Source organism: Pristiophorus japonicus, chromosome 4 (genome assembly GCF_044704955.1).
Source record: "Pristiophorus japonicus isolate sPriJap1 chromosome 4, sPriJap1.hap1, whole genome shotgun sequence".
In the NCBI taxonomy this organism is placed as follows: Eukaryota; Metazoa; Chordata; class Chondrichthyes; family Pristiophoridae; genus Pristiophorus; species Pristiophorus japonicus.
The window spans coordinates 2,724,834-2,866,478 of record NC_091980.1 but is presented as its reverse complement, the minus strand read 5'-3'; the positions used below and the strand labels follow the sequence as shown (position 1 = coordinate 2,866,478).

The window sequence follows — 141,645 nt, the reverse complement described above, 5'->3', positions numbered from 1 at the left end:
CGATAGTGCGTGTTCCTTCAGTACTGCATCTCTGACAGTGCGACACTCCCTCAGTTCTGCCCTCTGACAGTGCAGCATACCCTCAGTACTGCCCCTCCGACAGTGCAGCACTCCCTCAGTACTGCCCCTCCGACATAGCGGCACTCCCTCCGTACTGCCCCTCCGACAGTGTGACGCTCCCTCAGTACTGCCCCTCCGACAGTGCCGCGCTCCCTCAGTATTGCCCCTCCGACAGTGCGGCACTCCCTCAGTACTGCCCCTCCGACAGTGCAGCACTCCCTCAGTACTGCCCCTCCGACAGTGCCGCGCTCCCTCAGTATTGCCCCTCCGACAGTGCAGCACTCCCTCAGTACTGCCCCTCCGACAGTGCAGCACTCTCTCAGTACTGTCCCTCCGACAGTGCAGCACTCTCTCAGTACTGTCCCTCCGACAGTGCAGCACTCCCTCAGTACTGCCCCTCCGACAGTGGGGCGCTCCCTCAGTACTGTCCCTCCTACAGTGCAGCGCTCCCTCAGTACTGTCCCTCCTACAGTGCAGCACTCCCTCAGTACTGCCCCTCCGACAGTGCAGCACTCCCTCAGTACTGCCCCTCCGAATGTGCAGCGCTCCCTCAGTACTGCCCCTCTGACAGTGCGACACTCTATCAGTACTGCCCCTCCGACAGTGCGGCGCTCTCTCAGTACTGTCCCTCCAACAGTGCAGAACTCTCTCAGTACTGACCCTCCGACAGTGCGGTGCTCCCTCAGTACTGCCCCTCCGAAAGTGCAGCGCTCCCTCAGTACTGCCCCTCTGACAGTGCGGGTTGCCTCAGTACTGCCCCTCCGACAGTGCGTGTTCCCTCAGTACTGCCCCTCTGACAGTGCAGTGCTTCCTCAGTACTGCCCCTCCGACAGTGCGGCACTCCCTCAGTACTGCCCCTCCGACAGTGCAGCACTCCCTCAGTACTGCCCCTCCGACAGTGCAGCACTCCCTCAGTACTGCCCCTCCGACAGTGCGGCGCTCCTTCAGTACTGCCCCTCCGACAGTGCAGCACTCCCTCAGTACTGCCCTTCGAACAGTGCAGAATTCTCTCAGTACTGCCCCTCCGACAGTACGGGTTCCCTCAGTACTGCCCCTCCGAAAGTGCAGCGCTCCCTCAGTACTGCCCCTCCAACAGTGCGTGTTCCCTCAGTACTGCCCCTCCGACAGTGCGTGTTCCCTCAGTACTGCCCCTCTGACAGTGCAGCGCTCCCTCAGTACTGCCCCTCCGACAGTGCGGTGCTCCCTCAGTACTGCCCCTCCGACAGTGCGACAATCCCTCAGTTGCCCCTCGAAAGTGCAGCGCTCCCTCAGTACTGCCCCTCCGACAGTGCAGCACTCCCTGAGAACTGCCCCTCTGACAGTGCAGCACTCCCTCAGTACTGCCCCTCCGAAAGTGCGTATTCCCTCAGTACTGCCCCTCCGACAGTGCAGCACTCCCTGAGAACTGCCCCTCTGACAGTGCAGCACTCCCTCAGTACTGCCCCTCCGAAAGTGCGTGTTCCCTCAGTACTGCGCCTCTGACAGTGCGACACTCCCTCAGTTCTGTCCCTCTGACAGTGCAGCACACCCTCAGTACTGCCCCTCCGACAGTGCAGCACTCCCTCAGTACTGCCCCTCCGACATAGCGGCACTCCCTCAGTACTGCCCCTCCGACAGTGTGACGCTCCCTCAGTACTGCCCCTCCGACAGTGCCGTGCTCCCTCAGTACTGCCCCTCCGACAGTGCAGCACTCCCTGAGAACTGCCCCTCTGACAGTGCAGCACACCCTCAGTACTGCCCCTCCGACAGTGCAGCACTCCCTCAGTACTGCCCCTCCGACATAGCGGCACTCCCTCAGTACTGCCCCTCCGACAGTGTGACGCTCCCTCAGTACTGCCCCTCCGACAGTGCCGTGCTCCCTCAGTACTGCCCCTCCGACAGTGCGGCGCTCCCTCAGTACTGTCCCTCTGACAATGCGACACTCCCTCAGTACTGCCCCTCTGACAGTGCGACACTCCCTCAGCCCTGCCCCTCAGAAAGTGCAGCGCTCCCTCAGTATTCCCCCTCCGACAGTGCCGTGTTCCCTCAGTACTGCCCCTCCGACAGTGCAGCACTCCCTCAGTACTGCCCCTCCGACAGTGCGTGTTCCCTCAGTACTGCCCCTCTGACAGTGCAGCACTCCCTCAGTACTGCCCCTCCGAAAGTGCGGATTCCCTCAGTACTGCCCCTCCGACAGTGCAGCACTCCCTGAGAACTGCCCCTCTGACAGTGCAGCACTCCCTCAGTACTGCCCCTCCGAAAGTGGGTGTTCCCTCAGTACTGCGCCTCTGACAGTGCGACACTCCCTCAGTTCTGTCCCTCTGACAGTGCAGCATACCCTCAGTACTGCCCCTCCGACAGTGCAGCACTCCCTCAGTACTGCCCCTCCGACATAGCGGCACTCCCTCAGTACTGCCCCTCCGACAGTGTGACGCTCCCTCAGTACTGCCCCTCCGACAGTGCCGTGCTCCCTCAGTACTGCCCCTCCGACAGTGCAGCACTCCCTGAGAACTGCCCCTCTGACAGTGCAGCACACCCTCAGTACTGCCCCTCCGACAGTGCAGCGCTCCCTCAGTACTGCCCCTCCGACAGTGTGACGCTCCCTCAGTACTGCCCCTCCGACAGTGCCGTGCTCCCTCAGTACTGCCCCTCCGACAGTGCGGCGCTCCCTCAGTACTGCCCCTCTGACAATGCGACACTCCCTCAGTACTGCCCCTCTGACAGTGCGACACTCCCTCAGCCCTGCCCCTCAGAAAGTGCAGCGCTCCCTCAGTACTCCCCCTCCGACAGTGCCGTGTTCCCTCAGTACTGCCCCTCCGACAGTGCGGCGCTCCCTCAGTACTGCCCCTCCGACAGTGCAGCACTCCCTCAGTACTGCCCCTCCGACATTGCGGCACTCCCTCAGTACTGCCCTTCCGACAGTGCCGCGCTCCCTCAGTATTGCCCCTCCGACAGTGCGGCGCTCCTTCAGTACTGCCCCTCCGACAGTGCAGCACTCCCTGAGTACCGCCCCTCCGACAGTACAGCACTCCCGCAGTACTGCCCTTCGAACAGTGCAGAACTCTCTCAGTCCTGCCCCTCCGACAGTGCGGGTTCCCTCAGTACTGCCCCTCCGACAGTGCTTGTTCCCTCAGTACTGCCCCTCTGACAGTGCAGCGCTCCCTCAGTATTGCCCCTCCGACAGTGCGGCACTCCCTCAGTACTGCCCCTCCGACAGTGCAGCACTCCCTCAGTACTGCCCCTCCGACAGTGCGTGTTCCCTCAGTACTGCCCATCTGACAGTGCAGCGCTCCCTCAGTATTGCCCCTCCGACAGTGCGGTGCTCCCTCAGTACTGCCCCTCCGACAGTGCGACATCCCTCAGTCCTACCCCTCCGAAAGTGCAGCGCTCCCTCAGTACTGCCCCTCCGACAGTGCAGCACTCCCTGAGAACTGCCCCTCTGACAGTGCAGCACTCCCTCAGTACTGCCCCTCCGACAGTGCAGCACTCCCTCAGTACTGCCCCTCCGAAAGTGCAGCGCTCCCTCAGTACTGCCCCTCCGACAGTGCGTATTCCCTCAGTACTGCCCCTCCGACAGTGCGTGTTCCCTCAGTACTGCCCCTGCGACAGTGCGTGTTCCCTCAGTACTGCCCTTCCGACAGTGCAGAACTCCCTCAGTACTGCCCCTCCGACAGTGCGGTGCTCCCTCAGTGCTGGCCCTCCGACAGTGCAGCACTCCCTGAGAACTGCCCCTCTGACAGTGCAGCACTCCCTCAGTACTGCCCCTGCGACAGTGCGTGTTCCCTCAGTACTGCCCTTCCGACAGTGCAGAACTCCCTCAGTACTGCCCCTCCGACAGTGCGGTGCTCCCTCAGTACTGCCCCTCCGAAAGTGCAGCGCTCCCTCAGTACTGCCCCTCTGACAGTGCGACACTCTATCAGTACTGCCCCTCCGACAGTGCGGCAGCCCCTCAGTTCTGCCCCTCCGACAGTGCGGCGCTCTCTCAGTACTGCCCCTCCGACAGTGCAGCACTCCCTCAGTACTGCCCCTCCGACAGTGCGTGTTCCCTCAGTACTGCCCCTCTGACAGTGCAGCGCTTCCTCAGTACTGCCCCTCCGACAGTGCGGCACTCCCTCAGTACTGCCCCTCCGACAGAGCGGCAGCCCCTCAGTTCTGCCCCTCCGACAGTGTGGTGCTCCCTCAGTACTGCCCCTCCGACAGTACGTGTTCCCTCAGTACTGCCCCTCCAACAGTGCAGCGCTCCCTCAGTACTGCCCCTCTGACAATGCGGTGCTCCCTCAGTACTGCCCCTCCGAAAGTGCAGCGCTCCCTCAGTACTGCCCCTCCGACAGTACGTGTTCCCTCAGTACTGCCCCTCCGACAGTGCGTGTTCCCTCAGTACTGCCCCTCCAACAGTGCAGCACTCCCTGAGTACCGCCCCTCCGACAGTGCGGTGCTCCCTCAGTACTGCCCCTCCGACAGTGCGGCGCTCCTTCAGTACTGCCCCTCCGACAGTGCAGCACTCCCTCAGTACTGCCCTTCGAACAGTGCAGAATTCTCTCAGTACTGCCCCTCCGACAGTACGGGTTCCCTCAGTACTGCCCCTCCGAAAGTGCGTGTTCCCTCAGTACTGCCCCTCCGACAGTGCGTGTTCCCTCAGTACTGCCCCTCTGACAGTGCAGCGCTCCCTCAGTACTGCCCCTCCGACAGTGCGGTGCTCCCTCAGTACTGCCCCTCCGACAGTGCGACAATCCCTCAGTCCTACCCCTCGAAAGTGCAGCGCTCCCTCAGTACTGCCCCTCCGACAGTGCAGCACTCCCTGAGAACTGCCCCTCTGACAGTGCAGCACTCCCTCAGTACTGCCCCTCCGAACGTGCGTATTCCCTCAGTACTGCCCCGCCGATAGTGCGTGTTCCCTCAGTACTGCGCCTCTGGCAGTGCAGCACTCCCTCAGTACTGCCCCTCCGAAAGTGCAGCGCTCCCTCAGTACTGCCCCTCCAACAGTTCGGTGCTCCCTCAGTAGTGCTCTTCGAACAGTGCAGAACTCTCTCAGTACTGCCCCTCCGAAAATGCAGCGCTCCCTCAGTACTGCCCCTCCGACAGTGCGTGTTCCCTCAGTACTGCCCCTCTGACAGTGCAGCGCTCCCTCAGTACTGCCCCTCCGACTGTGCGGTGCACCCTCAGTACTGCCCCTCCAACAGTGCAGCGCTCCCTCAGTACTGCCCCTCCGACAGTGCAGCACTCCCTGAGAACTGCCCCTCTGACAGTGCAGCACTCCCTCAGTACTGCCCCTCCGAACGTGCGTATTCCCTCAGTACTGCCCCACCGATAGTGCGTGTTCCCTCAGTACTGCGCCTCTGACAGTGCAGCACTCCCTCAGTACTGCCCCTCCGAAAGTGCAGCGCTCCCTCAGTACTGCCCCTCCGACAGTTCGGTGCTCCCTCAGTAGTGCTCTTCGAACAGTGCAGAACTCTCTCAGTACTGCCCCTCCGAAAATGCAGCGCTCCCTCAGTACTGCCCCTCCGACAGTGCGTGTTCCCTCAGTACTGCCCCTCTGACAGTGCAGCGCTCCCTCAGTACTGCCCCTCCGACAGTACGTGTTCCCTCAGTACTGCCCCTCCAACAGTGCAGCGCTCCCTCAGTACTGCCCCTCTGACAATGCGGTGCTCCCTCAGTACTGCCCCTCCGAAAGTGCAGCGCTCCCTCAGTACTGCCCCTCCGACAGTACGTGTTCCCTCAGTACTGCCCCTCCGACAGTGCGTGTTCCCTCAGTACTGCCCCTCCGACAGTGCAGCACTCCCTGAGTACCGCCCCTCCGACAGTGCGGTGCTCCCTCAGTACTGCCCCTCCGACAGTGCGGCGCTCCTTCAGTACTGCCCCTCCGACAGTGCAGCACTCCCTCAGTACTGCCCTTCGAACAGTGCAGAATTCTCTCAGTACTGCCCCTCCGACAGTACGGGTTCCCTCAGTACTGCCCCTCCGAAAGTGCAGCGCTCCCTCAGTACTGCTCCTCCAACAGTGCGTGTTCCCTCAGTACTGCCCCTCCGACAGTGCGTGTTCCCTCAGTACTGCCCCTCTGACAGTGCAGCGCTCCCTCAGTACTGCCCCTCCGACAGTGCGGTGCTCCCTCAGTACTGCCCCTCCGACAGTGCGACAATCCCTCAGTCCTACCCCTCGAAAGTGCAGCGCTCCCTCAGTACTGCCCCTCCGACAGTGCAGCACTCCCTGAGAACTGCCCCTCTGACAGTGCAGCACTCCCTCAGTACTGCCCCTCCGAACGTGCGTATTCCCTCAGTACTGCCCCGCCGATAGTGCGTGTTCCCTCAGTACTGCGCCTCTGACAGTGCAGCACTCCCTCAGTACTGCCCCTCCGAAAGTGCAGCGCTCCCTCAGTACTGCCCCTCCGACAGTTCGGTGCTCCCTCAGTAGTGCTCTTCGAACAGTGCAGAACTCTCTCAGTACTGCCCCTCCGAAAATGCAGCGCTCCCTCAGTACTGCCCCTCCGACAGTGCGTGTTCCCTCAGTACTGCCCCTCCGACAGTGCGTGTTCCCTCAGTACTGCCCCTCTGACAGTGCGGCGCTCCCTCAGTACTGCCCCTCCGACTGTGCGGTGCTCCCTCAGTACTGCCCCTCCGACAGTGCGGTGCTCCCTCAGTACTGACCCTCCGATAGTGCGGTGCTCCCTCAGTACTGCCCCTCCGACAGTGCGGGTTCCCTCAGTACTGCCCCTCCGAAAGTGCATCGCTCCCTCAGTACTGCCCCTCCGACAGTGCGTGTTCCCTCAGTACTCCCCCTCCGACAGTGCAGCACTCCCTGAGAACTGCCGCTCCGACAGTGCGGCACTCCCTCAGTACTGCCCCTCCGACAGTGCGTGTTCCCTCAGTACTGCCCCTCCGAAAGTGCAGCGCTCCCTCAGTACTGCCCCTCCGACAGTGCAGCACTCCCTGAGAACTGCCCCTCTGACAGTGCAGCACTCCCTCAGTAGTGCCCCTCCGACAGTGCGTGTTCCCTCAGTACTGCCCCTCCGACAGTGCGTGTTCCCTCAGTACTGCCCCTCTGACAGTGCGACACTCCCTCAGTTCTGCCCTCTGACAGTGCAGCACACCCTCAGTACTGCCCCTCCGACAGTGCAGCACTCCCTCAGTACTGCCCCTCCGACAGTGCCGTGCTCCCTAAGTACTGCCCCTCCGACAGTGCAGGTTCCCTCAGTACTGCCCTTCCGACAGTGCAGAACTCCCTCAGTACTGCCCCTCCGACAGTGCGGCGCCCCCTGAGTACTGCCCCTCTGACAATGCGACACTCCCTCAGTACTGCCCCTCTGACAGTGCGACACTCCCTCAGCCCTGCCCCTCCGAAAGTGCAGCGCTCCCTCAGTACTCCCCCTCCGACAGTGCGTGTTCCCTCAGTACTGCCCCTCCGACAGTGCGGCGCTCCCTCAGTACTGCCCCTCCGACAGTGCAGCACTCCCTCAGTACTGCCCCTCTGACATTGCGGCACTCCCTCAGTACTGACCCTCCGACAGTACAGCACTCCCGCAGTACTGCCCCTCCGACAGTGCAGCACTCCCTCAGTACTGACCCTCCGACAGTGCGGTGCTCCCTCAGTACTGCCCTTCGAACAGTGCAGAACTCTCTCAATCCTGCCCCTCCGACAGTGCGGCGCTCCCTCAGTACTGACCCTCCGACAGTGCGGTGCTCCCTCAGTACTGCCCTTCGAACAGTGCAGAACTCTCTCAGTCCTGCCCCTCCGACAGTGCGGGTTCCCTCAGTACTGCCCCTCCGAAAGTGCAGCGCTCCCTCAGTACTGCCCCTCCGACAGTGCTTGTTCCCTCAGTACTGCCCCTCCGACAGTGCGTGTTCCCTCAGTACTGCCCCTCTGACAGTGCAGCGCTCCCTCAGTACTGCCCCTCTGACAGTGCGGCGCTCCCTCAGTACTGCCCCTCCGACTGTGCGGTGCTCCCTCAGTACTGCCCCTCCGACAGTGCGGTGCTCCCTCAGTACTGACCCTCCGATAGTGCGGTGCTCCCTCAGTACTGCCCCTCCGACAGTGCGGGTTCCCTCAGTACTGCCCCTCCGAAAGTGCATCGCTCCCTCAGTACTGCCCCTCCGACAGTGCGTGTTCCCTCAGTACTCCCCCTCCGACAGTGCAGCACTCCCTGAGAACTGCCGCTCCGACAGTGCGGCACTCCCTCAGTACTGCCCCTCCGACAGTGCGTGTTCCCTCAGTACTGCCCCTCCGAAAGTGCAGCGCTCCCTCAGTACTGCCCCTCCGACAGTGCAGCACTCCCTGAGAACTGCCCCTCTGACAGTGCAGCACTCCCTCAGTAGTGCCCCTCCGACAGTGCGTGTTCCCTCAGTACTGCCCCTCCGACAGTGCGTGTTCCCTCAGTACTGCCCCTCTGACAGTGCGACACTCCCTCAGTTCTGCCCTCTGACAGTGCAGCACACCCTCAGTACTGCCCCTCCGACAGTGCAGCACTCCCTCAGTACTGCCCCTCCGACAGTGCCGTGCTCCCTAAGTACTGCCCCTCCGACAGTGCAGGTTCCCTCAGTACTGCCCTTCCGACAGTGCAGAACTCCCTCAGTACTGCCCCTCCGACAGTGCGGCGCCCCCTGAGTACTGCCCCTCTGACAATGCGACACTCCCTCAGTACTGCCCCTCTGACAGTGCGACACTCCCTCAGCCCTGCCCCTCCGAAAGTGCAGCGCTCCCTCAGTACTCCCCCTCCGACAGTGCGTGTTCCCTCAGTACTGCCCCTCCGACAGTGCGGCGCTCCCTCAGTACTGCCCCTCCGACAGTGCAGCACTCCCTCAGTACTGCCCCTCAGAAAGTGCAGCGCTCCCTCAGTATTCCCCCTCCGACAGTGCCGTGTTCCCTCAGTACTGCCCCTCCGACAGTGCAGCACTCCCTCAGTACTGCCCCTCCGACAGTGCGTGTTCCCTCAGTACTGCCCCTCTGACAGTGCAGCACTCCCTCAGTACTGCCCCTCCGAAAGTGCGGATTCCCTCAGTACTGCCCCTCCGACAGTGCAGCACTCCCTGAGAACTGCCCCTCTGACAGTGCAGCACTCCCTCAGTACTGCCCCTCCGAAAGTGGGTGTTCCCTCAGTACTGCGCCTCTGACAGTGCGACACTCCCTCAGTTCTGTCCCTCTGACAGTGCAGCATACCCTCAGTACTGCCCCTCCGACAGTGCAGCACTCCCTCAGTACTGCCCCTCCGACATAGCGGCACTCCCTCAGTACTGCCCCTCCGACAGTGTGACGCTCCCTCAGTACTGCCCCTCCGACAGTGCCGTGCTCCCTCAGTACTGCCCCTCCGACAGTGCAGCACTCCCTGAGAACTGCCCCTCTGACAGTGCAGCACACCCTCAGTACTGCCCCTCCGACAGTGCAGCGCTCCCTCAGTACTGCCCCTCCGACAGTGTGACGCTCCCTCAGTACTGCCCCTCCGACAGTGCCGTGCTCCCTCAGTACTGCCCCTCCGACAGTGCGGCGCTCCCTCAGTACTGCCCCTCTGACAATGCGACACTCCCTCAGTACTGCCCCTCTGACAGTGCGACACTCCCTCAGCCCTGCCCCTCAGAAAGTGCAGCGCTCCCTCAGTACTCCCCCTCCGACAGTGCCGTGTTCCCTCAGTACTGCCCCTCCGACAGTGCGGCGCTCCCTCAGTACTGCCCCTCCGACAGTGCAGCACTCCCTCAGTACTGCCCCTCCGACATTGCGGCACTCCCTCAGTACTGCCCTTCCGACAGTGCCGCGCTCCCTCAGTATTGCCCCTCCGACAGTGCGGCGCTCCTTCAGTACTGCCCCTCCGACAGTGCAGCACTCCCTGAGTACCGCCCCTCCGACAGTACAGCACTCCCGCAGTACTGCCCTTCGAACAGTGCAGAACTCTCTCAGTCCTGCCCCTCCGACAGTGCGGGTTCCCTCAGTACTGCCCCTCCGACAGTGCTTGTTCCCTCAGTACTGCCCCTCTGACAGTGCAGCGCTCCCTCAGTATTGCCCCTCCGACAGTGCGGCACTCCCTCAGTACTGCCCCTCCGACAGTGCAGCACTCCCTCAGTACTGCCCCTCCGACAGTGCGTGTTCCCTCAGTACTGCCCATCTGACAGTGCAGCGCTCCCTCAGTATTGCCCCTCCGACAGTGCGGTGCTCCCTCAGTACTGCCCCTCCGACAGTGCGACATCCCTCAGTCCTACCCCTCCGAAAGTGCAGCGCTCCCTCAGTACTGCCCCTCCGACAGTGCAGCACTCCCTGAGAACTGCCCCTCTGACAGTGCAGCACTCCCTCAGTACTGCCCCTCCGACAGTGCAGCACTCCCTCAGTACTGCCCCTCCGAAAGTGCAGCGCTCCCTCAGTACTGCCCCTCCGACAGTGCGTATTCCCTCAGTACTGCCCCTCCGACAGTGCGTGTTCCCTCAGTACTGCCCCTGCGACAGTGCGTGTTCCCTCAGTACTGCCCTTCCGACAGTGCAGAACTCCCTCAGTACTGCCCCTCCGACAGTGCGGTGCTCCCTCAGTGCTGGCCCTCCGACAGTGCAGCACTCCCTGAGAACTGCCCCTCTGACAGTGCAGCACTCCCTCAGTACTGCCCCTGCGACAGTGCGTGTTCCCTCAGTACTGCCCTTCCGACAGTGCAGAACTCCCTCAGTACTGCCCCTCCGACAGTGCGGTGCTCCCTCAGTACTGCCCCTCCGAAAGTGCAGCGCTCCCTCAGTACTGCCCCTCTGACAGTGCGACACTCTATCAGTACTGCCCCTCCGACAGTGCGGCAGCCCCTCAGTTCTGCCCCTCCGACAGTGCGGCGCTCTCTCAGTACTGCCCCTCCGACAGTGCAGCACTCCCTCAGTACTGCCCCTCCGACAGTGCGTGTTCCCTCAGTACTGCCCCTCTGACAGTGCAGCGCTTCCTCAGTACTGCCCCTCCGACAGTGCGGCACTCCCTCAGTACTGCCCCTCCGACAGAGCGGCAGCCCCTCAGTTCTGCCCCTCCGACAGTGTGGTGCTCCCTCAGTACTGCCCCTCCGACAGTACGTGTTCCCTCAGTACTGCCCCTCCAACAGTGCAGCGCTCCCTCAGTACTGCCCCTCTGACAATGCGGTGCTCCCTCAGTACTGCCCCTCCGAAAGTGCAGCGCTCCCTCAGTACTGCCCCTCCGACAGTACGTGTTCCCTCAGTACTGCCCCTCCGACAGTGCGTGTTCCCTCAGTACTGCCCCTCCAACAGTGCAGCACTCCCTGAGTACCGCCCCTCCGACAGTGCGGTGCTCCCTCAGTACTGCCCCTCCGACAGTGCGGCGCTCCTTCAGTACTGCCCCTCCGACAGTGCAGCACTCCCTCAGTACTGCCCTTCGAACAGTGCAGAATTCTCTCAGTACTGCCCCTCCGACAGTACGGGTTCCCTCAGTACTGCCCCTCCGAAAGTGCGTGTTCCCTCAGTACTGCCCCTCCGACAGTGCGTGTTCCCTCAGTACTGCCCCTCTGACAGTGCAGCGCTCCCTCAGTACTGCCCCTCCGACAGTGCGGTGCTCCCTCAGTACTGCCCCTCCGACAGTGCGACAATCCCTCAGTCCTACCCCTCGAAAGTGCAGCGCTCCCTCAGTACTGCCCCTCCGACAGTGCAGCACTCCCTGAGAACTGCCCCTCTGACAGTGCAGCACTCCCTCAGTACTGCCCCTCCGAACGTGCGTATTCCCTCAGTACTGCCCCGCCGATAGTGCGTGTTCCCTCAGTACTGCGCCTCTGGCAGTGCAGCACTCCCTCAGTACTGCCCCTCCGAAAGTGCAGCGCTCCCTCAGTACTGCCCCTCCAACAGTTCGGTGCTCCCTCAGTAGTGCTCTTCGAACAGTGCAGAACTCTCTCAGTACTGCCCCTCCGAAAATGCAGCGCTCCCTCAGTACTGCCCCTCCGACAGTGCGTGTTCCCTCAGTACTGCCCCTCTGACAGTGCAGCGCTCCCTCAGTACTGCCCCTCCGACTGTGCGGTGCACCCTCAGTACTGCCCCTCCAACAGTGCAGCGCTCCCTCAGTACTGCCCCTCCGACAGTGCAGCACTCCCTGAGAACTGCCCCTCTGACAGTGCAGCACTCCCTCAGTACTGCCCCTCCGAACGTGCGTATTCCCTCAGTACTGCCCCACCGATAGTGCGTGTTCCCTCAGTACTGCGCCTCTGACAGTGCAGCACTCCCTCAGTACTGCCCCTCCGAAAGTGCAGCGCTCCCTCAGTACTGCCCCTCCGACAGTTCGGTGCTCCCTCAGTAGTGCTCTTCGAACAGTGCAGAACTCTCTCAGTACTGCCCCTCCGAAAATGCAGCGCTCCCTCAGTACTGCCCCTCCGACAGTGCGTGTTCCCTCAGTACTGCCCCTCTGACAGTGCAGCGCTCCCTCAGTACTGCCCCTCCGACAGTACGTGTTCCCTCAGTACTGCCCCTCCAACAGTGCAGCGCTCCCTCAGTACTGCCCCTCTGACAATGCGGTGCTCCCTCAGTACTGCCCCTCCGAAAGTGCAGCGCTCCCTCAGTACTGCCCCTCCGACAGTACGTGTTCCCTCAGTACTGCCCCTCCGACAGTGCGTGTTCCCTCAGTACTGCCCCTCCGACAGTGCAGCACTCCCTGAGTACCGCCCCTCCGACAGTGCGGTGCTCCCTCAGTACTGCCCCTCCGACAGTGCGGCGCTCCTTCAGTACTGCCCCTCCGACAGTGCAGCACTCCCTCAGTACTGCCCTTCGAACAGTGCAGAATTCTCTCAGTACTGCCCCTCCGACAGTACGGGTTCCCTCAGTACTGCCCCTCCGAAAGTGCAGCGCTCCCTCAGTACTGCTCCTCCAACAGTGCGTGTTCCCTCAGTACTGCCCCTCCGACAGTGCGTGTTCCCTCAGTACTGCCCCTCTGACAGTGCAGCGCTCCCTCAGTACTGCCCCTCCGACAGTGCGGTGCTCCCTCAGTACTGCCCCTCCGACAGTGCGACAATCCCTCAGTCCTACCCCTCGAAAGTGCAGCGCTCCCTCAGTACTGCCCCTCCGACAGTGCAGCACTCCCTGAGAACTGCCCCTCTGACAGTGCAGCACTCCCTCAGTACTGCCCCTCCGAACGTGCGTATTCCCTCAGTACTGCCCCGCCGATAGTGCGTGTTCCCTCAGTACTGCGCCTCTGACAGTGCAGCACTCCCTCAGTACTGCCCCTCCGAAAGTGCAGCGCTCCCTCAGTACTGCCCCTCCGACAGTTCGGTGCTCCCTCAGTAGTGCTCTTCGAACAGTGCAGAACTCTCTCAGTACTGCCCCTCCGAAAATGCAGCGCTCCCTCAGTACTGCCCCTCCGACAGTGCGTGTTCCCTCAGTACTGCCCCTCCGACAGTGCGTGTTCCCTCAGTACTGCCCCTCTGACAGTGCGGCGCTCCCTCAGTACTGCCCCTCCGACTGTGCGGTGCTCCCTCAGTACTGCCCCTCCGACAGTGCGGTGCTCCCTCAGTACTGACCCTCCGATAGTGCGGTGCTCCCTCAGTACTGCCCCTCCGACAGTGCGGGTTCCCTCAGTACTGCCCCTCCGAAAGTGCATCGCTCCCTCAGTACTGCCCCTCCGACAGTGCGTGTTCCCTCAGTACTCCCCCTCCGACAGTGCAGCACTCCCTGAGAACTGCCGCTCCGACAGTGCGGCACTCCCTCAGTACTGCCCCTCCGACAGTGCGTGTTCCCTCAGTACTGCCCCTCCGAAAGTGCAGCGCTCCCTCAGTACTGCCCCTCCGACAGTGCAGCACTCCCTGAGAACTGCCCCTCTGACAGTGCAGCACTCCCTCAGTAGTGCCCCTCCGACAGTGCGTGTTCCCTCAGTACTGCCCCTCCGACAGTGCGTGTTCCCTCAGTACTGCCCCTCTGACAGTGCGACACTCCCTCAGTTCTGCCCTCTGACAGTGCAGCACACCCTCAGTACTGCCCCTCCGACAGTGCAGCACTCCCTCAGTACTGCCCCTCCGACAGTGCCGTGCTCCCTAAGTACTGCCCCTCCGACAGTGCAGGTTCCCTCAGTACTGCCCTTCCGACAGTGCAGAACTCCCTCAGTACTGCCCCTCCGACAGTGCGGCGCCCCCTGAGTACTGCCCCTCTGACAATGCGACACTCCCTCAGTACTGCCCCTCTGACAGTGCGACACTCCCTCAGCCCTGCCCCTCCGAAAGTGCAGCGCTCCCTCAGTACTCCCCCTCCGACAGTGCGTGTTCCCTCAGTACTGCCCCTCCGACAGTGCGGCGCTCCCTCAGTACTGCCCCTCCGACAGTGCAGCACTCCCTCAGTACTGCCCCTCTGACATTGCGGCACTCCCTCAGTACTGACCCTCCGACAGTACAGCACTCCCGCAGTACTGCCCCTCCGACAGTGCAGCACTCCCTCAGTACTGACCCTCCGACAGTGCGGTGCTCCCTCAGTACTGCCCTTCGAACAGTGCAGAACTCTCTCAATCCTGCCCCTCCGACAGTGCGGCGCTCCCTCAGTACTGACCCTCCGACAGTGCGGTGCTCCCTCAGTACTGCCCTTCGAACAGTGCAGAACTCTCTCAGTCCTGCCCCTCCGACAGTGCGGGTTCCCTCAGTACTGCCCCTCCGAAAGTGCAGCGCTCCCTCAGTACTGCCCCTCCGACAGTGCTTGTTCCCTCAGTACTGCCCCTCCGACAGTGCGTGTTCCCTCAGTACTGCCCCTCTGACAGTGCAGCGCTCCCTCAGTACTGCCCCTCTGACAGTGCGGCGCTCCCTCAGTACTGCCCCTCCGACTGTGCGGTGCTCCCTCAGTACTGCCCCTCCGACAGTGCGGTGCTCCCTCAGTACTGACCCTCCGATAGTGCGGTGCTCCCTCAGTACTGCCCCTCCGACAGTGCGGGTTCCCTCAGTACTGCCCCTCCGAAAGTGCATCGCTCCCTCAGTACTGCCCCTCCGACAGTGCGTGTTCCCTCAGTACTCCCCCTCCGACAGTGCAGCACTCCCTGAGAACTGCCGCTCCGACAGTGCGGCACTCCCTCAGTACTGCCCCTCCGACAGTGCGTGTTCCCTCAGTACTGCCCCTCCGAAAGTGCAGCGCTCCCTCAGTACTGCCCCTCCGACAGTGCAGCACTCCCTGAGAACTGCCCCTCTGACAGTGCAGCACTCCCTCAGTAGTGCCCCTCCGACAGTGCGTGTTCCCTCAGTACTGCCCCTCCGACAGTGCGTGTTCCCTCAGTACTGCCCCTCTGACAGTGCGACACTCCCTCAGTTCTGCCCTCTGACAGTGCAGCACACCCTCAGTACTGCCCCTCCGACAGTGCAGCACTCCCTCAGTACTGCCCCTCCGACAGTGCCGTGCTCCCTAAGTACTGCCCCTCCGACAGTGCAGGTTCCCTCAGTACTGCCCTTCCGACAGTGCAGAACTCCCTCAGTACTGCCCCTCCGACAGTGCGGCGCCCCCTGAGTACTGCCCCTCTGACAATGCGACACTCCCTCAGTACTGCCCCTCTGACAGTGCGACACTCCCTCAGCCCTGCCCCTCCGAAAGTGCAGCGCTCCCTCAGTACTCCCCCTCCGACAGTGCGTGTTCCCTCAGTACTGCCCCTCCGACAGTGCGGCGCTCCCTCAGTACTGCCCCTCCGACAGTGCAGCACTCCCTCAGTACTGCCCCTCTGACATTGCGGCACTCCCTCAGTACTGACCCTCCGACAGTACAGCACTCCCGCAGTACTGCCCCTCCGACAGTGCAGCACTCCCTCAGTACTGACCCTCCGACAGTGCGGTGCTCCCTCAGTACTGCCCTTCGAACAGTGCAGAACTCTCTCAATCCTGCCCCTCCGACAGTGCGGCGCTCCCTCAGTACTGACCCTCCGACAGTGCGGTGCTCCCTCAGTACTGCCCTTCGAACAGTGCAGAACTCTCTCAGTCCTGCCCCTCCGACAGTGCGGGTTCCCTCAGTACTGCCCCTCCGAAAGTGCAGCGCTCCCTCAGTACTGCCCCTCCGACAGTGCTTGTTCCCTCAGTACTGCCCCTCCGACAGTGCGTGTTCCCTCAGTACTGCCCCTCTGACAGTGCAGCGCTCCCTCAGTACTGCCCCTCCGACAGTGCGGTGCTCCCTCAGTACTGCCCCTCCGACAGTGCGACATCCCTCAGTCCTACCCCTCCGAAAGTGCAGCGCTCCCTCAGTACTGCCCCTCCGACAGTGCAGCACTCCCTGAGAACTGCCCCTCTGACAGTGCAGCACTCCCTCAGTACTGCCCCTCCGACAGTGCAGCACTCCCTGAGTACTGACCCTCCGACAGTGCGGCGCTCCCTCAGTACTGACCCTCCGACAGTACAGCACTCCCTCAGTACTGCCCTTCGAACAGTGCAGAACTCTCTCAGTCCTGCCCCTCCGACAGTGCGTGTTCCCTCAGTACTGCCCCTCTGACAGTGCAGCGCTCCCTCAGTATTGCCCCTCCGACAGTGCGGCACTCCCTCAGTACTGCCCCTCCGACAGTGCAGCACTCCCTCAGTACTGCCCCTCCGACAGTGCGTGTTCCCTCAGTACTGCCCCTCTGACAGTGCAGCGCTCCCTCAGTACTGCCCCTCCGACAGTGCGGTGCTCCCTCAGTACTGCCCCTCCGACAGTGCGACATCCCTCAGTCCTACCCCTCCGAAAGTGCAGCGCTCCCTCAGTACTGCCCCTCCGACAGTGCAGCACTCCCTGAGAACTGCCCCTCTGACAGTGCAGCACTCCCTCAGTACTGCCCCTCCGACAGTGCAGCACTCCCTCAGTACTGCCCCTCCGAAAGTGCAGCGCTCCCTTAGTACTGCCCCTCCGACAGTGCGTATTCCCTCAGTACTGCCCCTCCGACAGTGCGACACTCCCTCAGTTCTGTCCCTCTGACAGTGCAGCAAACCCTCAGTACTGCCCCTCCGACAGTGCAGCACTCCCTCAGTACTGCCCATCCGAAAGTACAGCGCTCCCACAGTACTGCCCCTCCGACAGTGCGTGTTCCCTCAGTACTGCCCCTCCGACAGTGCAGCACTCCCTCAGTGCTGACCCTACGACAGTGCGGTGCTCCCTCAGTAGTGCCCCTCCGACAGTGCTTGTTCCCTAAGTACTGCCCCTCCGACAGTGCGTGTTCCCTCAGTACTGCCCCTCTGACAGTGCAGCGCTCCCTCAGTATTGCCCCTCCGACAGTGCGGCACTCCCTCAGTACTGCCCCTCCGACAGTGCAGCACTCCCTCAGTACTGCCCCTCTGACAGTGCGTGTTCCCTCAGTACTGCCCCTCTGACAGTGCGGTGCTCCCTCAGTACTGCCCCTCCGACAGTGCGACATCCCTCAGTCCTACCCCTCCGAAAGTGCAGCGCTCCCTCAGTACTGCCTCTCCGACAGTGCAGCACTCGCTGAGAACTGCCCCTCTGACAGTGCAGCACTCCCTCAGTACTGCCCCTCCGACAGTGCAGCACTCCCTCAGTACTGCCCCTCCGAAAGTGCAGCGCTCCCTCAGTACTGCCCCTCCGACAGTGCGTATTCCCTCAGTACTGCCCCTCTGATAGTGCGTGTTCCCTCAGTACTGCCCCTCTGACAGTGCGACACTCCCTCAGTTCTGTCCCTCTGACAGTGCAGCACACCCTCAGTACTGCTCCTCCGACAGTGCAGCACTCCCTCAGTACTGCCCCTCCGAAAGTGCAGCGCTCCCTCAGTACTGCCCATCCGACAGTGCGTGTTTCCTCAGTACTGCCCCTCCGACAGTGCAGCATTCCCTCAGTGCTGACCCTCCGACAGTGCGTGCTCCCTCAGTAGTGCCCTTCGAACAGTGCAGAACTCTCTCAGTACTGCCCCTCCGAAAATGCAGCGCTCCCTCAGTGCTGCCCCTCCGACAGTGCGTGTTCCCTCAGTACTGCCGCTCTGACAGTGCAGCGCTCCCTCAGTACTGCCCCTCCGACAGTGCGGTGCTCCCTCAGTACTGCCCCTCCGACAGTGCGACACTCCCTCAGTCCTGCCCCTCCGAAAGTGCAGCGCTCCCTCAGTACTGCCCCTCCGACAGTGCAGCACTCCCTGAGAACTGCCCCTCTGACAGTGCAGCACTCCCTCAGTACTGCCCCTCCGACAGTGCGTGTTCCCTCAGTACTGCCCCTCCGACACTGCGTGTTCCCTCAGTACTGCATCTCTGACAGTGCGACACTCCCTCAGTTCTGCCCTCTGACAGTGCAGCATACCCTCAGTACTGCCCCTCCGACAGTGCAGCACTCCCTCAGTACTGCCCCTCCGACATAGCGGCACTCCCTCCGTACTGCCCCTCCGACAGTGTGACGCTCCCTCAGTACTGCCCCTCCGACAGTGCAGCACTCCCTGAGAACTGCCCCTCTGACAGTGCAGCACTCCCTCAGTACTGCCCCTCCGACAGTGCAGCACTCCCTCAGTACTGACCCTCCGAAAGTGCAGCGCTCCCTTAGTACTGCCCCTCCGACAGTGCGTATTCCCTCAGTACTGCCCCTCCGACAGTGCGACACTCCCTCAGTTCTGTCCCTCTGACAGTGCAGCAAACCCTCAGTACTGCCCCTCCGACAGTGCAGCACTCCCTCAGTACTGCCCATCCGAAAGTACAGCGCTCCCTCAGTACTGCCCCTCCGACAGTGCGTGTTCCCTCAGTACTGCCCCTCCGACAGTGCAGCACTCCCTCAGTGCTGACCCTACGACAGTGCGGTGCTCCCTCAGTAGTGCCCCTCCGACAGTGCTTGTTCCCTAAGTACTGCCCCTCCGACAGTGCGTGTTCCCTCAGTACTGCCCCTCTGACAGTGCAGCGCTCCCTCAGTATTGCCCCTCCGACAGTGCGGCACTCCCTCAGTACTGCCCCTCCGACAGTGCAGCACTCCCTCAGTACTGCCCCTCTGACAGTGCGTGTTCCCTCAGTACTGCCCCTCTGACAGTGCGGTGCTCCCTCAGTACTGCCCCTCCGACAGTGCGACATCCCTCAGTCCTACCCCTCCGAAAGTGCAGCGCTCCCTCAGTACTGCCCCTCCGACAGTGCAGCACTCGCTGAGAACTGCCCCTCTGACAGTGCAGCACTCCCTCAGTACTGCCCCTCCGACAGTGCAGCACTCCCTCAGTACTGCCCCTCCGAAAGTGCAGCGCTCCCTCAGTACTGCCCCTCCGACAGTGCGTATTCCCTCAGTACTGCCCCTCTGATAGTGCGTGTTCCCTCAGTACTGCCCCTCTGACAGTGCGACACTCCCTCAGTTCTGTCCCTCTGACAGTGCAGCACACCCTCAGTACTGCTCCTCCGACAGTGCAGCACTCCCTCAGTACTGCCCCTCCGAAAGTGCAGCGCTCCCTCAGTACTGCCCATCCGACAGTGCGTGTTCCCTCAGTACTGCCCCTCCGACAGTGCAGCATTCCCTCAGTGCTGACCCTCCGACAGTGCGGTGCTCCCTCAGTAGTGCCCTTCGAACAGTGCAGAACTCTCTCAGTACTGCCCCTCCGAAAATGCAGCGCTCCCTCAGTGCTGCCCCTCCGACAGTGCGTGTTCCCTCAGTACTGCCGCTCTGACAGTGCAGCGCTCCCTCAGTACTGCCCCTCCGACAGTGCGGTGCTCCCTCAGTACTGCCCCTCCGACAGTGCGACACTCCCTCAGTCCTGCCCCTCCGAAAGTGCAGCGCTCCCTCAGTACTGCCCCTCCGACAGTGCAGCACTCCCTGAGAACTGCCCCTCTGACAGTGCAGCACTCCCTCAGTACTGCCCCTCCGACAGTGCGTGTTCCCTCAGTACTGCCCCTCCGACACTGCGTGTTCCCTCAGTACTGCATCTCTGACAGTGCGACACTCCCTCAGTTCTGCCCTCTGACAGTGCAGCATACCCTCAGTACTGCCCCTCCGACAGTGCAGCACTCCCTCAGTACTGCCCCTCCGACATAGCGGCACTCCCTCCGTACTGCCCCTCCGACAGTGTGACGCTCCCTCAGTACTGCCCCTCCGACAGTGACGCGCTCCCTCAGTATTGCCCCTCCGACAGTGCAGCACTCCCTCAGTACTGCCCCTCCGACAGTGCAGCACTCCCTCAGTACTGCCCCTCCGACAGTGCAGCACTCTCTCAGTACTGTCCCTCCGACAGTGCAGCACTCCCTCAGTACTGCCCCTCCGACAGTGGGGCGCTCCCTCAGTACTGTCCCTCCTACAGTGCAGCGCTCCCTCAGTACTGTCCCTCCGACAGTGCGGCGCTCCCTCAGTATTGCCCCTCCGACAGTGCGGCGCTCTCTCAGTACTGTCCCTCCGACAGTGCAGCACTCCCTCAGTACTGCCCCTCCGACAGTGCAGCACTCTCTCAGTACTGTCCCTCCGACAGTGCAGCACTCCCTCAGTACTGTCCCTCCGACAGTGCAGCACTACCTCAGTATTGCCCCTCCGACAGTGCGGCACTCTCTCAGTACTGTCCCTCCGACAGTGCAGCACTCCCTCAGTACTGCCCCTCCGACAATGCGACACTCCGACACTCCCTCAGTACTGTCCCTCCGACAGTGCAGGGTCCCTCAGTACTGCCCCTCCGATAGTGCAGAACTCCCTCAGTACTGCCCCTCTGACAATGCGACACTCCCTCAGTACTGCCCCTCTGACAGTGCGACACTCCCTCAGCCCTGCCCCTCCGAAAGTGCAGCGCTCCCTCAGTATTCCCCCTCCGACATTGCGGCACTCCCTCAGTACTGCCCTTCCGACAGTGCCGCACTCCCTCTGTATTGCCCCTCCGACAGTGCGGCGCTCGCTCAGTACTGCCCCTCCGACAGTGCGGAGCTCCCTCAGAATTGCCCCTCCGACAGTGCAGCGCTCCCTCAGTACTGCCCCTCCGACAGTACGGCGCTCTCTCAGTACTGCCCCTCCAACAGTGCGGCGCTCCCTCAGTACTGCCCCTCCGACAGTGCGGCGCTCTCTCAGTACTGCCCCTCCAACAGTGCGGCGCTCCCTCAGTACTGTCCCTTCGAACAGTGCAGAACTCTCTCAGTCCTGCCCCTCCGACAGTGCGGGTTCCCTCAGTACTGCCCCTCCGAAAGTGCAGCGCTCCCTCAGTACTGCCCCTCCGACAGTGCTTGTTCCCTCAGTACTGCCCCTCCGACAGTGCGTGTTCCCTCAGTACTGCCCCTCTGACAGTGCAGCGCTCCCTCAGTACTGCCCCTCCGACAGTGCGGCACTCCCTCAGTACTGCCCCTCCGACAGTGCAGCACTCCCTCAGTACTGCCCCTCCGACACTGCGTGTTCCCTCAGTACTGTACCTCTGACAGTGCAGCGCTCCCTCAGTACTGCCCCTCCGACAGTGCGGTGCTCCCTCAGTACTGCCCCTCCGACAGTGCGACATCCCTCAGTCCTACCCCTCCGAAAGTGCAGCGCTCCCTCAGTACTGCCCCTCCGACAGTGCAGCACTCCCTGAGAACTGCCCCTCTGACAGTGCAGCACTCCCTCAGTACTGCCCCTCCGACAGTGCAGCACTCCCTCAGTACTGCCCCTCCGAAAATGCAGCGCTCCCTCAGTACTGCCCCTCCGACAGTGCGTATTCCCTCAGTACTGCCCCTCCGATAGTGCGTGTTCTCTCAGTACTGCCCCTCTGACAGTGCGACACTCCCTCAGTTCTGTCCCTCTGACAGTGCAGCACACCCTCAGTACTGCCCCTCCGAAAGTGCAGCGCTCCCTCAGTACTGCCCCTCCGACAGTGCGTGTTCCCTCAGTACTGCCCCTCTGACAGTGCAACGCTCCCTCAGTACTGACCCTCCGACAGTGCGGTGCTCCCTCAGTACTGCCCCTCCAACAGTGCGACACTCCCTCAGTCCTGCCCCTCCGAAAGTGCAGCGCTCCCTCAGTACTGCCCCTCCGACAGTGCAGCACTCCCTGAGAACTGCCCCTCTGACAGTGCAGCACTCCCTCAGTACTGCCCTCCAACAGTGCGTGTTGCCTCAGTACTGCCCCTCCGACAGTGCGTGTTCCCTCAGTACTGCATCACTGACAGTGCGACACTCCCTCAGTTCTGCCCTCTGACAGTGCAGCATACCCTCAGTACTGCCCCTCCGACAGTGCGGCGCTCCCTCAGTACTGCCCCTCCGACAGTGCGACACTCCCTCAGTCCTGCCCCTCCGACAGTGCAGCACTCCCTCAGTACTGCCCCTCCGACAGTGGGGCGCTCCCTCAGTAATGCCCCTCCTACAGTGCAGCGCTCCCTCAGTACTGTCCCTCCGACAGTGCGTGTTCCCTCAGTACTGCCCCTCCGACACTGCGTGTTCCCTCAGTACTGCATCTCTGACAGTGCGACACTCCCTCAGTTCTGCCCTCTGACAGTGCAGCATACCCTCAGTACTGCCCCTCCGACAGTGCAGCACTCCCTCAGTACTGCCCCTCCGACATAGCGGCACTCCCTCCGTACTGCCCCTCCGACAGTGTGACGCTCCCTCAGTACTGCCCCTCCGACAGTGCCGCGCTCCCTCAGTATTGCCCCTCCGACAGTGCGGCACTCCCTCAGTACTGCCCCTCCGACAGTGCAGCACTCCCTCAGTACTGCCCCTCCGACAGTGCAGCACTCTCTCAGTACTGTCCCTCCGACAGTGCAGCACTCCCTCAGTACTGCCCCTCCGACAGTGGGGCGCTCCCTCAGTACTGTCCCTCCTACAGTGCAGCGCTCCCTCAGTACTGTCCCTCCGACAGTGCGGCGCTCCCTCAGTATTGCCCCTCCGACAGTGCGGCGCTCTCTCAGTACTGTCCCTCCGACAGTGCAGCACTCCCTCAGTACTGCCCCTCCGACAGTGCAGCACTCTCTCAGTACTGTCCCTCCGACAGTGCAGCACTCCCTCAGTACTGTCCCTCCGACAGTGCAGCACTCCCTCAGTATTGCCCCTCCGACAGTGCAGCACTCTCTCAGTACTGTCCCTCCGACAGTGCAGCACTCCCTCAGTACTGCCCCTCCGACAATGCGACACTCCGACACTCCCTCAGTACTGTCCCTCCGACAGTGCAGGGTCCCTCAGTACTGCCCCTCCGATAGTGCAGAACTCCCTCAGTACTGCCCCTCTGACAATGCGACACTCCCTCAGTACTGCCCCTCTGACAGTGCGACACTCCCTCAGCCCTGCCCCTCCGAAAGTGCAGCGCTCCCTCAGTATTCCCCCTCCGACATTGCGGCGCTCCCTCAGTACTGCCCCTCCGACAGTGCAGCACTCTCTCAGTACTGTCCCTCCGACAGTGCCGCGCTCCCTCTGTATTGCCCCTCCGACAGTGCGGCACTCCCTCAGTACTGCCCCTCCGACAGTGCGGCGCTCGCTCAGTACTGCCCCTCCGACAGTGCGGCGCTCCCTCAGTACTGCCCCTCCGACAGTGCAGCGCTCCCTCAGTACTTCCCCTCCGACAGTGCAGCGCTCTCTCAGTACTGCCCCTCCGACAGTGCGGCGCTCCCTCAGTACTGCCCCTCCGACAGTGCGGCGCTCTCCAAGTACTGCCCCTCCGACAGTGCGGCGCTCCCTCAGTATTGCCCCTCCGACAGTGCGGCGCTCGCTCAGTACTGCCCCTCCGACAGTGCGGCGCTCCCTCAGTACTGCCCCTCCGACAGTGCAGCGCTCCCTCAGTACTTCCCCTCCGACAGTGCAGCGCTCTCTCAGTACTGCCCCTCCGACAGTGCGGCGCTCCCTCAGTACTGCCCCTCCGACAGTGCGGCGCTCTCCAAGTACTGCCCCTCCGACAGTGCCGCGCTCCCTCAGTATTGCCCCTCCAACAGTGCAGCACTCCCTCAGTGCTATCCCTCCGACAGTGCAGACCTCCCTCAGTACTGACCCTCCGACAGTGCGTGTTCCCTCAGTACTGCCCCTCCGACAGTGCAGCGGTCCCTCAGTACTGCCCCTCCGACAGTGCAGCACTCCCTCAGTACTGCCCTTCGAACAGTGCAGAACTCTCTCAGTACTGCCCCTCCGACAGTGCGTGTTCCCTCAGTACTGCCCCTCCGACAGTGCGTGTTCCCTCAGTACTGCCCCTCTGACAGTGCAGCGCTCCCTCAGTATTGCTCCTCCGACAGTGCAGCGCTCCCTCAGTACTGCCCCTCCGACAGTGCGGTGCTCCCTCAGTACTGCCCCTCCGACAGTGCGACATCCCTCAGTCCTACCCCTCCGAAAGTGCAGCGCTCCCTCAGTACTGCCCCTCCGACAGTGCAGCACTCCCTGAGAACTGCCCCTCTGACAGTGCATCACTCCCTCAGTACTGCCCCTCCGACAGTGCAGCACTCCCTGAGTACTGACCCTCCGACAGTGCGGCGCTCCCTCAGTACTGACCCTCCGACAGTACAGCACTCCCTCAGTACTGCCCTTCGAACAGTGCAGAACTCTCTCAGTCCTGCCCCTCCGACAGTGCGTGTTCCCTCAGTACTGCCCCTCTGACAGTGCAGCGCTCCCTCAGTATTGCCCCTCCGACAGTGCGGCACTCCCTCAGTACTGCCCCTCCGACAGTGCAGCACTCCCTCAGTACTGCCCCTCCGACAGTGCGTGTTCCCTCAGTACTGCCCCTCTGACAGTGCAGCGCTCCCTCAGTACTGCCCCTCCGACAGTGCGGTGCTCCCTCAGTACTGCCCCTCCGACAGTGCGACATCCCTCAGTCCTACCCCTCCGAAAGTGCAGCGCTCCCTCAGTACTGCCCTTCGAAAGTGCAGCGCTCCCTTAGTACTGCCCATCCGACAGTGCGTATTCCCTCAGTACTGCCCCTCCGACAGTGCGACACTCCCTCAGTTCTGTCCCTCTGACAGTGCAGCAAACCCTCAGTACTGCCCCTCCGACAGTGCAGCACTCCCTCAGTACTGCCCATCCGAAAGTACAGCGCTCCCTCAGTACTGCCCCTCCGACAGTGCGTGTTCCCTCAGTACTGCCCCTCCGACAGTGCAGCACTCCCTCAGTGCTGACCCTACGACAGTGCGGTGCTCCCTCAGTAGTGCCCCTCCGACAGTGCTTGTTCCCTCAGTACTGCCCATCCGACAGTGCGTGTTCCCTCAGTACTGCCCCTCTGACAGTGCAGCGCTCCCTCAGTATTGCCCCTCCGACAGTGCGGCACTCCCTCAGTACTGCCCCTCCGACAGTGCAGCACTCCCTCAGTACTGCCCCTCCGACAGTGCGTGTTCCCTCAGTACTGCCCCTCTGACAGTGCGGTGCTCCCTCAGTACTGCCCCTCCGACAGTGCGACATCCCTCAGTCCTACCCCTCCGAAAGTGCAGCGCTCCCTCAGTACTGCCCCTCCGACAGTGCAGCACTCGCTGAGAACTGCCCCTCTGACAGTGCAGCACTCCCTCAGTACTGCCCCTCCGACAGTGCAGCACTCCCTCAGTACTGCCCCTCCGAAAGTGCAGCGCTCCCTCAGTACTGCCCCTCCGACAGTGCGTATTCCCTCAGTACTGCCCCTCTGATAGTGCGTGTTCCCTCAGTACTGCCCCTCTGACAGTGCGACACTCCCTCAGTTCTGTCCCTCTGACAGTGCAGCACACCCTCAGTACTGCTCCTCCGACAGTGCAGCACTCCCTCAGTACTGCCCCTCCGAAAGTGCAGCGCTCCCTCAGTACTGCCCCTCCGACAGTGCGTGTTCCCTCAGTACTGCCCCTCCGACAGTGCAGCATTCCCTCAGTGCTGACCCTCCGACAGTGCGGTGCTCCCTCAGTAGTGCCCTTCGAACAGTGCAGAACTCTCTCAGTACTGCCCCTCCGAAAATGCAGCGCTCCCTCAGTACTGCCCCTCCGACAGTGCGTGTTCCCTCAGTACTGCCCCTCTGACAGTGCAACGCTCCCTCAGTACTGACCCTCCGACAGTGCGGTGCTCCCTCAGTACTGCCCCTCCGACAGTGCGACATCCCTCAGTCCTACCCCTCCGAAAGTGCAGCGCTCCCTCAGTACTGCCCCTCCGACAGTGCAGCACTCCCTGAGAACTGCCCCTCTGACAGTGCAGCACTCCCTCAGTACTGCCCCTCCGACAGTGCAGCACTCCCTCAGTACTGCCCCTCCGAAAATGCAGCGCTCCCTCAGTACTGCCCCTCCGACAGTGCGTGTTCCCTCAGTACTGCCCCTCTGACAGTGCGACACTCCCTCAGTTCTGTCCCTCTGACAGTGCAGCACACCCTCAGTACTGCCCCTCCGACAGTGCAGCACTCCCTCAGTACTGCCCCTCCGAAAGTGCAGCGCTCCCTCAGTACTGCCCCTCCGACAGTGCGTGTTCCCTCAGTACTGCCCCTCTGACAGTGCAACGCTCCCTCAGTACTGACCCTCCGACAGTGCGGTGCTCCCTCAGTACTGCCCCTCCGACAGTGCGACACTCCCTCAGTCCTGCCCCTCCGAAAGTGCAGCGCTCCCTCAGTACAGCCCCTCCGACAGTGCAGCACTCCCTGAGAACTGCCCCTCTGACAGTGCAGCACTCCCTCAGTACTGCCCCTCCGACAGTGCGTGTTGCCTCAGTACTGCCCCTCCGACAGTGCGTGTTCCCTCAGTACTGCATCACTGACAGTGCGACACTCCCTCAGTTCTGCCCTCTGACAGTGCAGCACTCCCTCAGTACTGCCCCTCCGACATAGCGGCACTCCCTCCGTACTGCCCCTCCGACAGTGCAGCACTCCCTCAGTACTGCCCCTCCGACAGTGGGGCGCTCCCTCAGTAATGTCCCTCCTACAGTGCAGCGCTCCCTCAGTACTGTCCCTCCGACAGTGCGGCGCTCCCTCAGTACTGCCCCTCCGACAGTGCGACACTCCCTCAGTCCTGCCCCTCCGAAAGTGCAGCGCTCCCTCAGTACTGCCCCTCCGACAGTGCAGCACTCCCTGAGAACTGCCCCTCTGACAGTGCAGCACTCCCTCAGTACTGCCCCTCCGACAGTGCGTGTTCTCTCAGTACTGCCCCTCCGACACTGCGTGTTCCCTCAGTACTGCATCTCTGACAGTGCGACACTCCCTCAGTTCTGCCCTCTGACAGTGCAGCATACCCTCAGTACTGCCCCTCCGACAGTGCAGCACTCCCTCAGTACTGCCCCTCCGACATAGCGGCACTCCCTCCGTACTGCCCCTCCGACAGTGTGACGCTCCCTCAGTACTGCCCCTCCGACAGTGCCGCGCTCCCTCAGTATTGCCCCTCCGACAGTGCGGCACTCCCTCAGTACTGCCCCTCCGACAGTGCAGCACTCCCTCAGTACTGCCCCTCCGACAGTGCAGCACTCTCTCAGTACTGTCCCTCCGACAGTGCAGCACTCCCTCAGTACTGCCCCTCCGACAGTGGGGCGCTCCCTCAGTACTGTCCCTCCTACAGTGCAGCGCTCCCTCAGTACTGTCCCTCCGACAGTGCGGCGCTCCCTCAGTATTGCCCCTCCGACAGTGCGGCGCTCTCTCAGTACTGTCCCTCCGACAGTGCAGCACTCCCTCAGTACTGCCCCTCCGACAGTGCAGCACTCTCTCAGTATTGCCCCTCCGACAGTGCGGCGCTCTCTCAGTACTGTCCCTCCGACAGTGCAGCACTCCCTCAGTACTGCCCCTCCGACAGTGCAGCACTCTCTCAGTACTATCGCTCCGACAGTGCAGCACTCCCTCAGTACTGCCCCTCCGACAATGCGACACTCCGACACTCCCTCAGTACTGTCCCTCCGACAGTGCAGGGTCCCTCAGTACTGCCCCTCCGATAGTGCAGAACTCCCTCAGTACTGCCCCTCTGACAATGCGACACTCCCTCAGTACTGCCCCTCTGACAGTGCGACACTCCCTCAGCCCTGCCCCTCCGAAAGTGCAGCGCTCCCTCAGTATTCCCCCTCCGACATTGCGGCACTCCCTCAGTACTGCCCTTCCGACAGTGCCGCGCTCCCTCTGTATTGCCCCTCCGACAGTGCGGCACTCCCTCATTACTGCCCCTCCGACAGTGCGGCGCTCGCTCAGTACTGCCCCTCCGACAGTGCGGAGCTCCCTCAGAATTGCCCCTCCGACAGTGCAGCGCTCCCTCAGTACTGCCCCTCCGACAGTACGGCGCTCTCTCAGTACTGCCCCTCCAACAGTGCGGCGCTCCCTCAGTACTGCCCCTCCGACAGTGCGGGTTCCCTCAGTACTGCCCCTCCGAAAGTGCAGCGCTCCCTCAGTACTGCCCCTCCGACAGTGCTTGTTCCCTCAGTACTGCCCCTCCGACAGTGCGTGTTCCCTCAGTACTGCCCCTCTGACAGTGCAGCGCTCCCTCAGTACTGCCCCTCCGACAGTGCGGCACTCCCTCAGTACTGCCCCTCCGACAGTGCAGCACTCCCTCAGTACTGCCCCTCCGACAGTGCGTGTTCCCTCAGTACTCTACCTCTGACAGTGCAGCGCTCCCTCAGTACTGCCCCTCCGACAGTGCGGTGCTCCCTCAGTACTGCCCCTCCGACAGTGCGACATCCCTCAGTCCTACCCCTCCGAAAGTGCAGCGCTCCCTCAGTACTGCCCCTCCGACAGTGCAGCACTCCCTGAGAACTGCCCCTCTGACAGTGCAGCACTCCCTCAGTACTGCCCCTCCGACAGTGCAGCACTCCCTCAGTACTGCCCCTCCGAAAATGCAGCGCTCCCTCAGTACTGCCCCTCCGACAGTGCGTATTCCCTCAGTACTGCCCCTCCGATAGTGCGTGTTCCCTCAGTACTGCCCCTCTGACAGTGCGACACTCCCTCAGTTCTGTCCCTCTGACAGTGCAGCACACCCTCAGTACTGCCCCTCCGACAGTGCAGCACTCCCTCAGTACTGCCCCTCCGAAAGTGCAGCGCTCCCTCAGTACTGCCCCTCCGACAGTGCGTGTTCCCTCAGTACTGCCCCTCTGACAGTGCAACGCTCCCTCAGTACTGACCCTCCGACAGTGCGGTGCTCCCTCAGTACTGCCCCTCCGACAGTGCGACACTCCCTCAGTCCTGCCCCTCCGCAAGTGCAGCGCTCCCTCAGTACTGCCCCTCCGACAGTGCAGCACTCCCTGAGAACTGCCCCTCTGACAGTGCAGCACTCCCTCAGTACTGCCCCTCCGACAGTGCGTGTTGCCTCAGTACTGCCCCTCCGACAGTGCGTGTTCCCTCAGTACTGCATCACTGACAGTGCGACACTCCCTCAGTTCTGCCCTCTGACAGTGCAGCATACCCTCAGTACTGCCCCTCCGACAGTGCAGCACTCCCTCAGTACTGCCCCTCCGACATAGCGGCACTCCCTCCGTACTGCCCCTCCGACAGTGTGACGCTCCCTCAGTACTGCCCCTCCGACAGTGCCGCGCTCCCTCAGTATTGCCCCTCCGACAGTGCGGCACTCCCTCAGTACTGCCCCTCCGACAGTGCAGCACTCCCTCAGTACTGCCCCTCCGACAGTGGGGCGCTCCCTCAGTAATGTCCCTCCTACAGTGCAGCGCTCCCTCAGTACTGTCCCTCCGACAGTGCGGCGCTCCCTCAGTACTGCCCCTCCGACAGTGCAGCACTCTCTCAGTACTGTCCCTCCGACAGTGCAGCACTCCCTCAGTACTGCCCCTCCGACAATGCGACACTCCGACACTCCCTCAGTACTGTCCCTCCGACAATGCGGTGCTACCTCAGTATTGCCCCTCCGACAGTGCGACTCTACCTCAGTACTGCCCCTCCGACAGTGCAGACCTCCTTCAGTACTGCCCCTCCGACAGTGCAGCGCTACCTCAGTATTGGCCCTCCGACAGTGCAGGTTCCCACAGTACTGCCCCTCTGACAATGCGACACTCCCTCAGCCCTGCCCCTCCGAAAGTGCAGCGCTCCCTCAGTACTCCCCCTCCGACATTGCGGCACTCCCTTAGTACTGCCCTTCCGACAGTGCCGCGCTCCCTCTGTATTGCCCCTCCGACAGTGCGGCACTCCCTCAGTACTGCCCCTCCGACTGTGCAGCACTCCCTCAGTACTGCCCCTCCGACAGTGCGGCGCTCGCTCAGTACTGCCCCTCCGACAGTGCAGCGCTCCCTCAGTACTTCCCCTCCGACAGTGCAGCGCTCTCTCAGAATTGCCCCTCCGACAGTGCGACGCTCGCTCAGTACTGTCCCTCCGACAGTGCGGCACTCCCTCAGTGCTATCCCTCCGACAGTGCAGACCTCCCTCAGTACTGCCCCTCCGACAGTACGGCGCTCCCTCAGTACTGCCCCTCCGACAGTGCAGCACTCCCTCAGTACTGACCCTCCGACAGTGCGGTGCTCCCTCAGTACTGCCCTTCGAACAGTGCAGAACTCTCTCAGTACTGCCCCTCCGACAGTGCGTGTTCCCTCAGTACTGCCCCTCTGACAGTGCAGCGGTCCCTCAGTACTGCCCCTCCGACAGTGCGTGTTCCCTCAGTACTGCCCCTCCGAAAGTGCAGCGCTCCCCCAGTACTGCCCCTCCGACAGTGCAGCACTCCCTGAGAACTGCCCCTCTGACAGTGCAGCACTCCCTCAGTACTGCCCCTCCGACAGTGCAGCACTCCCTCAGTACTGCCCCTCCGAAAGTGCAGCGCTCCCTCAGTACTGCCCCTCCGACAGTGCGTGTTCCCTCAGTACTGCCCCTCTGACAGTGCAGCGCTCCCTCAGTACTGCCCCTCCGACAGTGCGGCACTCCCTCAGTACTGCCCCTCCGACAGTGCAGCACTCCCTCAGTACTGCCCCTCCGACAGTGCGTGTTCCCTCAGTACTGCCCCTCTGACAGTGCAGCGCTCCCTCAGTACTGCCCCTCCGACAGTGCGGTGCTCCCTCAGTACTGCCCCTCCGACAGTGCGACACTCCCTCAGTCCTGCCCCTCCGCAAGTGCAGCGCTCCCTCAGTACTGCCCCTCCGACAGTGCAGCACTCCCTGAGAACTGCCCCTCTGACAGTGCAGCACTCCCTCAGTACTGCCCCTCCGACAGTGTGTGTTGCCTCAGTACTGCCCCTCCGACAGTGCGTGTTCCCTCAGTACTGCATCACTGACAGTGCGACACTCCCTCAGTTCTGCCCTCTGACAGTGCAGCATACCCTCAGTACTGCCCCTCCGACAGTGCAGCACTCCCTCAGTACTGCCCCTCCGACATAGCGGCACTCCCTCCGTACTGCCCCTCCGACAGTGTGACGCTCCCTCAGTACTGCCCCTCCGACAGTGCCGCGCTCCCTCAGTATTGCCCCTCCGACAGTGCGGCACTCCCTCAGTACTGCCCCTCCGACAGTGCAGCACTCCCTCAGTACTGCCCCTCCGACAGTGGGGCGCTCCCTCAGTAATGTCCCTCCTACAGTGCAGCGCTCCCTCAGTACTGTCCCTCCGACAGTGCGGCGCTCCCTCAGTACTGCCCCTCCGACAGTGCAGCACTCTCTCAGTACTGTCCCTCCGACAGTGCAGCACTCCCTCAGTACTGCCCCTCCGACAATGCGACACTCCGACACTCCCTCAGTACTGTCCCTCCGACAGTGCGGTGCTACCTCAGTATTGCCCCTCCGACAGTGCGACTCTCCCTCAGTACTGCCCCTCCGACAGTGCAGACCTCCTTCAGTACTGCCCCTCCGACAGTGCAGCGCTACCTCAGTATTGGCCCTCCGACAGTGCAGGTTCCCTCAGTACTGCCCCTCCGACAGTGCAGAACTCCCTCAGTACTGCCCCTCTGACAATGCGACACTCCCTCAGCCCTGCCCCTCCGAAAGTGCAGCGCTCCCTCAGTACTCCCCCTCCGACATTGCGGCACTCCCTTAGTACTGCCCTTCCGACAGTGCCGCGCTCCCTCTGTATTGCCCCTCCGACAGTGCGGCACTCCCTCAGTACTGCCCCTCCGACTGTGCAGCACTCCCTCAGTACTGCCCCTCCGACAGTGCGGCGCTCGCTCAGTACTGCCCCTCCGACAGTGCGGCGCTCCCTCAGAATTGCCCCTCCGACAGTGCAGCGCTCCCTCAGTACTTCCCCTCCGACAGTGCAGCGCTCTCTCAGTACTGCCCCTCCGACAGTGCGGCGCTCCCTCAGTACTGCCCCTCCGACAGTGCGGCGCTCTCCAAGTACTGCCCCTCCGACAGTACGGCGCTCCCTCAGTACTGCCCCTCCGACAGTGCAGCACTCCCTCAGTACTGACCCTCCGACAGTGCGGTGCTCCCTCAGTACTGCCCTTCGAACAGTGCAGAACTCTCTCAGTACTGCCCCTCCGACAGTGCGTGTTCCCTCAGTACTGCCCCTCTGACAGTGCAGCGGTCCCTCAGTACTGCCCCTCCGACAGTGCGTGTTCCCTCAGTACTGCCCCTCCGAAAGTGCAGCGCTCCCCCAGTACTGCCCCTCCGACAGTGCAGCACTCCCTGAGAACTGCCCCTCTGACAGTGCAGCACTCCCTCAGTACTGCCCCTCCGACAGTGCAGCACTCCCTCAGTACTGCCCCTCCGAAAGTGCAGCGCTCCCTCAGTACTGCCCCTCCGACAGTGCGTGTTCCCTCAGTACTGCCCCTCTGACAGTGCAGCGCTCCCTCAGTACTGCCCCTCCGACAGTGCGGCACTCCCTCAGTACTGCCCCTCCGACAGTGCAGCACTCCCTCAGTACTGCCCCTCCGACAGTGCGTGTTCCCTCAGTACTGCCCCTCTGACAGTGCAGCGCTCCCTCAGTACTGCCCCTCCGACAGTGCGGTGCTCCCTCAGTACTGCCCCTCCGACAGTGCGACATCCCTCAGTCCTACCCCTCCGAAAGTGCAGCGCTCCCTCAGTACTGCCCCTCCGACAGTGCAGCACTCCCTGAGAACTGCCCCTCTGACAGTGCAGCACTCCCTCAGTACTGCCCCTCCGACAGTGCAGCACTCCCTCAGTACTGCCCCTCCGAAAGTGCAGCGCTCCCTCAGTACTGCCCCTCCGACAGTGCGTATTCCCTCAGTACTGCCCCTCCGATAGTGCGTGTTCCCTCAGTACTGCCCCTCTGACAGTGCGACACTCCCTCAGTTCTGTCCCTCTGACAGTGCAGCACACCCTCAGTACTGCCCCTCCGACAGTGCAGCACTCCCTCAGTACTGCCCCTCCGAAAGTGCAGCGCTCCCTCAGTACTGCCCCTCCGACAGTGCGTGTTCCCTCAGTACTGCCCCTCCGACAGTGCAGCACTCCCTCAGTGCTGACCCTCCGACAGTGCGGTGCTCCCTCAGTAGTGCCCTTCGAACAGTGCAGAACTCTCTCAGTACTGCCCCTCCGAAAATGCAGCGCTCCCTCAGTACTGCCCCTCCAACAGTGCGTGTTCCCTCAGTACTGCCCCTCTGACAGTGCAGCGCTCCCTCAGTCCTGCCCCTCCGACAGTGCGGTGCTCCCTCAGTACTGCCCCTCCGACAGTGCGACACTCCCTCAGTCCTGCCCCTCCGAAAGTGCAGCGCTCCCTCAGTACTGCACCTCCGACAGTGCAGCACTCCCTGAGAACTGCCCCTCTGACAGTGCAGCACTCCCTCAGTACTGCCCCTCCGACAGTGCGTGTTCCCTCAGTACTGCCCCTCCGACAGTGCGTGTTCCCTCAGTACTGCATCTCCGACAGTGCGACACTCCCTCAGTTCTGCCCTCTGACAGTGCAGCATACCCTCAGTACTGCCCCTCCGACAGTGCAGCACTCCCTCAGTACTGCCCCTCCGACATAGCGGCACTCCCTCCGTACTGCCCCTCCGACAGTGTGACGCTCCCTCAGTACTGCCCCTCCGACAGTGCCGCGCTCCCTCAGTATTGCCCCTCCGACAGTGCGGCGCTCCCTCAGTATTGCCCCTCCGACAGTGCGGCGCTCTCTCAGTACTGCCCCTCCGAGAGTGCAGCACTCTCTCAGTACTGTCCCTCCGACAGTGCAGCACTCCCTCAGTACTGCCCCTCCGACAATGCTACACTCCGACACTCCCTCAGTACTGTCCCTCCGACAGTGCGGTGCTACCTCAGTATTGCCCCTCCGACAGTGCGGCGCTCCCTGAGTACTGCCCCTCCGACAGTGCAGCGCTACCTCAGTACTGCCCCTCCGACAGTGCAGACCTCCTTCAGTACTGCCCCTCCGACAGTGCAGCGCTACCTCAGTATTGGCCCTCCGACAGTGCAGGTTCCCTCAGTACTGCCCCTCCGACAGTGCAGAACTCCCTCAGTACTGCCCCTCTGACAATGCGACACTCCCTCAGCCCTGCCCCTCCAAACGTGCAGCGCTCCCTCAGTACTCCCCCTCCGACATTGCGGCACTCCCTCAGTACTGCCCCTCCGACTGTGCAGCACTCCCTCAGTACTGCCCTTCCGACAGTGCCTTGCTCCCTCTGTATTGCCCCTCCGACATTGCGGCACTCCCTCAGTACTGCCCCTCCGACTGTGCAGCACTCCCTCAGTACTGCCCCTCCGACAGTGCGGCGCTCGCTCAGTACTGCCCCTCCGACAGTGCGGCGCTCCCTCAGAATTGCCCCTCCGACAGTGCAGCGCTCCCTCAGTACTTCCCCTCCGACAGTGCAGCGCTCTCTCAGTACTGCCCCTCCAACAGTGCGGCGCTCCCTCAGTACTGCCCCTCCGACAGTGCGGCGCTCTCCAAGTACTGCCCCTCCGACAGTGCGGCGCTCCCTCAGTACTGTCCCTCCGACAGTGCAGCACTCCCTCAGTACTGCCCCTCCGACAGTGCGGCCCTCTCCAAGTACTGCCCCTCCGACAGTGCGGCGCTCCCTCAGTACTGCCCCTCCGACAGTGCGGCGCTCCCTCAGTACTGTCCCTCCGACAGTGCAGCACTCCCTCAGTACTGCCCCTCCGACAGTGCGACGCTCGCTCAGTACTGTCCCTCCGACAGTGCCGCGCTCCCTCAGTATTGCCCCTCCAACAGTGCAGCACTCCCTCAGTGCTATCCCTCCGACAGTGCAGACCTCCCTCAGTACTGTCCCTCTGACAGTACGGCACTCCCTCAGTACTGACCCTCCGACAGTGCGGCGCTCCCTCAGTACTGCCCTTCGAACAGTGCAGAACTCTCTCAGTACTGCCCCTCCGACAGTGCGGGTTCCCTCAGTACTGCCCCTCTGACAGTGCAGCGCTCCCTCAGTACTGCCCCTCCGACAGTGCGGTGCTCCCTCAGTGCTGCCCCTCCGACAGTGCGACACACCCTCAGTCCTGCCCCTACGAAAGTGCAGCGCTCCCTCAGTACTGCCCCTCCGACAGTGCAGCATTCCCTGAGAACTGCCCCTCTGACAGTGCAGCACTCCCTCAGTACTGCCCCTCCGACAGTGCAGCACTCCCTCAGTACTGCCCCTCCGAAAGTGCAGCGCTCCCTCAGTACTGCCCCTCTGACAGTGCGACACTCCCTCAGTCCTGCCCCTCCGACAGTGCGGCAGCCCCTCAGTTCTGCCCCTCCGACAGTGCGGCGCTCTCTCAGTACTGTCCCTCCGACAGTGCAGCACTCCCTCAGTACTGCCCCTCCGACAGTGCAGCACTCCCTCAGTACTGCCCCTCCGAAAGTGCAGCGCTCCCTCAGTACTGCCCCTCTGACAGTGCGACACTCCCTCAGTACTGCCCCTCCGACAGTGCGGCAGCCCCTCAGTTCTGCCCCTCCGACAGTGCGGCGCTCTCTCATTACTGTCCCTCCGACAGTGCAGCACTCCCTCAGTACTGCCCCTCCGACAGTGCGGCAGCCCCTCAGTACTGCCCCTCCGACAGTGCGGCGCTCCCTCAGTACTGCCCTGTTCCGCTGACCTGTCCCCGAATCTCTTGAATTTCTTTTACTTTTTCAAATATTTATCCACTTCTCTTTTGAAAGCCGTTGTGGATGATGGTTCCCTCCCTGTGTCTGGCCGATCATTCGATGTCACCTCCCTCGGTGTAAAAACAGACTCTTCCAAACTCTGCCTTTGTTCGTTTGCTGTTGGCCTGAAAGTTATTCCCTGTGGTTAGCCACTCACCGTCTCATGGAACAGGTTCTCTCTATTTACGTTATCAATTCCCCCGATCACTTTTGAAGCTGCAATGAATGAATTGCTGACCATAAATCTTCATCTAATTGGATCGAAGGGTTTTCTCTCGTTTGTCATTGTCGGCAATGATTCGACTGTCCTGAACCCCGGTGGCTTTTAATTGGTTTACACAGCCACCATACACCCTGGGTTTCTGTTGCACATTTGCAAGGTTTGCAAAGGAAGTGGTTTCTGGTTCACCTTCATCAGAGACTGAAGACTACGTCGAGCTTTTTCCTGATAGTTTCTCAGATACCAGTAGCTGTACACCTACGCACTTCGAGCACAGTGACCTGCACTGAACGTCCTGATACACTCCCTGCTCGCTCCCTCGCGCTCTCGATGGGGAGGGACCCTGGCCGGTAGAATGAACCCGAACTCCATCCTCGAGGAGTTCCTGATCAAACGCTCGCAGCAGAAACGAAGGACCTCTCCGTCCAACTACAAGGAACGCTACTTCATTCTCACCAAGTCGAGTCTGGCCTACTACGAGTGCCGTACAGGGGTAGGTCTCTCTCTCTTTCTCTGTTCGTGTACAGCAGGACGACACCGATAGCCCCCGACCCGATACCGATCCAGGGTCTGTGGCTCTGTGATGGTGACACCGGAACATTGCTCAATACTCCTCAACAAGAGAGCGCGTTTGTCTCAGTGTATGTTTCTCAGGGGGGAGTGTGTTTCACCTGCACTGGCACTGCCACATCTCCGTGCCAAGGCGGTGGGTGTAAGATATCGTTAATGAAAGTCCCGAGCTTGAACACTACCTGTGTGAACACAGCTAATTTCTCACCACTTGGGCTGCAGTGGTCACAGTGAGCAGCAGAGCAGGTCTCCAGTCGTCCTGGGTAACCCTGGCCACTGGACCAAGACCTCGCTCTGTCAAGCCCCGTGTGGTGGCTGGTGTGCAACGGCCACCCCACGTTAAAACAATCCACCCACACGCATCTTCCACCCTTCAGGATATAGTTCGGGATCTGGAATATTAGGTCCTACATTGAAACACCTGGGAACTCATCCCTTTTTGGCGTAGAAGGGGGCCATTCTCGTTTCGAGGGATCATCTCTGATGGTGCAGCGAGGGTGAGACTGAAGTTATTTTGAGGGTCGGCCTCCAGTCTGCTCCTGTGTTCTGAAGTATCAACAGTGGGAGTGTTAACCTTTAGCGTGCGTGTTCTGTGGGTTGCGATATATTAGGTGCAAATGCATTACTCTCCGTCCTGCCTTGTCCGGCCAGCCACTCTCAGGATGTGGGCGTCGCTGGCAAGACCGGCATTTATTGCCCATCCCTATTTGCCCCTTGAGAAGGTGGTGGTGAGCCGCCTTCTTGAACCGCTGCAGTCCGTGTGGTGAAGGTGCTCCCACAGTGCTGTTAGGGAGGGAGTTCCAGGATTGTGACCCAGTGACGATGAAGGAATACTCTGCAATGTTACACAATCCAACGTTCTCCTAACCGGCCTCCCATCTTCCGCCTTCCGTAAATATCAGCCCATCCAAAATTCGGCTGCCCCATGTCCTAACTTACACCAAGTCCCGCTCACCCATCACCCCCTGTGCTCACTGACCCAGTGTCCTAACGCGCACCCAGTCCCACTCACCCATCACCCCCTGTGCTCACTGCCCCGTGTCCTAACTCACACCCAGTCCCGCTCACCCATCACCCCTGTGCTCACTGCCCCGTGTCCTAACTCGCACCCAGTCCCGCTCACCCATCACCCCCTGTGCTCACTGCCCCGTGTCCTAACTCGCACCGAGTCCCACTCACCCATCACCCCCTGTGCTCACTGCCCCGTGTCCTAACTCGCACGGAGTCCCACTCACCCATCACCCCCTGTGCTCACTGCCCCGTGTCCTAACTCGCACCGAGTCCCGCTCACCCATCACCCCCTGTGCTCACTGCCCCGTGTCCTAACTCGCACCCAGTCCCGCTCACCCATCACACCCTGTGCTCACTGACCCGTGTCCCACTCACCCATCACCCCCTGTGCTCGCTGACCCGTGTCCCACTCACCCATCACCCCCTGTGCTCACTGACCCGTGTCCCACTCACCCATCACCCCCTGTGCTCGCTGACCCGAGTCCCACTCACCCATCACCCCCTGTGCTCACTGACCCGTGTCCCATTCACCCATCACCCCCTGTGCTCGCTGACCCGAGTCCCACTCACCCATCACCACCTGTGCTCGCTGACCCGAGTCCCACTCACCCATCACCCCCTGTGCTCACTGACCCGTGTCCCACTCACTCATCACCCTCTGTGCTCACTGACCCCTCGCTGACCCGAGTCCCACTCACCCATCACCCTCTGTGCTCACTGACCCGAGTCCCACTCACCCATCACCCCCTGTGCTCACTGACCCGTGTCCCGCTCACCCATCACCCCCTGTGCTCACTGCCCCGTGTCCCACTCACCCATCACCCCCTGTGCTCACTGACCCGTGTCCCACTCACCCATCACCCCCTGTGCTCACTGCCCTGTGTCCCACTCACCCATCACCCCCTGTGCTCACTGCCCCCGTGTCCTAACTCGCACCCAGTCCTGCTCACCCATCACCCCCTGTGCTCACTGACCTACATTGGCTCCCGGTCCGACAATGCCTCGATTTCAAAATTCTCAAACTCGTTTTCAAATATCTACATGGCCCTCGCCCCCTCCCTATCTCTGTAATCTCCTCCAGCCCCACAACTCTTCGAGATCTCTGCGCTCCTCTAATTCTGCCCTCCTGAGCATCCCTGATTATAATCGCTCCACCATCGGTGGCCGTGCCTTCTGTTGCCTGGGCCCCAAGCTCTGGAACTCCCTCCCTAAACCTCTCCACCTCTCAGCCTCTCTCTCCTCCTTCAAGATGCTCCTGAAAACCTCCCCCTTTGACAAGCTTTCTGTGTAGCGCCTTGGGACCTTTCACAATAGTTGTTGTTGTTGTTGAATTCACTGACCCGCAATCACAGCACTGCTCTGCTGGAAAGGAGTGTGAGCCACAGATTGTGCTCCTGTAGAAAGGATCAGTGCAGGAAGAGAGCAGAGGTCAGGGGCGTGTGAATGGGAGCTACAACAGCTTGCATTTATATAGCGCCTTTAACAGAATAAAACATCCCAAAGTCCTTCACAGGAGCGTTATGAAACAATATTTGACACTGAACCTCATAAAATCACAGAAATTTACAGCACGGAAGGAGGCCATTCGGCCCATCGTGTCCGCGCCGGCCGACCAAGAGCTACTCAGCCTAATCCCACTTTCCAGCTCTCGGTCCGTAGCCCTGTAGGTTACGGCACTTCAGGTGCACATCCAGGTACTGTTTAAATGTGGTGAGGGTTTCTGCCTCTACCACCCTTTCAGGCAGTGAGTTCCAGACCCCCACCACCCTCTGGGTGAAGAAATTTCCCCTCAAATCCCCTCTAAACCTCCCCCCAATTACTTTAAATCTAAGCCCTCTGGTTGTTGACCCCTCTGCTAAGGGAAACAGGTCCTTCCTATCCACTCTATCCAGGCCCCTCATAATTTTATACACCTCAATCAGGTCTCCCCTCAGCCTCCTCTGTTTTAAAGAAAACAAACCCAGCCTATCCAATCCTTCCTATCGCTAAAATTCTCCAAACCAGGCGACATCCTGGTAAATCTCCTCTGCACCATCTCTGATGCAATCACATCTTTCCTGTAATGCGGTGACCAGAACTGCATGCAGTACTCCAGCTGTGGCCCAATTAGTGTTTTATACAGTTCAAGCATAACCTCCCTGCTCTTGTATTCTATGCCTCAGCTAATAAAGGCAAGTATTCCGTATGCCTTCTTAAACACCTTATCTACCTGGCCTGCTACCTTCAGGGATCTGTGGACCTGCACTCCCAGGTCCCTCTGTTCCTCTACACTTCTCAGTGTCCTACCATTTAATGTGTATTCCCTTGCCTTGTTAGCCCTCCCCAAATGCATCACCTCACACTTCTCCGGATTGAAGCCCATTTAGAAACATAGAAACATAGAAAATAGGTGCAGGAGTAGGCCATTCAGCCCTTCTAGCCTGCACCGCCATTCAATGAGTTCATGGCTGAACATGAAACTTCAGTACCCCATTCCTGCTTTCTCGCCATACCCCTTGATCCCCCTAGTTCATCTAACTCCCTTTTGAATATATTTAGTGAATTGGCCCCAACCACTTTCTGTGGTAGAGAATTCCACAGGTTCACCACTCTCTGGGTGAAGAAGTCTCTCCTCATCTCGGTCCTAAATGGCTTACCCCTTATCCTTAGACTGTGACCCCTGGTTCTGGACTTCCCCAACATTGGGAACATTCTTCCTGCATCTAACCTGTCTAAACCCGTCAGGATTTTAAACGTTTCTATGAGGTCCCCTCTCATTCTTCTGAACTCCAGTGAATACAAGCCCAGTTGATCCAGTCTTTCTTGATAGGTCAGTCCCGCCATCCCGGGAATCAGTCTGGTGAACTTTCGCTGCACTCCCTCAATAGCAAGAATGTCCTTCCTCAAGTTAGGAGACCAAAATTGTACACAATACTCCAGGAGTGACCTCACCAAGGCCCTGTACAACTGTAGCAACACCTCCCTGTCCCTGTATTCAAATCCCCTCGCTATGAAGGCCAACATGCCATTTGCTTTCTTAACCGCCTGCTGTACCTGCATGCCAACCTTCAATGACTGATGTACCATGACACCCAGGTCTCGTTGCACCTTCCCTTTTCCTAATCTGTCACCATTCAGATAATAGTCTGTCTCTCTGTTTTTACCACCAAAGTGGATAACCTCACATTTATCCACATTATACTTCATCTGCCATGCATTTGCCCACTCACCTAACCTATCCAAGTCACTCTGCAGCCTCACAGCATCCTCCTCGCAGCTCACACTGCCACCCAACTTAGTGTCATCCGCAAATTTGGAGATACTACATTTAATCCCCTCGTCTAAATCATTAATGTACAATGTAAACAGCTGGGGCCCCAGCACAGAACCTTGCGGTACCCCACTAGTCACTGCCTGCCATTCTGAAAAGTCCCCATTTACTCCTACTCTTTGCTTCCTGTCTGCCAACCAGTTCTCAATCCACGTCAGCACACTACCCCCAATCCCATGTGCTTTAACTTTGCACATTAATCTCTTGTGTGGGACCTTGTCGAAAGCCTTCTGAAAGTCCAAATATACCACATCAACTGGTTCTCCTTTGTCCACTTTACTGGAAACATCCTCAAAAAATTCCAGAAGATTTGTCAAACATGATTTCCCCTTCACAAATCCATGCTGACTTGGACCTATCATGTCACCATTTTCCAAATGCGCTGCTATGACATCCTTAATAATTGATTCCATCATTTTACCCACTACTGAGGTCAGGCTGACCGGTCTATAATTCCCTGTTTTCTCTCTCCCTCCTTTTTTAAAAAGTGGGGTTACATTGGCTACCCTCCACTCGATAGGAACTTATCCAGAGTCAATGGAATGTTGGAAAATGACTGTCAATGCATCCGCTATTTCCAAGGCCACCTCCTTAAGTACTCTGGGATGCAGTCCATCAGGCCCTGGGGATTTATCGGCCTTCAATCCCATCAATTTCCCCAACACAATTTCCCGACTAATAAAGATTTCCCTCAGTTCCTCCTCCCTACTAGACCCTCTGACCCCTTTTATATCCGGAAGGTTGTTTGTGTCCTCCTTAGTAAATACTGAACCAAAGTACTTGTTCAATTGGTCTGCCATTTCTTTGTTCCCCGTTATGACTTCCCCTGATTCTGACTGCAGGGGACCTACATTTGTCTTTACTAACCTTTTTCTCTTTACATACCTATCGAAACTTTTGCAATCCGCCTTAATGTTCCCTGCAAGCTTCTTCTCGTACTCCATTTTCCCTGCCCTAATCAAACCCTTTGACCTCCTCTGCTGAGTTCTAAATTTCTCCCAGTCCCCGGGTTCGCTGCTATTTCTGGCCAATTTGTATGCCACTTCCTTGGCTTTAATACTATCCTTGATTTCCCTTGATAGCCACGGTTGAGCCACCTTCCCTTTTTTATTTTTACGCCAGACAGGAATGTACAATTGTTGTAATTCATCCATGCGGTCTCTAAATGTCTGCCATTGCCCATCCACAGTCAACCCCTTCAGTATCATTCGCCAATCTATCCTAGCCAATTCACGCCTCATACCTTCAAAGTTACCCTTCTTTAAGTTCTGGACCATGGTCTCTGAATTAACTGTATCATTCTCCATCCTAATGCAGAATTCCACCATATTATGGTCACTCTTCCCCAAGGGGCCTCGCACAATGAGATTGCTAATTAGTCCTCTCTCATTACACAACACCCAGTCTAAGATGGCCTCCCCCCTAGTTGGTTCCTCGACATATTGGTCTAGAAAACCATCCCTTATGCACTCCAGGAAATCCTCCTCCACCGTATTGCTTCCAGTTTGGCTAGCCCAATCTATGTGCATATTAAAGTCACCCATTATAACTGCTGCACCTTTATTGCATGCACCCCTAATTTCCTGTTTGATGCCCTCCCCAACATCACTACTACTGTTTGGAGGTCTGTACACAACTCCCACTGACGTTTTTTGCCCTTTGGTATTCTGCAGCTCTACCCATATAGATTCCACATCATCCAAGCTAATGTCTTTCCTAACTATTGCATTAATCTCCTCTTTAACCAGCAATGCTACCCCACCTCCTTTTCCTTTTATTCTATCCTTCCTGAATGTTGAATACCTCTGGATGTTGAGTTCCCAGCCCTGATCATCCTGGAGCCACGTCTCCGTAATCCCAATCACATCATATTTGTTAACATCAATTTGCACAGTTAATTCATCCACCTTATTGCGGATACTCCTTGCATTAAGACACAAAGCCTTCAGGCTTGTTCTTTTAACACCCTTTGTCCTTTTAGAATTTTGCTGTACAGTGGCCCTTCCTGTTCCCCGCCCCGGGCCTCTCCGCCCCCCACCCCCTCATCTCCCCTCCGTCTCCTGCCTCTGCCTCCTTTTTGTCTCCCTCTGTCTCCCTGCATTGGTTCCCATCCCCCTGCCATATTAGTTTAACTCCTCCCCAACAGCACTAGCAAACACTCCCCCTAGGACATTGGTTCCGGTCCTGCCCAGGTGCAGACCGTCCGGTTTGTACTGGTCCCACCTCCCCCAGAACCGGTTCCAATGCCCCAGGAATTTGAATCCCTCCCTGTTGCACCATTGCTCAAGCCACGTATTCATCTGCACTATCCTGCGATTCCTACTCTGACTAGCTCGTGGCACTGGTAGCAATCCCGAGATTACTACTTTTGAGGTCCTACTTTTTAATTTAGCTCCTAGCTCCTTAAATTCGTTTCGTAGGACCTCATCCCTTTTTTTACCGATGTCGTTGGTACCAATGTGCACCACGACAACTGGCTGTTCTCCCTCCCATTTCAGAATGTCCTGCACCCGGTCCGAGACATCCTTGACCCTTGCACCAGGGAGGCAACATACCATCCTGGAGTCTCGGTTGCAGCCGCAGAAACGCCTATCTATTCCCATCACAATTGAATCCCCTATCACTATCGCTCTCCCACTCTTTTTCCTGCCCTCCTGTGCAACAGAGCCAGCCACGGTGCCATGAACTTGGCTGCTGCTGCCCTCCCCCGATGAGTCATCCCCCCCAACAGTACTCAAAGCAGTGTATCTGTTTTGCAGGGGGATGACCACAGGGGACCCCTGCACTACCTTCCTTGCACTGCTCTTCCTGCTGGTCTTCCATTCCCTATCTGGCTGTGGACCCTTCTCCTGCGGTAAGACCAACTCACTACACGTGATACTCACGTCATTCTCAGCATCGTGGATGCTCCAGAGTGAATCCACCCTCAGCTCCAATTCCGTAACGCGGTCTGTCAGGAGCTGGAGGCGGATACACTTCCCGCACACGTAGTCGTCAGGGACACCGGAAGTGTCTCTGAGTTCCCACATGGCACAGGAGGAGCATATCACGTGACCGATCTCTCCTGCCATGCCTTAACCCTTAGATACCCTTAAATTGGTAATAACAATGCTACAGTTCACTTACTGATATAAAAAACAAAAAGAAAAGCTACTCACCAATCACCAGCCAATCACTTACCCTATTGGCTGTGACGTCACCTTTCTACTTCTATTTTGCTTTCTCTCCCGCTGTAGCTGCACCGGTCGCCTTTTATAGGCCGCTCCGACACTGCTCCCGCCTCTCGCCAACTGCCGCTGACCCTCGAGCTCCCGCTGGGCCTTTTATAGGCCGCTCCGACACTGCTCCCGCCTCTCGCCAAGTGCCGCTGACCCTCGAGCTCCCGCTGGGCCTTTTATAGGCCGCTCCGACACTGCTCCCGCCTCTCGCCAAGTGCCGCTGACCCTCGAGCTCCCGCTGGGCCTTTTATAGGCCGCTCCGACGCTGCTCCCATCTCTCGCCAACTGCCACTAATTTGCCACTGTTCTGCCCACCTGACCAGTTCATTGATATCTTCCTGCAGTCTACAGCTTTCTTCTTCATTATCAACCACACGGACAATCTTAGTGTCATCTGCAAACTTCTTAATCATACCCCCTACATTCAAGTCTGAATCATTGATGTATACCTCAAAAAGCAAGGGACCCAGTACTGAGCCCTGCGGTACCCCACTGGATACATCCTTCCAGTCACAAAAACACCCATCAACCATTACCCTTTGCTTCCTGCCTCTGAGCCAATTTTGGATCCAACTTGCCACTTTGCCCTGGATCCCATGGGCTTTTACTTTCGTGCCCAGTTTGTCTTGTGTGAACTTATCAAAAGCTTTGCTAGAATCCATATACACTACATCGTACACACTGCCCTCATCGACCCTCCTAGTTACCTCCTCAAAAAATTCATCACGTTAGTCAGACTCGACCTTCCCTGACTGTCCTTGATTAATCTGTCTTGTTCCAAACAAAGATGTATCCTGTCCCTGAGAATTTTCTCTAATAATTTTCCCACCACCGAGGTTAGGCACCACACCTGTAGCTAGTGAGGCGAACAAAATGATGGCCAGAGCCTCTGCTACTTCCTCTTTTGCTTCTCTTAACAGCCTGGGATACATTTCATCCGGGCCTGGGGGTTTATCCACTTTCAAAGCTGCTAAGCCCCTTAATACTTCCTCTCTCACTATGTTTATTTCGTCTAATATTTCACACTCCTCCTCCCTGATTGCAATGTCTGCATCGCCCCTCTCTATTGTGAAAACAGATGCAAAGTATTCATGAAGAACCATACCCACATCTTCCGTCTCCACAAACAGAATGCCTTTATGGTCTCTAATAGACCTGACTCTTTAGTTATCCTCTTGCTCTTAATGTATTTATAAAACAAGTAACTGGTAACATAAGTAAATATTCGGGCAAGTGATCAAAAGCTTGGTCAAAGAGGTCGGTTTTAAGGAGCGTCTTGAAGGAGGAGAGAGAGGTAGAGAGCCGGAGATCTTTAGGGAGGGAGTTCCAGAGCTTGGGGCCCAGGCAACAGAAGGCACGGCCACCGATGGTGGAGTGATTATAATCAGGGATGCTCAGGGGGGCAGAATTAGAGGAGCGCAGACATCTCGGGGGGTTGTGGGGCTGGAGGAGATTACAGAGATAGGGAGAGGCGAGGGCCATGGAGAGATATGAAAACAAGGAGGAGAATTTTTAAAGTGAGGCATTGCTTAACCGGGAGCCAATGTAGGTCAGCGAGCACAGGGGGTGATGGGTGAGCGGGACTTGGTGCGAGTTAGGACACAGGGCAGTGAGCACAGGGGGTGATGGGTGAGCGGGACTCGGTGCGAGTTAGGACACGGGGCAGTGAGCACAGGGGGTGATGGGTGAACGGGACTCGGTGCGAGTTAGGACACGGGGCAGTGAGCACAGGGGGTGATGGGTGAGTGGGACTGGGTGCGAGTTAGGACACGGGGCAGTGAGCACAGGGGGTGATGGGTGAGTGGGACTGGGTGCGAGTTAGGACACGGGGCAGTGAGCACAGGGGGTGATGGGTGAGTGGGACTCGGTGCGAGTTAGGACACGGGGCAGTGAGCACAGGGGGTGATGGGTGAGCGGGACTGGGTGCGAGTTAGGACACGGGGCAGTGAGCACAGGGGGTGATGGGTGAGTGGGACTCGGTGCGAGTTAGGACACGGGGCAGTGAGCACAGGGGGTGATGGGTGAGCGGGACTCGGTGCGAGTTAGGACACGGGGCAGCCGAGTTTTGGATCACCTCAATGGATGACAGAGGGTGGAAGACAGGAGGTTGGCCAGTTTCCCACGACCATTTGTGTGAAGAAGTGAGGGATAAACTGACTATAGTGCAGAGTACTGCGTGAAGTATTGGTCTTATTTAAGGAAGGATATACTCGCTTTGGAGGCAGTTCAGAGAAGGTTCACTCGGTTGATTCCTGAGATGAGGGGGTTGTCATATGAAGAAAGGTTGAGCAGGTTGGGCCTCTACTCATTGGAGTTTAGAAGAATGAGAGGTGATCTTAGTGAAACATATAAGATACTGAGGGGGCTGGACAGGGTAGATGCAGAGAGGATGTTTCCCCTCCTGGGGGAATCTAGAACTAGGGGGCATAGTTTCAGAATAAGGGGCCGCCCATTTAAAACTGAGATGAGGTGGAATTTCTTCTCTCAGGGGATTGTAAATCTGTGGAATTCTTTGCCCCAGAGAGCTGTGGAGGCTGGGTCATTGAATATATTTAAGGTGGAAATAAACAGATTTTTGAGCGATAAGGGAGTGAAGGGTTATGGGGAGCAGGCAGGGAAGTGGAGCTGAGTCCATGATCGGATCAGCCATGATCTTATTGAATGGTGGAGCAGGCTCGAGGGGCCGTATGGCCGACTCCTGCTCCTATTTCTTATGTTCTTACGTAATCGATAAAATAGAGAGGGAGGAGAAAGGAGTGGTAGAGAGAGTGAGGATTACGGTGGAGAGAAAGATTCACCTATTGGGCGGTGACAAAAACTGTCCCAGTTTGGGAGGAGTGTTGAACAGACAACGTATCACACTGACTGACAATCTGCTACTGTAGATTTAATCTCGGAGAGATGCGATGTGGCTCGGGGGCTGAGGGATGTTGAAAATAATCTTGATTTCTACAAACCAGGAAGCAATTCGCTGACGAGTATCACACACCCAAGTACATTGGAGCCGAGTCTACAAGTGCAAATTAAAATCAGATTATAAAAGTGTGAGAGAACATACGAATATAAGAAATAGGAGCAGGAGTCGGCCATTCGGCCCCACGAGCCTGCTCCACCATTCAATAAGACCATGGCTGATCCCCATAACCCTTCACTCCCTTATCGCTCAAAAATCTGTCTATCTCCACCTTAAATATATTCAATGACCCAGCCTCCACAGCTCTCTGGGGCAGAGAATTCCACAGATTTACAACCCTCGGAGAGAAGAAAATATTATCAGACATTTTTACTTTACTCATGTTCAGGATGTGGGTGTGTTTGGCAAGGCTGGCACTTATTGGCTGTCCCTACAGCACAGTGGTTCTGATACTGGATTAATAACCCCAGAACGCGTGTTCAAATCGCACCGTGGGAAGTTTGAGAATTTGAATTCAGTTTAAACAAGAAATATCCGGTTCTAAAAAGCTGAACTAAGTCAAAGTTACCGTGACGCTGTTGGATTGTCGTAAAAGCCCAATGTAATGTATGCACCTGTGAGCATGCTCACAGGCTGGTAGAACTGTCGAGTTGGGAGGAGCAGTCAGTAAAGGGGGGAGTGGGACTGAGGGAGGGGCAGTCAGTAAAGGGGGGAGTGGGACTGAGGGAGGGGCAGTCAGTAAAGGGGGGAGTGGGACTGAGGGAGGAGCAGTCAGTAAAGGGGGGAGTGGGACTGAGGGAGGGGCAGTCAGTAAAGGGGGGAGTGGGACTGAGGGAGGGGCAGTCAGTAAAGGGGGGAGTGGGACTGAGGGAGGGGCAGGCAGTAAAGGGGGGAGTGGGACTGAGGGATGGGCAGGCAGTAAAGGGGGGAGTGGGACTGAGGGAGGGGCAGTCAGTAAAGGGGGGAGTGGGACTGAGGGAGGAGCAGGTAGTAAAGGGGGGAGTGGGACTGAGGGAGGGGCAGTCAGTAAAGGGGGGAATGGGACTGAGGGAGGGGCAGGCAGTAAAGGGGGGAGTGGGACTGAGGGAGGGGCAGTCAGTAAAGGGGGAGTGGGACTGAGGGTGGAGCAGGCAGTAAAGGGGGGAGTGGGACTGAGGGAGGGGCAGGCAGTAAAGGGGCGAGTGGGACTGAGGGAGGGGCAGGCAGTAAAGGGGGGAGTGGGACAGAGGGAGGGGCAGTCAGTAAAGGGGGGAGTGGGACTGAGGGAGGGGCAGGCAGTAAAGGGGGGAGTGGGACTGAGGGAGGGGTAGGCAGTAAAGGGAGTGGGACTGAGGGAGGGGCAGGCAGTAAAGGGAGTGGGACTGAGGGAGGAGCAGGCAGTAAAGGGGGGAGTGGGACTGAGGGAGGAGCAGTCAGTAAAGAGGGGAGTGGGACTGAGGGAGGGGCAGTCAGTAAAGGGGGGAGTGGGACTGAGGGAGGAGCAGGCAGTAAAGGGGGGAGTGGAACTGAGGGAGGGGAAGGTAGTAAAGGGGGGAGTGGGACTGAGGGAGGAGCAGGTAGTAAAGGGGGGAGTGGAACTGAGGGAGGGGAAGGTAGTAAAGGGGGGAGTGGGACTGAGGGAGGGGTAGGCAGTAAAGGGAGTGGGACTGAGGGAGGGGCAGGCAGTAAAGGGAGTGGAACTGAGGGAGGGGAAGGTAGTAAAGGGGGGAGTGGGACTGAGGGAGGGGCAGGCAGTAAAGGGGGGAGTGGGACGGAGGGAGGGGCAGGCAGTAAAGGCGGGAGTGGGACTGAGGGAGGAGCACGCAGTAAAGGGGGGAGTGGGACTGAGGGAGGGGCAGGCAGTAAAGGGGGGAGTGGGACTGAGGGAGGGGCAGTCAGTGAAGGGGGGAGTGGGATTGAGGGAGGGGCAGTCAGTAAAGGGGGGAGTGGGACTGAGGGAGGAGCAGGCAGTAAAGGGGGGAGTGGGACTGAGGGAGGGGCAGTCAGTAAAGGGGGGAGTGGGACTGAGGGAGGAGCAGTCAGTAAAGGGGGGAGTGGGACTGATGGAGGGGCAGGCAGTAAAGGGGCGAGTGGGACTGAGGGAGGGGCAGGCAGTAAAGGGGGGAGTGGGACTGAGGGAGGGGCAGGCAGTAAAGGGGGGAGTGGGACTGATGGAGGGGCAGGCAGTAAAGGGGCGAGTGGGACTGAGGGAGGGGCAGGCAGTAAAGGGGGGAGTGGGACTGAGGGAGGAGCAGTCAGTAAAGGGGGGAGTGGGACTGATGGAGGGGAAGGCAGTAAAGGGGCGAGTGGGACTGAGGGAGGGGCAGGCAGTAAAGGGGGGAGTGGGACTGAGGGAGGGGCAGGTAGTAAAGGGGGGAGTGGGACTGAGGGAGGAGCAGGCAGTAAAGGGGGGAGTGGGACTGAGGGAGGGGCAGTCAGTAAAGGGGGAGTGGGACTGAGGGAGGAGCAGGCAGTAAAGGGGGGAGTGGGGCTGAGGGAGGGGCAGGCAGTAAAGGGGGGAGTGGGACTGAGGGAGGGGCAGTCACTAAAGGGGGGAGTGGGACTGAGGGAGGGTCAGGCAGTAAAGGGGGGAGTGGGACTGAGGGATGAGCAGGTAGTAAAGGGGGGAGTGGGACTGAGGGAGGGGCAGGCAGTAAAGGGGGGAGTGGGACTGAGGGAGGGGCAGGCAGTAAAGGGGGGAGTGGGACTGAGGGAGGGGAAGGCAGTAAAGGGGCGAGTGGGACTGAGGGAGGAGCAGGCAGTAAAGGGGGGAGTGGGACTGAGGGAGGGGCAGTCAGTAAAGGGGGGAGTGGGACTGAGGGACGGGCAGTCAGTAAAGGGGGGAGTGGGACTGAGGGAGGGGCAGGCAGTAAAGGGGCGAGTGGGACTGATGGAGGGGCAGGCAGTAAAGGGGAGAGTGGGACTGAGGGAGGGGCAGGCAGTAAAGGGGGGAGTGGGACTGAGGGAGGAGCAGGCAGTAAAGGGGGGAGTGGGACTGAGGGAGGAGCAGTCAGTAAAGGGGGGAGTGGGACTGAGGGAGGGGCAGGCAGTAAAGGGGGGAGTGGGAATGAGGGAGGGGCAGGCAGTAAAGGGGGTAGTGGGACTGAGGGAGGGGCAGGCAGTAAAGGGGCGAGTGGGACTGAGGGATGGGCAGGCAGTAAAGGGGGGAGTGGGACTGAGGGAGGGGCAGGTAGTAAAGGGGGGAGTGGGACTGAGGGAGGAGCAGGCAGTAAAGGGGGGAGTGGGACTGAGGGAGGGGCAGGCAGTAAAGGGGGGAGTGGGACTGAGGGAGGGGCAGGCAGTAAAGGGAGTGGGACTGAGGGAGGAGCAGGCAGTAAAGGGGGGAGTGGGACTGAGGGAGAGGCAGTCAGTAAAGGGGGGATGGGACTGATGGAGGGGCAGGCAGTAAAGGGGCGAGTGGGACTGAGGGAGGGGCAGGCAGTAAAGGGGGGAGTGGGACTGAGGGAGGAGCAGTCAGTAAAGGGGCGAGTGGGACTGAGGGAGGGGCAGGCAGTAAAGGGGGGAGTGGGACTGAGGGAGGGGCAGGCAGTAAAGGGGGGAGTGGGACTGAGGGAGGGCAGGCAGTAAAGGGGGGAGTGGGACTGAGGGAGGAGCAGGCAGTAAAGGGGGGAGTGGGACTGAGGGAGGAGCAGGCAGTAAAGGGGGGAGTGGGACTGAGGGAGGGGCAGTCAGTAAAGGGGGGAGTGGGACTGAGGGAGGGGCAGTTAGTAAAGGGGGGAGTGGGACTGAGGGAGGAGCAGGCAGTAAAGGGGGGAGTGGGGCTGAGGGAGGGGCAGGCATTAAAGGGGGGAGTGGGACTGAGGGAGGGGCAGTCAGTAAAGGGGGGAGTGGGACTGAGGGAGGAGCAGGCAGTAAAGGGGGGAGTGGGACTGAGGGAGGAGCAGTCAGTAAAGAGGGGAGTGGGAATGAGGGAGGAGCAGTCAGTAAAGGGGGGAGTGGGACTGAGGGAGGGGCAGGCAGTAAAGGGGGGAGTGGGACTGAGGGAGGGGCAGGCAGTAAAGGGGGGAGTGGGACTGAGGGAGGGGCAGGCAGTAAAGGGGGGAGTGGGACTGAGGGAGGGTCAGGCAGTAAAGGGGGGAGTGGGACTGAGGGAGGGGCAGTCAGTAAAGGGGGGAGTGGGACTGAGGGAGGGGCAGTCAGTAAAGGGGGAAGTGGGACTGAGGGAGGAGCAGGCAGTAAAGGGGGGAGTGGGACTGAGGGAGGGGCAGTCAGTAAATAGGGGAATGGGACTGAGGGAGGGGCAGGTAGTAAAGGGGGGAGTGGGACTGAGGGAGGAGCAGGCAGTAAAGGGGGGAGTGGGACTGAGGGAGGGGCAGTCAGTAAACGGGGAGTGGGACTGAGGGAGGAGCAGGCAGTAAAGGGGGGAGTGGGACTGAGGGAGGAGCAGGCAGTAAAGGGGGGAGTGGGACTGAGGGAGGGGCAGGCTGTAAAGGGGGGAGTGGGAGTGAGGGAGGGTCAGGCAGTAAAGGGGGGAGTGGGACTGAGGGAGGAGCAGTCAGTAAAGGGGGGAGTGGGACTGAGGGAGGGGCAGGCAGTAAAGGGGGAGTGGGACTGAGGGAGGGGAAGGCAGTAAAGGGGCGAGTGGGACTGAGGGAGGGGCAGGCAGTAAAGGGGGGAGTGGGACTGAGGGAGGAGCAGTCAGTAAAGGGGGGAGTGGGACTGAGGGAGGGGCAGGCAGTAAAGGGGCGAGTCGGACTGAGGGAGGGGCAGGCAGTAAAGGGGAGAGTGGGACTGAGGGAGGAGCAGTCAGTAAAGGGGGGAGTGGGACTGAGGGAGGGGCAGGTAGTAAAGGGGGGAGTGGGACTGAGGGAGGGGCAGGTAGTAAAGGGGGGAGTGGGACTGAGGGAGGAGCAGGCAGTAAAGGGGGAGTGGGACTGAGGGAGGGGCAGTCAGTAAAGGGGGCAGTGGGACTGAGGGAGGAGCAGGCAGTAAAGGGGGGAGTGGGACTGAGGGAGGAGTAGGCAGTAAAGGGGGGAGTGGGACTGAGGGAGGGGCAGGCAGTAAAGCGGGGAGTGGGACTGAGGGAGGGGCAGTCAGTAAAGGGGGGAGTGGGACTGAGGGAGGGTCAGGCAGTAAAGGGGGGAGCGGGACTGAGGGAGGAGCAGGTAGTAAAGGAGGGAGTGGGACTGAGGGAGGGGCAGGCAGTAAAGGGGGGAGTGGGACTGAGGGAGGGACAGTCATTAAAGGGGGGAGTGGGACTGAGGGAGGAGCAGGTAGTAAAGGGGTAGTGGGACTGAGGGAGGGGCAGTCAGTAAAGGGGGGAGTGGGACTGAGGGAGGGGCAGGCAGTAAAGGGGGGAGTGGGACTGAGGGAGGGGCAGTCAGTAAAGGGGGGAGTGGGACTGAGGGATGGGCAGGCAGTAAAGGGGGGAGTGGGACTGAGGGAGGGGCAGTCAGTAAAGGGGGGAGTGGGACTGAGGGAGGAGCAGGTAGTAAAGGGGGGAGTGGGACTGAGGGAGGGGCAGTCAGTAAAGGGGGGAATGGGACTGAGGGAGGGGCAGGCAGTAAAGGGGGGAGTGGGACTGAGGGTGGAGCAGGCAGTAAAGGGGGGAGTGGGACTGAGGGAGGGGCAGGCAGTAAAGGGGCGAGTGGGACTGAGGGAGGGGCAGGCAGTAAAGGGGGGAGTGGGACTGAGGGAGGGGCAGTCAGTAAAGGAGCGAGTGGGACTGAGGGAGGGGCAGGCAGTAAAGGGGGGAGTGGGACTGAGGGAGGGGCAGGCAGTAAAGGGGCGAGTGGGACTGAGGGAGGGGCAGGCAGTAAAGGGGGGAGTGGGACTGAGGGAGGAGCAGTCAGTAAAGGGGGGAGTGGGACTGAGGGAGGAGCAGGCAGTAAAGGGGGGAGTGGGACTGATGGAGGGGCAGGCAGTAAAGGGGCGAGTGGGACTGAGGGAGGGGCAGGCAGTAAAGGGGGGAGTGGGACTGAGGGAGGGGCAGTCAGTAAAGGGGGGAGTGGGACTGAGGGAGGGGCAGGTAGTAAAGGGGGGAGTGGGACTGAGGGAGGAGCAGGCAGTAAAGGGGGGAGTGGGACTGAGGGAGGGGCAGTCAGTAAAGGGGGAGTGGGACTGAGGGAGGAGCAGGCAGTAAAGAGGGGAGTGGGGCTGAGGGAGGGGCAGGCAGTAAAGGGGGGAGTGGGACTGAGGGAGGGGCAGTCAGTAAAGGGGGGAGTGGGACTGAGGGAGGGTCAGGCAGTAAAGGGGGGAGTGGGACTGAGGGATGAGCAGGTAGTAAAGGGGGGAGTGGGACTGAGGGAGGGGCAGGCAGTAAAGGGGGGAGTGGGACTGAGGGAGGGGCAGGCAGTAAAGGGGGGAGTGGGACTGAGGGAGGAGCAGGCAGTAAAGGGGGGAGTGGGACTGAGGGAGGAGCAGTCAGTAAAGAGGGGAGTGGGAATGAGGGAGGAGCAGTCAGTAAAGGGGGGAGTGGGACTGAGGGAGGGGCAGGCAGTAAAGGGGGGAGTGGGACTGAGGGAGGGGCAGGCAGTAAAGGGGGGAGTGGGACTGAGGGAGGGGCAGGCAGTAAAGGGGGGAGTGGGACTGAGGGAGGGTCAGGCAGTAAAGGGGGGAGTGGGACTGAGGGAGGGGCAGTCAGTAAAGGGGGGAGTGGGACTGAGGGAGGGGCAGTCAGTAAAGGGGGAAGTGGGACTGAGGGAGGAGCAGGCAGTAAAGGGGGGAGTGGGACTGAGGGAGGGGCAGTCAGTAAATAGGGGAATGGGACTGAGGGAGGGGCAGGTAGTAAAGGGGGGAGTGGGACTGAGGGAGGAGCAGGCAGTAAAGGGGGGAGTGGGACTGAGGGAGGGGCAGTCAGTAAACGGGGAGTGGGACTGAGGGAGGAGCAGGCAGTAAAGGGGGGAGTGGGACTGAGGGAGGAGCAGGCAGTAAAGGGGGGAGTGGGACTGAGGGAGGGGCAGGCTGTAAAGGGGGGAGTGGGAGTGAGGGAGGGTCAGGCAGTAAAGGGGGGAGTGGGACTGAGGGAGGAGCAGTCAGTAAAGGGGGGAGTGGGACTGAGGGAGGGGCAGGCAGTAAAGGGGGAGTGGGACTGAGGGAGGGGAAGGCAGTAAAGGGGCGAGTGGGACTGAGGGAGGGGCAGGCAGTAAAGGGGGGAGTGGGACTGAGGGAGGAGCAGTCAGTAAAGGGGGGAGTGGGACTGAGGGAGGGGCAGGCAGTAAAGGGGCGAGTCGGACTGAGGGAGGGGCAGGCAGTAAAGGGGAGAGTGGGACTGAGGGAGGAGCAGTCAGTAAAGGGGGGAGTGGGACTGAGGGAGGGGCAGGTAGTAAAGGGGGGAGTGGGACTGAGGGAGGGGCAGGTAGTAAAGGGGGGAGTGGGACTGAGGGAGGAGCAGGCAGTAAAGGGGGAGTGGGACTGAGGGAGGGGCAGTCAGTAAAGGGGGCAGTGGGACTGAGGGAGGAGCAGGCAGTAAAGGGGGGAGTGGGACTGAGGGAGGAGTAGGCAGTAAAGGGGGGAGTGGGACTGAGGGAGGGGCAGGCAGTAAAGCGGGGAGTGGGACTGAGGGAGGGGCAGTCAGTAAAGGGGGGAGTGGGACTGAGGGAGGGTCAGGCAGTAAAGGGGGGAGCGGGACTGAGGGAGGAGCAGGTAGTAAAGGAGGGAGTGGGACTGAGGGAGGGGCAGGCAGTAAAGGGGGGAGTGGGACTGAGGGAGGGACAGTCATTAAAGGGGGGAGTGGGACTGAGGGAGGAGCAGGTAGTAAAGGGGTAGTGGGACTGAGGGAGGGGCAGTCAGTAAAGGGGGGAGTGGGACTGAGGGAGGGGCAGGCAGTAAAGGGGGGAGTGGGACTGAGGGAGGGGCAGTCAGTAAAGGGGGGAGTGGGACTGAGGGATGGGCAGGCAGTAAAGGGGGGAGTGGGACTGAGGGAGGGGCAGTCAGTAAAGGGGGGAGTGGGACTGAGGGAGGAGCAGGTAGTAAAGGGGGGAGTGGGACTGAGGGAGGGGCAGTCAGTAAAGGGGGGAATGGGACTGAGGGAGGGGCAGGCAGTAAAGGGGGGAGTGGGACTGAGGGTGGAGCAGGCAGTAAAGGGGGGAGTGGGACTGAGGGAGGGGCAGGCAGTAAAGGGGCGAGTGGGACTGAGGGAGGGGCAGGCAGTAAAGGGGGGAGTGGGACTGAGGGAGGGGCAGTCAGTAAAGGAGCGAGTGGGACTGAGGGAGGGGCAGGCAGTAAAGGGGGGAGTGGGACTGAGGGAGGGGCAGGCAGTAAAGGGGCGAGTGGGACTGAGGGAGGGGCAGGCAGTAAAGGGGGGAGTGGGACTGAGGGAGGAGCAGTCAGTAAAGGGGGGAGTGGGACTGAGGGAGGAGCAGGCAGTAAAGGGGGGAGTGGGACTGATGGAGGGGCAGGCAGTAAAGGGGCGAGTGGGACTGAGGGAGGGGCAGGCAGTAAAGGGGGGAGTGGGACTGAGGGAGGGGCAGTCAGTAAAGGGGGGAGTGGGACTGAGGGAGGGGCAGGTAGTAAAGGGGGGAGTGGGACTGAGGGAGGAGCAGGCAGTAAAGGGGGGAGTGGGACTGAGGGAGGGGCAGTCAGTAAAGGGGGAGTGGGACTGAGGGAGGAGCAGGCAGTAAAGAGGGGAGTGGGGCTGAGGGAGGGGCAGGCAGTAAAGGGGGGAGTGGGACTGAGGGAGGGGCAGTCAGTAAAGGGGGGAGTGGGACTGAGGGAGGGTCAGGCAGTAAAGGGGGGAGTGGGACTGAGGGATGAGCAGGTAGTAAAGGGGGGAGTGGGACTGAGGGAGGGGCAGGCAGTAAAGGGGGGAGTGGGACTGAGGGAGGGGCAGGCAGTAAAGGGGGGAGTGGGACTGAGGGAGGGGAAGGCAGTAAAGGGGCGAGTGGGACTGAGGGAGGAGCAGGCAGTAAAGGGGGGAGTGGGACTGAGGGAGGGGCAGTCAGTAAAGGGGGGAGTGGGACTGAGGGACGGGCAGTCAGTAAAGGGGGGAGTGGGACTGAGGGAGGAGCAGTCAGTAAAGGGGGGAGTGGGACTGAGGGAGGAGCAGTCAGTAAAGGGGGGAGTGGGACTGAGGGAGGGGCAGGCAGTAAAGGGGCGAGTGGGACTGATGGAGGGGCAGGCAGTAAAGGGGAGAGTGGGACTGAGGGAGGGGCAGGCAGTAAAGGGGGGAGTGGGACTGAGGGAGGAGCAGGCAGTAAAGGGGGGAGTGGGACTGAGGGAGGAGCAGTCAGTAAAGGGGGGAGTGGGACTGAGGGAGGGGCAGGCAGTAAAGGGGGGAGTGGGACTGAGGGAGGAGCAGGCAGTAAAGGGGGGAGTGGGACTGAGGGAGGAGCAGTCAGTAAAGAGGGGAGTGGGAATGAGGGAGGGGCAGGCAGTAAAGGGGGGAGTGGGACTGAGGGAGGGGCAGGCAGTAAAGGGGCGAGTGGGACTGAGGGAGGGGCAGGCAGTAAAGGGGGGAGTGGGACTGAGGGAGGGGCAGGCAGTAAAGGGGGGAGTGGGACTGAGGGAGGAGCAGGCAGTAAAGGGGGGAGTGGGACTGAGGGAGGGGCAGGTAGTAAAGGGGGGAGTGGGACTGAGGGAGGAGCAGGCAGTAAAGGGGGGAGTGGGACTGAGGGAGGGGCAGGCAGTAAAGGGGGGAGTGGGACTGAGGGAGGGGCAGGCAGTAAAGGGAGTGGGACTGAGGGAGGAGCAGGCAGTAAAGGGGGGAGTGGGACTGAGGGAGAGGCAGTCAGTAAAGGGGGGAGTGGGACTGAGGGAGGAGCAGTCAGTAAAGGGGGGAGTGGGACTGATGGAGGGGCAGGCAGTAAAGGGGCGAGTGGGACTGAGGGAGGGGCAGGCAGTAAAGGGGCGAGTGGGACTGAGGGAGGGGCAGGCAGTAAAGGGGGGAGTGGGACTGAGGGAGGGGCAGGCAGTAAAGGGGGGAGTGGGACTGAGGGAGGAGCAGTCAGTAAAGGGGGGAGTGGGACTGATGGAGGGGCAGGCAGTAAAGGGGCGAGTGGGACTGAGGGAGGGGCAGGCAGTAAAGGGGGGAGTGGGACTGAGGGAGGGGCAGGCAGTAAAGGGGGGAGTGGGACTGAGGGAGAAGCAGTCAGTAAAGGGGGGAGTGGGACTGAGGGAGGGGCAGGCAGTAAAGGGGGGAGTGGGACTGAGGGAGGGGCAGTCAGTAAAGGGGGGAGTGGGACTGAGGGAGGGGCAGGTAGTAAAGGGGGGAGTGGGACTGAGGGAGGAGCAGGCAGCAAAGGGGGGAGTGGGACTGAGGGACGGGCAGTCAGTAAAGGGGGAGTGGGACTGAGGGAGGAGCAGGCAGTAAAGGGGGGAGTGGGGCTGAGGGAGGGGCAGGCAGCAAAGGGGGGAGTGGGACTGAGGGAGGGGCAGGCATTAAAGGGGGGAGTGGGACTGAGGGAGGAGCAGGCAGTAAAGGGGGGAGTGGGACTGAGGGAGGAGCAGTCAGTAAAGAGGGGAGTGGGAATGAGGGAGGGGCAGGCAGTAAAGGGGGGAGTGGGGCTGAGGGAGGGGCAGGCAGTAAAGGGGGGAGTGGGGCTGAGGGAGGGGCAGGCATTAAAGGGGGGAGTGGGACTGAGGGAGGGGCAGTCAGTAAAGGGGGGAGTGGGACTGAGGGAGAAGCAGGCAGTAAAGGGGGGAGTGGGACTGAGGGAGGAGCAGTCAGTAAAGAGGGGAGTGGGAATGAGGGAGGAGCAGTCAGTAAAGGGGGGAGTGGGACTGAGGGAGGGGCAGGCAGTAAAGGGGGGAGTGGGACTGAGGGAGGGTCAGGCAGTAAAGTGGGGAGTGGGACTGAGGGAGGGGCAGTCAGTAAAGGGGGGAGTGGGACTGAGGGAGGGGCAGTCAGTAAAGGGGGGAGTGGGACTGAGGGAGGGGCAGTCAGTAAAGGGGGGAGTGGGACTGAGGGAGGAGCAGGCAGTAAAGGGGGGAGTGGGACTGAGGGAGGGGCAGGCAGTAAAGGGGCGAGTGGGACTGAGGGAGGGGCAGGCAGTAAAGGGGGGAGTGGGACTGAGGGAGGGGCAGGCAGTAAAGGGGGGAGTGGGACTGAGGGAGGAGCAGGCAGTAAAGGGGGGAGTGGGACTGAGGGAGGGGCAGGCAGTAAAGGGGGGAGTGGGACTGAGGGAGGGGCAGGCAGTAAAGGGGGGAGTGGGACTGAGGGAGGGGCAGTCAGTAAAGGGGGAGTGGGACTGATGGAGGAGCAGGCAGTAAAGGGGGGAGTGGGACTGAGGGAGGAGCAGGCAGTAAAGGGGGGAGTGGGACTGAGGGAGGGGCAGGCAGTAAAGGGGGGAGTGGGACTGAGGGAGGGGCAGGCAGTAAAGGGGGGAGTGGGACTGAGGGAGGGTCAGGCAGTAAAGGGGGGAGTGGGACTGAGGGAGGGGCAGTCAGTAAAGGGGGGAGTGGGACTGAGGGAGGGGCAGTCAGTAAAGGGGGGAGTGGGACTGAGGGAGGGGCAGTCAGTAAAGGGGGGAGTGGGACTGAGGGAGGGGCAGGCAGTAAAGGGTGGAGTGGGACTGAGGGAGGGGCAGGCAGTAAAGGGGCGAGTGGGACTGAGGGAGGGGCAGGCAGTAAAGGGGGGAGTGGGACTGAGGGAGGGGCAGGCAGTAAAGGGGGGAGTGGGACTGAGGGAGGAGCAGGCACTAAAGGGGGGAGTGGGACTGAGGGAGGAGCAGGCAGTAAAGGGGGGAGTGGGACTGAGGGAGGAGCAGGCAGTAAAGGGGGGAGTGGGACTGAGGGAGGGGCAGTCAGTAAAGGGGGGAGTGGGACTGAGGGAGGGGCAGGCAGTAAAGGGGGGAGTGGGACTGAGGGAGGAGCAGGCAGTAAAGGGGGGAGTCTGAATGAGGGAGGAGCAGTCAGTAAAGGGGGGAGTGGGACTGAGGGAGGGGCAGTCAGTAAAGGGGGGAGTGGGACTGAGGGAGGGGCAGTCAGTAAAGGGGGGAGTGGGACTGAGGGAGGAGCAGGCAGTAAAGGGGGGAGTGGGACTGAGGGAGGAGCAGTCAGTAAAGGGGGCAGTGGGACTGAGGGAGGGGCAGTCAGTAAAGGGGGGAGTGGGACTGAGAGAGGAGTAGGCAGTAAAGGGGGGAGTGGGACTGAGGGAGGGGCAGGCAGTAAAGCGGGGAGTGGGACTGAGGGAGGGGCAGTCAGTAAAGGGGGGAGTGGGACTGAGGGAGGGTCAGGCAGTAAAGGGGGGAGTGGGACTGAGGGAGGAGCAGGTAGTAAAGGGGGGAGTGGGACTGAGGGAGGGGCAGGCAGTAAAGGGGGGAGTGGGACTGAGGGAGGGACAGTCATTAAAGGGGGGAGTGGGACTGAGGGAGGAGCAGGTAGTAAAGGGGTAGTGGGACTGAGGGAGGGGCAGGCAGTAAAGGGGGGAGTGGGACTGAGGGAGGGGCAGTCAGTAAAGGGGGGAGTGGGACTGAGGGAGGAGCAGGCAGTAAAGGGGGGAGTGGGTCTGAGGGAGGGGCAGGCAGTAAAGGGGCGAGTGGGACTGAGGGAGGGGCAGGTAGTAAAGCGGGGAGTGGGACTGAGGGAGGAGCAGTCAGTAAAGGGGGGAGTGGGACTGAGGGAGGGGCAGGCAGTAAAGGGGGGAGTGGGACTGAGGGATGGGCAGGCAGTAAAGGGGGGAGTGGGACTGAGGGAGGGTCAGGCAGTAAAGGGGGGAGTGGGACTGAGGGAGGAGCAGGTAGTAAAGGGGGGAGTGGGACTGAGGGAGGGGCAGTCAGTAAAGGGGGGAGTGGGACTGAGGGAGGGGCAGGTAGTAAAGGGGGAGTGGGACTGAGGGAGGGGCAGTCAGTAAAGGGGGGAGTGGGACTGAGGGTGGAGCAGGCAGTAAAGGGGGGAGTGGGACTGAGGGAGGGGCAGGCAGTAAAGGGGGGAGTGGGACTGAGGGAGGGGCAGTCAGTAAAGGGGGGAGTGGGACTGAGGGAGGGGCAGTCAGTAAAGGGGGGAGTGGGACTGAGGGAGGGGCAGTCAGTAAAGGGGGGAGTGGGACTGAGGGAGGGGCAGGCAGTAAAGGGGGGAGTGGGACTGAGGGAGGGGCAGTCAGTAAAGGGGGGAGTGGGACTGAGGGAGGGGCAGTCAGTAAAGGGGGGAGTGGGACTGAGGGAGGGGCAGTCAGTAAAGGGGGGAGTGGGACTGAGGGAGGGGCAGGCAGTAAAGGGGGGAGTGGGACTGAGGGAGGGGCAGGCAGTAAAGGGGCGAGTGGGACTGAGGGAGGGGCAGGCAGTGAAGGGGGGAGTGGGACTGAGGGAGGGGCAGTGAGTAAAGGGGGGAGTGGGACTGAGGGAGGGGCAGTCAGTAAAGGTGGGAGTGGGATTGAAGGAGGGGCAGGCAGTAAAGGGGGGAGTGGGACTGAGGGAGGGGCAGGCAGTAAAGGGGCGAGTGGGACTGAGGGAGGGGCAGTCAGTAAAGGGGGGAGTGGGACTGAGGGAGGAGCAGGCAGTAAAGGGGGGAGTGGGACTGAGGGAGGGGCAGGCAGTAAAGGGGGAATGGGACTGAGGGAGGGGCAGGCAGTAAAGGGGGGAGTGGGACTGAGGGAGGGGCAGTCAGTAAAGGGGGGAGTGGGACTGAGGGAGGGGCAGGCAGTAAAGGGGGGAGTGGGACTGAGGGAGGAGCAGGTAGTAAAGGGGGGAGTGGGACTGAGGGAGGAGCAGGTAGTAAAGGGGGGAGTGGGACTGAGGGAGGAGCAGGTAGTAAAGGGGGGAGTGGGACTGAGGGAGGGTCAGGCAGTAAAGGGGGGAGTGGGACTGAGGGAGGAGCAGGCAGTAAAGGGGCGAGTGGGACTGAGGGAGGGGCAGGCAGTAAAGGGGGGAGTGGGACTGAGGGAGGGGCAGTCAGTAAAGGGGGGAGTGGGACTGAGGGAGGGGCAGTCAGTAAAGGGGGGAGTGGGACTGAGGGAGGGGCAGTCAGTAAAGGGGGGAGTGGGACTGCGGGAGGAGCAGGCAGTAAAGGGGGGAGTGGGTCTGAGGGAGGGGCAGGCAGTAAAGGGGCGAGTGGGACTGAGGGAGGGGCAGGCAGTAAAGGGGGGAGTGGGACTGAGGGAGGAGCAGGCAGTAAAGGGGGGAGTGGGACTGAGGGAGGGGCAGTCAGTAAAGGGGGGAGTGGGACTGAGGGAGCGGCAGGCAGTAAAGGGGGGAGTGGGACTGAGGGAGGGGCAGTCAGTAAAGGGGGGAGTGGGACTGAGGGAGGGGCAGTCAGTAAAGGGGGGAGTGGGACTGCGGGAGGAGCAGACAGTAAAGGGGGGAGTGGGTCTGAGGGAGGGGCAGGCAGTAAAGGGGCGAGTGGGACTGAGGGAGGGGCAGTCAATAAAGGGGGGAGTCGGACTGAGGGATGAGCAGGCAGTAAAGGGGGGAGTGGGACTGAGGGAGGAGCAGGCAGTAAAGGGGGGAGTGGGACTGAGGGAGGGGCAGTCAGTAAAGGGGGGAGTGGGACTGAGGGAGGGGCAGGCAGTAAAGGGGGGAGTGGGACTGAGGGAGGGGCAGGCAGTAAAGGGGGGAGTGGGACTGAGGGAGGAGCAGTCAGTAAAGGGGGGAGTGGGACTGAGGGAGGAGCAGTCAGTAAAGGGGGGAGTGGGACTGAGGGAGGGGCAGTCAGTAAAGGGGGGAGTGGGACTGAGGGAGGGGCAGGCAGTAAAGGGGGGAGTGGGACTGAGGGAGGAGCAGTCAGTAAAGGGGGGAGTGGGACTGAGGGAGGGGCAGTCAGTAAAGGGGGGAGTGGGACTGAGGGAGGGGCAGGTAGTAAAGGGGGGAGTGGGACTGAGGGAGGGGCAGGCAGTAAAGGGGGGAGTGGGACTGAGGGAGGGGCAGGCAGTAAAGGGGGGAGTGGGACTGAGGGAGGGGCAGTCAGTAAAGGGGGGAGTGGGACTGCGGGAGGAGCAGGCAGTAAAGGGGGGAGTGGGTCTGAGGGAGGGGCAGGCAGTAAAGGGGCGAGTGGGACTGAGGGAGGGGCAGTCAGTAAAGGGGGGAGTGGGACTGAGGGAGGAGCAGTCAGTAAATGGGGGAGTGGGACTGAGGGAGGAGCAGGCAGTAAAGGGGGGAGTGGGACTGAGGGAGGGGCAGGCAGTAAAGGGGGGAGTGGGTCTGAGGGAGGGGCAGGCAGTAAAGGGGCGAGTGGGACTGAGGGAGGGGCAGTCAGTAAAGGGGGGAGTGGGACTGAGGGAGGGGCAGTCAGTAAAGGGGGGAGTGGGACTGAGGGAGGAGCAGGCAGTAAAGGGGGGAGTGGGACTGAGGGAGGAGCAGTCAGTAAATGGGGGAGTGGGACTGAGGGAGGGGCAGGCAGTAAAGGGGGGAGTGGGACTGAGGGAGGGGCAGGCAGTAAAGGGCGAGTGGGACTGAGGGAGGGGCAGGCAGTAAAGGGGGGATTGGGACTGAGGGAGGAGCAGGCAGTAAAGGGGGGAGTGGGACTGAGGGAGGGTCAGGCAGTAAAGGGGGGAGTGGGACTGAGGGAGGAGCAGTTAGTAAAGGGGGGAGTCGGACTGAGGGAGGGGCAGTCAGTAAAGGTGGGAGTGGGACTGAGGGAGGGGCAGGCAGTAAAGGGGGGAGTGGGACTGAGGGAGGGTCAGGCAGTAAAGGGGGGAGTGGGACTGAAGGAGGAGCAGGTAGTAAAGGGGGGAGTGGGACTGAGGGAGGGGCAGTCAGTAAAGGGGGGAGTGGGACTGAGGGAGGGGCAGGCAGTAAAGGGGGGAGTGGGACTGAGGGAGGGGCAGTCAGTAAAGGGAGGAGTGGGACTGAGGGAGGAGCAGGTAGTAAAGGGGGGAGTGGGACTGAGGGAGGAGCAGTCAGTAAAGGGGTGAGTGGGACTGAGGGAGGGGCAGGCAGTAAAGGGGGGGAGTGGGACTGAGGGAGGGGCAGTCAGTAAAGGGGGGAGTGGGACTGAGGGAGGAGCAGGCAGTAAATGGGGGAGTGGGACTGAGGGAGGGGCAGTCAGTAAAGGGGGGAGTGGGACTGAGGGAGGGGCAGGCAGTAAAGGGGGGAGTGGGACTGAGGGAGGGGCAGGCAGTAAAGGGGGGAGTGGGACTGAGGGAGGGGCAGTCAGTAAAGGGGGGAGTGGGACTGAGGGAGGAGCAGGCAGTAAAGGGGGGAGTGGGACTGAGGGAGGGGCAGTCAGTAAAGGGGGGAGTGGGACTGAGGGAGGGGCAGGCAGTAAAGGGGGGAGTGAAAGCGGGGACCTTACTGTGTGTAAATAGTGAAAGATTGTTTCCACTGGTGGGCAAATGGGGAACAAGGGGACAGAACCCAGGGATTCTCACTGGAAGAAACAAGAGGGAATATCGAACATAAGAATTAGGAGCAGGAGTCGGCCATTTGGCCCCTCGAGCCTGCTCCACCATTCAGTGAGATCGGGGCTGATCTTCCACCTCAACTCCACTTTCCCGCCCGATCCCCATATCCCATGTTATCCCTAAACTCCAAAAATCTATCGATCTCAGCCTTGAATATACTCAGCGACTGAGCCTCCACAGCCCTCTGGGGCAGAGAATTCCAAAGATTCACCACCCTCTGAGTGAAGAAATTCCTCCTCATCTCAGTCCTAAATGGCCGACCCCTTATCCTGAGACTGTGACCCCTGGTTCTAGACTCCCCAGCCCGGGGGAAACACCCTCCCTGCATCTACCCTGTCAATCCCCCTCAGAATCTGTATGTTTTAATGAGGGAAGGGAGGAGGAAGACTTCCCTGCTCCTATACTCAAATCCCCTCGCTATGAAGGCCAACATACCATTTGCCTTCTTCACCGCCTGCTGTACCTGCATGCCAACCTTCAATGACTGATGTACCATGACACCCAGGTCTCGTTACACCTCCCTTTTCCTAATCTGCCGCCATTCAGATAATATTCTGCCTTCGTGTTTTTGCCACCAAAATGGTTAACCTCACATTTATCCACATTATACTGCATCTGCCATGCATTTGCCCACTCACCTAACCTGTCCAAGTCACCCTGCAGCCTCTTAGCATCTTCCTCACAGCTCACACTGCCACCCAGTTTAGTGTCATCTACAAACTTGGAGATATTACACTCAATTCCTTCATCTAAATCATTGATGTATATTGTAAATAGCTGGGGTCCCAGCACTGAGCCCTGCGGCACCCCACTAGTCACTGCCTGCCATTCTGAAAAGGACCTGTTTATCCCGACTCTCTGCTTCCTGTCTGCCAACCAGTTCTCGATCCCCGTCAGTACATTACCCCCAATACCATGTGCTTTGATTTTGCACACCAATCTCTTGTGTGGGACCTTGTCAAAAGCCTTTTGAAAGTCCAAATACATCACATCCACTGGTTCTCCCTTGTCCACTCTACTAGAAACATCCTCAAAGAATTCTAGAAGATTTGTCAAACATGATTTCCCTTTCATAAATCCATGCTGACACTGGACCGATCCTGTCACTGCTTTCCAAATGCGCTGCTATTTCATCGTTAATAATTGGTTCCAACATTTTCCCCACTACTGATGTCAGGCTAACCGGTCTATAATTACCTGTTTTCTCTCTCCCTCCTTTTTTAAAAAGTGGTGTTACATTAGCTACCCTCCAGTCCATAGGAACTGATCCAGAGTCGATAGACTGTTGGAAAATGATCACCAATGCATCCATTATTTCTAGGGCCACTTCCTTAAGTATTCTGGGATGCAGACTATCAGGCCCCGGGGATTTATCGGCCTTCAATCCCATCAATATCCCCAACACAATTTCCCGCCTAATAAGGATTTCCTTCAGTTCCTCCTTCTCACTAGACCCTCGGTCCCCTAGTATTTCCGGAAGGTTATTTGTGTCTTCCTTCATGAAGACAGAACCAACGTATTTGTTCAATTGGTCTGCCATTTCTTTGTTCCCCATTATAAATTCACCTGAATCTGACTGCAAGGGACCTACATTGGTCTTCACCAATCTTTTTCTCTTCACATATCTATAGAAGCTTTTGCAATCAGTTTTTATGTTCCCAGCAAGCTTCCTCTCATACTCTATCCCCTCCTCCCCCCCAAGTCCTCCTCTGCTGAATTCTAAATTTCTCACAGTCCTCAGGTTTGCTGCTTTTTCTGGCCAAGTTATATGCCTCTTTCTTGGATTTAACACTTTCCTGAATTTCCCTTGTTAGCCGCGGTTGAACCACCTTCCCCGTTTTATTTTTACTTCAGACTGTTGAAGTTCATCCATGTGATCTTTAAATGTTTGCCATTGCCTATCCACCGTCAACCCTTTAAGTATCATTCGCCAGTCTATTCCAGCCAATTCACATCTCATACCGTCGAAGTTACCTTTCTTTAAGTTCAGGACCCTAGTTTCCGAATTAACACTGTCACTCTCCATCTTAATACAGAATTTTACCATGTTATGGTCGCTCTTCTCCAAGGGGCCTCGCACAACAAGATTGCTAATTAGTCCTTTCTCATTACACATCATCCAGTCGAGGATGGCCAGCTCTCGAGTTGGTTCTTTGACATATTGGTCGAGAAAACCATCCCGAATACACTCCAGGAAATCCTCCTCCACCATATTGTTACCAGTTTGGTTAGTCCAATCAATATGTAGATTAAAGTCGCCCATGATAACTGCTGTACCTTTATTGCACACATCCCTAATTTCTTGTTTGATGCTGTCCCCAACCTCACTACTACTGTTTGGTGGTCTGTACACAACTCCCACCAGCGTTTTCTGCCCGTTGGTATTCCGCAGCTCCACCCATACCGATTCCACATCATCCTAGCCGTGAATCCTTAAGCAAAGAACCGATGAAGTACATACAGCTGCCGGCAGGGGGATCTCTCGGGTCGGTCCATCATGGGCTGTGCCCGCCAGTTTTGGTGTGTGAAGTCCAGGCACAGATCGGGCTCTGCCTCAGGCTCTCAGCTCAGAATAGTCCCCCTCACACGGAGCCTGAGCCGGAGCAGAGTCCCAGGAGACGGGGAGAGAGAGCAAAGAGAATCAAAGCAGCTCCCACCTCTGGTTTCCCCCTTGTACATCGCTTCCCACCTTCAGTTCCCCATCCCCCACTGCCTTCTGCTTTCCCCTCTGTCCATCGCACCCCCACCCTCCGTTTCCCTCGGTTTCCCCCGGTCCCGGTTTTCCCTGGGAACGTTGCACTGTCGGAGGGGCAGTACTGAGGGAGCGCTGCATTGTCGGAGGGGCAGTACTGAGGGAGCGCTGCATTGTCGGAGGGGCAGTACTGAGGGAGCACTGCACTGTCGGAGGGGCAGTACTGAGGGAGTGCTGCACTGTCGGAGGGGCAGTACTGAGGGAGTGCTGCACTGTCGGAGGGGCAGTACTGAGGGAGTGCTGCACTGTCGGAGGGGCAGTACTGAGGGAGTGCTGCACTGTCGGAGGGGCAGTACTGAGGGAGTGCTGCACTGTCGGAGGGGCAGTACTGAGGGAGCGCCGCACTGTCGGAGGGGCAGTACTGAGGGAGCGCTGCACTGTCGGAGGGGCAGTACTGAGGGAGCGCCGCACTGTCGGAGGGGCAGTACTGAGGGAGCGCTGCACTGTCGGAGGGGCAGTACTGAGGGAGCGCCGCACTGTCGGAGGGGCAGTACTGAGGGAGCGCCGCACTGTCGGAGGGGCAGTACTGAGGGAGTGCTGCACTGTCGGAGGGGCAGTACTGAGGGAGTGCTGCACTGTCGGAGCGGATTCAATATGGTTCCACATAAGTGATTGTCAGAAAAGTTAAAGTGTGTAGAATTGAAGGCAAAACTATTTGGCTGGTTATCCGATCTGTTGACAATGGGTATGAATTCGAATTGGAAGCAGGTGAGTCGTGGTGTCCCACAAGGATCTGTGCTGGAGCCTCAACTATTCACTATATTTATTAATGACTTCGATAACGCAATAATGAGCCATATATCCAAGTTTGCCGATGACACAAGGACTGCTGGCACAGTAAGTAGTGTGGATGGGGGCATGGAATTACAGAGACACTGACAGATTCAGTGAGTGGCTGGAACTGTGGCAGATGGAGTTCACCGCAGGTCTGTCTGAGCTCATCCATTTTGGACCAAAAAGGACAGATCCGAGTTTTATTTGAATGGTGAAAAGCTGGGAACAGTGGAGGCCCAAAGAGATCTCAGGGTCCGTGTACACAGATCACTAAAAGGTAGTAGCCAGGTACTAAAAATAATCTAAAAGGCCCATGGAATCTTAGCCTTTATATCCAGAGGGCGAGAGTATAAAGGGAGGAAGGTTTGCTGCAGCTGTATGAAGCCCTGGTTAGACCACACCTGGAGCACTGTGTGCATCTCTGGGCACCGTACCATAGCAAGGGTATATTGGCCTTGGAAGGAACACAGCGCAGAGTCACCAGAATGTTAGCCGGGCTCCACTCCAAGGGTTAGATTATGAGGGGAGATTACACAGACTCGGCTTGTATTCCTGGAATATAGAAGGTTAAGGGGCGATTTGATTGAGGATTTTAGGATTGTGAAAGGAATTGATCGGGTAGAGAGAGAGAGAAACATTATCCGCTGGTGGGGAAGTACAGGACAAAAAGAAAAGAAAGACTTGCATTTATATAGCGCCTTTCACGACCAATGAAATACTTTTGGAGTGTAGTCACTGTTGCATTGTGGGAATCGCAGCAGCCAATTTGCGCACAGCAAGCTCCCACACAGCAATGTGATAATGACCAGATAATCTGTTTTAGTGATGTTGATTGAGGGGCAAATATAGGCCCCAGGACACCGGGGATAACTCCCCTGCTCTTCTTCGAAATCGTGCCCTGGGATCTTTTACATCCACCCGAGAGGGCAGACGGGGCCTCGGTTTAACATCTCATCTGAAAGACGACACCTCTGACAGTGCGGCGCTCCCACAACACTGCACTGGAGTGTCAGCTTAGTTTTTTTGGTGCTGTAGTCCCCTTGGAGTGGGACTTGAACCCACAACTTTCTGACTCGGAGACGAGAGAGTGCTGCCCACTGAGCCACAGCTGACACTTTCTAAGGGGACAGAGGGACATAACGTTAAAGTCCAGGAGTGATGTTAGGAAACACTTCTTTAAAGAAATGTCGAACTCTTACCCACAAAAAGCAGTAGATACGCGCTCAATTCATCATTTTAAATCTGAGGTCGATAGATTTTTGCTAGAGCAGAGAATACATTGATCTGGTGCCATGACGGGTGGATGGAGTTCGGTCACAGATCAGCCCTGATCTGATCGAATGGTGGAACTGGCTGGAGGGGCTGAATGGCCTCCTCCTGTTCCTGTGTTCCTTCATCCCCTGGTACCATTCCAGTGAATCTCCTCTGCACCCGCTCCAAAACCTTGAAATCCTTCTTAAAATGCAGTGCCCACAATCCTCCACTGAGGCTTATTTGACAGCACCTCTGACAGTGCAGCACTCCCTCCGTATGGGAGTGTCAGCCGTGCAGCACTCCCTCCGTATGGGAGTGTCAGCCGTGCAGCACTCCCTCCGTATGGGAGTGTCAGCCGTGCAGCACTCCCTCCGTATGGGAGTGTCAGCCGTGGAGCACTCCCTCCGTATGGGAGTGTCAGCCGTGCAGCACTCCCTCCGTATGGGAGTGTCAGCCGTGCAGCACTCCCTCCGTATGGGAGTGTCAGCCGTGCAGCACTCCCTCCGTATGGAAGTGTCAGCCTGGACTATATGCTCAAGTCTCAGAAGTGGAGCTTGAACTCGTGACCTTCTTAATTGTCTTCCGTCGTTTGGATGAGACGTTTAACCGAGGCCCCGTCTGCTCTCTCAGGTGGATGTAAAAGATCCCACGGCCACTATTGGAAGAAGAGCAGGGAAGTTCTCCCCGGTGTCCTGGGGCCAATATTTATCCCTCAATCAACATCACAAAAAACAGATTATCTGGTCATTATCACATTGCTTTTGTGGGAGCTTGCTGTGCGCAAATTGGCTGCCGCGTTTCCCACATTACAACAGTGACTGCACTCCAAAAGTACACAATTGTATGGGGATCAAGGGGTATGGCGAGAAAGCAGGAATGGGGTACTGAAGTTGCATGTTCAGCCCTAAACTCATTGAATGGCGGTGCAGGCTCGAAGGGCCGAATGGCCTACTCCTCCACCTATTTTTTATGTTTCTATTGGCTGTGAAGCGCTTTGGGACATCCGGTGGTCATGAAAGGTACTATGTAAATGGAAGTGTTTACATTCTTTCTTTCTTTGCAGCGAGAGCGCCAAGAACTGAGCCCCGGGTTGTGATCTCAGCCTCACACCTTCTCCTTGTTGACGAGGTTGAATGATGAAATGTGGGCTGTTTGTGTCTTGCAGAAAAAGCTCACCATGAAAGGCTCGATCGAAATCTCTAAGATCAAGTGTGTGGAGATTGTACTGAGTGACATCGGCTTCCCTTGCAGCTACAAGTACCCGTTCCAGGTAAGGTCGCCTTCGTCCTATCCTCATCGCCTTGGACAACTTTAACTGAACCGCTTCACAGTCCAATTCACCCTCAATTTACACTTTCCAAATCTTCCTCCAAGTACGTTTATGATAAAAAGCGGCTGTTCAGTGAGGACCTTAAATCTGAGAGGCTCACTAGATTAATCCCTGGGACAAGAGGGTTGTCCTATGAGGAGAGATTGAGTAGACAGGGCCTGTACTCTCTGGAGTTTAGAAGAATGAGAGGTGATCACATTGAAACTTACAGATTCTGAGGGGGATTGACCGGGTAGATGCAGGGAGAGTGTTTCCCCCGGGCTGGGGAGTCTAGAACCAGGGGTCACAGTCTCAGGATAAGGGGTCAGCCATTTAGAACTGAGATGAGGAGGAATTTCTTCACTCAGAGGGTGGTGAATCTTTGGAATTTTCCCACCACCGAGGTTAGGCTGACTGGCCTGTAATTACTCGGTCTATCCCTTTCTCCCTTTTTAAACAAAGGTACAACATTAGCAGTCCTCCAGTCCTGTGGCACCACACCTGTAGCCAGAGAGGATTGGAAAATGATGGTCAGAGCCTCTGCTATTTCCTCTTTTGCTTTTCTTAACAGCCTGGGGTACATTTCATTCGGGCCTGGGGATTTATCCACTTTCAAAGCTGCTAAGCCCCTTGATACTTCCTCTCTCACTATGTTTATCTCGTCTAATATTTCACACTCCTCCTCCCTCATTGCAAAGTCTGCATTGCCCCTCTCTATTGTGAAAACAGATGCAAAGTATTCATTAAGAATCATACCCACATCTTCTGCCTCCACACACAGATTTCCTTTATAGTCTCTAATAGGCCGCACTCTTTCTCTAGTTATCCTCTTGCTCTTAATGTATTCATAAAACATCTTTGGGGTTTCCCTGGTTTTACTTGTCAATATTCTTTCATGCTCTCTCTTTGCATTCCTGATATCTTTTTTAATTGCACCCCTTATACTCCTTCTTATACTCCTCTAGAGTCTCTGCAGTATTGAGCTCCCGGTATCTGTCATAAGCCTCCCTTTTTTACTTTATCCTACCCTGTATGTCTCTTGACATCCGGGGGCTCTAGATTTGTTAGCCCCACCATTTTTCTTTAAGGGCACATACTTGCTCTGTACCCTCAGGATCTCCTCCTTGAATGCCTCCCACTGCTCTGGCACTGATTTACCATCAAGTAGCTGTTTATTGTCCACTTTGGCCAAATCCCATTTCAGCTCAGCAAAATTGGCTTTACCCCAATTGAGAACTTGTTCCCTGGTCTATCTTTGTCCTTTTCCATAACTACCCTAAATCTAACTGAATTATGATCACTTGCACCAAAATGCTCTCCCACCGATACCCCTTCCATCTGCCCCTCTTCATTCCCCAATCACCGCAGAATACCCAGCCTCCGACCTGGTCTTGTTGCCACAGTATTTATGTGGCTGGTCCAGTTAAGTTTCTGGTCAATGGTGACCCCCAGGATGTTGATGGTGGGGAATTCGGTGAAAGTAAACTGTTGCATGTCAAGGGGCGGTGGTTAGACTCTCGCTTGTTGGAGATGGTCATTGCCTGGCACTTGTGTGGTGTGAATGTTACTTGCCACTTATCAGCCCAAGCCTGAATGTTGTCCAGCTCTTGCTGCATGTGGGCACGGACTGCTCCATTATCTGAGGAGTTACGAATGGCACTGAACACTGTGCAATCATCAGTAATCATCCTCACTTCTGACCTTTTGATGGAGGGAAGGTTCTGAGCTGCCTTTCATGAACTCCTGTGGTGTGGTATGTCCCACGTTCAATTGATGAATGTAAGTTTTTAATATGCAGAATGGGGGTGGAGTTAGGAGTGAGACATCAGAAATTCGCACCACAGCACTACCTACTGACCAGAGCCTGCAACTCCATCGTTACAGGTGACTGTTTACATAGCCAGTTTCAATGTTAAAAACGTGACCAAAATTCATGACAGCATCAAGTGTGCGAGTAAACTAACTTTTTTAATAATAAGTCTCGACTCTGTTGCTGATATAAATGCTTTTTTTAAATTCCCGTTTCTCTCCCAGGTTGTTCACGAGAATTATATTTTGTATGTCTTCGCACCATGTAAAGAGAGTCGACAAAAATGGGTGAGCGCCCTAAAAGAAGGTGAGGAGAGCGGATAATCAGAGCAAATAGCGAGCGGGATTCGTTACCCTGGAAATGGACTGAACTGATCATACAATCTTAGCATAATAGAATCATACTCACTGAAGGAGGCCATTCGGAGCATCGTGCCCATGACAGCTCTTTGAAGGAGCTGTCCAATTAGTCTTACTGCTTGGTGGGTCGGTGGGATTCAGGGATTTGAGGAGAAGGTGGGTAGGTGGGGTTGGGGGATATGGGGAGAAGGTGGGTAGGTGGGGTTGGGGGATATGGGGAGAAGGTGGCTAGGTGGGGTTGGGGGATATGGGGAGAAGGTGGGTAGGTGGGGTTGGGGGATATGGGGAGAAGGTGGGTAGGTGGGGTTGGGAGATATGGGGAGAAGGTGGGTAGGTGGGGTTGGGGGATATGGGGAGAAGGTGGGTAGGTGGGTTAGAATCATAGAATCACAGAACGGTTACAGCACAGAAGGAGGCCATTCGGCCCGTCGAGCCTGTGCCGGCTCGCTGCAAGAGCCCTTCAGCCAGTCCCCCTCCCCCGCCCTTTCCCGGAGCCCTGCAATTTTTTTTCCTTCAGGAACTTATCCAATTCCCTTTTGAAAGCCGTGATTGCGTCTGCCTCCACCACCCTCTCAGGCAGCGCATTCCAGATCCTCACCACTCGCTGCGTAAAAACGTTTCTCCTCGTGTGGCCTTTGGTTCTTCTGCCAATGGCCTTAAATCTGTGTCCCTCTGGTTCCCGACCCTTCCACCAATGGGAACAGTTTCTCTCTCTATCTACTCTGTCTAGACCCCTCATGATTTTGAACATCTCGATCAAATCTCCTCTCAACCTTCTCTGCTCCAAGGAGAACAACCCCAGCTTCTCCAGTCTATCCCTGTCACTGAAGTCCCTCATCCCTGGAACCATTCTCGTAAATCTCTGCTGCACCCTCTCTAAGGCCTTCACATCCTTCCTAAAGTGCGGGGCCCAGAATTGGACACAATACTCCAGTTGAGACCGAACCAGTGTTTTATACAGGTTCATCATAACTTCCTTGCTTTTGTACTCTATGTCTCTATTTATGAAGCCCAAGATCCCGTAATCTTTTTTTAACCACTTTCTCACCCTGCCCTGCCACCTTCAGTGATTTGTGCCCATATACCCCAGGTCTCTCTGTTCATGCTCCCCCTTTAGGATTGTACCCTTTAGTTTATATTGTCTCTCCTCGTTCTTACGCCCAAAATGTATCACTTCGCACTTTTCTGGGTTAAATTCCACCTGCCCCGGGCCCGCCCGTTCCACCAGCCTGTCTATGTCCTCCTGAAGTCTATCACTCCCCTCCTCACTGTTCACTACACTTCCAAGTCTTGTGTCATCTGCAGATTTTGAAATTGTGCCCTGTACACCCACATCCAAGTCATTAATATATATCACGGAAAGCAGTGGTCCCAGTACTGACCCCGGGGGAACACCACTGTATACCTTCCTCCAGTCCGAGAAACAACCGTTCACCATGACTCTGTGTTTCCTGTCACTGAGCCAATCCCGTATCCAGGCTGCCACTGGCCCTTTTATTCCACGGGCTTCAACTTTGCTGGGATATTGTGAGAGAGTGGGTAGGTGGGATTAAGGGATATGGATAAGGGATGTTGGTCTTGAAAAAGAGACAGACCAGTTAAGTCTAATGTTCTTTCCTGATATTTGAAATAAGGGTGAAATTAATTACTCTGTTTATTGCCATTACTTACTGGAGGAGTCCAGAACAAGGGGAAATCCCTTTAATTTGGAGCGAGACTGTTTAGGAGTGAAATCAGGAAACACTTCTCACACAAAGGGCAGTGGGAATCTGGAACTCTCTCCCCCAAAAAGCTGTGTAGGTGCTGGAGGTTAATTGGAGCTTTCAAGGCTGCGATCGATAGATTTTTGTTGGGTAAAGCGATCAAGGGATACGGAGCAAAGGTGGGTGAAGGGGGCTGAGGTGCAGATCAGCGCTGATCTCATTGAATGGCGGAACAGGCTCGAGGGGCTGAATGGCTTCCTCCTGTTCCTATGTAACAGGCTCGAGGGGCTGAATGGCCTCCTCCTGTTCCTGTGTAACAGGCTCGAGGGGCTGAATGGCCTCCTCCTGTTCCTGTGTAACAGGCTCGAGGGGCTGAATGGCCTCCTCCTGTTCCTGTGCAACAGGCTCGAGGGGCTGAATGGCCTCCTCCTGTTCCTGTGTAACAGGCTCGAGGGGCTGAATGGCCTCCTCCTGTTCCTGTGTAACAGGCTCGAGGGGCTGAATGGCCTCCTCCTGTTCCTGTGTAACAGGCTCGAGGGGCTGAATGGCCTCCTGTTCCTGTATAACAGGCTCGAGGGGCTGAATGGCCTCCTCCTGTTCCTGTGTAACAGGCTCGAGGGGCTGAATGGGCCTCCTGTTCTTGTGTAACAGGCTCGAGGGGCTGAATGGCCTCCTCCTGTTCCTGTGTAACAGGCTCGAGGGACTGAATGGCCTCCTCCTGTTCCTGTGTAACAGGCTCGAGGGGCTGAATGGCCTCCTCCTGTTCCTGTGTAACAGGCTCGAGGGGCTGAATGGGCCTCCTCCTGTTCCTGTGTAATAGGCTCGAGGGGCTGAATGGCCTCCTCCTGTTCCTGTGTAACAGGCTCGAGGGGCTGAATGGCCTCCTCCTGTTCCTGTGTAACAGGCTCGAGGGGCTGAATGGCCTCCTCCTGTTCCTGTGTAACAGGCTCGAGGGGCTGAATGACCTCCTCCTGTTCCTGTGTAACAGACTCGAGGGGCTGAATGGTCTTCTCTTGTTCCTGTGTAACATGCTCGAGGGGCTGAATGGCCTCCTCCTGTTCCTGTGTAACAGGCTCGAGGGGCTGAATGGCCTCCTCCTGTTCCTGTGTAACATGCTCGAGGGGCTGAATGGCCTCCTCCTGTTCCTGTGTAACAGGCTCGAGGGGCTGAATGGCCTCCTCCTGTTCCTGTGCAACAGGCTCAAGGGGCTGAATGGCCTCCTCCTGTTCCTGTGTAACATGCTCGAGGGGCTGAATGGCCTCCTCCTGTTCCTGTGTAACAGGCTCGAGGGGCTGAATGGCCTCCTCCTGTTCCTGTGTAACATGCTCGAGGGGCTGAATGGCCTCCTCCTGTTCCTGTGTAACAGGCTCGAGGGGCTGAATGGCCTCCTCCTGTTCCTGTGTAACAGGCTCGAGGGGCTGAATGGCCTCCTCCTGTTCCTGTGTAACAGGCTCGAGGGGCTGAATGGCCTCCTCCTGTTCCTGTGTAACAGGCTCGAGGGGCTGAATGGCCTCTTCCTGTTTCTGTCTTTCACCAATAGAGATATGCACTCTGAATTCTAAGCTATAATTACGTTGATTTTATATTGTTGATGTCACTTTCTGTCCTGTGGGATTTACCTTTCAGAAACTAAGAACAACAACATTCTGATCCCCAAATACCATCCGAACTTCTGGACTGAGGGCCATTGGAGGTGCTGTGCACAGCAGGATAAGTTGGCAATGGGCTGCCTGCTATATGACCCTAACAGGGACTGTACGTTGTGTCGTCTTACCACCGTTGTACACCACACTCTAATGTTTCACAAAAAGAAAATATTTCCTTCATTCACAGCAGGTTTAGCCCCTCCGCTACCCCCACCCCTCACTATCTCAGTGCAACAATGCACCAGCGTCACTCCGTGTTCAGTGCACAGTTGGCCAATCAAAGCCCAACTCTTATATGGGTGTGCGGTAACTGGCCTCAGCTCAGAGGGATTGCCAACTTCTCGCTGTTAGAGCTCAGAACTGGGTGAGCAAAGTGTGGGGAATGTGTCCATGGGCTGTGGGAGGGGATTCAGTGGGTGGGTAGGGTCCGTGATAGGAGAGAGTGTCCATGGGCTGTGGGAGGGGATTCAGTGGGTGGGTAGGGTCCGTGATAGGAGAGAGTGTCCATGGGCTGTGGGAGGGGATTCAGTGGGTAGGTAGGGTCCGTGATAGGAGAGAGTGTCCATGGGCTGTGGGAGAGCATTCAGTGGGTGGGTAGGGTCCGTGATAGGGGAGAGTGTCAATGGGCTGTGGGAGGGGATTCAGTGGGTGGGTAGGGTCTGTGATAGGAGAGAGTGTCCATGGGCTGTGGGAGGGGATTCAGTGGGTGGGTAGGGTCCGTGATTGGGGAGAGTGTCCATGGGCTGTGGGAGGGGATTCAGTGGGTGGGTAGGGTCCGTGATAGGAGAGAGTGTCCATGGGCTGTGGGAGGGGATTCAGTGGGTAGGGTCTGTGATAGGAGAGAGTGTCCATGGGCTGTGGGAGGGGATTCAGTGGGTGGGTAGGGTCAGTGATAGGGGATAGTGTCCATGGGCTGTGGGAGGGGATTCAATGGGTGGGTAGGGTCAGTGATAGGGGATAGTGTCCATGGGCTGTGGGAGGGGATTCAGTGGGTGGGTAGGGTCCATGATAGGAGAGAGTGTCCATGGGCTGTGGGAGGGGATTCAGTGGGTAGGGTCTGTGATAGGAGAGAGTGTCCATGGGCTGTGGGAGGGGATTCAGTGGGTGGGTAGGGTCAGTGATAGGGGATAGTGTCCATGGGCTGTGGGAGGGGATTCATGGGTTGGTAGGGTCCGTGATAGGGGAGAGTGTCCATGGGCTGTGGGAGGGGATTCATGGGTTGGTAGGGTCCATGATAGGGGAGAGTGTCCATGGGCTGTGGGAGGGGATTCAGTGGGTAGGGTCTGTGATAGGAGAGAGTGTCCATGGGCTGTGGGAGGGGATTCAGTGGGTGGGTAGGGTCCGTGATAGGAGAGAGTGTCCATGGGCTGTGGGAGGGGATTCAGTGGGTGGGTAGGGTCTGTGATAGGAGAGAGTGTCCATGGGCTGTGGGAGGGGATTCAGTGGGTGGGTAGGGTCCGTGATAGGAGAGAGTGTCCATGGGCTGTGGGAGGGGATTCAGTGGGTGGGTAGGGTCCGTGATAGGAGAGAGTGTCCATGGGCTGTGGGAGGGGATTCAGTGGGTGGGTAGGGTCTGTGATAGGAGAGAGTGTCCATGGGCTGTGGGAGGGGATTCAGTGGGTGGGTAGGGTCCGTGATAGGAGAGAGTGTCCATGGGCTGTGGGAGGGGATTCAGTGGGTGGGTAGGGTCCGTGATAGGAGAGAGTGTCCATGGGCTGTGGGAGGGGATTCAGTGGGTGGGTAGGGTCCGTGATAGGAGAGAGTGTCCATGGGCTGTGGGAGGGGATTCAGTGGGTGGGTAGGGTCCGTGATAGGAGAGAGTGTCCATGGGCTGTGGGAGGGGATTCAGTGGGTGGGTAGGGTCCGTGATAGGAGAGAATGTCCATGGGCTGTGGGAGGGGATTCAGTGGGTGGGTAGGGTCCGTGATTGGGGAGAGTGTCCATGGGCTGTGGGAGGGGATTCAGTGGGTGGGTAGGGTCCGTGATAGGAGAGAATGTCCATGGGCTGTGGGAGGGGATTCAGTGGGTGGGTAGGGTCCGTGATAGGAGAGAGTGTCCATGGGCTGTGGGAGGGGATTCAGTGGGTGGGTAGGGTCCGTGATAGGAGAGAGTGTCCATGGGCTGTGGGAGGGGATTCAGTGGGTGGGTAGGGTCCGTGATAGGAGAGAGTGTCCATGGGCTGTGGGAGGGGATTCAGTGGGTGGGTAGGATCCATGATAGGAGAGAGTGTCCATGAGCTGTGGGAGGGGATTCAGTGGGTGTGTAGGATCCATGATAGGAGAGAGTGTCCATGGGCTGTGGGAGAGCATTCAGTGGGTGGGTAGGGTCCGTGATAGGAGAGAGTGTCCATGGGCTGTGGGAGGGGATTCAGTGGGTGGGTAGGGTCCGTGATAGGAGAGAGTGTCCATGGGCTGTGGGAGGGGATTCAGTGGGTAGGGTTTGTGATAGGAGAGAGTGTCCATGGGCTGTGGGAGGGGATTCAGTGGGTAGGGTTTGTGATAGGGGAGAGTGTCCATGGGCTGTGGGAGGGGATTCAGTGGGTGGGTAGGGTCCATGATAGGAGAGAGTGTCCATGAGCTGTGGGAGGGGATTCAGTGGGTGTGTAGGGTCCATGATAGGGGAGAGTGTCCATGGGCTGTGGGAGGGGATTCAGTGGGTGGGTAGGGTCCGTGATAGGAGAGAGTGTCCATGGGCTGTGGGAGGGGATTCAGTGGGTAGGGTTTGTGATAGGGGAGAGTGTCCATGGGCTGTGGGAGGGGATTCAGTGGGTGGGTAGGGCCCTGGAACATGGTGGCCGCCCCGACCTGTGTGTGAACACCACCGCAGGTCGGGGCTATAAATAGAGCTGGAGCGCGGGGCCCTGGAACATTGCAGGCGAAGGTGCGGCGAATGAGGGTACGGGGCCCAGAAGAGGCGAGGGCCCAGGGGCAGCACGGACCAGCTCACACTGCGATATGTGAGCGCACTGGGTCCGTGCAGCAGAGCTGGTCTCCAGTCGTCCTGGTTAACCCTTGCCACTGGACCAAGACCTCGCTCTGTCAAGCCCCGTGTGGTGGCTGGTGTGCAACGGTCACCCCACGTTAAAACAATCCACCCACAGGCATCTTCCACCCCTGGTGTTCAGGACTGGAACACCGGGTCCTTCATTGAAACATCTGTCAACTCTCATGGAAGCAAGTCATCCTCGTTCAAGGGACTGCCTCTGATGATGAGAGTCCATGTTAGGGGGCAGTGTCCATGGGCTGTGGGAGATTCAGTGGATAGGCTAGAAAGTCCATACAACGTGTTTCCTCTTACTTGTGTCATGCCCTGCACAGGGACATCGATGCATTACTGGGCCATGGATTAAAATTGAAAGGTCCTTTTACCGAGTGCAGATCCATGGATTGTAATGGACGAAGCTGTAATTCTAAGAACCAACGTTTTAGAATAATACCCTTCTCCAACGGGCAAAGCCACAAACATCCTGTGGTGGCAGAGGCTGGAGCAATGACCCTTACCCCCACGCCTCCTACAAAGTCCATTTGGTCAACCCAGTGTCCACCCAAGGTCGGACAATGACCCTGGCCGGGGTCAAGGGGCGCAGGTCAGAAGCGGGGCCGGGAGGTCAAAGGTGATGGCCCCAATATTGCGAGGATCTGACATTGTATTTCCTTTACCTTTTGCAGCCAAGAAGCCTCTTCCCCCCACTCCGGATCTGAACAGGGTGAGTCCACTGACATTTTCAGCTCTGACAAGTTTATTTTGGGCCCCTCCCGATCTGTTTTTTGTGATTTTACTTTTCCGATCCAGTGGAAGCCTCTGCCGCCGGAACCGGTGGAGTCGGAGCCTGAGGCCGAGGACGAGCCTGTGGTGGTGGCTCTGTACGACTTCCATGGGCAGAACCCACAGGACCTGTCGCTGGTGAAGAACGAGGAGTATGAAATCATCGAGAAGATCGACGTCAACTGGTGGCATGCACGCGATAAAAACGGGTACGGTTAATCTCTCTGTAACAACACCCAGTGTCCGGCACAGACACAGCCCATTGGGCCCACCGCTCCGTGCCGGGGTTTATGCTCCACACCAGCCCCCTCCCACCCCTCTCCATCACCCCCCCCATCACCATATCCTTCGATTCCTTTCTCCCTCATGTGTTTATCCAGCCTCCCCTTAAATACATCGATACTATTCGCCTCAACCCTTCCCTGTGGCAGCGAGTTCCACATTCTCACCGCTCTCTGGGTAAAGAAGTTTCTCCTGAATTCCCCATTGGGTTTATTACTGACTGTCTGATATTGATGGCCCCCAGTTCTGGTCTCCCCCACAAGTGGAAACATCTTCTCTATGTCTACCCTATCGAACCCCACCATAATCTGAAAGACCTCTATTGGTGGGATTCGAAACCACCTCCTTGGAGCAGAGAACGTTAAGGGGAGATTGACCAGAATGGTCCCAGGGATAAGAACATAAGAACATAAGAATTAGGAACAGGAGTAGGCCATCTAGCCCCTCGAGCCTGCTCCGTCATTCAATAAGATCATGGCTGATCTGGCCGTGGACTCAGCTCCACTTACCCGCCCGCTCCCCATAACCCTTAATTCCCTTATTGCTTAAAAATCTATCTATCTTTGACTTGAAAACATTCAATGAGCTAGCCTCAACTGCTTCCTTGGGGGACTTCAGTTACGTGGATAGAGTGGAGAAGCTGGGGTTGTTCTCCTTGGAGCAGAGAAGGTTAAAGGGGAGATTTAATAGGGGGTTTAAAATTGTGAAGGGGTTTGACAGAGTAAATAAGGAGAAAGTGTTTCCAGGGGCAGGAGGGTCGGTAACCAGAGGGACACAGATTGACGGTGATCGGCAAAAGAACCAGGACCGGGAGATGGTTGGATGCAGGTTGCCCTTTGGCCTGTTGGAGCTGCGCTTTATTGGTTGAGTCGCGTTCTCCCACTGTCCCAGAGTGTTCATTCCGAATGGTCAAGCTGACCGTGATCACCACTCCTCTCTCCGTACAATGCTTCCGGTGTTTCCATGGGGCTGGCGCCCGGCGTTTTTAGCCGCGTCACACGCCATTTTCGCAGAGAGCCAGTAACCGAGGCAGTGAAACGCAGAGGGGCCTCCCGTTGCCGCGGGCAGGAGGCGGCTAACGGGCAGCAAAGGTCGACCGTCGTCGGTAAGAGACGTCCACGCCTCGACCTAAATTCAGTCGGCAGAGGTGCCAAGAGGTAACGGTGGGGCGGCCAACACCAGCCGCGTGGTGAGGTCATCCAGCGAGCAATGCCTCTTTGACACCTCTGTCGCAGCACTCGCTTTGTACGGTTGCCGTACCGACAGGTGACCGTACAGCCAGGGAAACGCTCTCGTTAAAGAGCGGATCGCGGGCAGAAATCGCCCAGCAAGGGAGGTAAGTTCTTCTCTCTTTATTTCTGCGTGTTTTCATTCGGTTTAAGAGTGAGGGAAGTTTGTGTGTGTGGAGCGGAGAAGCTTGAGTTCTGTTTTTCCTGTTTTTTCCCAGCATGGCGGCCTCCCGATGGGGAGATTCAGTCGGCCCCCTGAGCACACTCCCGAGGGGGAGTGGTGCAATGTCAGCTTTTAGTGCTGCTCGCTCCTCTCTGGGAGTTAAAACTGGATTTGGGACTTTGAGGCTGCGCCTCTGCCGCTAAAATCAGCACACGGGCGTGAGCACCGCCTCAAACACGGCCATAACCAACTTCGACCCCTGGCAAGCCTCAAAAAAACACGCACGCACTCTGCTCGACCTCTCACTGTTTTACCAACAACGCACACAAAGGGTAATGTATTTTCCAACAGGGTTTTATGTTGAAAAGTCCGAATTCCTTCAGTGTACACACACGTGCCGTGCAAACCTGAACAGTGCGGTCACACAGGGCCTCCAAACCTGAACAGTGCGGTCACACAGGGCCTCCAAACCTGAACAGTGCGGTCACACAGGGCCTCCAAACCTGAACAGTGCGGTCACACAGGGCCTCCAAACCTGAACAGTGCGGTCACACATCGGTGGAGGGTTGGAGGCCCTGGGAGGACAGACGCACCAACGTTAGTGTCCTCCACCAGGCCAACATCCCCAGCATCGAAGCACTGACCACACTCGACCAGCTCCGCTGGGCAGGGCCACATTGTCCGCATGCCCCGACACGAGACTCCCAAAGCAAGCGCTCTACTCGGAACTCCTACACGGCAAACGAGCCCCAGGTGGGCAGAGGAAACGTTACAGGGACACCCTCAAAGCCTCCCTGATAAAGTGCAACATCCCCACCGACACCTGGGAGTCCCTGGCCAAAGACCGCCCTAAGTGGAGGAAGTGCATCCGGGAGGGCGCTGAGCACCTCGAGTCTCATCGCCGAGAACATGCAGAAACCAAGCGCAGGCAGCGGAAGGAGCGTGCGGCAAACCAGTCCCACCCTCCCCTTCCCTCAACCACTGTCTGTCCCACCTGTGACAGGGTCTGTGGCTCTCGTATTGGACTGTTCAGCCACCTAAGAACTCACTTTTAGAGTGGAAGCAAGTCTTCCTTGATTCCGAGGGACTGTCTATGATGAGTGTGATGGCGGACTCTGTTACTCATTGCTCATTGTCTGATTTAACATTAATGTTTCCTTCGTTACAACAATGACTACGCTTCAAGTAAAAAGTACTTCATTGGCTGTAAAGCCCGTTGGGACGTCCAGTGGTCGTGAAAGGCGCTATATAAATGCCAGTCTTTCTTTTGATATGCTCATTTTTTTAATTAGTTTCTTTATCAATGACAGCAAAGTTTACTCAGGAAGTGCTTGAGTCTGGCGGAGGATTGTATTCCAGAACAAGTGCTGGCTGCTTGTGCCCACTCTGAGGAGGCTGGTAATTTATTGGAATATCTAATGGAAAGTAATCAATTAATGAAGTGCAATTAGCCTCACTTGGATCCTCAATTAGCCAGATGTATTGGACCAGACAGTGTCTATAGGACCCACACTGGGGACTTGGTCTGGAGGGTGTTGCACGGGGCAATAAGCTTTTAAGTCGGTTCATGGGCTCCCAGGCCGCCTGCAATTCCTGCGGTCTGGAGGAGTCCGTGTTCCACGTGTTTATCGGGTGTGCGAGGTTGCAGCCCCTATTCCATTATTTGAAGGGGCTGCTCCTCAAATTCTGGTTGCACTTCAGTCCCACGCTCCTGATCTTTGGGCACCCTGTGCGGAGGGGAACGGGTAGGTCCGAGGGCCTCCTCGTAGGACTGCTCCTGGGCATGGCCAAGGGGGCCATCAGCCGGTCCAGGCAGCGGGCGGTCGAGGGGATCGTTCAGCCCGACTGCCTGCCTCTCTTCCGCGGTTACATCCGAGCCAGGGTGTCCCTGGAGATGGAGCACGCGGTGTCCACCGGTACGCTCGCGGCCTTCCGCGAGAGGTGGGCGCCGGAGGGACTGGAGTGCATCATCACCCCCGGCAACCAAATTCTAATTCGACTTATTAAGGTTCCTTGAAACATTTTTGTTAATTTACAGGTTTATTGGTTGACATAATTGGCAATTGCCGGTTTCTGAAAGAGTAAGACCCACACTGGGGTGTCCATCAGAGAGTCCATTCTAAAAGCTGAATTAGGATGATTGTAACATGCCCACCTCCCCCCCCCCCCCGCCCGCCCGATCCTCGCACCCCATCCCCCCCCGCCCTGCCCCCACCCCCCCCACCGTCCTGCCTCCCCGCCCCCTCCCCCTCCCCTTCCCCTGCCCCCCCCCCCCACATCCCTTAACGTACCGTTTAATGTGGGGAGGATCTCCGGATTCCACCCACCACTGATAATCTACAAGGGAAGGTTTCCCCTCGGATTTCCTTGTCTCATTTCAGCCTCTCCCTGACGATCAAATCTTTCTCGTCTCCCTCTGCTTTATAGAGACGGCCCTGGTCACTTCTCCAGGGACTGTCCCAGCGCGGTGGCTACAGGAGGGAGAGGGTCTCAAATCGGGGAGGGAGGGGTGAGGAGGGGAGATGGAGAGAGGGCCAGCAGAGTAGAGAGGGGTGAGGGATAGAAATGGGGGAAAGAATAGGGGAGGGGAGAGAGAGGGGGAGGAGGGGGGGAGGAGGGAGGAGGAGAGGGGGAGGAGAGAAAGAGACAGCAGAGAGGGAGGAAGGGGAGAGAGGGGGAGGGGAGTGGATGGAGAGGAAGGGGGAGGGAGAAAGGAGGGAGGGAGGGAAGAAGAGTGGGAAAGGGTAGGAGCGATGGTGGGGGAGGGAATGAGAGAGGGTGGGGGAGGGAGAGAGGGATGGTGGGTAGGGAGGGAGAGAGAGTGGGAGGGAGGGAAGGATGGTGGGTGGGGAGGGAGAGAGAGTGGGAGGGAGGGAAGGATGGTGGGTGGGGAGGGAGAGAGAGTGGGAGGGAGGGAGGGATGGTGGGTGGGGAGGGATGGTGGGTGGGGAGGGAGAGAGAGTGGGAGGGAGGGATGGTGGGTGGGGAGGGAGAGAGAGTGGGAGGGAGGGAGGGATGGTGGGTGGGGAGGGAGAGAGAGTGGGAGGGAGGGAGTGATGGAGAGTGGGGAGGGAGAGAGAGTGGGATGGAGGGAGGGATGCTGGGTAGGCAGGGAGAGAGAGTGGGAGGGAGGGAGGGATGGTGGGTGGGGAGGGAGAGAGAGTGGGAGGGATGGTGGGTGGGCAGGGAGAGAGAGTGGGAGGGAGGGAGGGAGGGATGGTGGGTGGGGAGGGAGAGAGAGTGGGAGGGAGGGAGGGATGGTGGGTGGGGAGGGAGAGAGAGTGGGAGGGAGGGAGGGATGGTGGGTGGGGAGGGAGAGAGAGTGGGAGGGAGGGAGTGATGGAGGGTGGGGAGGGAGAGAGAGTGGGAGGGAGGGAGGGATGGTGGGTAGGCAGGGAGAGAGAGTGGGAGGGAGAGAGGGATGGTGGGTGGGGAGGGAGAGAGAGTGGGAGGGAGAGAGGGATGGTGGGTGGGGAGGGAGAGAGAGTGGGAGGGAGGGAGTGATGGAGGGTGGGGAGGGAGAGAGAGTGGGAGGGAGGGAGGGATGGTGGGTAGGCAGGGAGAGAGAGTGGGAGGGAGAGAGGGATGGTGGGTGGGGAGGGAGAGAGAGTGGGAGGGAGGGAGGGATGGTGGGTGGGGAGGGAGAGAGAGTGGGAGGGAGAGAGGGATGGTGGGTGGGGAGGGAGAGAGAGTGGGAGGGAGGGAGAGATGGTGGGTGGGGAGGGAGAGAGAGTGGGAGGGAGAGAGGGATGGTGGGTGGGGAGGGAGAGAGAGTGGGAGGGAGAGAGAGAGAGTGGGAGGGATGGTGGGTAGGGAGGGAGGAATGCCTATTTCTGTGACTGTAATCTCTTGTTTCAGGCGGACAGGGTACATTCCCAGCAGCTACGTGGTGGAAAAGAGCCCCGAGAATCTCCAGGCCTACGAGTAAGGATTGACGATTTGTTGTTTATTGCACGTGGGGTTTCTGTACACCCACGGGACGCGGGTCGGACACCAGCACATTCCCGGGATGTTCGGCCTGGGGGGGTGGGCGGGGGTGGGGGGTGAGGGGTGAGGGGTGAGGGGTGGGGTGGGGGGGGGTGGGGTGGGGGGGGGGGGTGAGGGGTGGGGTGGTGGGATAGGAGGTGGGGGCAGGGGTTGACAGGTCCCCCGCTCCCCCGCTCAGGCTTGGGGTTAAAGGCGCAGATCGCGCCCCAGTGACGACCCCCCTGCCCGAGCTGCAGTTTGATATTGCAGTCGGTCAGGTGGAGGGAGGAAAGGGGAGGGGGGAATGCACCCCTCCATTCCCCGCCTGGTTCCCGTTGGACGGGGCGAGTTAAAATCGAATCCGGGAGGGTGGGGGGGTCTGAAACAGTAACACTTGTAAAGGTTAATAGTTAAGGGAGTAGAGAGAGAGTGGTCCTGTGTGTGGGGTTTGAGAGAGTGAATAAGGGGCAGGAGGCTCGGCAACCAGAGGGACACAGATTGAAGGTGATTGGCCAAAGAACCCGAGGGGGAGATGAGGAGAATGTGTTTACGCAGCGAGTTGTTGTGATCGGGAACGCGCTGCCTGAAAGGGCGGTGGGAGCAGATTCAATAGTAACTTTCAAACCGGGAATTGGGTAAATACTTGGAATTCTCTGCCCCAGAGGGCTGTGGAGCCTCAGTCGTTGAGTATATTCAAGACACAGATCGTTAGATATTTGGACTCTGGGGGAATCGAGGGATATGGGGATCGGGCGGGAGAGTGGAGTTGAGGTAGAAGATCAGCCGTGATCTCATTGAATGGCGGAGCGGGCTCGAGGGGCCGAATGGCCGACTCCTGTGCGGTAAGAGTCTTTGATTCTATGACTGCCCCCAGCCAGCATAAATTTGATTTCCCACCAAGTGACGCCATGGGTGGGGAGTCACGAGGAATGCCCCTCGACTATGTGGAAAGGGCGGGGGGGGGGACTGGCTGAGGGGCACTTGCAGAGAGCCGGCACGGGCTGGACGGGACCAATGGCCTCCTCCTGCACTGTAACCGTTCCGTGATTCTGTCTCCCTCCTGCAGATGGTACAACAAGAGCATCGGCCGAAACAAAGCTGAGCAGCTGCTTGAGAAGGAGGTGAGTTGGATTCAGTTGCTTCTCCGCTGCGTCTCTTGTGGTCATAGTGCGAGGATGTGAAGGGGCTGCATCTGTGCCTCGAGCCGGAAGGGGCTGTGTCACTGAGAAGGTCCCGATTTAACCCTGCAACAGAGAGAAGGAGAATTTCCTCCATCACACTGCGTGGCGAAGATATTTATTCCACCTTTTGTTCATTCATTCCCGGGGGTGTGTGGGCGTCGCTCCAAGGCCGGCATTTATTGCCCCCGAGTTGCCCTGAGAAGGTGGGGGGTGGGGCGATCTGGAACCGCTGGGAGCGGGTTTGACACAAACCGAGGGTCTCGCTCGGACACTTCAGAGGGAGGTTAAGGGTCAAACCACGTTGGTGTGCGGCGGGAGTCACCTATAGGCCCAGCCCGGGTAAGGACGGCAGGTTTGCTTCCCGAAAGGGACATCAGTGACCCGGGTGGGGTTTTTACCGCAATCTGACAGCTTCACGGTCACAATACTGAGACCAGCTTTTCATTTACACATTTTAGTCTTTTTTTTTAAAACTGCTTTCAAATTCTCAAACTGCGGTGGTGGGATTTGAACTGATGATCGCCGGGATTATTAGTCCAGGGCTCTGTATTACTAATCCAGAAATAGGACCATCACACTACTGTACCTAGAGCAATGATACAGAATCTTTGCATCTTACAGCACAGGAGGAGGCCATTGGGCCCATCGAGCCTGTGCCGGCTCTGTGACAGAGCGATCCAATCAGTCCCACCTCCCCCCCCCGCTCTCTCCCCATAACCCTTCTTTCTCTCACAGTATTTAAGGCCCCAGAATATAAATGTTTGGAGTAATTTTGTGAGCTGTGCTCTCAGGGCTGTCTTGTTAGCGGTGAATGCAGATCACAAACTCGGGGCTGCAATCAGTGTTCCCGTTAATTTTATTTTGGGCCGCGCGGAAGTCGCAGAGAGCCGCGCGGAAGTTGCTGAGAGCCGCGCGGAAGTTGCAGAGAGCCGCGCGGAAGTCGCAGAGAGCCGCGCGGAAGTTGCAGAGAGCCGCGCGGAAGTTGCAGAGAGCCGCGCGGAAGTTGCAGAGAGCCGCGCGGAAGGTGCAGAGAGCCGCGCGGAAGTTGCTGAGAGCCGCGCGGAAGTTGCAGAGAGCCGCGCGGAAGTTGCAGAGAGCCGCGCGGAAGTTGCAGAGAGCCGCGCGGAAGTTGCAGAGAGCCGCGCAGAAGTCGCAGAGAGCCGCGCGGAAGTCGCTGAGAGCCGCGCAGAAGTTGCAGAGAGCCGCGCGGAAGTTGCAGAGAGCCGCGCGGAAGTTGCAGAGAGCCGCGCGGCCGCCCAACTTAAAAGGGAAGGTCGGCTGCCATGTTGTGGGCCCATCACCCCCTGCCTTGCTCGGTGTGAGCAAGGCTGTGTGAGGGTCGGAGACTGTGGTCAGGGAGCCCAGCGGACAGTAAGTCATTCAATTCAACTACAAACATCCCAATATGTTCGACCAGCAGTTCTGCTGAAGTCCGAGAGACGTATATTTAAACTTCCTTTGTCGCAGTCAGGTTTTGAAAAGTTATACCTCAACCTGCCTTCTTCAAGTTTAGCAGTTTGCCTGAAGCTGTGGGAAAAACTAAGATTAGCCAGAAAGCCCGTCAGTCTGCGAGCCTGTGACTGTGATCCTGTGTGACTGAGCTCGCGATTTCCCCGACCCCGACGGGTCCGGTGCAGCCGGGGTCGTGGGCGGGTCACGACCTTGCTCCCGGCTCCAGCCCGTTCTGTGAAATAATTTCCCCCTGATTGGGGCTTGTTAAGCCCCGCCCAGCGCGGTTGCCGGCCAATTGAAGGAAGCGGGTCCGATGACGTCGTTTGATGACGTCGTTCGCCGGCTTGTCATCAGCTGGTTTCCTTAAAGGGACCGTGCGCAAATTAATTGTGACAGTTGTGTTGTCAGTGTTTTGCAGCATTGAGGTGCTCAAACACTGACAAACATTGCACAGAGGTACTCTCCCATAACTCCCTCCATATACGCAGGGAGGTCCTTGTCCCTTCCAATGGGCGGAAGAGACCTCCCCAGGAGACCACCACAGCCTGGTTGCACGTTGCACAGGAGGGCACAAGCAGGGATGTGGTCAGGGGGGCCAGGCTGCAGTGGCACAAACCTTTCAATGATCTCAGTAGATCACAGAACGTTACTGCAAAGCCACACTCAACCTCATCCTGCTGTGCCTCTCATCACATCCCCATCGCTCTGCCTTCCCTACTCGATACATCTTTACTCACACCAACTGACCTTGCACCTCCCCCCATCCCTCTCTCTACATTATCACATCCCCATCTCACGAGCCGCCCCTCACACTCACCCTCATCCGAGTCCAATCATACCAACTAACAACACACAAGGGTAGGCACTTGGGTCTTTTAGCCAATGGTCAGGTAACGTTTCTGTTAATGTGCTGTCAAACATTAAAATCTTTATTTTCAACACTTTGCGTTCTTGGGCAGATTTGTGAGCAGCTTTGGAAGTGGCTAGGTGAGTTGCAGTGAATGGTGAGACATAATGTTACCTCCAGCAATGGTGAAGAGTGTGAAAGGAATGGGTTGGAGATTGCAGGGGTGCTTTATGGTGCTGGTGTTGGGTGGTGCCAACCTGGTGCATCATGTGGCAGTCAGGGTGGACAGCGTCAAGTGAAGTAAATGTGACCATGGTGAGGTCACCCTTGGCCTTCCGGGCAGCAATGTGGTCGGGTGCTGATGCCCTGTGTCATAGAGTCACAGAGTCATAACGGCACAGAAGGAGGCCATTTGGCCCATCAGGTCCATGCCGGCTCCCTTGAGCAATCCACTCAGTCCCATTCCCCCGCTCTATCCCCGGAGCCCTGCACGTTTATTTTCCCCAAGTGCCCATCCAATTTCCTTTCTAAATCATTGATCGTCTCCACTTCCACCAGCCTCAGTTCCAGGTCATTACCACTCGCTGCGTAAAAAGGTTCCTCCTCACATCCCCCCTGTATCTCCTGTCCAAAACCTTAAATCTGTGTCCCCTAGTCCGTGTACCATCAGCTAATGGGAACAGCCTTTCTCTGTCTACCTTATCCAAACCCGTCATAATCTTGTACACCTCTATCAAATCTCCCCTCAACCCCCTTTGCTCCAAGGAGAACAACCCCAGCTTCTCCAAACTAACCTTGCAGCTAAAATCCCTCATCGCTGGACCCATTCTGGTAAATCTCCTCTGCACCCTCTCAAGCACCTTCACACCCTTCCTAAAGTGTGGTGACCATATCTGGACGCAATACTCCAGTCGTGGCCTGTGCAGCATCAGTTGATTGCGGAGAAGGTTGTTGGTGCTGCTGGTGTGCCTAGTGCTGCTGGTGTTGGGCCTGATCGTGGTGGGACTGTGAGGACCAAAGTGAGCGAGCTTCAAGGGCACCCATGCTGAATTAATAGATGACAGAAGCGATCTGTCAGTGTGAAGAGCAGTTGTTCCAATGAGATGACACGGGACAGAGAATTCGTTCCAAACACTTGCGACCTGCATGAAGCTGAACTTGCCTTCCAAATGCGGCAAACAACAGCTTGTGATCTTGGAAAGTGAACAGCTGTGAAACGGGAGCTTTTATAGCACAATTGCAACCGTCAGATAAAGAGATGAATTAATGGTCACACAACAACAACAACAACTTGTATTTATATAGCACCTTTAACACAGTGAAGCGTCCCAAGGTACGTCACAGGTGGGTTATGAGAAAAACAATATGACACTGAGCCGCACAACTCCCGACATCCTTACCTGACGTAATCCCCTTGGACAACCAGGTAAAATGGTACGGTGAGCTCAAAATACCATTTACAGAGCTGTTAACAAGGGCATAGTGAACTGAATTGCCTCCCCCGCCATGGCCTGTCGGGTCTGGTCATCCCTGACAGACCCCCACATCTGGGAAAGTAGCATGGCGGCGGATTGATAGCGGGGTCCCGACCCACCGATCCCCACCCCACACCACCCCCCCCCTGAAACATTCCCCCCTGAGAGTCTGCGATTCTGAGAGTCTCTATATTAATAAGAACATAAGAAATAGGAGCAGGAGTCAGCCATTCAGCCCCTCGAGCCTGCTCCGCCATTCAATAAGATCATGGCTGATCTGATCTTGGCTTCAACTCCACTTCCCCGCCCGCTCCCCATATCCCTTAATCCCTTATCGTTCAAAAATCTGTCTATCTCCGCCTTAAATATATTCAATGACCCAGCCTCCACAGCTCTCTGGGGCAGAGAATTCCACAGATTTACAACCCTCTGAGAGAAGAAATTCCCCCTCATAGAAACATAGAAACATAGAAAATAGGTGCAAGAGTAGGCCATTCGGCCCTTCGAGTCTGCACCGTCATTCAATGAGTTCATGGCTGAACATGAAACTTCAGTACCCCCTTCCTGCTTTCTCGCCATACCCCTTGATCCCCCGAGTAGTAAGGACTTCATCTAACTCCCTTTTGAATATATTTAGTGAATTGGCCTCAACTACTTTCTGTGGTAGAGAATTCCACAGGTTCACCACTCTCTGGGTGAAGAAGTTTCTCCCCATCTCAGTCCTAAATGGCTTACCCCTTATCCTTAGACTGTGACCCCTGGTTCTGGACTTCCCCAACATTAGGAACATTCTTCCTGCATCTAACCTGTCTAAACCCATCAGAATTTTAAACGTTTATATGAGGTCCCCTCTCATTCTTCTGAACTCTAATGAATATAAGCCCAGTTGATCCAGTCTTTCTTGATAGGTCAGTCCCACCATCCCAGGAATCAGTCTGGTGAATCTTCGCTGCACTCCCTCAATAGCAAGAATGTCCTTCCTCAAGTTAGGAGACCAAAACTGTACACAATACTCCAGGTGTGGCCTCACCAAGGCCCTGTACAACTGTTGCAACACCTCCCTGTCCCTATACTCAAATCCCCTCGCTATGAAGGCCAACATGCCATTTGCTTTCTTAACCGCCTGCTGTACCTGCATGCCAACCTTCAATGACTGATGTACCATGACACCCAGGTCTCGTTGCACCTTCCCTTTTCCTAATCTGTCACCATTCAGATAATAGTCTGTCTCTCTGTTTTTACCACCAAAGTGGATAACCTCACATTTATCCACATTATACTTCAACTGCCATTCATTTGCCCACTCACCTAACCTATCCAAGTCACTCTGCAGCCTCATAGCATCCTCCTCGCAGCTCACACTGCCACCCAACTTAGTATCATCTGCAAATTTGGAGATACTACATTTAATCCCCTCGTCTAAATCATTAATGTACAATGTAAACATCTGGGGCCCCAGCACAGAACCTTGCGGTACCCCACTAGTCACTGCCTGCCATTCTGAAAAGTACCCATTTACTCCTACTCTTTGCTTCCTGTCTGACAACCAGTTCTCAATCCACGTCAGCACACTACCCCCAATCCCATGTGCTTTAACTTTGCACACAAATCTCTTGTGTGGGACCTTGTCGAAAGCCTTCTGAAATTCCAAATATACCACATCAACTGGTTCTCCTTTGTCCACTTTACTGGAAACATCCTCAAAAAATTCCAGAAGATTTGTCAAACATGATTTCCCTTTCACAAATCCATGCTGACTTGGACCTATCATGTCACCATTTTCCAAATGCGCTGCTATGACATCCTTAATAATTGATTCCATCATTTTACCCACTACTGAGGTCAGGCTGACCGGTCTATAATTCCCTGTTTTCTCTCTCCCTCCTTTTTTAAAAAGTGGGGTTACATTGGCTACCCTCCACTCGATAGGAACTGATCCAGAGTCAATGGAATATTGGAAAATGACTGTCAATGCATCCGCTATTTCCAAGGCCACCTCCTTAAGTACTCTGGGATGCAGTCCATCAGGCCCTGGGGATTTATCGGCCTTCAATCCCATCAATTTCCCCAACACAATTTCCCGACTAATAAAGATTTCCCTCAGTTCCTCCTCCTTACTAGACCCTCTGACCACTTTTATATCCGGAAGGTTGTTTGTGTCCTCCTTAGTGAATACTGAACCAAAGTACTTGTTCAATTGGTCTGCCATTTCTTTGTTCCCCGTTATGACTTCCCCTGATTCTGACTGCAGGGGACCTACGTTTGTCTTTACTAACCTTTTTCTCTTTACATACCTATAGAAACTTTTGCAATCCGCCTTAATGTTCCCTGCAAGCTTCTTCTCGTACTCCATTTTCCCTGCCCTAATCAAACCCTTTGTCCTCCTCTGCTGAGTTCAAAATTTCTCCCAGTCCCCGGGTTCGCTGCTATTTCTGGCCAATTTGTATGCCACTTCCTTGGCTTTAATACTATCCCTGATTTCCCTAGATAGCCACGGTTGAGCCACCTTCCCTTTTTTATTTTTACGCCAGACAGGAATGTACAATTGTTGTAATTCATCCATGCGGTCTCTAAATGTCTGCCATTGCCCATCCACAGTTAGCCCCTTAAATATCATTCGCCAATCTATCCTAGCCAATTCACGCCTCATACCTTCAAAGTTACCCTTCTTTAAGTTCTGGACCATGGTCTCTGAATTAACTGTTTCATTCTCCATCCTAATGCAGAATTCCACCATATTATGGTCACTCTTCCCCAAGGGGCCTCGCACAATGAGATTGCTAATTAATCCTCTCTCATTACACAACACCCAGTCTAAGATGGCCTCCCCCCTAGTTGGTTCCTCGACATATTGGTCTAGAAAACCATCCCTTATGCATTCCAGGAAATCCTCCTCCACCATATTGCTTCCAGTTTGGCTAGCCCAATCTATGTGCATATGAAAGTCACCCATTATAACTGCTGCACCTTTATTGCATGCACCCCTAATTTCCTGTTTGATGCCCTCCCCAACATCACTACTACTGTTTGGAGATCTGTACACAACTCCCACTAACGTTTTTTGCCCTTTGGTGTTCTGCAGCTCTACCCATATAGATTCCACATCATCCAAGCTAATGTCTTTCCTAACTATTGCATTAATCTCCTCTTTAACCAGCAATGCTACCCCACCTCCTTTTCCTTTTATTCTATCCTTCCTGAATGTTGAATACCCCTGGATGTTGAGTTCCCAGCCCTGATCATCCTGGAGCCACGTCTCCGTAATCCCAATCACATCATATTTGTTAACATCTATTTGCACAGTTAATTCATCCACCTTATTGCGGATACTCCTTGCATTAAGACAAAAAGCATTCAGGCTTGTTTTTTTAACACCCTTTGTCCTTTTAGAATTTTGCTGTACAATGGCCCTTTTTGTTCTTTGCCTTGGGTTTCTCTGCCCTCCACTTTTCCTCATCTCAGTTTTAAATGGGTGGCCCCTTATTCTGAGACTATGTCCCCTAGTTTTAGTTTCCCCTATGAGTGGAAATATCCTCTCTGCATCCACCTTGTCGAGCCCCCTCGTTATCTTATAAATTTCGATAAGATCACCTCTCATTCTTCTGAACTCCAATGAGTATAGATCCAACCTACTCAACCTATCTTCATAAGTCAACCCCTTCATCGCTGGAATCAACCGAGTGAACTTTCTCTGAACAGCCTCCAATGCAAGTATATCCCTCCTTAAATACGGAGACCAAAACTGCACGCAGTACTCCAGATGTGGTCTCACCAATACCCTGTACAGTTGTAGCAGGACTTCCCTGCTTTTATACTCTATCCCCCTTGCAATAAAGGCCAACATTCCATTTGCCTTCCTGATCACTTGCTGTACCTGCATACTAACTTGATGTACTGCAGCACTTTGCAATTTTTCTCCATTGAAATTGTAATTTGCTTTTGTATTATTTCTGCCAAAGTAGATAACCTCACATTTTCCACATTATATTCCATTTGCCAAATGTTTGCCCACTCACTGAGCCTGTCTGTATCCCTTTGCAGATTTTTTGTGTCCTCCTCACGACTTGCTTTCCCATCCATTTTTGTATCATCAGCAAACTTGGCTACATTACACTCGGTCCATACATCCAAGTCATTAATATAGATTGTAAATAGTTGAGGCCCCGGCACTGATCCCTGCGGCACCCCACTAGTCACTGTTTGCCAACCGGAAAACGACACTCTGTTTTCTGTTAGTTAGCCAATCCGCTATCCATGCTAATATATTACCCCCCAACCCCGTGAGCTCTTATCTTGTGCAGTAACCTTTTATGTGGCATCTTATGGAATATTCATTGTGATAATGACTGTGTTTCAGGGTAAACAAGGAGCTTTCATGGTGCGAGATTCACGACAAGCTGGGATGTACACTGTCTCTGTATTCAGTAAAGCTACCAGGTGAGGAGATGCAGTCCACTCCGTCAGCACTGTGGGATTAGGACAAGAGCCTGTGTTTCTATAACGCGCCTCAGCACGGCGAGAGGACAGGAAGGGGGGAGAGGGGGGGTGTGGTCAGGACACATCACAGGGGGAGGGGGCAACGAGCGGAGAGCAGATACAATGGGAGCGAGAGAGATGGAGACAAAATGAAAACAGAAAGCTAACCAACAGGCGCCAATGTGGATTGAAGGGGAATAGTTTGAGGAGGCGTCTGAAAGCAGAAAGGGAGGCGTTTGGGCTGAGGGCCCTGGGTATAGGGAAATCCCTGAGCTTATCTCTGAAGGAACGGTTTAACACCAAGCACGGCTCTTTTGGCACATGGGTGACTGCAATCTGCATGCACACAATTTGTGCTTTATCATCATCTCTGCAGATGTGCGAAAACCCCAGAATTAATGAACACCACCCAGTATCCGCACACACACTCACACACACAGAAACTCACACCAACACTCACTCACTCATTCACACTCACACACACACTGAAACTCACACCAACACTCACTCACTCACACACACAGAAACTCACACCAACACTCACTCACTCATTCACACTCACACACACAGAAACTCACACCAACACTCACTCACTCATTCACACTCACACACACAGAAACTCACACCAACACTCACTCACTCATTCACACTCACACACACAGAAACTCACACCAACACTCACTCACTCATTCACACTCACACACACACTGAAACTCACACCAACACTCACTCACTCATTCACTCACACTCACAATGAAACTCACACCAACACTCACTCACTCACACACACAGAAACTCACACCAACACTCACTCACTCATTCACACTCACACACACACTGAAACTCACACCAACACTCACTCACTCACACACACAGAAACTCACACCAACACTCACTCACTCATTCACACTCACACACACACTGAAACTCACACCAACACTCACTCACTCATTCACACTCACACTCACACTGAAACTCACACCAACACTCACACACACTCACACAGAAACTCACACCATCACTCACACACACACACAGAATCTCGCACTAACACTCAATCACTCATTCACACTCACACACACACTGAAACTCACACCAACACTCACACACACACTCGCACAGAAACTTACACCAACACTCACACATGCATGCATAGACTCAAAGACATAGACACACGCACACAGGGAGTGCCACACAATTGGAGGGGCAGTACTGAGGGAGCTGGAGGTTGAAGTGGCGAGCTGCTCCAAGTGTGCGACGATTTTGAGGTGGGCAACTGGGTGATGTCATCAAAACCCAGGTCGCCATTTTGGCGCGTAGGCAGGAACATCGGCGAGGCCCAGGTACAGAGGAGCGGGAAGGTCGGGGCGGAGGAGCGGTGATTGTTTGTGGCGGAGGAGCAGTGAGAGATTGTGGCGGAGGTGCGGCTAATGAGTGTTCGGGGCCCAGAAGAGGCGAGGGCCCAGGGGCAGCACGGGCCCAGCCCACACTGTGATATGTGAGCACACTAGGTCCGTGCAGCAGAGCTGGTCTCCAGTCATCCTGGTTAACCCTTGCCACTGGACCAAGACCTCGCTCTGTCAAGCCCGTGTGGTGGCTGGTTTGCAATGGTCACCCCACGTTAAAAAAATCCACGCACAGGCATCTTCCACCCACTGAACTGGAACATTGGGTCCTTCATTGAAACATCTGTGAACTCATGGAAGCAAGTCATCCTCGATCGAGGGACTGTCTATGATGATGACTGAGGGAGTGCTGCACTGTCGGAGGGTCAGTACTGAGGGAGCGCCGCACTGTCAGGGGGGCAGTACTGAGGGAGTGCTGCACTGTCGGAGGGGCAGTACTGAGATAGTGCTGCACTGTCGGAGGGGCAGTACTGAGGGAGTGCTGCACTGTCGGAGGGGCAGTACTGAGGGAGCACCGCACTGTCGGAGGGGCAGTACTGAGGGAGCGCCACACTGTCAGGGGAGCAGTACTGAGGGAGTGCTGCACTGTTGGAGGGGCAGTACTGAGATAGTGCTGCACTGTCAGAGGGGCAGTACTGAGGGAGTGCTGCACTGTCAGAGGGGCAGTACTGAGGGAGTGCTGCACTGTCGGTGGGGCAATACTGAGGGAGTGCCGCATTGTCGGAGGGGCAGTACAGAGGGAGTGCTGCACTGTCGGAGGGTCAGTACTGAGGGAGCGCCGTACTGTCGGAGGGGCAGTACTGAGGGAGCGCCGCACTGTCAGGGGGGCAGTACTGAGGGAGTGCCGCATTGTCGGAGGGGTAGTACAGAGGGAGTGCTGCACTGTCGGAGGGTCAGTACTGAGGGAGCGCCGTACTGTCGGAGGGGAGTACTGAGGGAGTGCCGCACAGTCGGAGGGGCAGTACTGAGGGAGTGCCGCACTGTCGGAGGGGCACTACTGAGGGAGTGCCGCACTGTCGGAGGGGCACTACTGAGGGAGTGCCGCACTGTTGGAGGGGTAGTACTGAGGGAGTGCCGCACTCTTGGAGGGACAGTACTGAGGGGGTGCCGTACTGTCGGAGGGGCAGTGCTGAGGGAGTGCCGCACTGAAGGAGGGGCAGTACTGAGGGGGTGCCGTACTGTCGGAGGGGCAGTACTGAGGGAGCACCGCACTGTCAGAGGGGCAGTACTAAGGGAGTGCCGCACTGACGGAGGGGCAGTACTGAGGGAGCACCGTTCTTTCAGAGGGGCAGTACTGAGGGAGTGCCGCACTCTCGGAGGGGCAGTACTGAGGGAGCACCGCACTGTCAGAGGGTCAGTACTGAGGGAGTGCTGCACTGTCGGAGGGGCAGTACTGAGGGAGAGCTGCACTGTTGGAGGGGCAGTACTGAGGGAGTGCTGCACTATCGGAGGGGCAGTACTGAGGGAGTGCTGCACAGTTGGAGTGGCAGTACTGAGGGAGTGCTGCACTGTTGGAGGGGCAGTACTGAGGGAGTGCTGCACTGTTGGAGGGGCAGTACTGAGGGAGTGCTGCACTGTTGGAGGGGCAGTACTGAGGGAGTGCTGCACTGTCGGAGGGGCAGTACTGAGGGAGTGCTGCACTGTCGGAGAGGCAGTACTGAGGGAGTGCAGGGGCGGGGCCTGGAGGGGAGAAAGATGCCAGGCGTGGTCCGTTGAACACGCAGCTGGACACGTGATGGCGAACACTGCGTCCACACCTGGAGTACTGCGTGCAGTTTTGGTTTCCATATTTACGAAAGGATATACTTGCTTTGGAGGCAGTTCAGAGAAGGTTCACTCGGTTGATTCCGGGGATGAGGGGGTTGACTTATGAGGAAAGGTTGAGGAGGTTGGGCCTCTACTCATTGGAATTCAGAAGAATGAGAGGTGATCTTATCGAAACGTATAAGATTATGAGGGGGCTTGACAAGGTGGATGCAGAGAGGATGTTTCCACTGATGGGGGAGACTAGAACTAGAGGGCATGATCTTAGAATAAGGGGCCGCCCATTTAAAACTGAGATGAGGAGAAATTTCTTCTCCCAGAGGGTTGTAAATCTGTGGAATTCGCTGCCCCAGAGAGCTGTGGAGGCTGGGACAGTGAATATATTTAAGACAGAGATAGACAGTTTCTTAACCGATAAGTGGATAAAGGGTTATGGGGAGCGGGCGGGGAAGTGGAGCTGAGTCCATGATGGGATCAGCCATGATCTTATTGAATGGCGGAGCAGGCTCGAGGGGCCGAATGGCCGACTCCTGCTCCTATTTCTTATGTTCTGATGTCATTGTGTCCGGACTGGAAGTTTAATTGCGGCCGGAGCTGGGAAGCAGCGACTGCCCGTAACCATGTGGCGACGGGATATTTGGGCAGGTCAAAGGCCGCCGAGGTCAGAGACATGTCTCGGAGTCCAGCTGCCGCCTCACTGTTTTACAGCTGCACAAAGCAAGAGTTCAGGTTGCACCTACTCTCTCCCAGGCCACGCTGTGCCAGCCCGCGAGCGTGCGAGTGTGCGAGCGTGCGAGCGAGCGAGCGAGCGGTGCAGCAAAGTTTGCAGCTATCCAAAGCACGAAGGGAGTTGCAGACCACATCCTCTCGAACTCAACTCTCCAAACCTTTCAGCCCGGTGTGTGAAAAATAACCAGAGGCTGAGGTTATCTTCCGAGTTCAGGGGGCTGTGTGGCTCAGCCCTGCTGAATGCCTTGCTGACAATGCTGTTCCAGCCCAGGACAATTTCACTGGAGATCGAGCAAGGGGGCTGGGGTACTTGTGATCCGCTGCCCCTGCCTATGTTGTGTGCTGACCTGGGAGACAATAAGAACATAAGAATTAGGAGCAGGAGCCGGCCATTCGGCCCCTCGAGCCTGCTCCGCCATTCAATAAGATCACGGCTGATCTTCTACAGTCCAAAACTCTATCGATCTCTGTCTTGAATATACTCAGAGACTGAGCCTCCACAGCCCTCTGGGGCAGAGAATTCCAAAGATTCACCACCCTCTGAGTGAAGAAATTCCTCCTCATCTCAGTCCTAAATGGCCGACCCCTTATCCTGAGACTGTGACCCCTGGTTCTAGACTCCCCAGCCCGGGGGAAACATCCTCCCTGCATCTACCCTGTCAAGCCCCCTCAGAATCTGTATGTTTCAATGAGATCACCTCATTCTTCTAAACTCCAGAGAGTACAGGCCCTGTCTACACAATCTCTCCTCATAGGGCAACCCTCCCATCCCAGGAATCAGTCTGGTGAACCTTCGCTGCACTCCCTCTATGGCAAATATATCCTTCCTTAGGTAAGGAGACCAAACCTGTGCTCAGTACTCCAGGTGTGGTCTCACCAGGTCCGTGTACAATTGTAGCAAGACTTCCTTACTCTTATACTCCAACCCTCTTGCAATAAAGGACAACATAACGATTACCATCCTAATTGCTTGCTGTACCTGCATACTAACTCTCTGTGTTTCCTGTACGAGGGGCACCCAAATCTCTCTGAACACCAACATTTAATAGTTTCCCCCATTTAAATAATATTCTGTTTTTCTATTCTTCCGACCAAAGTGAATAACCTCACATTTCTCCACATTATACTCCATCCGCCACCTTATTGCTCACTTAACCCGTCTATATCCCTTTGAGGGCTCATTGCATCCTCCTCACAGCTTACTGTCCCACCGAGCTTTGTATCATCAGCAAACTTGGATACATTACACTCGGTCCCTTCATCTAGGTCATTAATATAGATTGATTCTCTCGTTTCGGTGTAGAATTGTGATCTGGTTTGATGAGTCCTCTCAGGTGTTGAAATGGGTTTGTGATCAGTCTGTTTCTCACACCCTCACATTTCTCCAATGTCACTGGGCCTCAATTTATAGTGTAGGAGTGCTGATAGAGAGAGAGGCAGAGAGAGAGACAGAGAAAGGGAGTCAGAGAGAGAGACAGAGATAGAGACAGAGAGAGGGAGGCAGAGACTGAGAGCAACAGAGAGAGAGACAGAGACAGAGAGAGACTGAGAGGCTGAGAGAGACTGAGAGACTGAGCAAGAGGGAGAGGGAGAGGGAGACAGAGAGAGGGAGACAGAGAAAGAGAGAGACTGAGAGAGAGGGAGAGGGAGACAGAGGGAGGCAGAGACAGAGAGAGAGAGGGACAGACTGAGAGACTGAGAGATAGACAGAGAGACTGAGAGATAGAGAGAGAGACTGAGAGATAGAGAGAGAGACTGAGAGATAGAGAGAGAGACTGAGAGAGAGGGAGAGGGAGACAGAGAGAGGGAGGCAGAGACAGAGACACAGAGAGAGAGAGGCGCAGAGAGAGAGAGAGAGAGAGAGAGAGACTGAGAGAGAGGGAGAGGGAGACAGAGAGAGGGAGGCAGAGACAGAGAGAGAGAGAAGCGCAGAGAGAGAGAGAGAAACTGAGAGAGAGAGAGAAAGAGATTGAGATAGAGAGAGAGAGAAAGAGGCAGAGAGGCAGAGACTGAGAGAGACTGAGAGAGAGATTGAGACAGAAAGAGAGAGACTGAGAGAAAGGGAGACTGAGAGAGAGTGAGAGAGACTGAGATAGAGAGAGAGAGAGAAAGAGGCAGAGAGGCAGAGACTGAGAGAGAGAGACAGAGAGAGAGATTGAGAGAGACTGAGATAGAGAGAGGCAGAGAGAGAGAAAGAGGCAGAGACTGAGAGAGAGACTGAGAGAGAGACTGAGACAGAAAGAGAGAGACTGAGAGAAAGGGAGACTGAGAGAGAGGGAGAGAGAAAGAGAGAGAGAGACTGAGAGAAGAAACTGAGAGAGAAAGAGATAGATAGATAGAGAGAAGACAAATCATTGTGAAGGATAAGCGAGCGGGTAGGCGTGAGTTTGGAGCCAGCCCAGCTCAAAGCCGCGACCCAGGATGGAAAGGCAGTGATCTCCCCTCATATCAACAACAACAACCTGTATTTATATAGCGTCTTTAATGTAGTGAAACGTCCCAAGGTGCTTCATGGGAGTACTATGCGATAGAAATTTGACACAAGCCACATAAGTAGAAATTAGGGCAGATAGGAAGTCGGTTTTAAGGAGCATCTTGAAAGAGGAAAGAGGTAGAGAGGCAGAGAGGTTTAGGGAGGGAGTTCCAGAGCTTGGGGCCCAGGCAGCTGAAGGCACGGCCACCGATGGTGGAGCGATTATAATCAGGGATGGTCAGGAGGGCAGAATTAGAGGAGTGCAGACATCTCGGGGGGTTCTGGGGCTGGAGGATATCACAGAGATAGGGAGGGGCGAGGGGCATGGAGGGATTTGTAAATAAGGATGACATTTTTGAAATTGAGGTGTTGCTTAACCGGGAGCCAATGTAGGTCAGAGAGCACAGGGGGTGATGGGTGAGCGGGACTCGGTGTGAGTTAGGACACGGGGTCAGAGAGCACAGGGGGTGATGGGTGAGTGGGACTGGGTGTGAGTTAGGACACGGAGTCAGTGAGCACAGTGGGTGATGGGTGAGCGGGACTGGGTGCGAGTTAGGACACGGGGCAGCGAGCACAGGGGGTGATGGGTGAGTGGGACTTGGTGCGAGTTAGGACACGGGGCAGTGAGCACAGGGGGTGACGGGTGAGTGGGACTGGGTGTAAGTTAGGACAGGGGGCAGTGAGCACAGGGGGTGATGGGTGAGTGGGACTCGGTGCGAGTTAGGACACGGGGCAGTGAGCACAGGGGGTGATGGGTGAGCGAGACTCGGTGTGAGTTAGGACACGGGGTCAGTGAGCACAGGGGGTGATGGGTGAGCGGGACTGGGTGCGAGTTAGGACACGGGGTCAGTGAGCACAGGGGGTGATGGGTGAGTGGGACTCAGTGCGAGTTAGGACACAGGGCAGTGAGCACAGGGGGTGATGGGTGAGCAGGACTGGGTGCGAGTTAGGACACGGGGCAGTGAGCACAGGGGGTGATGGGTGAGCGGGACTGGGTGCGAGTTAGGACACGGGGCAGTGAGCACAGGGGGTGATGGGTGAGCGGGACTGGGTGCGAGTTAGGACATGGGTCAGTGAGCACAGGGGATGATGGGTGAGCGGGACTGGGTGCGAGTTAGGACACGGGGCACAGGGGGTGATGGGTGAGCGGGACTCGGTACAAGTTAGGACACGAGCAGCCGAGTGTTGGATCACCTCTAGTCTACGTCGGGTGGAATGTGGGAGGCTGACCAGGAGTGGGTTTGGAATGGGGAGAATTCACTGACAGACTTGACCCTACGTTACAACCGTGACTACACTTCAAAAAGACTTCATTGGCGGTCAAGCTGATGTGGCGAAAGTCGCTATACGTTCTTTATTTCTTTCCTTATCTCCCCTCAAACAGCGAGTGCAGTCCCGGGGTCAAACATTACCACATCAAAGAAGTCACCGACACTGTCAAACGCTACTACTTAGCAGAAAAACACGTCTTTGATTCCATTCCAGAACTGATCACCTACCACCAGCACAACGCAGCAGGTAAAGCATTATTCATGGTCATGGTCAGAATCTGCATCAAATTATCTTCCTTTTACTCCCTGGGATGTGGGCGTCGCTGGCAAGGCCGGCATTTATTGCCCATCCCTAATTGCCCTCGAGAAGGTGGTGGTGAGCCGCCTTCTTGAACCGCTGCAGTCCGTGTGGTGAAGGTGCTCCCACAGTGCTGTTAGGGAGGGAGTTCCAGGAGTTAAATTAAAAAGCAGGACCTCGAAGATAGTAATCTCAGGATTGCTACCAGTGCCACGTGCTAGTCAGAGTAGGAATCGCAGGATAGCGCAGCTGAATACGTGGCTTGAGGGAGGGATTCAAATTCCTGGGACATTGGAACCATTTCTCGGGAATGTGGGACCTGTAAAACTGGACGGTCTGCACCTGGGCAGGACCGGAACCAATGTCTAGGGGGAGTGTTTGCTAGTGCTGTTGGGGAGAGGTTAAACTAAATATGGCAGGGGGATGGAAACCTATGCAGGGAGACAGAGGGAAGTAGAATGGGGGCAGAAGCAAAAGATAGAAAGAAGAAAAGTAAAAGTGGAGGGCAGAGAAACCCAAGGCAAAAATCAAAAAGACCAAATTACAGGAAAATTCTAAAGGGACAAAGTGTGTTTAAAAGACAAGCCTGAAGGCTCTATGCCTCAATGAGAGGAGTATTCATAATAAGGTGGATGAATTAACTCCGCAGGCAGCTATTAACAAATATGATATAATTGGGTTTACGGAGACATGGCTCCAGGGTGACCAAGGCTGGGAACTCAATATCCAGGGGTATTCAACATTTAGGAAGGATAGACAGAAAGGAAAAGGAGGTGGGGTAGCGTTGCTGGTTAAAGAGGAAATTAACGCAATAGTAAGTGATGTGTATCTGTAAAGCATGCACTCCCATGTTCCACCACCAGGGAGCGCATCCCCTGAAGTCCCAAGGGATCCCAGCATCTCTTGGGAGCACTGTATATAAGCCGGCCCCTAAGGCCTGTTCCTCACTCTGGAGTGTCTTATTAAAGACTGAGGTCACTGTTACTTTAACCTCCCTGTGTGCAGTCTCATCTGTGTTAGGAACACAATAACTGGCGACGAGTACACGAATATAAGGCAAAGATGCAGCAAACTGTGGGCATCCTGGAGAAGTTCTCGGTAGGTGAGGACTGGGAAGCCTATGTCGAATGGCTAGACCAGTACTTTGTAGCCAACGAGCTGGACGGAGAAGGAAGCACTACAAAAAGGAGAGCGGTCCTCCTCACAGTCTGCGGGGCACCGACCTACAGCCTCATGAAGAATCTTCTGGCTCTGGTGAAACCCACAGATAAGTCATATGAGGAGCTGTGTACACTGGTTCGGGAGCATCTTAACCCAAGGGAGAGCTTTTGACTGCAGAGACACGGACCCGCAGTAAGGTCATTGCGATAGCACAGGCGTTTATGTCTACCAGTGATAACACCAAACAAATCTCTCAGCACGCAAGTGCTAGCAATGTTCATAAATTAACTGGAACTGTGTTTGCGAGCAGAAATATACAGGGCAGAACCCACGAGTCTGCAACTGCCAGCAGGCCTCAGGTGACCCAGATGACTCAGAGTCCGCAACAAAGGATGAATGCAAAGCAATTCACACCTTGTTGGCATTGTGCAGGCTTCCATTCAGCCTATTCATTCCACTTCAAAGGGTATGTTTGCAAGAGCTGTGGAACAGTGGGGCACCTCCAATGAGCTTGCAGACGAGCTGCAAGCTCTGCAAAACCTGCTAACCACCATGTGGCAGAGGAAGATTGGTCCATGGTGGATCAAAGCAATTTTGAGCCTCAGAGAAAGGAGGCAGATGCTGAAGTACACCGGGTGCACACATTTTCGATGAAATGTCCACCTATAATGCTAAATGTAAAATTGAATGGCTTACCCGTAGCTATGGAACTGGACACTGGCGCTAGCCAATCCATCATGAGTAAAAAGATGTTTGAGAGACTGTGGTGCAACAAGGCACTCAGACCAGCCCTGAGCCCCATCCACACGAAACTCAGAACACACACCAAAGAGCTTATCACTGTCCTGGGCAGCGCCATGGTCAAGGTACACCTACGAGGGCACGGTGCACGAACTCCCACTCTGGATTGTCCCGGGCGATGGCCCCACACTGCTTGGAAGGAGCTGGCTGGGCAAAGTCCGCTGGAACTGGGATGACATCCGAGCGCTATCACATGTCGATGAGGCCTCATGTACCCAGGTTCTTAACAAATTTCCTTCCCTTTTTGAGCCAGGCATTGGAAACTTTTCTGGGGTGAAGGTGCGGATCCACTTGGTCCCAGAGGCACGACCCATTCAACACAAGGCGCGAGCGGTAAATAACATGATGAGGGAGAGAGTGGAAATCGAGCTGGACAGACTGCAATGCGAGGGCATCATCTCCCCAGTGGAATTCAGCGAGTGGGCCAGCCCAATTGTTCCAGTACTCAAAAGTGAAGGCACGGTCAGGATTTGCGGCAATTATAAAGTAACCATTAATCGTTTCTCGCTACAGGATCAATACCCGCTACCTAAGGCAGACGACTTATTTGCGATGCTGGCAGGAGGCAAGACGTTCACCAAACTCGACCTGACTTCGGCCTACATGATGCAGGAGCTGGAGGAGTCTTCGAAGGGCCTCACCTGCATCAACACGCACAAGGGACTGTTCATCTATAACAGATGCCCGTTTGGAATTCGGTCGGCTGCAGCGATCTTCCAGAGAAACATGGAGAGCCTACTCAAGTCGGTACCACACATGGTGGTTTTTCAGGACGACATATTGGTCATGGGTCGGGACACCGCCGAGCACCTACAAAACCTGGAGGAGGTCCTCCAGCGACTGGATCGCGTAGGGCTGCGGCTGAAGAGGTCAAAATGCGTCTTCATGGCAACAGAAGTGGAGTTTTTGGGGAGAAAGATCGCGGCGGACGGCATTCGGCCCACAGACGCTAAGACAGAGGCTATCAGGAACGCGCCCAGGCCACAGAACGTCTCGGAGCTGCGGTCGTTCCTGGGACTCCTCAACTATTTTGCTAACTTCCTATCGGGGTTAAGCACCTTCTTAGAGCCCCTACATGTGTTATTGTGTAAAGGTGAGAACTGGGTATGGGGAAAAAAACAAGTAATTGCTTTTGAGAAAGCCAGAAACATTTAATGCTCCAACAAGCTGCTTGTATTGTATAACCCGTGTAAAAGACTTGTGCTAGCATGTGATGCGTCATCGTACAGAGTCGGGTGTGTATTACAACAAGCTAACGTTGCAGGGAAGTTGCAACCTGTCGCCTATGCTTCCAGGAGCTTGTCTAAGGCCAAGAGGGCCTATAGCATGATTGAGAAAGAGGCATTAGCGTGTATGTTCGGGGTAAAGAAAATGCATCAGAACCTGTTTGGTCTCAAATTTGAGCTGGAAACCGATCACAAGCCCCTTACATCCCTGTTCGCTGAAAACAAGGGGATAAATACTAATGCCTCAGCCCGCATACAAAGATGGGCATTCGCACTATCAGCGTATAACTATACCATCCGCCACAGGCCAGGCACCGAGAACTGTGCGGATGCTCTCAGTCGGCTACCATTGCCCACCACGGGGGTGGAAATGGCGCAGCCTGCAAACTTGTTGATGGTCATGGAAGCGTTTGAAAATGATAAATCACCTGTCACGGCCCGCCAGATTAGGACTTGGACCAGCCAAGATCCTCTGCTGTCCCTAGTAAAAAAACTGTGTACTGCATGGGAGCTGGGCCAGCATCCCCGTTGAAATGCAAGAGCTAATCAAGCCGTTCCAGCGGCGAAAGGACGAGCTGTCCATTCAGGCAGACTGCCTGTTGTGGGGTAACTGCGTAGTGCTACCCAAAAAGGGCAGGGAGACGTTCATCTCGGATCTCCACAGCACACACCCGGGTATAGTAATGATGAAAGCGATAGCCAGATCCCACGTGTGGTGGCCCGGTATCGACTCTGACTTAGAGTCCTGTGTACGGCAATGCAGGGTGTGTGCTCAGTTGAGTAATGCGCCCAGAGAGGCACCACTAAGTTTGTGGTTCTGGCCCTCCAGACCATGGTCGAGGATCCATGTCGACTATGCGGGCCCGTTTCTCGGTAAAATGTTCCTGGTGGTGGTGGATGCTTTTTCAAAGTGGATTGAATGTGAAATAATGTCGGGAAGCACCGCCACCGCCACCATTGAAAGCCTGAGGGCCATGTTTGCCACCCACGGCCTGCCTGACATACTGGTCAGTGACAACGGTCCATGTTTCACCAGTGCCGAATTTAAAGAATTCATGACCCGCAATGGGATCAAACATGTCACCTCGGCCCCGTTTAAACCAGCCTCCAATGGGCAGGCAGAGCGGGCAGTACAGACCATCAAACAGAGCCTTAAACGAGTCACAGAAGGTCACTCCAAACCCGCCTGTCCCGAGCACTGCTCAGCTACCGCACGAGACCCCACTCACTCACAGGGGTGCCCCCGGCTGAGCTACTCATGAAAAGGACACTTAAAACCAAACTCTCGCTGGTTCACCCCAACCTGCATGATCAGGTAGAGAGCAGGCGGCAGCAACAAAATGTAAACGATGGTCACGCCACTGTGTCACGGGAAATTGATCTGAATGACCCTGTGTATGTGCTAAACTATGGACATGGTCCCAAGTGGATCGCGGGCACGGTGATAGCTAAAGAAGGGAATAGGGTGTTTGTTGTCAAACTAGACAATGGACAAATTTGCAGAAAGCACCTGGACCAAACGAGGCTGCGGTTCACAGACTGCCCTGAACAACACACAGCAGACACCACCTTTTTCGAGCCCACAACACACACCCAAAGGATCAACGACACCACCCCGGACCAGGAAATCGAACCCATCACGCCCAACAGCCCAGCAAGGCCAGGCTCACCCAGCAGCCCTGCAGGACCAACAACACGCCAGCCCAGCGAGGGCACAGCCAACACACCAGAACAGACATTTGTACCGAGGTGGTCAACCAGGGAAAGAAAGGCTCCCGAGCACCTCAACTTGTAAATAGTTTTCACTTTGACTTCGGGGGGGAGTGATGTTGTGTATCTGTAAAGCATGCACTCCCATGTTCCGCCACCAGGGAGCGCATCCCCTGAAGTCCCAAAGGATCCCAGCATCCCTTGGAAGCACTGTATATAAGCTGGCCCCAAGGCCTGTTGCTCACTCTGGAGTGTCTTAATAAAGACTGAGGTCACTGTTACTTTAACCTCCTTGTGTGCAGTCTCACCTGTGTTAGGAACATAATAGTAAGGAAGGACATTAGCTTGGATGATGTGGAATCTGTATGGGTAGAACTGCAGAATACCAAAGTGCGGAAAACGCTAGTGGGAGTTGTGTACAGACCACCAAACAGTAGTAGTGAGGTTGGGGACAGCATCAAACAAGAAATTAGGGATGTGTGCAATAAAGGTACAGCAGTTATCATGGGCGACTTTAATCTACATATTGATTGGGCTAACCAAACTGGTAGCAATACAGTGGAGGAGGATTTCCTGGAGTATATTAAGGATGGTTTTCTCGACCAATATGTCGAGGAACCAACCAGGGAGCTGGCCATCCTAGACTGGGTGATGTGTAATGAGAACGGACTAATTATCAATCTTGTTATGCTCGGCCCCTTGGGGAAGAGTGACCATAATATGGTAGAATTCTTTATTAAGATGGAGAGTGACACAGTCAGTTCAGAGGCTAGGGTCCTGAACTTAAGGAAAGGTAACTTCGATGGTATGAGACGTGAATTGGCTAGAATAGACTGGCAAATGATACTTAAAGGGTTGACGGTGGATAGGCAATGGCAAACATTTAAAGATCACATGGATAAACTTCAACAATTGTACATCCCTGTCTGGAGTAAAAATAAAATGGAGAAGGTGGCTCAACCGTGGCTAACAAGGGAAATTAGAGATAGTGTTAAATCCAAGGAAGAGGCATATAAATTGGCCAGAAAAAACAGCAAACCTGAGGACTGGGAGAAATTTAGAATCCAGCAGAGGAGGACAAAGGGTTTAATTAGGAGGGGGAAAATAGAGTATGAGAGGAAGCTTGCTGGAAACATAACAACTGACTGCAAAAGCTTCTATGGATATGTGAAGAGATTAGTGAAGACAAACGTAGGTCCCTTGTAGTCTGATTCAGGTGAATTTATAATGGAGAACAGAGAAATGGCAGACGAATTGAACAAATACTTTGCTTCTGGCTTCACGAAGGAAGGCACAAATAACCTTCCGGAAATACTAGGGGATAGAGGATCTAGCGAGAAGGAGGAACTGAAGGAAATCCTTATTAGTCAGGAAATTGTGTTAGGGAAATTGATGGGATTGAAGGCTGATAAATCCCCAGGGCCTGATAGTCTGCACCCAGAGTACTTAAGGAAGTGGCCCTAGATCATTGGTGATCATTTTCCAACAGTCTATCGGCTCTGGATTAGTTCCTATGGACTGGACGGTAGCTAATGTAACACCACTTTTTAAAAAAGGAGGGAGAGAGAAAACAGGTAATTATAGACCGGTTAGCCTGACATCAGTAGTGGGGAAAATGCTGGAATCAATTATTAAAGATGAAGTAGCAACACATTTGGAAAGCAGTGACAGGATCGGTCCAAGTCAGCATGGATTTATGAAAGGGAAATCATGCTTGACAAATCTTCTCGAATTGTTTGAAGAAGGAACTCGTAGAGTGGACAAGGGAGAACCAGTGGATGTGGTGTATTTGGACTTTCAAAAGGCTTATGACAAGGTCCCACACAAGAGATTGGTGTGCAAAATTAAAGCGCATGGTATTGGGGGTAATGTACTGACATGGATAGAGAACTGGTTGGCAGACTGGAAGCAGAGAGTCGGGATAAACGGGTCCTTTTCAGAATGGCAGGCAGTGACTAGTGGGGTACCGCAGGGCTCAGTGCTGGGACCCCAGCTATTTACAATATACATCAATGATTTAGATGAAGGAATTGAATGTAATATCTCCAAGTTTGCAGATGACACTAAGCTGGGTGGCGGTATGAGCTGTGAGGAGGATGCAAAGAGGCTGCCGGGTGACTTGCACAGGTTAGGTGAGTGGGCAAATGCATGGCAGATGCAATATAATGTGGATAAATGTGAGGTTATCCACTTTGGTGGCAAAAACAGGAAGGCAGAATATTACCTGAATGGCGGCAGATTAGGAAAAGGGGAGGTGCAACGAGACCTGGATGTCATGGTACATCAGTCATTGAAGGTTGGCATGCAGGTACAGCAGGCGGTGAAGAAGGCAAATGGCATGTTGGCCTTCATAGCTAGGGGATTTGAGTATAGGAGCAGGGAGATCTTACTGCAGTTGTACAGGGCCTTGGTGAGGCCTCACCTGGAATATTGTGTTCAGTTTTGGTCTCCTAATCTGAGGAAGGACGTTCTTGCTATTGAGGGAGTGCAGCGAAGGTTCACCAGACTGATTCCCGGGATGGCAGGACTGACATATGAGGAGAGACTGGATCGACTGGGCCTGTATTCACTGGAGTTTAGAAAAATGAGAGGGGATCTCATAGAAACATATAAAATTCTGACAGGGCTGGACAGGTTAGATGCAGGAAGAATGTTCCCGATGTTGGGGAAGTCCAGAACCAGGGGACACAGTCTAAGGATAAGGGGTAAGCCATTTAGGGCCGAGATGAGGAAAAACTTCTTCACTCAGAGAATTGTTAACCTGTGGAATTCCCTGCCGCAGAGAGTTGTTGAGGCCAGTTCATTGGATATATTCAAAAGGGAGTTAGATATGGCCCTTACGGCTAAAGAGATCAAGGGGTATGGAGAGAAAGCAGGAAAGGGGTACTGAGGGAATGATCAGCCATGATCTTATTGAATGGTGGTGCAGGCTCGAAGGGCCGAATGGCCTACTCCTGCACCTATTTTCTGTGTTTCTATGTTTCTATTTTGACCCAGTGACGATGAAGGAACGGCCGATATATTTCCCAGTCAGGATGGTGTGTGACTGGGAGGGGAACGTGGAGGTGGTGGTGTTCCCATGCACCTGCTGCCCTTGTCCTTCTAGGGGGTAGAGGTCGCGGGTTTGGGAGGTGCTGCTGAAGAAGCCTTGGCGAGTTGCTGCAGTGCATCTTGTAGATGGTACACACTGAGGAGCATTACTGAGGTACGCTTCACTGTCGGAGGGGCAGTACTGAGGGAGTGCTGCACTGTCGGAGGGGCAGTACTGAGGGAGCACTGCACTGTCGGAGGGGCAGTACTGAGGGAGTGCCGCACTGTTGGAAGGGCAGTACTGAGGGAGTGCTGCACTGTCGGAGGGGCAGTGCTGAGGGAGTGCTGCACTGTCGGAGGTGCAGTGCTGAGGGAGTGCTGCACTGTCGGAGGGGCAGTGCTGAGGGAGTGCCGCACTATCGGAGGTGCAGTGCTGAGGGAGTGCTGCACTGTCGGAGGGGCAGTGCTGAGGGAGTGCTGCACTGTCGGAGGTGCAGTGCTGAGGGAGTGCTGCACTGTCAGAGGTGCCATCCTTTGGATGAGACGTTAAACCGATGCTCTGTCTGCTCTCTCAGATGGATATAAAAGATCCCGTGGCCATTATTACACAGAAGAGCAGGGGAGCTCACCCCGGTGTCCTGGGGCAATATTTATCCCTCAACCAACATCACTAAGAAAAACAGATTACCCCGTCATTATCACGTTGCTATTTGTGTGAGCTTGCTGTGTGTAATTTAGCTGCCGCGTTTGCTATATTACAACAGTGACTGGTGGTAAAGCACTTTACCACGTTGTACACCGGGCTCAGCTCTTCCCCGCACCGTCCCAAAACCCGACCCCGGGATCGGCGCACGAGACCTCACCGCCTCTCGCACCGCTCCGGGGCGAAATCCCGAGCGCAAAGTACCGCAACATCCAGCCCGGTGTTTTAACGGGACGGCACCCTGTGTTAAATGTGGAGAGATGTTACTGTCTGGGACTGTTGGTTGAGTGGATTATTGTGTGTTGCAGGTTTGGTCACACGCCTCAGGTACCCGGTGTCCTCATGGAGAGAAATAGCGCCTTCAACAGCCGGTTTCAGCTATGGTAAATACACTTACTTCCTTGTGTGGACAAACCCAAGCGCAAGAACGAGGGGAAGGGGGGAATGTGTCTACGGACTGGGTCTGGGACCAGCGTCTTCATTCAGTATTCCAGCAAAACTGCAACATCTACACCTTGCATTTATATAGCGCCTTCAATGTAGTAAAACGTCCCAAGGCGCTTCACAGGAGCGTAAATCTGACAAAGATTGACACCGAACCACAGGTGACCAAAAGCTTGGGCAAAGAGGGAGGTTTTAAGGAGCATCTTAATGGAGGCGAGAGAAACGGAGAGGTTTAGGGAGGGAGTTCCAGAGCTTGGGGCAAAGGCAACAGAAGACACGGCCACCGATGGTGGAGCGATTATAATCAGGGATGCTCAAGAGGGCAGAATTAGAGGAGTGCAGATATCTCGGGGGGTTGTGGGGCTGGAGGAGATTACAGAGATAGGGAGGGGCGAGGGACGTGGAGGGATTTGTAAAGAAAGATGGGAATTTTGAAATCGAGGAGTTGCTGGACCGGGAGCCAATGTAGGTCAGTGAGCACAGAGGGTGATGAGTGAGCGGGACTCGGTGCGAGTTAGGACACAGGTCAGTGAGCACAGGGGGTAATGGGTGAGCGGGACTTGGTGCGAGTTAGGACACAGGTCAGTGAGCACAGGGGGTAATGGGTGAGCGGGACTCGGTGCGAGTTAGGACACGGGTCAGTGAGCACAGCGGGTGATGGGTGAGCGGGACTCGGTGCGAGTTAGGACACGGGGCAGTGAGCACAGAGGGTGATGGGTGAGCGGGACTGGGTGCGAGTTAGGACACGGGTCAGTGAGAACAGGGGGTGATGGGTGAGCGGGACTGGGTGTGAGTTAGGACACGGGGCAGTGAGCACAGGGGGTGATGGGTGAGTGGGACTGGGTGCGAGTTAGGACACGGGGCAGTGAGCACAGGGGGTGATGGGTGAGCGGGACTCGGTGCGAGTTAGGACACGGGTCAGTGAGAACAGGGGGTGATGGGTGAGCGGGACTGGGTGTGAGTTAGGACACGGGGCAGTGAGCACAGGGGGTGATGGGTGAGTGGGACTGGGTGCGAGTTAGGACACGGGGCAGTGAGCACAGGGGGTGATGGGTGAGCGGGACTCGGTGCGAGTTAGGACACGGGGCAGTGAGCACAGGGGGTGATGGGTGAGCGGGACTCGGTGCGAGTTAGGACATGGGGCAGCGAGCACAGGGAGTGATGGGTGAGCGGGACACGGTGCAAGTTAGGACACGGGTCAGTGAGCACAGAGGGTGATGGGTGAACGGGACTGGGTGTGAGTTAGGACATGGGGCACAGGGGGTGATGGGGGAGTGGGACTCGGTGTGAGTTAGGACACGGGGCAGCAGAGGTTTGGATGAACTGAAGTTTACGGAGGATGGAAGATAGGAGGCTGGCCAGGAGAGCGTTGGAATAATTGCGTCTGGAGGTAACAAAGAGAGGGATGAGGGCTTTAAACATAAGAACATAAGAATTAGGAACAGGAGTAGGCCATCTAGCCCCTCGAGCCTGCTCCGCCATTCAATAAGATCATGGGTGATCTGGCCGTGGACTCAGCTCCACTTACCCGCCCGCTCCCCATAACCCTTAATTCCCTTATTGGTTAAAAATCTATCTATCTGTGACTTGAATACATTCAATGAGCTAGCCTCAACTGCTTCCTTGGGCAGAGAATTCCACAGATTCACAACCCTCTGGGAGAAGAAATTCCTTCTCAACTCGGTTTTAAATTGGCTCCTCCGTATTTTGAGGCTGTGCCCCCTAGTTCTAGTCTCCCCGACCAGTGGAAACAACCTCTCTGCCTCTATCTTGTTGCAGCAGATGGGCTGAGACAGGGGCTATGTTACGGATATAACTCCTGAGGCAATTGAGTGAAAAACCCAAAGAAATGCAGAAGATGGCTTGATATGAAGGTCCAGCTTTGATGTTTTGTCTGGTGTCTCTCAGGGACCTGGGAGATTGCAGCGTCTGCTCTGACATTTATTGAGGAGGTGGGCTGTGGCCAGTTTGGTGTGGTACACATGGGATTCTGGAAAAACAAGTACAAAGTCGCTATCAAGATGATTCGGGAAGGAGCTATGTCGGAGGAAGACTTCATCGAGGAGGCTCAGATCATGATGTAAGTGGATTCGACAGGCACCCCTTGGAATATTGGGTCCAGCTTTGGTCTCCTCACACGGTGGGTGATATTGAGGCTCTGGGCAGAAGAGGGCCACTGGATTCATTCCAAGTCTAAAGCATCTTAGTTATCAAGATAGGCTAAAAGAGTTGGGACTCTTTACCTTCGAGCAGCGTAGACTTAGGGGGGATCTGACTCAGGTTTATCAGGTAATCACTAGCCACTAGATGGCGTCACTGTTGGAGGCCATTGGGCTGCACGCACGTGTGTGCAGACCAAGTATAAAAGGCCAGCCATTTTGTATATTAGTCACTTTGGGCCTTAATAAAACAGAGCCAAGGTCATACCTCTTGGAGTTAGATAGTACTCAGTCTAACAGTTATTGTGTACACAACAAAGGTCAGGGCTAGATCGAGGTTAGATGTCAGGAGGTGGTTCCTTTCCCAGAGAACAGTAGACCTCTGGAACAAGTTGCCCCCTCATGTGGTGGGTGCAGATTGGCTGAACTCCTTCAGGCAAAAGCTGGACCTGTTTCTGGCTGCGGCGGAGATTAACCCTTACAGAAGGTCGGTACTGCAGGGGATTTAATGGCCCGAGTGATCTCCTCGACTAGTTTCGATCACCTAGCGGGGTCGGAGAGGAATTCTCCAGATTTATTTTGGCCATTCCCAGGAGATGACATGGTTTGGGGTGGGGTGGAGTGTATATGTTGTGATACACAAGGTATCGCAATTGTGTGGGACCAGCTCGATGGACCAGAGGGTCTTCACCTGTCTGTCATTGTCCGGATGTTCGTTGGTACTGGTAACAGCAGGGTTCTGTCTATTGCATTGACAGAGGTACGGGGTCCCCGGGGGGTGAGCAGAGAGAGAGAGAGAGACAAGGAGCGTGAATTGGATGTTAAATCATCCAGTGGAGAATGGAGTTAGATCTTGAGGCTGCATCCACAGAGACAGGCCTCTCAGCCCAACCAGTCCGTGCCGGTGTGTTTACACTGCACTGGAGCCTCCTCCCACCCATTCCATCTCACCCAGCCCCATCTGCCCTCTCAAGTGGCTGTAAACGTTCCCGCGGCACTATTTCAAAGAAGAGCAGGGGAGTTCTCCCTGCTTTCCTGGGGCCAATATCTATCCCTCACACAACATCAGTTCAACTGATTATCTGGTCATTATCACATGGTTGTTTGTGGGAGCTTGCTGTGCGTAATTGGCAGCCACGTTTCCCACATTCCAACAGTGACTACACTCCAAAAGTACTTCATTGGCTGTAAAGCGCTTTGGGACATCCTGAGGTCATGAAAGACACTATATAAGAACAAAAGAAATAAGAGCAAGAGTCGGCCATTCGGCCCCTCGAGCCTGCTCCACCATTCAATAAGATCATGGCTGATCTTCGACCTCAACTCCACTTTCCCGCCCGATCCCCATATCCCTTGGTTCCCCCAGAGTCTAAAAATCTATCGATCTCAGCCTTGACGATACTCAACGGATGAGCCTCCACAGCCCTCTGATAAATGGCAGTCTTTTCCTTCTGTGTTGCTAGGAGGCTCTCTCATGAGAAGCTCGTGCAGTTGTATGGTATCTGTACGCAGAATGGCCCTATCTACCTGGTGTTCGAATATATGACGTATGGCTGTCTGTCAGAGTACCTCCGGGTCAACCGTGGGACCTTCAGTAAGGAGTCCCTCCTGGGCATGTGCCAAGATGTGTGTGATGGGATGGAGTACCTAGAAAGCAACAAATTCATCCACCGCGACTTGGTAAAGAAAATTATCTTTCCTAAATTAAAGTGCAACTTTTGTTAGAAGAAAAATGGTTTGGTTGAGCGAGCGTCCGGACTGGCTATTGTGGTAGTGAGCTGCGCAAACCAGGAAGGTTAGAGGTTCCATCTTTGGCCTGCTCTGTGTTAGCCCCTCGCGGCTGGGATGGCTTGGGTTGGGTTGCCACAGTCGGTATCTCCTCGCCAGGCTAAGGAGGGTGAAAGGTCAGCCTGGGTTCCGGCTCCCGATCCAGTTACTCCTGATGGACAGTGTCTGTCCATGAAGGTTGGCCAAGAATTGGTTCTTATAACCAAGCATAAGGACATAAGAATTGGGAGCAGGAGTTGGCCATTCAGCCCCTCTAGCCTGTTCCGCCATTCGATTAGATCGGGGCTGATTTTCCCCCTCAACTCTGTCTTCCCGCCTGATCCCCACATCCCTTGAGTCCCCTAGACTCCAAAAATCTATCGATCTCAGCCTTGAATATACTCAGAGACTGAGCCTCCACAGCCCTCTGGGGCAGAGAATTCCAAAGATTCACCGCCCTCTGAGTGAAGAAATTCCTCCTCATCTCAGTCCTAAATGGCCGACCCCTTATCCTGAGACTGTGACCCCTGGTTCTAGACTCCCCAGCCCGGGGGAAACATCCTCCCTGCATCTACCCTGTCAATCCCTGGAAGAATGTTGTATGTTTCAATGAGGTCACCTCTCATTCTTCTAAACTCGAGGGAATATCGGCCTAGTCTCCTCAATCTCTCCTCATAGGACAATCCCGCCATCCCAGGAATCCGTCTGGTGAACCTTCATTGCACTCCCTCTATGGCAAGTATATCCTTCCTTAGGTAAGGAGTCCAAAACTGTACACAGTACACAATATTGAGGTACAGATCAGCCATGATCTCATCAAATAGGGGAACAGGCTCGAGGGGCTGAATGGCCTCCTCCTGTTCCTGTGTAACAGGCTCAAGCGGCTGAATGGCCTCCTCCTGTTCCTATGTAACAGGCTCCAGGGGCTGAATGGCCTCCTGCTGTTCCTGTGTAACAGGCTCGAGGGGCTGAATGGCCTCCTCCTGTTCCTGTGTAATAGGCTTGAGGGGCTGAATGGCCTCCTCCTGTTCCTGTGTAACAGGCTCGAGGGGCTGAATGGGCCTCTTCCTGTTCCTGTGTAACTGGCTCGAAGGGCTGAAGGGTCTCCTCCTGTTCCTGTGTAACAGACTCGAGGGGCTGAATGGCCTCCTCCTGTTCCTGTGTAACTGGCTCGAGGGGCTGAAGGGTCTCCTCCTGTTCCTGTGTAACAGACTCGAGGGGCTGAATGGCCTCCTCCTGTTCCTGTGTAACAGACTCGAGGGGCTGAATGGCCTCCTCCTGTTCCTGTGTAACAGACTCGAGGGGCTGAATGGCCTCCTCCTGTTCCTGTGTAACAGGCTCGAGGGGCTGAATGGCCTCCTCCTGTTCCTGTGTAACAGGCTCGAGGGGCTGTATGACTTCCTCCTGTTCCTGTGTAACAGGCTCGAGGGGCTGAATGGCCTCCTCCTGTTCCTGTGTAACAGGCTCGAGGGGCTGAATGGCCTTCTCCTGTTCCTGTGTAACAGGCTCGAGGGGCTGAGTGGGCCTCCTCCTGTTCCTGTGTAACAGGCTCGAGGGGCTGAATGGCCTCCTCCTGAGGGGCTGAATGGCCCCCTCCTGTTCCTGTGTAACAGGCTCGAGGGGCTGAATGGACCTCCTCCTGATCCTGTGTAACAGGCTCGAGGGGCTGAATGGCCTCCTCCTGTTCCTGTGTAACAGGCTCGAGGGGCTGAATGGCCTCCTCCTGTTCCTGTGTAACAGGCTCGAGGGGCTGAATGGCCTCCTGCTGTTCCTGTGTAACAGGCTCGAGGGGCTGAATGGCCTCCTCCTGTTCCTGTGTAACAGGCTCGAGGGGCTGAATGGCCTCCTCCTGTTCCTGTGTAACAGACTCGAGGGGCTGTATGACTTCCTCCTGTTCCTGTGTAACAGGCTCGAGGGGCTGAATGGCCTCCTCCTGTTCCTGTGTAACAGGCTCGAGGAGCTGAATGGCCTCCTCCTGTTCCTGTGTAACAGGCTCGAGGGGCTGAGTGGGCCTCCTGCTGTTCCTGTGTAACAGGCTCGAGGGGCTGAATGGCCTCCTCCTGTTCCTGTGTAACAGGCTCGAGGGGCTGAATGGCCTCCTCCTGTTCCTGTGTAACAGGCTCGAGGGGCTGAATGGCCTCCTCCTGTTCCTGTGTAACAGGCTCGAGGGGCTGAATGGCCTCCTCCTGTTCCTGTGTAACAGGCTCGAGGGGCTGAATGGCCTCCTCCTGTTCCTAGCGTTGTTATGACCCAAGGTTTTCCACCCTTTGTCCGAGAATCACTCTCTCCGGTGCGTGGTGCTGGGATGGAGACCTCAGCAGTGTTGGGGAACTGTCGGTCGCTGCTCACTTTGGATCCATTGTAACATCACTCCTTGTGATTATCTTCCAGGCAGCAAGGAACTGTTTGATTGGAGACTCGCTCATAATTAAAGTCTCCGATTTCGGAATGACAAGGTAATGGCTTACCCTCTGCAGGAATACGGTCCGCACTGCGATAGCTTGTGAACTCATAACTGGATTTATCAGCCAATATTCTACTTATAGAATCAGAGAGATTTACAGCACGGAAGTAGGCCATTTCGGCCCATTGTGTCCGTGCCGGCCGACAAAGAGCTACCCAGCCTCATCCCACTTTCCAGCTCTGGGTCCGCAGCCCTGTAGGTTACGGTACTTCAACATAAGAACATAAGAAATAGGAACATGACATTCGGCCCTCGAGCCTGCTCCGCCATTTAATACGATCATGGCTGATCCGATCATGGACTCAGCTCCACTTCCCTGCCCGCTCCCCATAACCCCTTATCATTCAAGAAACTGTCTATTTCTGTCTTAAATTTATTCAATGACCCGGCTTCCACAGCTCTCTGGGGCAGCGAATTCCACAGATTTACAACCCTCTGAGAGAAGAAATTCCTCCTCATCTCAGTTTTAAATGGGCGGCCCTTATTCTAAGTTCATGCCCTCTAGTTCTAGTCTCTCCCATCAGTGGAAACATCCTCTCTGCATCCACCTTGTCAAGCCCCCTCATAGAAACATAGAAACATGGAAAATAGGTGCAGGAGTAGGCCATTCCTGCTTTCTCACCATACCCCTTGATCCCCCGAGTAGCAAGGACTACATCTAACTCCTTTTTGAATATATTTAGTGAATTGGCCTCAACAACTTTCTGTGGTAGAGAATTCCACAGGTTCACCACTCTCTGGGTGAAGAAGTTTCTCCTCATCTCGGTCCTAAATGGCTTACCCCTTATCCTTAGACTGTGACCCCTGGTTCTGGACTTCCCCAACATTGGGAACATTCTTCCTGCATCTAACCTGTCTAAACCCGTCAGAATTTTAAACGTTTCTATGAGATCCCCTCTCATTCTTCTGAACTCCAGTGAATACAAGCCCAGTTGATCCAGTCTTTCTTGATATGTCAGTCCCGCCATCCCAGGAATCAGTCTGGTGAACCTTCGCTGCACTCCCTCAATAGCAAGAATGTCCTTCCTCAAGTTAGGAGACCAAAATTGTACACAATACTCCAGGTGTGGCCTCACCAAGGCCCTGTACAACTGTAGTAACACCTCCCTGCCCCTGTACTCAAATCCCCTCGCTATGAAGGCCAACATGCCATTTGCTTTCTTAACCGCCTGCTGTACCTGCATGCCAACCTTCAATGACTGATGTACCATGACACCCAAGTCTCGTTGCACCTCCCCTTTTCCTAATCTGTCACCATTCAGATAATAGTCTGTCTCTCTGTTTTTGCTCCCAAAGTGGATAACCTCACATTTATCCACATTATACTTCATCTGCCATGCATTTGCCCACTCACCTAACCTATCCAAGTCACTCTGCAGCCTCATAGCATCCTCCTCGCAGCTCACACTGCCACCCAACTTAGTGTCATCCGCAAATTTGGAGATACTACATTTAATCCCCTCGTCTAAATCATTAATGTACAATGTAAACAGCTGGGGCCCCAGCACAGAACCTTGCGGTACCCCACTAGTCACTGCCTGCCATTCTGAAAAATACCCATTTACTCCTACCCTTTGCTTCCTGTCTGACAACCAGTTCTCAATCCATGTCAGCACACTACCCCCAATCCCATGTGCTTTAACTTTGCACATTAATCTCTTGTGTAGGACCTTGTCAAAAGCCTTCTGAAAGTCCAAATACACCACATCAACTGGTTCTCCTTTGTCCATTCTACTGGAAACATCCTCAAAAAATTCCAGAAAATTTGTCAAGCATGATTTCCCTTTCACAAATCCATGCTGACTTGGACCTATCATGTCACCTCTTTCCAAATGCACTGCTATGACATCCTTAATAATTGATTCCATCATTTTACCCACTACTGAGGTCAGGCTGACCGGTCTATAATTCCCTGTTTTCTCTCTCCCTCCTTTTTTAAAAAGTGGAGTTACATTGGCTACCCTCCACTCCATAGGAACTGATCCAGAATCTCTGGAATGTTGGAAAATGACTGTCAATGCATCCGCTATTTCCAAGGCCACCTCCTTGAGTACTCTGGAATGCAGTCCATCAGGCCCTGGGGATTTATCGGCCTTCAATCCCATCAATTTCCCCAACACAATTTCCTGACTAATAAGGATTTCCCTCAGTTCCTCCTTCTTACTAGACCCTCTGACCCCTTTTATATCATAATCTAATACGTTTTGATAAGATCGCCTCTCATTCTTCTGAATTCCAATGAGTAGAGGCCCAACCTACTCAACCTTTCCTCATAAGTCAACCCCCTCATCCCCGGAATCAACCTAATGAACCTTCTCTGAACTGTCTCCAAAGCAAGTATATCCTTTCGTAAATATGGAAACCAAAACTGCACGCAGTACTCCAGATGTGGCCTCACCAATACCTTGTATAGCTGTAGCAAGAGTTCCCTACTTTTATACTCCATCCCCTTTGCAATAAACATCCTCTCTGCATCCACCTTGTCGAGCCCCCTCATAATCTTATATGTTTCAATAAGATCACCTCTCATTCTTCTGAATTCCAATGAGTAGAGGCCCAACCTACTCAACCTTTCCTCATAAGTCAACCCCCTCATCTCCGGAATCAACCTAGTGAACCTTCTCTTAACTGCCTCCAATACCCTGTATAACTGTAGTAAGACTTCCCTGCTTTTATACTCCATCCCCTTTGCAATAAAGGCCAAGATACCACTGGCCTTCCTGATCACTTGCTGTACCTGCATACTAACCTTTTGTGTTTCATGCACAAGTACCCCCAGGTCCCGCTGTACTGCAGCACTTTGCAATCTTTCTCCATTTAAATAATAACTTATTCTTTGATTTTTTTTCTGCCAAAGTGCATGACCTCACACTTTCCAACATTATACTCCATCTGCCAAATTTTTGCCCACTCACTTAGCCTGTCTATGTCCTTTTGCAGATTTTTTGTGTCCTCCTCACACATTGCTTTTCCTCCCATCTTTGAATCATCAGCAAACTTGGCTACGTTATACTCAGTCCCTTCTTCCAAGTCGTTAATATAGATTGTAAATAATTGGGGTCCCAACACTGATCCCTGCGGCACCCCACTAGTTACTGATTGCCAACCTGAGAATGAACCATTTATCCCGACTCTCTGTTTTCTGTTAGTTAGTCAATCCTCTATCCATTCAAATATATTACCCTCAACCCCGTGAACTTTTATCTTGTGCAGTAACCTTTTATGTGGCACCTTGTCAAATGCCTTCTGGAAATCCAAATACACCACATCCACTTGTTCCCCTTTATCCACCCTGTTCGTTACATCCTCAAAGAATTCCAGCAAATTTGTCAAACATGACTTCCCCTTCATAAATCCATGCTGACTCTGCCTGACGAAATTTTGCTTTTCCAAATGTCCTGCTACTGCTTCTTTAATAATGGACTCCAACATTTTCCCAACCACAGATGTTAGGCTAACTGGTCTATAGTTTCCTGCTTTTTGTCTGCCTCCTTTTTTAAATAGGGGCGTTACATTTGCAGTTTCCAATCTGCTGGGACCTCCCCAGAATCCAGGGAATTTTGGTAAATTGCAACCAATGCATCCACTATCCCTGCCGCTACTTCTCTTAAGACCCTAGGATGCAAGCCCTCAGGTCCAGGGGATTTATCTGCCTTTAGTCCCATTATCTTACTGAGTACCACCTCCTTAGTGATTGTGATTGTGTTAAGTTCCTCCCCCCTATAGCCCCTTGACTATCCACTGTCGGAATATTGTTAGTGTCCTCTACTGTAAAGACTGATACAAAATATTTGTTCAGAGTTTCTGCCATCTCCATGTTCCCCATTTCTCATTCCCCGATCTCGTCCTCTAAGGGACCAACATTTACTTTAACCTCTCTTTTCCTTTTTATATATGTATAGAAACTCTTGCTATCTGTTTTTATATTTTGTGCTACTTTCATAATCTATCTTCCCTTTCTTAATCATTTTTTAGTCGTTCTTTGCTGGCTTTTAAAAGCTTCCCAATCTTCTGTCCTCCCACTAGTTTTGGCCACTTTGTAAGCCCTTGTTTTTAATTGGATACCGTCCTTTATTTCTTCAGTTAGCCACGGATGGCTATCTTTTCTCTTACACCCTTTCCTCCTCACTGGAATATATTTTACTTGAGAGTTGTGAAATATCTCCTTAAATGTACACCACTGTTCATCAACCGTCCTACACTTTAATCTATTTTCCCAGTCCACTTTACCCAACTCTGCCCTCATACCTTCATAGTCTCCTTTATTTAAGCTTAGTACGCTGGTTAGAGATCCAACTTTCTCACCCTCCATCTGAATTTGAAATTCAACCATGTTATGATCACTCATTCCAAGAGGATCCTTTATCGGAGACTGTTTATTAATCCTGTCTCATTACATGGGACCAGATCTAAGACAGCCTGCCCCCTGGTTGGTTCCATTACATACTGCTCAAGGAACCCATCCCTTACGCTCTCTATGAACTCTTGCTCAAGGCTACCCTGACCAATTTGATTTGTCCAATCAATGTAGAAGTTAAAATCACCCTTTTTACAAGCCCAACCAACAGAGTTGCTACTGTTAGGGGGCCTATAGAATACAGCCACCAGTGACTTTTTCCCCTTATTGTTCCTTATCTCCACCCAAACTGTTTCAACATCCTGATTATTTGAGCCAATATCGTTTCTTACTATTGCAGTGATTCCATCCTTTATCAACAGAGCTACCCCACCTCCTTTTCCTGTCTGTCTGTCCTTCCGGATTGACAAATACCCCATAATATTTAATTCCCAATCCTGGTCACCTTGCAACCACGTCTCTGTAATGCCTATCAGATCATACCCATTTGTCTCAATTTGTGCCGTCAACTCATCTATCTTGTTACAAATGCTATGTGTATTTAGACAAAGTGCCTTTAAATTTGTTTTTTTTTACCCTTTTTTCCTGCTTGTTTCCTCTCTCCTTCAAATTCACTTTCTTTATTTTTGCTTTCTAATTCCAGCTTTACTCCCCTCCCCACTGAATCTATTTTCAGGTGCCCATCCCCCTGCCAAGCCAGTTGAAACCCTCCCCAACAGCACTAGCAACCCCCGCCCCCCGCGAGGATATTGGTCCCGGCCCTGTTGGGGTACAATCCGTCCGGCTTGTACAGGTCCCACCTCCCCTAGAAACAGTCCCAATGCCTCAGGGATCTAAAGCCCTCCCACCTGCACCATCTCTCCAGCCACACAGTCATCTGTTCTATCCTCCTGTTTCTGTACTCATTCGCTTGTGGCACTGGGCGTAATCCATTACTACCTTTCAGGTCCTACTTTTTAATCTCTCTCCTAGCTCCCTAAACTCTGCCTGCAGGACCTAATCCCTCTTCCTACCGATGTCATTGGTTCTGATGTGGACCACGACCTCTGGCTGTTCACCCTCTCCTCCCCCAGAATGCCCTGCAGCCGCTCGGTGACATCATTGACCCCGGAACCAGGGAGACAACATACCATCCTGGAGTCACATCTGCGGCCGCAGAAACACCTGTCTGCTCCCCTGACTATCGAGTCCCCTACCGCTATAGCTCGTCCATTCTTCTTCCTCCCTCCCCCCTGTGCAGCTGAGCCACCCGTGGTGCCGTGGACTTGGCTCTGGCTGCACTCCCCAGAACAGAGTACGGGTTGGAGAGCGAGATGGACTCAGGGGACTCCTGCACTACCTGCCTGGTCCTCCTCTTCTGTCCAGGGGGTCACCCACTCCCTCTCTGCCTGCACACTGTTAAGCTGTGGGGTGACCACCTCTAGAAACGTGCTGTCCACGTAGCTCTCAGTCTCGGGAGGTGACTCCAGCCCGAGTTGGTGCAGCCTGAGACACAGCCTGCACATGTGGTCGTCCCGGCTGCGCAAAGTGTCCAGGATTTGCCACAGGCCTCAGGATGTACAATCCACGGGACTGAGCTGGCCTGCCATCCCTCTAGTTACACTCACAACTATCCAGTAGAACTAAACTCTAAACCTTAGCACAACACACCCAGCACCTACTCAGCAAACAGCCGATTTAATTAACTGGCTCTCCTTCGATAATAAGGATCAGATATATTTACCGGCAGATCCGACTTACAACAATGCCAAAAGTTTCCTACAAAAAAGAAAAAGAAAAATACTCATCAATCACGTGCCCGCTTGGCTGTGATGTCACACTTCGATTTCCAGTTTTTTTTTACTTTTAACCCTGCACTATCTGGCTCCTCACCAACTCCGCGCCTTTTATCTGGGCCATGATCTCCCGTTCTGTGCACATCTTTTTAAATGTGGTGAGGGTTTCTGCCTCTACCACCCTTTCAGGCCGTGAGTTCCAGACCCCCACCACCCTCTGGGTGAAGACATTTCTCCACAAATCCCCTCTAAACCTCCCCCCAATTTCTTTAAATCGATGCCCCCTGATTGTTGACCCCTCTGCCAAGGGAAACAGGTCCTTCCTATCCACTCTATCCAGGTGCCTCAGAATTTTATACACCTCAATCAGGTCTCCCCTCAGCCTCCTCTGTTCCAAAAGAAAACAACCCCAGCCTATCCAATCTTTCCTCATAGCTAAAATTCTCCAGTCCAGGCGACATTATGTAAATCTCCTCTGCACCCTCTCCAGTGCAATCACATCTTTCCTGTAATGTGGTGACCAGAACTGCACGCAGTACTCCAGCTGTGGCCTAACCAGTGTTTTATAAAGTTCAAGCATAACCTCCCTGCTCTTGTATTCTATGCCTCAACTATATGCCTTCTTAACCACCTTATCTACCTGGCCTGCTACCTTCAGGAATCTGTGGACCTGCACTCCAAGATCCCTCTGTTCCTCTACACTTCCCAGTATCCAACCATTTAATGTGTATTCCCTTGCCTTGTTAGACCTCCCCAATGCATTACCTCACACTTCTCCGGATTAAATTCCATTTGCCACTGTTCTACCAGTAATGACTCAAGAGTCTGGTTACTGTAAACTCACTCAGGTGCAACCTGATCCATCTGTATTCTAGCCCGAGAGTGCCAGTGTGACAAAGTCACCCCACTTATATACAGGTGACCAAGCTCACATGCCACATGCGTACAGCCCGATGACCTCCGACCGCGGCGCCCTCTGGTGTCTGGTGAGCCCCAAACATTAATACATAACACTGCCCACCTGACCAGTACATTGATACCTTCCTGCAGTCTACAGCTTTCTTCTTCATTATCAACCATCCAGCCTATTTTAGTGTCATCTGAAAACTTCTTAATTATACCCCCAACATTCAAGTCTGAATCGTTGATATATACCACAAAAAGCAAGGGACCCAGTACTGAGCCCTGCGGTACCCCACTGGATACAACCTTCCAGTCACAAAAACACCCATCAACCATTACCCTTTGCTTCCTGCCTCTGAGACAATTTTGGATCCAACTTGTCACTTTGCCCTGGATCCCATGGGCTTTTACTTTTGTGACCAGTCTGCCATGTGGGACCTTATCAAAAGCCTCCTCATTTATTTGGGTTTTACATGCATTATGGTAAGCGGTGTTCTCGTGCTGTTTATTTCTGAGTTTCAAGTGTATTGCGTAAGGGAGATTGGGAATTTGCAGGATGCAAACTCCCGGTGCGGAACCACAGCTGCCCGAGTAGATGGTGAAACTGCAGACGTCTTGTCTACCGATTTCTAACCACGACCTGCGGTTTCTTGATAAATGCTCCAGAGGGTGAGGCTCAGCTCTGGGAGCCTGTGTCTTGTTTATTCATTCCTGGGATGTGGGCATCACTGGCAAGGCCGGCATTTATTGCCCATCCCTAATTGCCCCTTGAGAAGGTGGTGGTGAGCCGCCTTCTTGAACCGCTGCAGTCCGTGTGGTGAAGGTGCTCCCACAGTGCTGTTCGGGAGGGAGTTCCAGGATTGTGACCCAGCGACGATGAAGGAATGGCCGATATATTTCCAAGTCGGGATAGTGTGTGACTGGGAGGGGAACCTGGAGGTGATGGTGTTCCCATGCACCTGCTGCCCTTGTCCTTCTAGGCGGGTAGAGGTCGTGGGTTTGGGAGGTGCTGCCGAAGAAGCCTTGGCGAGTTGCTGCAGTGCATCTTGTAGATGGTACACACTGCAGCCAGGGGGCGCCGGTGGTGGAGGGAGTGAGTGTTGAAGGTGGTGGATGGGGGGCCAATCAAGAGTGGGCTGCTTTGTCCTGGATGGTGTCGAGCTTCTCGAGTGTTGTTGGAGCTGCACTCATCCAGGCAAGTGGAGAATATTCCATCACACTCCTGACTTGTGCTTTGTAGATGGTGGAAAGGCTTTGGGGAGTCGGGAGGTGAGACACTCATCACAGAATACCCAGGTTTATATTGCACGCCCCGATGTGCTACGGTGCTGTGCCCTGCCTGGGCCGACGGGAACTGAATTGTGTTTATCGCTCTATCTCTCTCTGCCCTGAAGGTTTGTCCTTGATGACCAGTACACCAGTTCCTCAGGCTCGAAGTTCCCAGTCAAGTGGTCAGCTCCCGAAGTTTTCCGATACTCCAAGTTCAGCAGCAAGTCTGACGTCTGGTCTTTTGGTGAGAAGCCGTTTAATGCAGAATTATTGGCAAAACCAGTCAGGGGGGACGATGAGAAGATGGTCTTTTCACATAAGAACTTGAGAATTAGGAGCAGGAGTCGGCCATTCGACCCCTCGAGCCTGCTCCACCATTCAATACGATCATGGCTGATCTTCGACCTCAACTCCACTTTCCCGCCCGATCCCCATATCCCTCGATTCCCCGAGAATCCAAAAATCTATCGATCTCAGCCTTGAATATACTCAACGACTCAGCATCCACAGCCCTCTGGGGCAGAGAATTCCAAAGATTCACCACCCTCTGAGTGAAGAAATTCCTCCTCATCTCAGTCCTAAATGGCCCACCCCTTATCCTGAGACTGTGACCCCTGGTTCTAGACTCCCCAGCCCGGGGGAAACATCCTCTCAGCATCTACCCTGTCAATCCCCCTCAGAATCTGTATGTTTCAATGAGATCACCTCTCATTCTTCTAAACTCCAGAGAGTATCGGCCCGATCTACTCAAGCTCTCCTCATAGGACAATCCACTCATCCCAGGGATCAGTCTGGTGACCCTTTGTTCCACTGCCTCTAAGCAGCGAGTTGTTGTGATCAGGAACACACTGCCTGAAAGGACTGTGGAAGCAGACTCAATACTAACTTTCAAAAGGTAATCAGAATAAGGGGCCGCCCATTTAAAACTGAGATGAGGAGGAATTTCTTCTCTCAGAGGGTTGTAAATCTGTGGAATTCTCTGCCCCAGAGAGCTGTGGAGGCTGGGTCATTGAATATATTTAAGGTGGAGATAGACAGATTTTTGAGCGATAAGGGAATAAAGGGTTATGGGGATCGGGCGGGGAAGTGGAGCTAAGTCCATGATCGGATCAGCCATTATCTCATTGAATGGCGGAGCAGGCTCGAGGGGCCGAATGGCCGACTCCTGCTCCTATTTCTAAAGTTCTTGTGTCCTCCTGACCATCCCTGATTATAATCGCTCCACCATCGGTGGCCGTGCCTTCTGTTGCCTGGGCCCCAAGCTCTGGAACTCCCTCCCTAAACCTCTCCGCCTCTCTACCTCTCTCTCCTCCTTCAAGACGCTCCTTAAAACCGACCTCTTTAAACAAGCTTTTGGTCACCTGTCGTAATTTCTTCTTTTGTGGCTCGGTGTCAAATTTATCTGTTTTGTCTTATAACACCGCTGTGAAGCACCTTGGGACATTTTACTACGTTAAAGGTGCTATATAAATACAGGTTCTTATTATTATTCGTGAACCAGATGGGTTTTACAACAATCCTGAAAGTAGTTCCTGTGTCGAGTATTAAACAATATAGTGCCTCTAACCTCGTCAAACATCCCAAGATGCTTCAAAGGAACAATTATCAAACAGAATTTGACACTGAGCCACATAAGGAGATATTAGGGCAGATGGCCAAAAGCTTGGTCAAAGAGGTAGGTTTTAAGAAGAGTTTTAAAGGAGGTGATAGAGGTAGAGAGGCGGAGAGGTGTAATGTATTTGCTTCGTGGGTTCTTTGTTTAAGAATTCATCACAACACATTGCTATTAAGAACTAGTTGGTTTATTAGCAAAGGTTTAACAATCACACGACTCATTACCAGTTCATCCACCAGGCTCACAACCACCTGCCCCATTGTGGATCCCCCGAACCCAACTGGCCGGGGTTTTATTGAGTCTTGTGAACATCATGTGACTGGCTAAGCCACTCCCAACTCAACAGCTCTACCAACCCGTGAGCTTACTGACCGGTGCAGACATTACAGGAGGGAGTTCCAGAGCTTAGGGCCCAGGTAGCTGAAGGCACGGCCACCGATGGTTCAATGCTTGAAATCAGGGATGCTCAAGAGGGCAGAATTGGAGGAGTGCAGATATTTTGGGGGGATTGTAGGGCTGGAGGAGGTTGCAGAGATGAGGTAGCAGTCGCTATCAGCAATGAATAGAGACAAGCAATAACCAGTGGACAAGGGTTGGGCAATGAAGAGTAGGTGTCAGTGAGCACCACTGTTGGGGCAGTCAGCTCATGCTCTCCATTGTCTTGCAGGAGTGCTGATGTGGGAGGTTTTCTCTGAGGGAAAGATGCCATACGAGAATCGGCTGAACTCGGAAGTTGTTGAAGAACTCACAGCTGGATTCCGCCTCAAGAAACCAAAACTGGCCTCCCCGTTCGTCTACAAAATGATGAGCTGCTGCTGGCATGAGGTTTGTGGTGCCTGTAAATAACGCTCCCCTTCACTTCCCACTCGTTGGTATGGTCAGTGTGCAGCATGTGGTCATGCGTGACTAGTGGTGTTCCCCAGGGAGCTGTTCTGGGCCTTAGCTTTTCACCGTGTGTATCAATGACCTGGAGGAAGGGTTAGAGAGCCGAATATCTCGGTTTGCCGATGACACCAGGTTACTGAGCACAAAGGGTTGTGTGGACGGGAGCGTGAAACTACAAAGGGACATTGACCGACTGAGTGAGTGGCCAAACTGACGGAGTTCAGTGTGGGAGAAGTGTGAGCCCATGCACTTTGGGCCCAAGAAAGGTCAGAGTATTGTCTAAATGGTGAGTGGAATGGGCGGGATTTTCGGCCTTGATGTTTCCGTGGCGATAATGGCGGTGGGGCGGGAAAGTTAGCGCCCGGGAACAGTTTGTGCCTCAGTCAGTAACATTGGGCAGCGGAGCCCCGGGTCAGGGGGCACAGCGCGAAGGGAGGCGTTGTACACCTTTCTCGGGGCATTAGGATGGGAAACTCCCGAGGTAAAGAGCCAGGCCGGGAGCGCTCCCAGAGACGCCTGGGGGAGGGGGGAGGGGGGGAAACCTAAAACATTCCCCAAACATGGCCCTCAGCTCCACAACACAAATCGCTGAACAAAATTAAGAGGAAAAACCAATGGCACTTCCCTCAGGAGCCCATTACTCACCTCCCCGCTGTCGGGATGGTGGGCCCGCCCTGAATTCCCCGGCGGTCACTGCGGGGGGCGCTGCGGGGCGCACGGGTCGGGCGGGAGCTCAGACTCGCGCCGGTCTCGCGACCAGGAGCGTTGTACACCGGGCTCAGCTCTTCCCCGCGGCGCTGCTCCGCGCTGCCGCTAAACCCGACCCGAGGGTCGCCGTGGGGCGCTGGAGTCTGGCTGCCCGCCAGAACACCTCACCCCCTGCCATCGCCGCCACTCCCGGGCAAGCAACGGAGCGCTGATGACCGGAAAATCCAGCCCAATGTATTCGCTTTGTGGGTTCTTTGCTTAAGAATTCACAGCAACGCATCGCTATTGAGAACCAGTTGGTTTATTAACAAAGGTTTAACAATCACACTACACATTACCGGTTCATCCACCAGGCTCACAACCACCTGCCTCATCGTGGATTCCCCCAAACCCAACTGGCTGGGGTTTTATTGAGTCTTGTGAACGTCACGTGACTGGCTAATCCACTCCCACCTCAACAGCTCCACCAGCCCGTGAACATTCTCACTGGTGCATGCATCACTGTGAGAAGCTGGGAACTGTGGAGGAGCTGAGAGATTTAAGGGGGGGGTCCGTGTGCACAAATCACTTAAAGCTCGTGGACCAGGTACGAAAAGTAATCAAAGAGACTGCTGGAATGTCGGCCGTTATCGAGGGGGAGGCTGGGATACAAAGGGGAGGAGGTGATGTCACAGCTGTACAGACTCTGGTCTGATCCTGTCCCCCTGCAGTAACTGTGTTCAGTTCCGGGCCCCGCCCCTCAGGGGGGATATATCGGCCTCGGAGGGGGGCGGCAGTGTGTTATGTATTTAACCCCTTGTAACCTGTATTACACTACCACCAGGGGGCCTACCTGTTAGAGTCCCAAGGGTATATAAGCAGGCCGCCCACGAGGTACCTGCACTCTGGAGTCTTATTAAAGGAGCTAAGGTCAGACTTGCTCATTGTACACAGTACTCAGTTTCATCCTTTGTTATGAACGCATCACAGCTCGGATTCACCAGAATGATACCCGGGCTGAAAGGGTTAAATTACGAGGGCAGGTTGCATGGACTGGACCTGTATTCCCTCGAGTGTAGAAGGTTAAGGGGAGATCTAATGGAGGGGATTGAAGGGTTTGAGAAGGGGAGATAGAGAGAAACCATTTCCTCTGGTCAGGAAGGTCCAGAACAATCTCCACATTAGAGTCCGGCCATTCAGGGGTGATGTCGGGAAGCACTTCTTCACACACAGGGTGGTCGGAATCCCAATCTGCATGCTATTTACATGCTATGTCACCTCGCCCCACTGACGGTGGACCTGATGCCCGGAACACTTCCTGCCGCTGGTGGTTGTCCCCGCCTGCTGTCCACCACCTGCCCCAGGGCCTCCGCGGCAACGTCCACGAACCTTGCCGCTCGCTCACCGCTAGCTGCAGCCGTATCCCTGCTGCCAAAAGTATTTCCCCTTTAAGTGGTGCTAGCTGCCTTTAAGTGGTCTCGGAGATGCCCGATATTCAGCCCCTCCCCCCCCCCCCGACAGCCAATCAGTAGCCCCGGCTGCAAAGCCCGCATGGTTACAATGATCAGGAATATTGCGTGCAGCCTGAGCCAATTCCAAGAGGGGCCCTCCACACACAACTCCAGGAGCCATTGGATTTCTGGGCCAGAGATTCTTGACGCAAAGTGCGGGCAGTGTGTGGTCAGGTTTGGTCCCTGCCGTGATGTTTGCTGCGGTTAAACGTTCCGCTGACACAGTGTGAAGAGGTGAGGCCACAGAAGGTCACCATGAAACTAAACACCAGCAGAGAATGCGGGGCCCAGGGGAAACATTGGGTAAAGACACTCATTGATTTAAGGTCACTTGGAACCTTAGCCCGGAGTGAAGCTCCGTTTTTTTACTCTGAACCTGTGAGCTAAACTACAATTAAACCTGGATTTTGGAGAAGAGTTCAAAGGCTCTTCAATTGACAGGGAGAAACAGTTCCTTCTGTGGAACATCTGTTTCACTAACTCTGGTGAGGCTGAACCTCCTCCGATGTCAGTCACTGGGGGGCGCTGTGACCCGCACTTTGTCCACCACGGGGGTGGGGGGGGACGCTGTGACTCACATTCTGCCACCACTGGGGGGTCGCTGTGACTCACACTCTGCCACCACTGGGGGGGCGCTATGACTCACACTCTGCCCACCACTGGGGGGGGTGCTGTGACTCACACTCTGCCACCACTGGGGGGTGCTGTGACTCACACTCTGCCACCACTGGGGGGTGCTGTGACTCACACTCTTCCACCACTGGGGGGGCGCTGTGACTCACACTCTTCCACCACTGGGGGGTGCTGTGACTCACACTCTGCCCACCACTGGGGGGCGCTGTGACTCACACTCTTCCACCACTGGGGGGGCGCTGTGACTCACAATCTTCCACCACTGGGGGGCACTGTGACTCACACTCTGCCACCACTGGTGGGGGTGCTGTGACTCATACTCTTCCACCACTGGGGGGCGCTGTGACTCATACTCTGCCACCACTGGTGGGGGTGCTGTGACTCACACTCTTCCACCACTGGGGGGCGCTGTAACTCACACTCTGCCACCACTGGTGGGGGTGCTGTGACTCACACTCTGCCACCACTGGGGGGCGCTGTGACTCACACTCTTCCACCACTGGGGGGGCGCTGTGACTCACACTCTGCCACCACTGGGGGGGGGCGCTGTGACTCACACTCTTCCACCACTGGGGGGCGCTGTGACTCACACTCTGCCACCACTGGGGGGGGCGCTGTGACTCACACTCTTCCACCACTGGGGGGCGCTGTGACTCACACTCTGCCACCACTGGGGGGGGTGCTGTGACTCACACTCTGCCACCACTGGGGGGGGGCGCTGTGACTCACACTCTTCCACCACTGGGGGGCGCTGTGACTCACACTCTGCCACCACTGGGGGGGGGTGCTGTGACTCACACTCTTCCACCACTGGGGGGCGCTGTGACTCACACTCTGCCACCACTGGGGGGGGTGCTGTGACTCGCACTCTTCCACCACTGGGGGGCGCTGTGACTCACACTCTGCCACCACTGGGGGGGGCGTTGTGACTCACACTCTGCCACCACTGGGGGGGGGGGGGGTGCTGTGACTCACACTCTTCCACCACTGGGGGGGGGCGCTGTGACTCACACTCTTCCACCACTGGGGGGCACTGTGACTCACACTCTGCCCACCACTGGGGGGCGCTGTGACTCACACTCTTCCACCACTGGGGGGCGCTGTGACTCACACTCTGCCACCACTGGGGGGCGCTGTGACTCACACTCTGCCACCACTGGGGGGCGCTGTGACTCACACTCTGCCACCACTGGTGGGGGTGCTGTGACTCACACTCTTCCACCACTGGGGGGCGCTGTGACTCACACGCTGCCACCACTGGGGGGCGCTGTGACTCACACTCTGTCACCACTGGGGGGCGCTGTGACTCACACTCTGCCACCACTGGGGGGGGGCGCTGTGACTCACACTCTTCCACCACTGGGGGGCGCTGTGACTCACACTCTGCCACCACTGGTGGGGGTGCTGTGACTCACACTCTGCCACCACTGGTGGGGGCGCTGTGACTCACACTCTGCCACCACTGGGGGGGGTGCTGTGACTCACACTCTTCCACCACTGGGGGGCGCTGTGACTCACACTCTGCCACCACTGGGGGGGGGGCGCTGTGACTCACACTCTTCCACCACTGGGGGGCGCTGTGACTCACACTCTGCCACCACTGGGGGGGCGCTGTGACTCACACTCTTCCACCACTGGGGGGCGCTGTGACTCACACTCTGCCACCACTGGGGGGGGGGGGTGCTGTGACTCACACTCTGCCACCACTGGAGGTCGCTGTGACTCACACTCTGCCACCACTGGGGGGCGCTGTGACCCACGCTCTGCCACCACTGGGGGGCGCTGTGACTCACATTCTGCCCACCACTGGGGGTGGGGGCGCTGTGGCACGCACTCTGCCCACCACTGGAGGGGCACTGTGACCCTCACTCTGCCCACCACTGGGGGGGGCACTGTGACCCTCACTCTGCCCATCACTGGGGGGCACTGTGACCCTCACTCTGCCCACCACTGGGGGGCACTGTGACCCTCACTCTGCCCACCACTGGGGGGCACTGTGACCCTCACTCTGCCCACCACTGGGGGTGCTGCAACCCGCACCTTCCACACTCTGGGTAACGTTCTATCACGCGGATAAGCGGTGAAATGTGTCTGGGATTGATCTTGTTGATGGTGAACTGCAGCTCGTGGCACAGACCCCTGCACCAGGAATATTTTCAGGTTGCCCTATGCTGAGTTGGATGATGCTATCCGGGGCATCCCTGGCCAGTTCAATCAGCCTCAGTGTCCCGTGGTTAGGGGCAGACTCAGTAAAAGCCCATTGTGTTCCCGCCCTCGCTCAATAACCAGACATCTATTGCTAACATCTATTTCACAGCCTCAGGACGTCTCAATGTGCTTTACAGCCAATGAAGTACTTTTGAAGTGCAGTCACTGTTGTAAAGTAGGAAATGATGATGCGAATTTGCGCACAGCAAGCTCCCACAAACAACAACATGATAATGACCAGATAATCTTGGGGAGGGCTAACAAGGCAAGGGAATACACATTAAATGGTAGGACACTGAGAAGTGTAGAGGAACAGAGGGACCTGGGAGTGCAGGTCCACAGATCCCTGAAGGTAGCAGGCCAGGTAGATAAGGTGGTTAAGAAGGCATACGGAATACTTGCCTTTATTAGTTGATGCATGGAATACAAGAGCAGGGAAGTTATACTTGAACTGTATAAAACACTGGTTAGGCCACAGCTGGAGTACTGCGTGCAGTTCTGGTCACCACATTACAGGAAAGATGTGATTGCACTGGATAGGGTACAGAGGAGATTTACGAGGATGTTGCCTGGACTGGAGAATTTTAGCTATGAGGAAAGATTGGATAGGCTGGGGTTGTTTTTCTTGGAACAGAGGAGGCTGAGGGAAGACCTCATTGAGGTGTATAAAATTATGAGGGGCCTGGACAGAGTGGATAGGAAGGACCTATTTCCCTTAGCAGAGGGGTCAACAACCAGGGAGCATAAATTTTAAGTAATTGATAGAAGGTTCAGTACTGCCCCTCCGACAGTGCAGCGCTCCCTCAGTACTGCCCCTCCGACAGTGCAGCGCTCCCTCAGTACTGCCCCTCCAACAGTGCAGCACTCCCTCAGTACCACCCCTCCGACAGTGCAGCGTTCCCTCAGCACTGCCCCTCCGACAGTGCAGCGTTCCCTCAGTACCGCCCCTCCAACAGTGCAGCGTTCCCTCAGCACTGCCCCTCCGACAGTGCAGCACTCCCTCAGTACTGACCCTCCGACAGTGCAGCACTCCCTCAGTACTGCCCCTCCAACAGTGCAGCGTTCCCTCAGCACTGCCCCTCCAACAGTGCAGCACTCCCTCAGTACCACCCCTCCGACAGTGCAGCGCTCCCTCAGTACTGACCCTCCGACAGTACAGCGCTCCCTCAGTACTGACCCTCCGACAGTACAGCGGTCCCTCAGTACTGCAGTGCAGTGTCATCCTCAATTTTTGTGCTCAAGTCTCAGGAGCAGAGGCGAGAGAGAGTATGACCCACTGAGCCACGGCTGGGTCAATGACCTGAGACACCTGATGCCAGAAAGTGAAGTCTGCGGGTCACAGCGCCTCCCAGTGGTAAGCAGATTGCAGGTCACAGTGCTCCCCAGTGGTGGGCAGAGTGCGGATACAGCGCCCCCAATGATGGGCAGAGTGCGGGTCACAGCACCCCTCAGTGGTGGGCAGAATGTGGGTTACAGTGCCACCGAGTGGTAGGCAGAATGTGGGTCACAACGCCCCCCAGTGGTGGTAAGAATGTGGATCACAGCGCCCCCCCAGTGGTGGTAAGAATGTGGATCACAGCGCCCCCCCAGTGGTGGTAAGAATGTGGATCACAGCGCCCCCCCAGTGTTGGGAAGAATGTGGGTCACAACGCCCCCCCCGCAGTGGTGGGAAGAATGTGGATCACAGCGCCCCCCAGTGGTGGGAAGAATGTGGGTCACAACGTCCCCCAGTGATGGGAAGAATGTGGGTCACAACGTCCCCCAGTGGTGGGAAGAATGTGGATCACAGCGCCCCCCCAGTGGTGGGAAGAATGCGTGTAGCAGCGCCTCCCTGCAGTGGTAGGCAGAATATGGATCACAGCGCCGCCCCCCCGAGTGGTGGCCAGAGTGCAGGTCATAGAGCCCCCGCTGTGGTGGGAAGAATGTGGATCACAGCACCCCCCAGTGTTGGGAAGAATGCGGGACACAGCGCCCCCCAGTGGTGGGCAGAGTGTTAGCGACTGACTGAATGTGGATCGGTTATAACTTGAGTTTCCTTGGGGCACCGATGGCTGAATGTTCATTGTTTTTCTTGAAAATTGAAAGATAACCATGTCCTTTTCTCTGTTCTCGCCCCAGAGACCTGAGGAGAGGCCCTCGTTTTCCGAGCTGCAGAATGAACTAAGCGAGCTTTGCGAATCGGGAGAATCGTGAATGGGAAATTGAGGCACTGCATCCTTCAAACACAACGATCCAATGTGGGTCGCGGGGCATTGTTTATTAAATATTTATTCATTACTTATAGAAATCATTTTTGATGCTTGCTGGAATACACTCCTACGGCGGCAGAATCTCCTGGAGATCGCGGCCAGGTTGTGGGCCTCGGCTATTCAACCATGGGGGGAGGGCACCAGAGCTGAGCTCACTCCTGCCATCACACGGCCGTCCGAAGTGGAATCACTGGTGTCGATAGGAAGTAGGAATCCTGTCTGTAAATCCCCCTCCCCCACCCATGCCACCAATCTCTCCCCCGACAGGACGGTACTGAGGACAACTGTGGTATTCCCGAATCCTGCCTCAGGCAAATCCAGCGACCTCCACCATTTTATATCAGGGCTTGAACATTCTGACACTGAGAACCTGACATCAATTGACTGGGAAAAGTCAACTTTGAACTCTGACCCTGAGTTATTCTTCACCTCCCATTATGTCCTGACTGTCCATGTCTGCCGCTTTTGGGTCAGGTGACTTTGCTGGTCAGGGAGCGAGAGAGAATGGTGGGGGCTGTCCCCACAGCGGGATCGTGTCTGGCCCCGGGGCAGTTGGACCAGCGATAACCCATTCCCACCCAGGTTACCAGCTGGGCAACCGGCAGCCAATGGGAAGCTTCACTCAGATGGAGGGCTTTAGAGGTTTTAAGATCAGGAACAGACTATAGGACATAACTGGTCGGTCCCTTTATCAAGGCCAACTCCACCGACCCACCTTCTCCCCATATCCCCCAACCCCACCTACTCCCCATATCCCCCAACCCCACCTACCCACCTTCTCCCCATATCCCCCAACCCCACCTACTCCCCATATCCCCCAACCCCACCTACCCACCTACTCCCCATATCCCCCAACCCCACCTACCCACCTTCTCCCCATATCCCCCAACCCCACCTACTCCCCATATCCCCCAACCCCACCTACCCACCTACTCCCCATATCCCCCAACCCCACCTACCCACCTTCTCCCCATATCCCCCAGCCCCACCGACCCACCTTCTCCCCATATCCCCCAACCCCACCTACCCACCTTCTCCCCATATCCCCCAACCCCACCTACCCACCTTCTCCCCATATCCCCCAACCCCACCCACCCACCTTCTCCCCATATCCCCCAACCCCACCTACCCACCTTCTCCCCATATCCCCCAACCCCACCTACCCACCTTCTCCCCATATCCCCCAACCCCACCTACCCACCTTCTCCCATATCCCCCAACCCCACCTACCCACCTTCTCCCCATATCCCCCAACCCCACCTACCCACCTTCTCCCCATATCCCCCAACCCCACCTACCCACCTTCTCCCCATATCCCCCAACCCCACCTTCCCATCGTATATCCAACCCCACCTACCCACCTTCTCCCCATATCCCCCAACCCCACCTACCCACCTTCTCCCCATATCCCCCAACCCCACCTTCCCATCGTATATCCAACCCCACCTACCCACCTTCTCCCCATATCCCCCAACCCCACCTACCCACCTTCTCCCATATCCCCCAACCCCACCTACCCACCTTCTCCCCATATCCCCCAACCCCACCTTCCCATCGTATATCCAACCCCACCTACCCACCTTCTCCCCATATCCCCCAACCCCACCTACCCACCTACCCATATCCCCCAACCCCACCTAACCACCCTCTCCCCATATGCCCCAACCCCACCTTCTACCCCCCCAAAAAATCTAGCGATCTGAATCTTGAAAGCCCTGACCTCAACAGCTTTTTGGGAGAGCGAGTTCCAGATTCCCAGCACCCTTTGTGTGAAGAAGTGTTTCCTGACATCACCCTGAACGGCCGGGCTCTAATTTTAAGGTGATGCCCCCTTGTTCTGGACTTCCCCCACCAGAGGGAATGGTTTCTCTCTATCTATCCGATCAACTCCTTTAAACATCTCAATTACATCGCTGCTTAATCTTTTATACATGAGGCAACACAAACCAAGTGAATTCAGGCAAATAGGAACATTAGGAAAAGGAGGGGGCCATTCGGCCCCTCGAAACTGTTGCGTCATCCAATGGGTTCATAGCTGATCTGTGTCGGAACCCATCTCCCCATCTTGGCTCCATATTCCCTCATCTGACGTGGATAGAGAACTGGTTGGCAGACAGGAAGCAGAGAGTCGGGATAAACGGGTCCTTTTCAGAATGGCTGGCAGTGACTAGTGGGGTGCCGCAGGGCTCAGTGCTGGGACCCCAGCTATTTACAATATACATTAATGATTTAGATGAAGGAATTGAGTGTAATATCTCCAAGTTTGCAGATGACACTAAGCTGGGTGGCAGTGTGAGCTGTGAGGAGGATGCTAAGAGGTTGCAGGGTGACTTGGACAGGTTAGGTGAGTGGGCAAATGCATGGCAGATGCAGTATAATGTGGATAAATGTGAGGTTATCCACTTTGGTGACAAAAACAGGAAGGCAGAATATTATCTGAATGGTGACAGATTAGGAAAAGGGGAGGTGCAACGAGACCTGGGTGTCATGGTTCATCAGTCATTGAAAGTTGACATGCAGGTACAGCAGGCGGTGAAGAAGGCAAATGGTATAGAAACATAGAAACATAGAAAATAGGTGCAGGAGCAGGCCATTCAGCCCTTCTAGCCTGCACCGCCATTCAACGAGTTCATGGCTGAACATGAAACTTCAGTACCCACTTCCTGCTTTCACGCCATACCCCTTGATCCCCCGAGTACTAAGGACTTCATCTAACTCCCTTTTGAATATATTTAGTGAATTGGCCTCAACTACTTCCTGTGGTAGAGAATTCCACAGGTTCACCACTCTCTGGGTGAAGAAGTTTCTCCTTATCTCGGTCCTAAATGGCTTACCCCTTATCCTTAGACTGTGACCCCTGCTTCTGGACTTCCCCAACATTGGGAACATTCTTCCTGCATCCAACCTGTCCAAACCCGTCAGAATTTTAAACGTTTCTATGAGGTCCCCTCTCACTCTTCTGAACTCCAGTGAATACAAGCCCAGTTGATTCAGTCTTTCTTGATAGGTCAGTCCCACCATCCCGGGAATCAGTCTGGTGAATCTTCGCTGCACTCCCTCAACAGCAAGTATGTCCTTCCTCAAGTTAGGAGACCAAAACTGTACACAATACTCCAGGTGTGGCCTCACCAAAGCCCTGTACAACTGTAGCAACACCTCCCTGCCCCTGTACTCAAATCCCCTCGCTATGAAGGCCAACATGCCATGTATGTTGGCCTTCATAGCGAGGGGATTTGAGTATAGGAGCAGGGAGATCTTACTGCAGTTGTACAGGGCCTTGGTGAGGCCACACCTGGAATATTGTGTTCAGTTTTGGTCTCCTAATCTGAGGAAGGACGTTCTTGCTATTGAGGGAGTGCAGCGAAGGTTCACCAGACTGATTCCCGGGATGGCAGGACTGACATATGAGGAGAGACTGGATCGACTGGGCCTGTATACACTGGAGTTTAGAAGGATGAGAGGGGATCTCATAGAAACATATAAAATTCTGACGGGATTGGACAGATTAGATGCTGGAAAAATGTTCGCGATGTTGGGGAAGTCCAGAACCAGGGGACACAGTCTTAGGATAAGAGGTAGGCCATTTAGGACTGAGATGAGGAGAAACTTCTTCACTCAGAGAGTTGTTAACCTGTGGAATTCCCAGCCGCAGAGAGTTGTTGATGCCAGTTCATTGGATATATTCAAGAGGGAGTTAGATATGGCCCTTATGGCGAAGGGGATCAAGGGGTATTGGGAGAAAGCAGGAAAGGGGTACTGAGGGAATGATCAGCCATGATCTTATTGAATGGTGGTGCAGGCTCGAAGGGCCAAATGGCCTACTCCTGCACCTATCTTCTGAAGGGGCAATTAGGGATGGGCAATAAATGCTGGCCTTGCCTGTGACTCCTACATCCCAGATAACAAATAAAAAAAGGTACCCTTTTCCAACAGAAATCAGTCGATCTCAGTTTTGAGGGGAGAGTTCCATATTTCCATTGTCCTTTGTAAGAAAAATCAGACACTTTGTGAATGTATACTGGGCGATAAAGTTTGATAATGTTAATTTTTTATGACAGAAATAGACACCCAGACAGTGAATGAATGAATTTACAAGCACCCATTGTGCAACTGAGGATCAGATGGAAATATGACGCTGTAAATGTTTGTGTTTTACAAAAGATAAATGAATGAAAAAAACAAATGCACTGAAATGAATTAATGTACAGAATGTTGATCAAAAATAGCTATTAAATGGGATCAAATTTTAGCCGGTAATAAGGGTTCCAAATGCTTCAATAGAAAAACTTGCATCACGAAAGCACCTTCAATGATCCAACAGTGCGGCACTCCCTCAGTACTGCCCCTCCGACAGTGTGGCACTCCCTTAGTACTGCCCCTCCATCAGTGCAGCGCTCCCTCAGTACTACCCCTCCGACAGTGCGGCGCTCCCTCAGTACTACCCCTCCGACAGTGCGGCGCTCCCTCAGTACTGCCCCTCCGACAGTGCGGCATTCCCTCAGTACTGCCCCTCCGACAGTGCATCATTCCCTCAGTACTGCCACTCCGACAGTGCGGCGCTCCTTCAGTACTGCCCCTCCGACAGTACAGCACTCCCTCAGTACTGCCCCTCCGACACTGGAGCGCTCCCTCATTAGTGCCTCTCCGACAGTGCAGCACTCCCTCAGTACTGCCCCTCCGACAGTGCGGCACTCCCTCAGTAATGCCCCTCCGACAGTGCAGCACTCCCTCAGTACCGCCCCTCCGACAGTGCAGCGCTCCCTCAGTACTGCCCCTCCATCAGTACAGCGCTCCCTCAGTACTGCCCCTCCGACAGTGCAGCACTCTTTCAATACTGCCCCTCCATCAGTACAGCGCTCCCTCAGTACTGACCCTACGACAGTACAGCGCTCCCTCAGTACTGCCCCTCCGACAGTGCGGCGCTCCCTCAGTACTGCCCCTCCGACAGTGCAGCTCTCCCTCAGTATTGCCCCTCTGACAGTGCAGCACTCCCTCAGTACTGCCCCTCCGACAGTGCGGCGCTCCCTCAATACTGCCCCTCCGACAGTGCAGCTCTCCCTCAGTATTGCCCCTCCGACAGTGCAGCACTCCCTCAGTACTGACCCTCCATCAGTGCAGCGCTCCCTCAGTACAGCCCCTCCGACTGTGCAACACTCCCTCAGTACTGCCCCTCCGACAGTGCAGCTCTCCCTTAGTACTGACCCTCCAACAGTGCAGCACTCCCTCAGCACTGACCAGCCATCAGTGCAACACTCCCTCAGTACAGCCCCTCCGACTGTGCAACACTCCCTCAGTACTGCCCCTCCGACAGTGCGGCGCTCCCTCAGTACTGCTCCTCCGATAGTGCTGCGCTCCCTCAGTACTGCCCCTCCGACAGTGCAGCGCTCCCTCAGTACTGCCCCTCCGACAGTGCAGCACTCCCTCAGTACTGCCCCTCCGACAGTGCAGCTCCCTCTCAGTACTGCCCCTCCGACAGTGCAGCACTCCCTCAGTACTGCCCCTCTGACAGTGCAGCGCACCCTCAGTACTGCCCCTCCGACAGTGCAGCACTCCCTCAGTACTGCCCCTCTGACAGTGCAGCGCACCCTCAGTACTGCCCCTCTGACAGTGCAGCGCTCCCTCAGTACTGCCCCTCCGACAGTGCAGCGCACCCTCAGTACTGCCCCTCTGACAGTGCAGCGCTCCCTCAGTACTGCCCCTCCGACAGTGCAGCACTCCTTCAGTACTGCCCCTCTGACAGTGCAGCGCACCCTCAGTACTGCCCCTCCGACAGTGCAGCACTCCCTCAGTACTGCCCCTCCGACAGTGCAGCACTCCCTCAGTACTGCGCTGGAGTCGGATGCCATTCTGTGATGAAGTCTGAGGGTTGAGACTTGATCCCACGGACTGATCACCCAGAGGTGAGAGGGGGAGCTGCCCATTGAGGCAACCTGACAGATGATGAATAATTCTCCCTGTTTTTGAGCTGGTTAATCTCTCAATGCAGATGCATGGTGTGATATCTGTCAGCTATAAATGCCTGTAACCCCGGGCCTCCTGTGTTGAGCTGTGGAGCGGGTGCTGATGCTCAGAGACTGTCTGGGGGTTTATTTGCACCTCGCTGAGCGGATTCTGTCACTTTAAGGATTTGCACTGCAGCCATCTTTGGCTTTGTGTCTTTGCAATCGGCGGCTGGTGCCAGAGGCTCCCAGAAGCTGCAGCTTGGTGCCGCTCCTTCACCCCGCGGTAAGTCCTCTCTCCCGCAGCATTTGGAGCAAATATTTGCAGCCTGCGGCAAAATCTCCGACGATATTGTCAGCTGTGTCGCTTGCAACTGGCCGGGAAATGTTGGATGGATTCTCGCAATCCTCTCTCGCGGTGTGCACCATCATTGGCCATGTCCCGGGGGGTTGTTCCATCATATTGCAGCAAGGTGTGACTGCAGGCTCGCAATTGTGACTGACATTTGTTGCAATGACCCCGCAGTGTCTGAGCCTCCCAGGGCGGGGTGTTGCTGGATGCGGAGGGTGTATATCTGGCCGGGAGGGAGCCGGGATTGCGGTATGCAATTGTTGTAATGCGCTGCCTGATCCGCACTGACAGCTGAGCGGCTCGGCCCAGCCCTGGCCCCAGTGCACACTGTCCCGTCCCGTGTCCC

At 55.8% G+C, this 141,645-nt stretch overlaps 1 protein-coding gene across 1 annotated transcript; it reads left to right on the top strand.

Moving 5' to 3' along the window:
- The first annotated feature begins 36,186 nt into the window (after positions 1-36,186).
- Positions 36,187-134,952, top strand: LOC139261941 (tyrosine-protein kinase ITK/TSK-like). The gene is made up of 17 exons (XM_070877109.1): positions 36,187-36,324; positions 69,013-69,117; positions 71,191-71,272; positions 74,655-74,783; positions 78,343-78,380; positions 78,467-78,648; positions 83,972-84,037; positions 85,146-85,200; positions 93,392-93,471; positions 101,267-101,400; positions 110,391-110,465; positions 112,435-112,606; positions 114,149-114,365; positions 116,844-116,908; positions 125,346-125,464; positions 127,503-127,660; positions 134,878-134,952. The coding sequence occupies exons 1-17, from the start codon at positions 36,187-36,189 to the stop codon at positions 134,950-134,952; spliced, it is 1,890 nt and encodes a 629-aa protein (XP_070733210.1).
- Positions 134,953-141,645: the final 6,693 nt, after the last annotated feature.

Coding starts and splice junctions, on each gene's coding strand:
- LOC139261941 (XM_070877109.1), top strand. CDS start 36,187: ATGAACCCGAACTCCATCCTCGAGGAGTTCCTGATCAAACGCTCGCAG. Junction 78,381..78,466: donor CCACTCCGGATCTGAACAGG/GTGAGTCCACTG, acceptor TTTCCGATCCAG/TGGAAGCCTCTGCCGCCGGA. Junction 93,472..101,266: donor GTATTCAGTAAAGCTACCAG/GTGAGGAGATGC, acceptor CCCCTCAAACAG/CGAGTGCAGTCCCGGGGTCA.